General features: G+C 44.8%; 2 protein-coding genes across 3 annotated transcripts; both read right to left on the bottom strand.

Moving 5' to 3' along the window:
- Positions 1–2,725: 2,725 nt before the first annotated feature.
- Positions 2,726–6,383, bottom strand: INS (insulin). The gene is made up of 4 exons (XM_088458144.1): positions 6,360–6,383; positions 6,238–6,270; positions 5,219–5,417; positions 2,726–2,868 (listed from the first exon to the last, which is right to left on the bottom strand). The coding sequence occupies exons 1-4, from the start codon at positions 6,381–6,383 to the stop codon at positions 2,726–2,728; spliced, it is 399 nt and encodes a 132-aa protein (XP_088314270.1).
- A 35,780-nt stretch (positions 6,384–42,163) lies between these two features.
- Positions 42,164–127,474, bottom strand: TH (tyrosine hydroxylase). 2 transcript variants are annotated; one of them, XM_088458113.1, is made up of 13 exons: positions 127,379–127,474; positions 120,446–120,655; positions 91,218–91,392; positions 87,059–87,147; positions 86,487–86,554; positions 84,805–84,855; positions 79,467–79,612; positions 72,229–72,364; positions 63,890–63,959; positions 54,530–54,586; positions 51,671–51,766; positions 43,783–43,916; positions 42,164–42,323 (listed from the first exon to the last, which is right to left on the bottom strand). In XM_088458113.1, the coding sequence occupies exons 1-13, from the start codon at positions 127,472–127,474 to the stop codon at positions 42,164–42,166; spliced, it is 1,488 nt and encodes a 495-aa protein (XP_088314239.1). The 2 variants fall into 2 exon arrangements, with proteins under 2 accessions (XP_088314239.1, XP_088314240.1); XM_088458114.1 differs by having other exon boundaries at positions 120,446–120,649; positions 127,385–127,474.
- Between the last annotated feature and the right edge of the window lie 16,705 nt (positions 127,475–144,179).

Here is a 144,179-nt window from a genome sequence, read left to right as displayed (position 1 = left end):
AGATCATCTGTCATGCCATCCAACTAGTTGGCTGGTTGGAACGAAAACCTGGTAATGTATGGGAGCTAACATTTGCTCCCAAACGCTGGAAACCGTACAAAAACAGTCGTTCACACAAATTATTTGGGACTGGGAGCAAATTTTTTTTGTCATATGCTCCCATACCTTAGGCTGGGTACACATGTAAAGATTTTCTGTCCAACCATCCAACTCAGAGGTTCCCAAACGCAGTCCTCAAGGCTCCCCAACAGTTCAGGTTTTAGAGATATCCGTGGTTGAGCACAGGTGGTTATATCAAATTGACTTTGGTACTAATTAAATCACCTGTGCTCAACCATAGATATCTTTAAACCTTGAACTGTTGGGGAGCCTTGAGGACCATGATTGGGAACTAGTTGATTGGTTGGAATGAAAATCTGGTAACGTATGAAAGCAAATGACAATCAGCAATTTGCTCCCATCACCGGAAAATGGATAAAAACAGTTGTTTGAACAAATTGTTTAGATCAAACATTTAACAAACTTGTCTGACGACCATTTTCATCTGTTTTCTGGCATTTAGGAGCAAATTGCTGATCATCAGTTACTCCCATACGTTAAAAGATTTTCATTCCAACCAATCAACTAGTTGTATGGTTGGACAGATAATCTTTATGTGTGTATCCAGCCTTACCAGATTTTCATTCCAACCAGCCAACTAGTTTGGTGGATGGACAGATAAACATAAGGTGCATGGCCAGCTTTAGACATTTCCTAAATTGCGAGGATACTTGAATGATATGGAAACAGCCACTTCCACATGGTTTTAGATTTAAGAAATATACGTCTGTGAGACATATAGAGTATGTCTGCGCTGCATTTACTAGGTGCAGAACTTTATAAATTATAATCATTTTTCAAATATTGTACTGTTTGCTTAGTCTGAAACACAAGCCTGCACCTACAGCACATCACGCCAACACCCAATCATTTATAGATCTGCTGACTTTTCATCCACTACTTAGCCTACCACAGCTGCAGTATATAACTCATGTGTCCATACACTGCAGCAGAGCATCCACCCCATTAGCTGGCCTTTTCACTTGGAGTTACAAAATACTTCCCTATAAAACTATTCTTTCAACTTGCAGAGCATTACATTATTAATCAATTCCTTACATAGACTGGTAGAACATTGCTTCATTAATCAACTTCATATCAGGGAGTTACAGCACAGTGGACTTACTTGGCATTGGATCTGCAGAACACTGTACCCTTGGCTTATTCCCTATCACAGCCTTGCAGAGCATCACTACATTAACCCCTTTCCATCAATTGCAGAGTGTTGCACCCCTAACCTTTCAACCCCTCTCCCCCTCCTTCAGCACCAGAGACAAAGCACAGAGCTCCCAGCTGCCTCGGAGCAGGAAGCCCCCCGTCTCGCAGAGAGGGGGGCCGTCAGGCTGGGGCGTTCAATCTCAGGGCTTTCCGAGGGGCTCGAGGTTTGCTTTCTGGTAGCGAGCCAAACAGGGGGTCAGCTCAGGATAAAAACGCGGGGGGCGGAGAGGAATAGGGGGGCTTGGGGTAGGCAACAGCGAGTGGCTTTCAGCCAACAGTCAAGACGCCCCCTCCCCTTCTAGCCATAACTTCTTCTTTAATAGAAAGCAGCACTGCTTCTCTTACAATGGGATATAAGGTCTTTTGGCTCTGTCTACCCCCGTGTCCCCTTATACACCCCTTCGAAAATCCCAGAGATTGCATGCCCTGTTTCACTGCCAATTTAACCTCCCTAATGCCATTGCAGCCTGAATCTCAGTGCGAAGTGTTTGCATTCTTTACATAAGATACTTTAAGAATGGATTTATCCTACAAATGTGAAATGTCTGTGAGGTTGATATTCTTTGTTACTATTACACAATGTATTTTCCCTCTCTTATTTCCCGTTGGTTGGATGTAAAAACCACAAGCTAATCACAGCAGCTGCGAGCCTGATGACAGACCCACAGCATATAAATCTTGACTTAATGCATTTATAAATCAAACTTATTATACACACAGTAGCACAGTTAAATAATACCAGAAGAAATGCTTTATCTTTTACGTTTATTTGTATGCAGGCAGTGAAATAGGATGGATAGGTACAGGACACTTACATTATGAAAAGAGGCTTTGTATAACTTTATGGCCATTTTCACCCCATTCATTATCAGAAAAGCACTGGGTTAACTAAATTCTCCTCACAACTGTACCCTCTCCCTGCACTCACTGTCACCCTGTCCCCTGTCTGTTAGTCTCAGGAGACCTGATACCCTTGAATGAACCCATTCCTTTATGTAAGTCTTTCCCACCTGTCCTTCAATATTCTACTCATGCCTCCTTACAGTCATTACAAAGTAGCACTGTCTAGCTGTCACGTAATAAACTATCAATATACGATCTCATTCTATAGCATAATTATGTGAGTTGGATTTTTCTGCAAACAGAATTTAAAAAAAAAAAATTAAATATGGGCATATTCAGTGTGAAGATATATATTTAAAAATAACTATTAATAGTTATGCACAGTATATTTTCCGATGTTTTGCAGGCATACTTCTACATAGGTAGATACAATATATATGTTAATATGCATAGAGAAAGGGGGATTTTGTGGTTTCACAGGTAAGTTCTTCATCTTGATATAACGCACAAAATATTTGCATAGGAATCATTTATGTAAGTGCCCTGATGACTGTGCCCATGGCTCTTAGTTACAGTAGTTCTCCAGCTCATACAGAGAGCATGTACTGTGACAGCACTGCTCCACAATGCCTCTCTTCCGCATCTGATAGTCTTGCACCTGTGACTGAAGCTGCATTCCGTCCAGCTCGCTGTCCTGGGGCCCGCTTACTGCAGAGACCAAAAACAAAGGCATATTCATTGTACAGCGCCTTTACTTACACCTTGGTACACCTATTTATTCATTACAACACAAAGGGCATCCAAATAATAGCACTTTTTTTAAATACATAATACGGGGAGATTACTAAGCCTAGAAAAGTGAGAAAGTGGAGAGTGATAAAGTACCAACCAATTAGCTCCTAACTGTCACTTTCCAGGCTGTGTTTGAAAAAATGGCAGTGAGGAGCTGATTGGTTGGTACTTTATCGGCATCCACTTTATCTTTCCCCAAGGCTTAGTACATCACCCCTATTATGAAGCTCTGACCTCTACAACAGCAGGTTCTGAACTGTTCAGAGTCCTAGATGGGAGTTTTTGAACTTGCAAGTTTTCCTGAGTTCCTGGGTATGGCGTTCCTACTTTCCCTGACACACACACAACTGGTAAAAATGAAGCTGTAATAACAAATTAGAACATGAGCTACAGTATAATATAATGTACTATAGTATGGTCATTTAAAAACGCAAGAAACCAGGATGATACAGTTGAGTAATAACGGCTTCCACTGATTTGTTAACTCAAGGATTTATTCATTATCACCATCATCATCATCATCACCTGTTCTGTCCTGGCATCTTCTCAGTTGAGATCTCTGTCACTGCAGTGGAACACGACTGTCATATGCAGGACCACCGGCATGAATGCCATCACATGGGAGGTATGCAATCTTACTGTATCTATCACATACTTGCCAACTCTCTCTGGGGCCTATTCATCAAACGATAAATGGCCCAGTAACCATGCAGAAACGCAAATTTAAGTTACTAGGCTATTCATCATCAGGGGTCCAGCAGGACCCCCTGATATTCAGCAAACTTCGAAAACTGAAAGTGTCATCTTCAGACGGTGCTTGTTCTCGGATCACCGCTCCTTCCTATGAGAAGGTGTTCCAGGGATGCGAAGAGGGATCCCTCCACCACCTCCTCACTACCTCTCCTTCGGCTGTGCGCATGCGTGACCTCAGGTCACGCATGCCTAGACTGGCCGACGGGGAAGAGGTAAGTAGTGCAGCTACTTCTGTAGCTGCGATACTAACTGAGGGCACAGCTGCTTTATGGAGCAGCTGTCCCTGCACCGGAACAATGGTGAATTGCTCCTGTGTCAAGTTTGCACCGCTGCAAGTTGGATACTTAAGTATCCCTCTCAGCAAGACCATTACTTAATCATCGGGGGCCATACGGCCTCCGATGATGAATAGGCCCCTCTGATTGTCAAGGAGACTCCCTGAAATAGTAGCAATCTCCCTGACTCCCTGAAGAGTCTAGTAATCTCCCTGATTGCACTTTACCCCCATTATGAAGCTGTTATATATAAATATATATATATATATATATATATATATAAAAAAACATATATACATTCAAATGGGATCATTAGAATTATTTCTCTGTATTGGTTATAAGGCACAGTGATACTTATGACCACATGCATTTTCTGAAAGGTAGATCTTACTAACTGCTTTAGGGCTCATTTACAGTACATTTGGATTTTGGATGAAAGTCAGTATTATGACACGCCTCTCAGATGTAGAAGTACACGCCCACTTTACCGCACGCTCACAGGTGCTGCTTTCACAATCTCCCTGAAATGCTTTTTCAAAAGTAGGCAATAATGATGTATCATAGTATAGTACATTATAAGCAGCGCAGATAGCAGGCCAGCATGGGTACTCCATCAGACAGTAAGTATAACTGCTCTCCATTAGTAATGACCAGTGCCTGATAGCAGCTATCAGGCAAGTTTATCTTGTATCTCCTAACAGCGTAAACCAGGTAAAAAGGACACTAGAGAGGCAGAAAAACAAACATTATTTTAGAAGCATCCCGTGACTGGTCTGGCTGCTCAAACAAGGGTGTAAATTGTCACAGTCTCTAGTGTGCCATTTTCTTACATAACTTTATTGCATGTGGCTCTTTTTAGCATCTTTATCGTGTCACTAAAAAGGCCTCATATACTAGAAACATTACACCTCAATTATTTATCCCAGAGCCTGGCCTATAACTGGAAATGTTACCCCCTGGGGCCCTAAGGAAATTTGATGCAACCTCAGTTATAATAAAATGAAGATAAAAATTTTAATTTCCTGCAAACCTTTCCCCCCTCCCCATCAGATTTGTGCCTTGGATGGCTGCCCCTCTCGAGCCACCCTTGTTACGGCCCTGTGGTTATATCAGTGTATGACATGTTCCCTACCCAACAATACTAAACAAATATCAAGTGGTTTTATGAAAGGTGCACGTTTTATCGGGCTGAGTGTCTAAAAGTATAAAGACTTTCATAAAGTATGTTTATAGCTTACCAAGCGGCTGCTCAAGATCTCTTCTGACCTTAGGATAGTAGAAGAAGCCCCTTTCTCCACACACCAAGTACAAGGCTTCCACTAGGTGAGAGCCACACAGATGCTGGTTAGCTAAGCCTTGGCTGGTGGGTGTAAACAGACTGAGAAGGATCGCCAGAGGTATACACTGAATCCACAGGGCCATGGTGAGAAGGTCTAGCTGTGAGCACAGGAATAAAGGAGAGGTGAACATGAGAAAATATGTCAGGATGGTAAATTGGAGAGAAAATTATATACTGTAGGTATGGAAAGAAGAAATACAAAAAAAACATGGGTTAATGAAATGTCTAATAAATACAGACGATATAATAGAAAGATAGTACAGGAGGTTTTATGTTTTGTTTTTTAACCAACAGCAGTACAGTGTATATAATCAAAGTATGTTCTCACTTAGGGGTCTATGTACTAAGCAGGGTTAGGAGACAGAGTGAAAAGCAATAAGTCTGTGATAAGATACCAGCCAATCAGCTCCCAACTGTCATTTTTCAAACACAGCCTGTGAGATGGCAGTTGGGAGCTGATTGGCTGGCACCTTATCACAGACTTGTCACTTTTCACTCTGTCTCCTAACACTGCTTAGTAAATAGACCCCTCAGTTATGTTTTCCCATCTACACTTTCGTAGAGACCTAAATGGAAATGCTGGTGCTGACTATTATATCCTGTCTGTATAACGCTCCCTCATGGCAAAGTAACTGTTTCCCAGGATGTCACCATTACAGCTATACAGGTTACCTTACTACATAATAATGTGCTATATGATGTTCCACAATCCACTAATGGTAGAGTCAGTGGCTACAAATATATAAATAGCAGAGAAATCCATATTTAATTGGATTTCAGAAAATATGGGTCTCTTTCCTCTGTGTGTAAAGTAAATCTAAACATCTAGTCTAGGGTTACATACATTTAGTGCAATGCTCCTAAGGAGCTCCTTTGCCCTGATTGGAAATCATCTATACCCAGTGACATTTCACTCACCTGGACGGGTGCTGGAAAGGTAGAAAGTGGGGTCTGGTGCAGAGGAGAAACGACAGGTGTCAGTGATCGTTCTGTGTCTGCACGCCCATTTTATACACCTCAAAAGCACCTTAGCTAAGCACCTTGCCAAAATTCTGCTGCCTCATTAGCTGCTCCTCCCACAAGAGAGAATAGTTACCTATTAAAAGTGCAGGTCCCCCCTGAGCAATAGTACCACTGATTTGCCTGCTCAGCTCCATCCCTCGCTCATGGATGATCTGACCACCTGTGCACATTATTCCTGGAAAATTAATGTACAAGAAAACAAAAGTGTATTACTTAGTCAGCAGACACTAGCTTTGAATCACTGTTCAATTTACAATACGGCATTTATTACAGGGCCCAATGAATATCATGTATATACTGTATATAGTGTCAGGTGCCCGATTTTACCAGGAGAATCCACCTCCTCTTTCACAAATGATTTTATATTCTCTGTATATGCAGCCTACAGTACAAACTGTGCATACCACTTGAAAACATCAAAATGTAAATACATTTACAAATCACATTATACTGCACATAAGAGCCAGCAGAAGGACTTCTGTAGTGCTATAAATGGTATGCCAATAGGCCATGCTTGAATGGTAATGTCTTTTCCAGCTTGACTAGACAATCACAGATTACTGTAACATGCTGTTTGGACAGTGTGAACACTTCACCCTGCTGCTCTAGCCTCATAACTGAATGCTGTCCTGTGTAGGTGATGCTGGATATAGTGATGTTACAGCTGGACTGTATCCCACCCAGGGTCTTATCTGTGACAGCACAGCTCATTGTCACATCTGGACTCATTCCTTGTTGATAAACACCAGAGAACCATAAGTAACAGAGCATCCAGGAATCAAACAAGAATTATACAGTGTATGACTTAAAGGTCAGGTCACCCTAGGCAAAATATTATTGCCCCCACCTCCATTGCAACTGCCCTCGGCCTCTGCAGTCACGGCAATTAAGCATAGCCGCAGAGACGGCCAGATGCAGTGATGTAGCTGGTGCTACATAGCAAAAGGATCAGTGGCTCTGAAGCAGGGGCATACGGCCTACTGTGCTACCTACCCCCACCAGCAGGTGGCTACCCTAGGCATGTGCCTCAGATGCCTATTGGGAAATCTGTCACTGCATTACAACCTGATCACTCCAGCAATTGGCTGCGTTGGTGAACCAAGCAAGTGTTACATTCTCACAGTGGTTGCCCCATTTTAATTGAGGACTTTCACTGGACCAAATCATTAAATCCCATCCAGTGGACCAAAAATTGCAAGGAAACAACTAGGGCTTCACCAGTCTATTATCTTTGTATTTGGCGTAAAATATAAGAAGACAGCCACACTCATGACAGATCACAGGGACTCAGAGGAGGTCAGCATTAGTGATCGTTGATAATAACAGACCAGCTAGTGATTTTGACATTGAAACACGTTTATGGGGCTTGTGTGACTTTCACTCTTGTAGCTTGTCCAATGTTGTCTAAGTGGTTGTAATAGGTAAGAACTGTATCAGGAAGAGTAGCTCCCAGCAGTCAGTGCCTCTATTCCTTGCAATGTTATGACTAAGAGTTTTCTGGTTCCTATATCGTAATTGAATTTTGTGTCGGAGAGCTTTCAGGGAAACATAGGCATGGGGATGTATTTTACTTTAGGCAGAGTATCACTGTAATTGTAAAGCTCATAGCCATGTCTGAATCTGCCACCTATATAATGAGGGAGCGCTGGGGATCTGAATTAATTAGAACTGGACTGACCACAATTTCCTCTTGTTTCAATGAATGGAGGCCACCTGAGGATTTTCTCCCTTCATTTTAAGTGCTGTGATGGGAGCTATGCATATTATTTTTTTTCTTAATAAATAGACAATAGTGATTGAAGAAACCGAGGTTGTTTGCAAAGTTGAACATAAGTCATCTGTAATTGCACTCAGATTGTGTGCACAGAAGAAAGAACCAACTGTGGATATTTGCACATTTGCAAGAAGTTCTGTCTTTCTTTAAACTGTACACTTGGATTCATCATCATCATCAGTGGGCACTTGTGCGCAGCTTATTCACACTTGGGACAAGTTTAGTGAGGGAGTGTCAAGAGCGAGTTGATGGAATTGCAGACCATGCAGCGTTGTGCATATGAATAAATATGCCCTAGGCACCGTGCAGGCTGGTGGTGGTTTCATAATGGTGTGGGGTGCGTTCACGTGGATGGTTGGATCCACTGGTCCGTCTGAACACATGGTCTACCTGAGCACATCAATGACCGGTAAATGCTTTGTGGCATTGCATGATAACCATTTGCAGCCATTCATGGACTTCATGTACTCCCACAACGATGGAATATTCAAGCAGGATAATGCACTGTGTCATCGATCCCAAGTTGCCCACAATTGGTTCACTGAACATTCTGGAGAGTGCAGACGAATAATGCGGCCACCACATTTGCCCGACATGAACCGGATCGAGCATTTATGGGATGTGGTGGAGAAGTCCATTCACACCCAAGAAGATCCTGAACCTACAAATTTCAGGGAGCTGTGGTCAACATCTCTCCAGAAGTCTTCAATCCACTTGTGGAATCGATACCACATTGAGTTGCTGCACTTCATCAGGCTAGAGGCTGGTTCAGTAAGTAAGGTACTGTAACAAGACCTCTCACGTGTGTAATGTTCTCTAATTTATCACTGTTTACCCTCACGGCCATTAGACTGCTCCTCATATCAGTCATACTCTCCCAATACCAGTTGTAAGATGGCAGAGCTGCTGGAAACATGGTCAAACATTGAGGTGAGTAGTGTGATCAGTCTAAAGGGCACATCAGCAGCTGATATTCATTTTCGAGGTGTATGGTGATAAAGTCATGTCACAAAAACAGGCTTGAGTTTGGTGCACTGCCTTTGATAAGACAGGCTTTCAAGAAGAGCACCGATTCGGCCGGCCAAGCATGTCCACCACAAATGACAATTTGAACTGAATTGAAGATCTTATTCAGGAGAACAGACGCATTCGAGTTAGTGATATTGCTGATGAACTGAACATCTCAGTGGGTACTGTGCACAACACTGTTCATGAGCAACTGGGGTACAGTAAATAGTGTTCACGTTTGGTACCAAAGTAACTCACAGGAGCTTACAAAACCAATAGGATGGGATTGTTTCTCATGCACTTGACACAGTACTATTAGGAGGGAGTGCAGATCCTGTATTGTTGCAGGCAATGAAACGTGGGTGCATCATGTGACACCGGAGATGAGGCAAGCATCCTTGACATGGAAACACGCATTGTCTCCACCTACAAAGAAATTCAAAACAACTCCATCAGCAAACAAGGTCATGCTGACTGTGTTTTATTACCACAAGGGCGTGCTTCTTGTTGATATCCTCACCAAGGGAGATACTGTGAATGCTATTATCTATTGTGACAAATTGAGCCTGTTGCAGAAGGCAATTTGTCAAAAACTACTTGGGTTGCTACGAACAGGCGGCGTATTCCTGCACGATAATGTCAGGCCACAGTAAGCCAACCACACGCATGAGTTGTTTTGGCGCTACCTTTGGGAGGTACTGGACCATCCTCCCTCCTGTCCAATGCGCAGGTCTTCTAATCCTTTTTGTTGTTCATTATAGCTATTGTCTCCTTCTCCTTAGTGCCAGCCACCGGTTCATGAAACTCAATATTCACCACTATGTATCCTAAGTAAGGGTAGTTTTGTTCACTGTCCTCAGATAGTAAGTCTAGATAGTGGGTGAATAGGAAGATCCACTAGATGTTCTACCTCAGTACTAATGCTCATACACAAAAGACCCACTATAAAATAACACCTCAAAAATGGAATGGAATTGAAATACTCTTGAGCCGCCGGTTCAAATCCCCACAGTGATAGGCCGACAGGTGAAGATCCCGACACCTGATGGTAAGTATGCTAACCCTCCCCTCTCTCCCCCTAACCCTTCCTTAGGGGTGCCTAACCCTAACCTCCCCCCTAGTGCCTAACCCCAACTTCCCGCCATGAGTGCCTAAACCTAACCCCCCCCCCGCACCCTAAACCTCCTGGGGGGGGTGCTAGCCCTAACCTCCCCCCCTAGTGCCTAACCCCCCCTTTCCCTAGCCTATCCCTAACCTTCCCCGGGGAGGGTGCCTAACCCTAAGTCCCCCCGGGGGTCCCTAAACCTAACGCCCCATCCCCGGGCTAAGTGTATACTTACCCGGCAGAGAGGATGATCGGTCCGGCGTCCTCGGCGCTCCGGCACTGGGATTAACATAGGCGTCGATATTTTGATGCCTATGTTAATTCCCTTACCGGGATTACGCTGTCAGGATTGAAATGGCGCATAACTACATCCCCTCAAAAACATGTCCTGTCCATAAAGGACTGCAGTCATAAATTTAGCAGGCCCCATCAAGACTTTAGGTAGTGAACTGCTCTATCGAGCACTCCCCACAGTGTTTTATGGCTGGTGGCTTTGTGTGGAGTTCACTGGCTCGCTCCTTTTGTTTCCTGATGCAGCTAGACTCCTAGAAGCAGGTATGGTCCAATTCTGGGTACATTCTACAGCCCCAAATAACCTCTCAATGAGTCAACAACACATTGTCCCTTCTTCTGTTATGCCCACTGCCTAATGAAGATAGAAACGTCCCAGGGCTACCTTTATGCTCATCACAATATAATTTTGATTAGTTTGTCAATTTTTAAGTTTTAAACTTTCATTAATTTTATGAGGCTACTCTCCATTATGTTACTTTCAGGGGTAGGTAGAACCATTTTTACTTGAGTGTCTTTTCTCTGGTCTTGATAAGCACTTCCTCCTGTTTCACCTTTCTTATTAGTTCATTAAAAGTAGGATTACTATTCTGAAAGGGTGAGCATTGTAACTTCTGGGCCACTGGGTCAGTAGTTAATGCTTCCCTAATGATTTGTTTAATTTTATGGCTGTCAGCTTCCTATTGTTCTATTCCACCCTTTTCTATTACCTTATACAGCGTCCTATCTATCCTGTCAATCTAATGTGCCAATTCTCGCCTGGTTCCTTGTGAAATCGAGACATTCATTTGCTAATGTCTTCTATTGTCCCATAAGCATAATCAAATCCTTCTCTATAATCATATACGGTGGAATTTGGCGTGCTTTTCTTGGTAACCTGTATTATTCCCATGGTGGGACCCATGAAGCTCTCAACCACTCTCTGCCTTGTCACGTGATCTGGACATACACAATCTTCAATCTGCTGCACAGTCACTTCTTCCTAGTTTTTGTATGGCTCTTCACCCGCCGGAATAGGGACAATCCCAGAGAATATTCTCAGATGCCTGTAACTTCCTTCATAGTGCCGGCACTCCAGCTGTGTCACTACCTTCTCCCCTGCTGTCTCAAACTGGACCCCGAACTACTTGTCAATATTATTGGAATTACTTCTGGTTGTTATTGGGTGAGAACTAACAGAGGTTTGATCTGGCAATACTCAATCTGGTGTATCCCCACCATTAGGGCCCTTTTCAGGTTCTTCCGGCCATACTTGTTGTGATCATCTTCCCTGAATATTCTCTACAGCTATCATTAGCTGCATCCGGGTTGGTAGCGTCACACATGGTGGTGGGTTATGAGGGATATATAGAGGTAAGTTTTGACTTGAAGCTGCATAAGCTTTGAAAGGTTTACCTCTAGCAGCCTTTGAGTAAGTGATCATGCCGCCATCATATCATTCATCTACATTAATTTTATTTATCAACTGTGGAGGGCAACAGGGTGAAGTTTCATGCTTTCAACAGTGAGTACCAGTGCTCAAACTGTGAGTGTATGTAATAATACACTAACTTAGGCCCTGATGATCATTTATTGCAATTACAACCGCATACGCACATCAGGTCAGTGTTTGGGGTTGGTGATAGGGGTGTAGTCGGAGAAATGGAGGCGCGTCTGTCCGTTTGAACGCCATTACCGTGCATAAATTAGCCATTGCGATGACATACGCAGCTTGTGTACTCACTGCGTGTGATAAAGTTAGCAATTTCTGAGTAAGGTCAGAACTGCTGTAATTGTGTGTGGGGGGCCGATGTTACTCGATGTATACGCAGGATTGCAAGGTCTTACGGATGTACGAAAGCATTAGTGGGCATCTCCATGCTGGCTTTGTGCGTCTCTATACTAGCTTTGCGTTTGCAGACATTAGCATATTTTCGCAGCAGTCCTGCGTGCGTAATCGCAGCTGCGATCATAATAGTGATCCGTGGTGAATCAGGCCGTTACCAGGAATTTTGTGGTTGAGGTAGACCTTTGTGCAATAAAATTTATATCATGTCATGTGAACCGAGCATGGTTATTATAAAGTATTTTTTTGCATTTCTAAATACCCACTATCAATTATAATGCCACTGGAGTAAGAATGGACAGTGAGAATTGGAAACACTATGAAGGATGGGAGAGATTGTTCTGTGCCATTGATAGGTATTGCCGACTAGTAACATTTCTGTTCTTGTGAAATTATATTCCTTTTGCATTTTATTTGTCTATGGTTTATTGTTATTATTATATGTGGGCTCCAACTCTGGTCATATACTGGCCCAAAGGCTACTCGCTATGCCATTACGTGCACCCATCCCTTTAGTTCCAAATCCACTTGCTAATCCTCCAACATGGCCCAAAATAAAAAAGATAAAATACTGTATATTAGCAATTAGCGGTAAAGGGTTGGGTACGGGATCCCGTGTTAAAGGGTGTATTACTGAGGTATACTTTCTATGTGACACGGCACCTTTAAAAGGGAAAAACATACAACAAATTCATCTTGTTAAACTAACACTTTGGAAAGGATGAGACAGCTGATTCAGTAAATGTGTTAATGCAGGTGGAGATAACAGGGCTGTTAAACTGTTAATGAGCTTGTTTCCTACATGGTCAAAATTGTCTGGCAGCTGGAGACAGGTAAAGTAAATAAATCTGAGCTTGATGATTTGCCAGCTCTGGGCATTTTGATGAGTAGGTCAGTGACTTTGGGGGGCAAGTTCCATCTTTTAGGGTGTAATGTGGCAAAAAAAAATACTTTGGTCATCACGACACAGGAAAAGCAGGGGGAGGATGGGGATAAAGATAATCTTTACTAATGAAGTGCACCAGTCTGTTTGCAGCTCCACACAGTGTACAGTACAACTAAGCATATGTCATACTCATCTCACTTCCTTAGCACATAGATACAGCTCCGTGTCTGCCACTGCACTTGTGAACCTATTATAATCTCAGCATGGAGGCCTGTAAAAGTGTGCTTAGTGCTCACTGTATGTTGTGGCTGGTGTTAGTAACTGAAAGGATTTGACATCCTTCTCTTAACATTATTGAGGGGATGCACAGGACATCAGTTTGCATATGGGCAGGCTGGTGCTGCAGGTATGCAGTCGGGAAGCCGGCGGACCTAATCCCGACAGCCGGCTTTCCGACTGTCATATCCCGGCAAGGGTCTAATGTCAGGCGTCGATATGCCGACGCCTGTCATTAGACATACGTCGGGAGACCGACACCCAGCATCCTGATCGAAGGGACGCCGGGCGCCGAGCGCAGATGGCCGCGGGGGGGGAGGGGGAGTTAGGTTTAGGATTCCCGGGGGGGGACTTAGGGATAGGCCCCCCCCCGGGAGGTTAGGTTTAGGCTAGGTGGAAGGGGGTGGTTAGGGTTAGGCACCCTCCAGGGGGAGGTTAGGGTTAGGCACCCCCGGGGGGGACTTAGGCTTAGGCAGTGGGGAAGGGGGGTTAGGTTTAGGCACTTAGAGGGGGGATTAGGGTTAGGTACTGGGGGGGAGGTTAAGGTTTGGCACCCCTAAGGGAGGGTTAGGGTTAGGGGGTAGAATTAAGTTAGCTAATACTTACCTGAGGACAATCTGGATTTCCACTGCTGCCAGGATGTTGGTGTCAGGATTCCAACCGCCGGACATGCGTCCGGCAGTAAATCATAACGATTCTGTGCTGCACATGCCCCGAAATCAATGTTGGCGCAATTGCAAACAGATGCAGATCGGCACAGGCCCTTATTTGCCTGTAAAAGCCTGAGCGCAGGTACAAAGACATGCCACTGATTAAGGTCTCTAGCGCTAACTAACCGCTTCTGATTGTAGAGCCACTGCTGAAATTGCTTGTGCCGATACAGAGTTCAACGCAAGTCGGCTGCAATTGTATTCACCTTGCGTACACAACAGAAAATGTGGATCTTTTCTCACATGCAAAGTCTCACGCAGCTATGCAACTGCACCACCCTTATTCATCCACTTGTGGAAATAGCCATCATCGATATCAGCTTGTGCATACACCAGCCAGATACCTGGTGCAAGAGATCCATCTTGAATCAGACAGCTCTCTGGGTATGATCAGCTCAGCATTGCCTGTAGTTACACCTACATGTCCCCTCACTGAACTTAGCCTATTACACTATACCTCTCATGCGTTTCATACCACTGGCGGTACTTGATAACCCCTCTGCTCAGTGGCGTAACTAGGGCAGGGCGAGCAGGGTGCGTGCCCTGGGCGACGTGGGACCGGCGGCACGGGGGGGCGCCGGCCACGGTACCGGCCCGCCCGCCCTAGTTAGCCAGTGTAGCGCCGACCACAATGAGTGCGGTCAGAGCTACACATTTACACAGGACCGGCGCTAGGCTTCCAGCGCCAGTCCTGTGCTGCACAGCTGAGCCCGTTCCCTCCCCCTGAGCGCTTGCCCAATAGCGCTAGGAGGCGGGCTCAGGCTGTGCACAACACATGCATCACCACCAGCGCTGGCGGCGTTGCGTGTGTTAAACAGCAGCCAATGAGAGTCAGATAGACTCTTATTGACTGCTGCAGCACCCACTGCAAGAGCCGGGCTTCCGTCTGGCTCCTGCAGTGGGTAATGGGACAGACGTCATGACATCATGACGTCTGTCCCATAATGCTGAGCGCGCCAGCCTGGGAGGACCGGTGCAGCAGCAGCGTGGATTCAGGTAAGTATATATTTATATATATATATTTTTTAACCTATCTGCACTACTGGGGGCACAACGGGGGAGGGAGGTGGCTACTACTGGGGGTGGGGGCTCAACGGGGGAGGGGTGGCTACTACTGGGGGCACCTTTTTTGGGAGGACCTCTACTTGGGGGGCGCTACTACTGGGGGCACTTAATTGGGAGGGGGAACCTCTACTGGGGACAACTACTTGGGGGGGGAAACTACCACTGGGGGCATTATAAAAGGGGCCTACTACTAGAGGCACTGCACTCGGGGGACCACTACTGGGGGCAATAATAGGAAGGGCCACTACATAGGGGGGATCACTACTGGGTGCCTGCATAAGGGGACCACTACTGGGAAAACTGCATGGGGGGGACTACTGCTGGGGGCACTATATAAAGGGCACTGCATAGGGGGGGACTACTACTGGGGGCACCATATAAAGGGCACTGCATAAGGGGATACCGCTACTGGGCGCACTGCATTGTGGGGACTGCATAAGGGGGAACACTACATGGGGCACTGCATTTGGGGGGGCCACTACTGGGGGTACAGAGTAAGGGGAACTAATTGGGGGCTGTATAAGGGCGACCACTACTGGGGATACTGTATAAGGAGCACTACTATGGGCCTGCATAAGAGGGACCACAACTGCATACTGGGGGTACTGTATAAGGGGTACTACTGGGGTTAAGGTGCATATGGATAGGAATGTTCAGTGTGAAAATAAAGGGGTGTGTCATGTTGACACGCCCCATTTTTAAGTGACCACGGCCATTTTTTTGCACATCGGGGGGGGCTCCCTTTTCAAATTTGCCCTGGGCTCCAAATACCCTAGTTACGCCACTGCCTCTTCTCCATGGGTTTCTGTCCTCCCTGTTCTCACCTTAGGACTCCTGTATTACGGTTTGACAGGTGTACCAGCCTAGTCAAACTCCTGAGGGGGGCAATTGGTCTGGCATGCTTTATGGAGTTGTTAAGGTCCCAGTTGGACTCTTCCTCAGGGTGGTTACAAGATTACCAGATAACCACCCTGAGGAAGAGTTACTTAACTAGAAATGCGTTGTGATGGTGTATGGACTTATCTGCACTTACCTTTTTGGATAAGAGAACCTTCCGTGGACGATCTGGCAGATTCCGGATACCTCCCGTTACACTCACTTTGTGGCACCTTGCCAGGTGCCGAAAACAGTATGGTTCCAATCCATATAAAAGTCATTTGGATATCATGTTGTATCGATAATTTGCATAATTTATGGTGTGCACTTTGATATTTGGTTTATTTGTGAACCTAGAGTGACACTTTGGATAAAACTTTGCTTTTAATAAATGTTTATGTGTCTTTGATATACTTCACCATGGTATTTTTCTCCTTTGTATTCCCATAAGTACACTGGGATATTCCGTTTCAAAATATTCAACCTGTTTGATGACATCACATATTGTTTCTTTAGAACTTTGATATACCCAATGGGAACATATCTTATCATTGGATGAAAAAACCCTACAAGAACAATATATGTTCTAGCAATGCCCCAAGTGCCTTTCAACTTTTTATTTGTCTAAATCATTGTTATGTTTTGGTTTTGGTAAAACTACTCTCAAGTGTTTTGGTTTGGTTTCGGTTATTGTTTTGGATTTATTTAGAAAAACTGCTAAAATCATGTAATTTGGACCTGTTTTTGTTCTTATAATATTAATTACATCACTAATATTCATTTCCATTCAAATTTGACCAATTTTAGCACCTGAAATAATGAGGGAGGGACTTAGATGCAATCAAAAACACATAAGATCTGTTTTTTAGATCTGAGATCCGACTTGCGGTAAGACCTGAGCCGGGATTCGGTTCTACTCGAAATCCCCAAAGTTCAGGTGTGTTCGGTTTTCAGCAAAAGCGAACTGCTCATCTCTAATTCTGATGTTGAGATTGTGGTGTCGACATTATTAATGTCTATATGGTTACTGTCAACTTCCTGACCTGATACCCTTACTTGCACATCCCCTCCCAGCGTACCACCTTTGATTACGTAGCTAAGAATCTTTATCAACCAAGGTACTCAACTCCCAACTTTAAAAAACCCAAAATGACAATACAAAAAAGGAATGTTATATAGGCACCAAAGGGAGATGTTTTAAAAAGAATCTTGAGTGATAAAGAGTGGAACCGAAGTTTGGATTCTCTCTCAAGTCTATGTACCACTAGCTATTGCACCTGGTATTGCCTGGTTATATTTGTTTTTGTGTTTTGTTTATTTTTGGGGGGTTTGTATTTTTTCCATCTCTCTTTCATCAATGGTATCTCTGTTTGTTTGTTGCTGGCTCCAGTTTCTGCACCTTTCCCTTTCATATACCCCGGCCACACCTACTTTGTGGCTTCATACACATTGGGGGACATCCACTTCCGAATATCTTGTCCACAGCTTCCTGCCCGCAAACATTGAGTCATCTTCTTTTGTTGTACAATGGGGGATTGCTAGTCACTGGTGGCCTCCCACTCTGCATATTAGCACCACTTGCCGCCATTGTGCCATAAGTTTTATCATCGGTGATAAATATTATAGAGATTGGTACTTAATCCTATCTAAATGATCTAATATTTACCCTTTAGTCTCACTTCTATGCTCTAGGGAATTGTGAGGAAGAGATACTTTGATCAGATAATTTTGAACATCTGTCCTTTCCATAACCATGAGTATTATTGGCCCCACGAATACAGTTGAGATCCAAATGCATAACAGACACCTATCTAAATGTTCTGCCTGTCTCTCTGCTTACTGTTGACACATTGAGGCTTATTCAAACATTTATCAAAGAACCTCATTGATACACCATCAGGGAAATTAATTGCAGCCAGATTTCACTTAGGATCTGAACTCTACTGATCAATCAGAACAGCTTTCTCACATTCTGACTGCTCTGTATTGGTGGATCTGGATTTTTATTAATTATCTGGATTGCAGGTTTTATGCCTCTTTCCTGAAGACATTTTTTTCTTGAAATGTTTCATTTCTCATATAATAAAATAAATGATCCTAAACCAGCATGTTACATAAATGAAATTTTAATTTGAAATTTACTGTCTCCGTGTGTTTATTTCTTAGATAAGTTTAGTTATTTACTGTCTCCTTGTGTTTATTTCTTAGATAAGTTTGGTTATGTATGATGAACACTCACCTCAGTCGTTACTAGGTTTAGGACATTCAGCCCAACAGGGATTAAACTATGAGGCATTTAGGGTGGAGTACGAGTCAGAAGAATGGGCACTACTTGATTATAGTAGCAGGGAGAGGGAGTGGTTTTGAGTTAGGGATTCTATATAAACGATTTTTCCTATGAGCTCAGCCTCTTCTTCAAAACATCCTCTTTCAATGTTTTATTTTGTTGTGTTGTTGGTAGTTGGTTTGAGCATCAAATCAGAAATGATGCCCTGCAAACAGTGGTATACGCTCCTGCTCATAATGGCATTGGCTGACTAAGACCGTATATGTAGGTTAATGGGGATCTGGTCGAAATCCTGACAGTCGGGATGTAGGCAGATGGAATGCCAGCACCAAAATCCCGACCCGTCAGAAATTAAATCCTGGCTCCGGCATCCCGACACAAGCTCCTGGGGTTAAGGGGAGGGTTAGGCACTAGGGGGAGGGTTTGAGTCATGTACTGAGGGGGAAGGGGTAGGTTTAGGGTGTGGGGAGAGGGAGGTTAGGTTTAGGCACCAGGGAGGGAGGGGTAGGGACAGGGGGAGGGTTAGCATACTTCCCGACAAGTGCTGGTATCCTAACCCTGTCGGGATGCCAGAGTCGGGATTCTAACAGGTGTTGGGATTTTAATGATGCTGGGTGGGTCATCTGTAAAGCATGATAAGAGGAAGTAGGAGGAAACCGCTTGTTAGCATTATTTGAGGGTATGGGAGGATACTGCACGATTGAAAGGCCTCAGAGTGGTAGACTGACCTGCTCATTTTCTCCTTGCCTCCATACTAGCTATATTGTTTTCAATAAACCAATGTCCCAATTTAACACCAGCTCTTATTGTGCTTGTGATTATTTATTAGAGTTTAAATTTGAATTACACTGTCTAGTACATTGTAATACATTGATATATGCCATTAAGGGATTTATACCGTTTCAATCCATTAAGACCAATTCTTTTCCTTTTTAATTTTCAATAGTGTTGTCAAATCATGTGTCCTAGTGCATTAAAGCACCCCTAATCTCTCTCCCCTCCTCAACACGCTTCAATTGCTTTGTGCAGCGGAGGAAGGTGCGCACACAACCAACACCATCAATGGGCACATACCACCCAAATGCCAGGTGATGAGAGATAGATGACGGCTCAGTCCTCTCAAAATGGAATTGTTCTACCTAGATCAGAACAGTTGTTTGGTATGTTGCACTTACCTCAGTAGAACTCTTGGGTCAACCGCCCAGTTGTAGATCAGTCTCTCTCACCTGAGTGTCTTATAGGTGTACAGCAAAGAGGAGAGCCTGCACATAATAGTAACAATAGTACATGCAGGCACAGCAGGTGTTCAGTTACCAGTGTTGAAATTAAAGGGCACCAGGCCCACTTTTGATGAAAGTAAAGGAGGTAGATCCTTACTGTTCATTTTCCAACTTTACTCTCCAGCACAGATCATGGTTACCTTGGCAGAGGTTTCACTTGGTTTAATGGTTAATACTGTTGGACTACTATTATCTATTACTAGTCCTCTTTCCCTACAAAGTTGCTCGCTCATGGCTGCTCTCACACACCAACTGTTACTGGCTCACTTAGCTCATAGCAGTGAGTGGTAATGGCAAGTCTTACACCTTTTAGATGCTTCCGAGCAAGTACCTATACTCACACCACTTATATCACATACAGAACAAGCCAGCAGCATCTGGTCCTGACCATGCTTTCATTCTTAATGCTCTTTTCTTTCCGCAGAATCCCGGCCTCTCTTTGCATTCCTGCATCTTGGAATTCACACTGAACAGGTATAACTCAGAGAGGTCCAGCAAAAGCTCAGACTAGTGCGACCAGAAGCTTATTTCAGTATAAAGTTCTGAAGGCTGCTTTCCACAGAAAACAATGGGTTCCACACTTCTGATTTTTTTGTAAAACGTCATTTGGCGATGTTATCAGTTACACCATAAAACGAACGGTGCACATCAGCAACATGTGTTACACAGGGAAGACTACATAAGTATAGACTACGGTAACTTATGTCTTACTGTTATTTGTGTTCAGCTACACAGCAATATGCAACACAGATGACGATAAAGCATATGTTTTGTTTTTTACTCTATTTGTCAGATGCCATCTGTTTTCTTTTGTGGCAGAGCAAGTGATGAGCTTCCTCTTCTTTGTAAATATTTACCAGTAAGGATACTCGTGTGTAGAAGCTTAGGGATACACAAATGAGGGATGAAAACACAGATAAACAAGAAATAGGCCCTTAACCCTTCAGAAAAAGACAAAATCCACACAGATAAAATAGATGAATGAAGATGCCATAATGGCTGCTTAGCATGGTTATATTCTTTATGTAGTCCACGGGGTGTATGATCAGAAACCTCCGATGACAGTGTATATCTGTCACCTACACATAGCCAAAGTAGCTGTTTTGTGCGGCTGAACCATCATTCACAAGAATGCAGCCTTATCAGTTCGCTAGGAACCAGAGACATCACCATGGTATCCAATACACTTCAATAGGAAACAGTGACATCACTGACATCTGTCAGCGTCAGGCTCTAATCTGCCCTACAGGCTCTCGTTCCTATGGCCTAAATATATTTTCCATAGACCACACAAAGTCTTTTTCGGTCTTTGCGACTTCTATAATAATTTGTTTCCTCAATGTCTGAGTAGCTGCTGCCCTTAAACTGCCTGTTGTTCAAGTAGGTACTGAAACGTCTATAGAGAAATTATAATCAAAGGTGCATATCCACTACACGATAAAAATGAACGATTATGACATCGTTAACGTTCAATCGTTTATTAATCGTGCAGTGCATATGTCGGCAACGACCAGCGATGCGCTCTCCCGCTGGTCGTTATTGGCATCATGGCATCCCCCCCACCCCCTCTGCTCTCTTCTCTCTCTCTCTCTCTCTCTCTCTCTCTCTATATATATACAGGTTGAGTCTCCCATTTCCAAATACTCCGAAATATGGAATATTCCGAAATACGGAATATTTTTAGCATGACTGAGATAGTGAAATCTTTGCTTTATGATGGTACAGTATGTACACAAACTTCGTTTGAGCCACAAAATTATTGAGAATATTGTATAAAATGACCTGCAGGCTGTGTGTATAAGGTATATATAATACATAAATGCAATCTGTGATTAGATTTGGGGCCCATTCCCAAGATATTTCATTATTTTATGCAAATATTCCAAAATACGGAATATTCCGATATCCAAAATACCCCTGGCCCCAAGCATTTTGGATATTGGAGACTCAACCTGTATATATAAAAGCATGACTGAATTTGCTTTTTGTACGTATGAGTTAAATTTACCGTGAACCTTATGACACAAGAAGTATAGACTAGTAGGTCTAAGTGTTTCAGAGATAATATGTTATCCACCTATAAATTACATCTGTTTACCAGATGAACATTATAATAAGCAGCTGTAATTTTAAAATGTTAATGGGCACATTATAGTTCCATAGATCGTACAATGTTAGTAACCATTATCTGCTTTAACCTGGTGTATCTTGATCTCTAAGCATTTTAAATGGGCAGTCAGTGGGATTCTTTTACATACCTCTTAATTATTTATGGATTATTATAGAGTAGCATTAGCTTTTAAGTATAAATAGGGGATATTCTTTTAAAAGACCATGTACAAGCATCAGACGTCACCATAGTTGGTTTGTTATCGGGGACGGCATCAGAGAATTCTGGGGGCATGGCCACACCATGTTTTTGTTAGCAGATGCTATGACGGTAGGTGGCAGCGGTGTGCGATGGAAGTTATTCCATAGGGTAAATCAAATTGTCCAGGTGATAGTATATTAATCAAATAGAAGCAGGTATAAGTCAACACAGGGTTAACAGTAATGCAGCAGGTACAGGTTGCAGAGATATCACCATTGCAGTCTGAAGCATACACTGTAGTGTGCCTGTTAGAACAGCCTGGTGCCTAGATGCAGTGGTAGTAGTGGGCAGTGGCGGCCCCAGGGGTGAGGCTGCAGCACAGTCCAAACAGGGGAAACACACCAACTGCCAGTGCGTCCAACCTGGCAGTGTATGGGGTGGCAGTTGGTGTGGCTCTATTTGAATTTTTAACTGCGCTACAGCCCCACCTCAGGAGCCGCCACAGATAGTGGGATTTTTATAATATGCCCAGCGGTGATGGCACAGTGGATATTGGGGTCTGTATAGTGTAGTCAGTTTCCGTTATTTGGGGATACGCTCAGGGGCACTATGCCAGACACCGTAGGAGAAAGACGCGGTTGGGAGTCACTCATGCAGTAGTGCAGGTCGGAGGTCGCGCCTCTGGGAGTCTCCGGGTACTAATTTTAAATACTGGGATACCCTATACAATACATACAAATATACATGCTGTATATTTGTGTCATCAAAAGGGACGTGGCTACATCATCTAGTAGTGTGTCTACTCCTCCTTGGAAGAAAGACCGGGCCAGGGTACATTGTACAACCCCCCACCATCTCGTCATCCCTGTCAGTTACAAAGGGCATAATTCAGAGGTGGACTCGGTATTGCACAGATGACTGATCATTTACTATTGTGCATGTGCAAAAAGTCCTGGAACCCCCTATGGCGCATGTCCAAGGGAGGTGCAGAAGTGTGATGCACAAAACTCAGGTAACTAATTAATCAATGAGCTTCTGTATTAAAATTGCAGCTATGTTTCTGCACATACATACCACAATTACGGTAATGAAATAAATTGCAATAATATTAATATTGTCATTTTTTTCATACCGTAATTGCTGTATTTGCATGCAGAAACATAACTGCAGTTTTACTATCGAACCTCACAGCAAATTGATTAGACCCCTAAGTAAGATTACTGTATGATACCTAACACCGTGCCAGCTCTGTATAGATTAGTACATTCCGCTATGACCAATGATTTTACAGCAAGCAGAACAAACTATGCTTTGTTGTTTGATCTTTCAACATTTGTCTGTATGTTATTAGGAGCTATTTTATATAAGACCACTTGTGTTAAAGTTTATTAGATCGTAAATCAACTTTAGGCTGCTGAATGGCTTTTCAGTATCTTCATCTAACAGTAGAAGGCGAAGCCCAGCTTTTCTACAGCCAATAATCCAATTATTATACATATGTGACAATCCACAGCGTCCAAATATGAAAATATATTTCTAGCATTTCCGTGACAAATCCATCATAAAATTGGAAACATACAGCAGTTGGAAAACTCAGCAACTAATGTGATTTTAAGGTGGATTTATTTTGCTACAAAAATAAGGTGGTGATACTTCTAAACGTCTCATGCATGTATATTTATATTGTGAAATAGGTTCAAAACTGATTCCTTATAAATGTGCTTTGACACATGATGCATGATAATCTGAATTGTTATGACCTCTGGGGATCCAGAGAGGAGTTGTTCTGGATGGGAGGTCTGGGGGTTGTTGTGCAGTTGATTACATCATCATACCCCGGCCCACCTGCCCTGTGAATCATGTTATCATGGACCCACCCCACCCAGATTCCTCCCTTTGGAACTCTTTTGCATTGGCCTAATGCCTGCAGTGGGAAAGACCTGAATATACGACAAGCGACTTGCGGAACTGCGCATCGGATCATTATCGTTCCTGGAAGCTGCACGATTTGCACATTTCTAAACGATGGGCACCTTAACTCACAGGGGTGCAGTCTGGAGGCCTTTTTCTACAGACGGAGTGCCCTTTATGCCCAAACACTGGGGCCAGAAGCAAGGGATTTTTGGACTCCTGTCATTACTGCCACATTTACCCTTCAATTTGCTGCATGAACCTATTGACCATTGTAGGATTGGATACAAGGCTGCCAAAATATCCACAGAGAACATACATAAGAGTCACCAGGGAAGTGAGTTAGAAATTGCTAATTATATTAAATTCTGCAGAGCTACAAGGTCCCAGTCTCAGAATTCCATTTCCAAGCTGCACTAGCACCAACTACTGTATATACATTTTATTAAAGTGATTGCACTAGCAGGAGCACCGGTGCCTGCTCTGTGCAGCTGTTTTTTCCTGGGGCTCTATGGTTCTTCTCATAGCACCGACTGAAAGACCAACCAGGATCTGCAGTCATTTGATTCTGCCTTTCGATTGGTCCTCATGATTACACCTCTCTTTTGAATTGCAGAAATGGTAGAGTTCAAAGAAAAATGGCTGCGATACACAGCCCATGGGACTTCTGATAATGGAGTCACTGAGTTAGTCAAATGTACATACTGGGACTGATTCGGATGCAAAGTGACTGTAGTTGCGGGCAGATTGGCTACCTTATGCTAATGCAAGATTCAGTTGAGCTAATGCGAGGATCTGTGGGTCTGCAAGCAGAAAGCCACACCGCACATTGATTTTACGCCAACTGCCGCAACCATAATTATTATCGCCACTTGCACCTGAGATCGGTCAGAAACAGTCTTCCTTTGCCCTTACGCACGACACAGAATCACACAGAGCTTTAGATACAGCTCCCTTCCTGAAATGCCAAATTTCACAGAAACATAGATCTGGCCACAGAATAGGACAAAGAAAATCTGCTGCTGAGCATGCGTTATGCTAAAACTTGCCTTTGCGTCCGTGTATAGAGGTCAGTCTGACTCAGAATCAGCCGCGCTAACTTAGTGTAGCACTAACTAAGGGGTCTATTTACTAAGCCTTGAATCGAAATAAAGCGAATGGAGATAAGGGACCAACCATTCGTCTCCTGTCATTTTTCAAACAAAGCCTGTGACATGACAGTTAGGAGCAGATTGGCTGGTTCTTTATAACCATCGAAGGGTTAGTAAATAGACCCCTTAGTCACACTACAATGTTGTGCCACTTAGGGGTCTAAGTGGTAGTGCGACTGCTATTGCGAAGCCAAAATTTCCTCTTTGAGATGTCCCATCTCATTGTTGGCAGAAAATAAACAGGGATTTATAAAGTTATTTGCAAAAAGTATTTTATTTTATTTACCGTTATAGATGTATATAGTTATATTCACAAACTATGTATAGCACAATTACACAGATACAGACAAACATTTCAAGAACAATTGCAGACCATTAGAAGATAATACATTTATAGTACGTGAATAGATTACAGACTGTTACCCCTAGTTGGGTAACTCTCAATAAAGGGTTAAGGCATGGTCCTTGAAATTACACATTTCAGATCCCCTTTATACATGGAATTAATCTAAGTTTAGTGTGGTCTTATCCGAACAAGCGATAAATCTGTCATAATGTAAGAAGGGAGGTGGATTGTCATGTATTTGTGCTGTGCTGAGTAGGCGTGATTTACCACCCTGGGAAAGTACGAGTTTTCCATAGAATTTTAAACGACTTAAATATTTAGAAGATGACCGAGGGCATTATAACCTAACGCATAGTGAAAGATGACCTCCAGAATTGTTTCCCTTTATCTACAGAGGATTAGAACAATCTGTTTCAAAGGATAACAAAGCTGCAATAACTTCACCCAGAGGTGAAGTTAGAGTTTTTATATTAGTAAGAGAACCAACATCGGGGTTCTTCACCCTTCTTTCATAAAAGTCTTCTTCCTAATAAATAACCCTAGGCATAAAAATCTACACCAAATCATAACGCAACAATAGGAAGTTATTGACGTAGTAGAAGGCATAAAATTATTACTGTAAATCTGTACAGAAAAAAAAATAGAATTTATAATACTCATAAAAACGACAAACGTCATATGGCACACTAATGAGTTACTGTAATTATTTTTCCAGAACCATCGCTTTGCTTTGCTATTGGTGTACAGGGGCGCCGAGAGGAGGGTGGGGAGCATACTGATTACCCAGGCTACTCCTGGCCAATCATGGAGGAGGAATGACACTTCTCGCTGCTGCTATGTGGAGGCAAGCATAGGGCTCCATTTAACAACGATTTTAAATACTGGCAACATATTTTGCTTAGTATCACAGTGACTCTGAATATGTCCCCGGTGTTTAACATTACTTACCTGTCCAGCAGAGTCCTCATCCTCATATGTGCCCTCTGCCAGCAACGGGCTTGGCCACTGCTTCAACCGCGCGGAAACACAGCAAAGTCTTCCAGCTCTTGCTGGGTCCCCATTGCCGGAAATGGGGACCATACCACTTAAGATGACATAAGCGATACAGAGGTTTATGTACTAAGCCTTGGAGAGAGATAAAGTGGACGGTGATAAAGTACCAACCAATCAGATCCTAACTGTCATTTTGCAGGCTGTGTTTGAAAAGTGACAGGTAAGAACTGATTCTTTGGTACTTATTTCTGTCCACTTTATCTCTCTCCAAGGCTTAGTACATAGACCCAGCAGTCACAAACAGTGGTAGGCTAGGCTGTCTGCTAAATGCTCAATAGAGGACATGATCCCTTTAGTGAGTACAAAATGGGTTATGGCTCATTCTTAAATGGAGTTCTAAGTCTAAGTGGTCTATGGGGCCTATTCATGATGTTAATTATCGAATCCCGATAACTAAAATTCTAACTTGCAGCGAAATCCAGAGCAATTTATCATTGCTCCGACGCGGTGACTGCTGATACAAAATTTTTCAGAGCAGTAAATCTTTTCACTGCTCCTTTCGGAGCCCCCCCCCCTCTCGGTGCCCCTGGCAGTACGAATCTCAGGTGCAGCTCCACTTACAGGAAGTAACTAAGGGCTGTAATGGGGTGCTCTCAAGTAGTCAAATGTTGACGGAGAGCGATTCAATGCAATTGCGAGCTATACACAGTTGTACTGAATTGTAATTATGCCTTTTTTATATGGATCTTATGGACCAAGCATGAGGCTTGTGCAAGTGTGCACAGATACTGATGACAGCTATGAAGCCAGGCGTATGGGTAGGGTCAGTCCTGCTGCAGAGTTACGTATAATTCTGCACAGGGCCGGCGCTAGGCTTTGCTGCGCCCAGTGCTGTCCTGCGTTGCCGCTCCTTCCCTCTTCCGCTCCCTCCCCCTGAAGTTACATAGTCACTATAGCACCGGGAGAGAGGGTGGGCGTTTCTTGCGCCCGCCGGATACAATGGCGCTCCGGGCGATGGCACGGCTTGCCCGTGCCTAGAGCCGCTACTGATTCTGCATACTGGCAACTGCAGACGTATAGTACCGGCAATATAGTGCGCAATGCGGGAACAATCGCAAGTGACCTTAGTCTATATTGTCATTAACTACAGAAACAAATTATTTTCCCTCAATAACTCTCTGTGAAACTGACTAATTATGTTATTGCCAGGAGATATGTAATGTATTATTACTATATATAAGTTTACATTGGTTAAATTAGATAAAAAGTGATCACAAATGAATCCCTAAATATGACTCTGTGGTAATGGGGTTGGCAGTGAACAACGGCCAGAATGCAAACCCTATCGTCTTGTTTCTATGGGGTCTATTTATAAACATTATATTGGGCCAGTGAAACTTACCGTTCCATAAGAGATGGCTTTCTTCCCCTCACTAGCAGCGTGATGCTTCTGGCAAGGAGATCAGGTCACATGTACATGGGGCCATCCCCCATTAAAGGGTATATTGTAACTACGTCTCAAGATGGCTTTGCCTAGCGCATACTTGCCAACTTTCCCTGATTGTCAGGGAGACTCCCTGACATAGTCTCCCTGACTCCCTGAAGAGTCTCCCTAATTTAATTGCACCTTACCCCCATTATGAAGCTGTTATGTAAAAAAAAAAACCCAGAGATCTATAAATTCAAATGGGATCTTTAGTATAATTTGCCTGGATGGGTTATGATCCCTATGGCTACATGCAAGAAGTAGATCTTACTGACTACTTTGAGGCTCATTTACATTTGGATGAAAGTTAAGTTTATGACACGCCTCTCAGATGTAGCAGTACACGCCCACTTTACCGCCGCGCCCATAGGTGTTGCTTTCACAATCTCCCTGAAATGCTTTTTCATAAGTAGGCAAGTACAGCATGACCTAGCGGCAGAGAGCAAAACTTTCCAATGCTTAATAAAAAGTGTTGACACCAATTTCACCATATCAGGCTATGAGGATGCAGTAAGCCACAAACATAGGGGGACCACTGGCGTATCAAGTTTTGTTAAATAGTAGGAATCAATTATAAATGCTTTCTCCAGCAAAACAAATGCCACAGAAAGAGGTTATGCTTCATAAATAGACCCCTTAGTGTATAAACTGTTTGCCACTAAGAGTGATGTTGGGTTACCTGTGCTTATAGCCATTTCTAAGCAAGGATAGATGTACTGCTGAAGCACCTCTTGGAATAAAGGATGGGATGGGTGTGTAATAAGTGTGGCCTCATTTGTTCTTCAGAATGTGTTGTTAATTCAAAAACACAGATTTCACAGCTGTGAGTCTATGTAGCACTGAGGTAACCCTAAATGTTTGTGTAGTGTAACTCTTAGCCAAAGCAGCCGGCACTCAGACCCAACCTTAATATGCTGTAAGGAGCCCCATGTCATCTTCCTGCCAAATGGGAAATCCGTCCATGTTTACCAGGGGAAACTTATTTGGCAACTGTAACATGCCCCCACCCCTCACCCAAAAAGAAAGGCCATAAAACATCTGTCTCTGCAAAGCATCACATCCTGTATTTAACATAAGTGGGGAATCGTAAACTTGCAGAAATGCTCCCTCTTGTGGCCAGCTACTGTATGGAACTAGTCGTTTGCTTTAAACTGTAGGAAATTAAGAAGACAACAAATCTGTCTCTATGAATAGACGAGAAGCCCAGCTAAAGTTATTAGCATCCATTTTCTACCATAGTCTACAGTATTTGTAAACTGTTTTAATAGTGACTGAAATACAGTTCTTGAAAGTTCTCAGTCCAGCTCAGTGAGTATTAATGTGTACCGAGGGCCTGATTCAGAGCCGCTCGCTCTGACAGAGCCGCTCGCTCTGAATCAGGAACGGGCTTTTTTCTTTTTGGAGCGGCCTCTTGGCCGCTCGCATAGCTGTGGGTGACTACCCACAGCTATAGCGAGCGGTGATGATGATGGTGGCGATGGTCAAGACTGCTATAGGAACATATATCTGCTATAGGGACATATGTGCTCCTGCTATTCAGGGTATCACACAATTTACTCTATGCACTACTTGCATAGAACTCACTCTTCATTAGTCCCAGAGCTTCATGCATGAAATTTCACAAAGTGTTCAATAAACTATGGAACACCATTCTCAATAAGAGTTATCATTTTGTGCTTCTGTGTCCTATAATTAAGACAGCTGGCACTTATAAATGTAAAAAAGTTGACATGGAAAAAATGGGGGAGACCCAAATAAGCGAGAGGTTCCCCAGGCAGCGCACGTATTAGAACATTACAGGAGGAAAGACTTGCTTGTCCTTTGCTCAGACCTATAATATAAGGCATGTGAGAATAAACTAGCGAGGTTATCTTACCGGATAATACGCGTGGTACTAATGTTAGGGGTTCCGACATGGTAAATTGACCACAAATAAACTACCTTTTGCCAGTAACCCATATTCACTGAGTGTTCTGTATAAAAGAAATAGACACAACAAGTATAACCAGATTTATATAGGCTCTAGTTACCAAGAGATCTTTTATACATTTACCAGGCTAAGAAGCTATAAGTAGCTGTAAAGAAATATGTTCTTTTAACATGAAGCTCGTAGAAATATTAGGCTAATTTTGCCAGATCATAGTCCTAATTATATATATATGTATAAGTCGCTGTTAAAAGTTCAAACTAAACATTTAAATGATTCCTTTTGCTCTCAATACTTCTTTAGTAGTACATTTTTATTAAAGGGTTATTTGAAAAGGGTGCATACACTCAGGTGTTAACTGTAGTTTAAAGCACAGACAAACCTGGAGGTTTATTTATGAAGCAGGGGCTTTTGTAAGCTGTTGCTTCCCGGCGAGTTGCATGTGACTGCATCCGCAGTCAGTGTAAAGACGGAGCGCAATAAACTTACTACGGGTGCCGCTTTACATTTTCACCCAAACCCGCCACAGAGCAGCGGCTTATAAAGGAGAGAAAAAAGAACAGATTAGCTTTATTAGGGGTACTAGAACACCCCTATAGTGATCTCCTATGTTAGTGCAGCTTATCGGGGGGTACAGACTGCTTTCCCCATTTTTGACAGGACTTTTCACTGGTTCCGAATTTGCCAGGTGCCGTTTTCGCCACTTTCTAATTGAATTTGGGGATAAGCGGTGATGCGCGCGATACTTTTTCGCATGGAAAACCAGCGATGATAGCAAAAAGTCCGGCATGCGAAAAGTACGGGACTTTTCGCACCTAATTGAAGAATATGCCCCTTAGTCTGTCTGTCGACCTCGGTTTCCTTGTGCCAGGACCATTCTGCAGCATCACAACACTCACCACGCTAAGAAGAAACACTACATTACTCACCCCCAAAAACTAATTCCTATATGCGATCCCTGCGGCTCAGTAATACTCAACAGCTGTAATCAATCGTGCGTACGCTGCGTGTCTGCCAAACTGCTCTCCACATTGGCCACACTTCCGATAACTACCCAGCCATGCCCTATGGATTGTGCCTGACTGCTGCTATTGGCATACACATCTCTTAAGTAGTGTGTTCTGTTTTGGAACACACAATTGGAGCATAGGAATGCGTGTTATGTAATTGGAAGCCTGAGACATGCAGTCTACACAGAGCAGGAAGTGCATCAGTGCTGTGGAAGGCACAAGTGAAACGCATGGCTGGGCAGTTACTGGAAGTGATATCTACCTATCACAGAGCTCCACACTCCAGATCCTGCAATATACATATACATATATATATATATTCTGTATATATATATATATATATATATATATATATATATATACAGTATATATATATATATATATATGTATAACTCTCCAAGATCCGGCACTCACAGGTATATTGTATAACTGGACCGGGTGCCCTCCTCACTGTGACCTCCAAACGGGGATACACTGACACATACTCCAACCAATGGCGGCACTCCGGATAACAAACAATGCGGACACTTAGCTGGTTTCAGCAACGTTTCAGCGCCTTTAATCAGCGCTTTTATCAAGCATATACAGTAATACAAAAGTGAATAACAGACTTAAATAGCTCACCACCCAGCAGGCCAAACCTCCGATGTAGCACACGTGCGCTGCCAGACAGCAGTCGCACAGGACATGACGTCATGGTCAGCCGCTGGTGTAACCATAGTGATGTGAATGCACACTAATACTCACTGTGACTGCTCATCGAATGATCATTAGATAAAAGCAAACTCTGTGTCAGAACCGAAAAGCGGCCTGAAACAGAATATGCACCATTAAGTGAAAATAAATGAAAACACCAATACTCTAAAACTTACTCACGGCAAACTGCCGTAATTATGCTAAAAGCACCATGACCACTACCTACACCTATACATACATGACCGACAACATCAACACGACGTACCTTAACATATATGACATTGGACACATAAAACAATGTCTATTTACAATGTACAGCAAAATATTAATGCACACAATAAACAGACAAACAGCAACAGATATGTACCCACCTTGTATCAACCCACAAAAAACCTATTATGACTATAAGCAGGCCCAAAAATTAACAAAGACTACACTAAGATGTAAAATGGTGTCCGAACATGTCAAGCAGCCCCCTTGGAAGCAATAATCTATTAACCGGTGAATTTTTTAGATGTTACGGTTACCAAGTGTGGAGGTAGATTAGTTCCCTCTTTATTTACCAAGGCCACTGACAGGAACAACGTGTTACTGGCCAGTAGTGCACATCCAGCACCATTAAAAAATTCTTTACCATTCTCACAGTTTTTACGTGCTTTGCGTATAGCGAAAGATCGAGAGGAAGGGATCAAACAACTTGATAGGATGCTGACTAATTTTTTACAAAGAGGGTACAGTTTGGCAACTTTGAGCCAAGCCAAACTTAAAGCGTTGGCAATTCCAGCAGATAAACTGCTTGGTGTTCCTAGTACCGTTAAAAATGCTCAGTCTAACAGGCATATATGGGTTAACAACTTTAACCACATGAGTTCCTCCATCAATCGACAAGCTAAACGTCTGTGGCCAATCATCAGCACAGATAAGCACCTTCAACCCCTCATTAATTCATCTCTTATGTCTTGTTATCGCAGAGGTAGAAACCTCAAAGACCTTTTAGTGCGTAATGACATCACCCAATTGGGTAAATCCAAGAAAAGCAGCTTTTTGGGTAATCCTAAATTGGGTTGTTATAAATGTTCCAACTGCACCACTTGCAGCTATTTACAGACAGGGCCTTCGTTTTTCCATCCATTCACAGGTGTGAAATATAATATACGCTATCACCTTACATGCACTAGTTCATACATCGTTTATGCGATCATCTGCCCTTGTTCTAAAATGTACATAGGGAAGACAGAGTGTACACTCCGAGTCCGCATGGCGCAACACAGGTCAGCTATTAGGGCTGCTATTGTTAGCGGCACCAGTGAACAGCCTGTAGCCAGACATTTTTCTGAGGCCAAACATAGTATTGCGACGTTACGCTATCGCATTATTGACCATGTGCCTCCTCTACAGAGAGGTGGTGATCGTGGCAAGAAACTGTTACAGTGTGAAGCCAATTGGATCATGAGGTTAGAGACATTGGCTCCTCGTGGTTTGAATGAGACTTTAGGTCTTCAATGCTTTGTATAAACATCCATAGAGTCTATCATTTAACAGTTAGTGGTGCTTTCCGTAGCGGTTAATAGATTATTGCTTCCAAGGGGGCTGCTTGACATGTTCGGACACCATTTTACATCTTAGTGTAGTCTTTGTTAATTTTTGGGCCTGCTTATAGTCATAATAGGTTTTTTGTGGGTTGATACAAGGTGGGTACATATCTGTTGCTGTTTGTCTGTTTATTGTGTGCATTAATATTTTGCTGTACATTGTAAATAGACATTGTTTTATGTGTCCAATGTCATATATGTTAAGGTACGTCGTGTTGATGTTGTCGGTCATGTATGTATAGGTGTAGGTAGTGGTCATGGTGCTTTTAGCATAATTACGGCAGTTTGCCGTGAGTAAGTTTTAGAGTATTGGTGTTTTCATTTATTTTCACTTAATGGTGCATATTCTGTTTCAGGCCGCTTTTCGGTTCTGACACAGAGTTTGCTTTTATCTAATGATCATTCGATGAGCAGTCACAGTGAGTATTAGTGTGCATTCACATCACTATGGTTACACCAGCGGCTGACCATGACGTCATGTCCTGTGCGACTGCTGTCTGGCAGCGCACGTGTGCTACATCGGAGGTTTGGCCTGCTGGGTGGTGAGCTATTTAAGTCTGTTATTCACTTTTGTATTACTGTATATGCTTGATAAAAGCGCTGATTAAAGGCGCTGAAACGTCGCTGAAACCAGCTAAGTGTCCGCATTGTTTGTTATCCGGAGTGCCGCCATTGGTTGGAGTATATATATGTATATATATATATATGTATATATAATGTAGGGGATATAAAGGCGCACTGATTATAATGTGTCACTCCGATGTACATAAAATAAATATTTAAATAATTGAATTACCATATGTGACACACCTCAAAAAATCATTGAGTGGCTGCTCCAAAATAGTGATAGGGTATGGCACCCAGTAAATAATATATGATAAAGTGAATAAAGGAGCGCCTACTAGTGTCTAAAAAACTTTATGAAACAAACATGAAACGTGAAAAAACCTCGTGATAAATCCACTACTTATCTGGTGAGATGTTCTTCAGTCAAATGACCATGAATGTTCATTCAATAAAATAAGGGCACAGGCGTCTGCATGATCCTGATGAAAATTCTGTAAAGAATTGAAACGTTGATCGATATCATGCAGGCGTCCGTGCCCTTATTATATTGATTCAAAATTTTTCTAGTTGCCTCCGCGGTGTTTTAATACGCTCGCATGTAAAATTTCACGATCTTGGCTTGTAAACTGTGGATTTGTATAGAAAGACAGACGGACAAATTTTCGCTTATATTTATATATATATATGTGAAACTAGCAGAACTGGATCAGAGCGCCAGAAAGTGCCACAGAGTGTAAAAAACAGTATATAAATTTTAAAGTGCAAGTGCTATAGTGCAAAGAATGACCTAATTAAAAGAATAATATAGCACCAGTCGGAAGGTAAACATAAGAACAATGCAGTTTATTTATAAAAGTAATTATAAAAGACGGGAACATATACAATATACAGACTATGTAATAGCAAATAACGAAATCAGACAATAATATAATAAAAGAAGCATGGATAAGAGCATATAAATTATTATAAATTTTAAAACAAAGTGTCTTATCTTATTCCAAGGAGAAGTGTGGCTCCATTATAACATAGTAAGGATGATGTATAGTATAGTAACTAGTCATACGCATATATATACATATATATGAAATTACGAAGTGGTCAATGAATGAATGTATAGCTATAGTGCTATAAGTATTACAGTAAACACTGGACAGGAATATTCGTAGATGTGCTATAGCTATACATTCATTCATTGTCCACTCGTAATTTCATATATATGTATATATATGCGTATGACTAGTTACTATACATCATTCTTACTATGTTATAATGGAGCCGGTTTTTATTCTGGTCTCATAAGACACCATGCAAACAACAAAATAGACCATTGATGTCTCATAAAGTATCTCTGTTTATTAATGATATCTCTTCCACAGCTGGTGAAATTGCTGTAAAGATGCATCCCATAATGGCAATTGGGAAGTCCGCGATCCAGGAGCTATCCAGGACATAACCTTATGCATCTCATTGCTTAATTTCCAATTATCCACCAACAAAATGGCCGCCAAACACTACGCGTGCGCACTGGAGAAAACTGGGCTTGCCAGGAGTGAAACTATCGCTAGACTCACATTTAGCCACACGTCATTAGCCGGATCTGCAGTGACGCACAGACGGACACAGTGGTGCTGGCGCCTGGCGGAAATGAACGCCTGACGTCACCGGAAGCGAGGCACGCAGGACCCGTACATACCGGAAATGGGGCAGCGTGGCTGAACTCTCATACTGTGCTGCAATTACTAATAATGAATATATGAATTTTTGCTCTTAATTTACACCATCTTTAGACTCCAGTCTTTGAGACTTTCTTTTATTATTAATATATACTATTCCATTACCACTATCATTATTCCGGTTACACCGGAAGTAAGTCACAGGAAGTGACATCGTGCTTTGGAAAAGTGCGGGATATTCATCCCCCAGTAGGGTATAAATAGCTGACCAGATCCAAGGCACATTGGGGGTCATTCAGACCCGATCGCGAGCGGCATGCGCGAGACCCGGCGAGTGACGGGCTCACCATCGCTCCGGGTCTTGCACCAAAGGGGGCGTGCTGTCGATGTTGATTGACAGCACGCCCCCTTTGGTGGGCGTGCCTGCCAGACGGAGGCGTTCAAATGGGAACGCCTACCATCTCAAGCCGGCCCCACTGACATCACTAGTGATGTCAGTGGGAGTGATTTTGGCTCTGATAGAGCCAAAGTCACTCCAGGGCTTGCGGCAGCGAGACCCTACCGCAGGGTCTCCATCGCAAGCCCGGTGGTCAGAGCTCTGGTCAGAGTATTCAGCTCTGAATCAGGCCCATTATCCCCTTGAAGAAGTCTAATAGGAGACGAAACGCGTTGAGAGCCTTACAACATTGCCACACTTCTCCTTGGAATAAGATAAGACACTTTGTTTTAAAATTTATAATAATTTATATGCTCTTATCCATGCTTCTTTTATTATGTTACTGTCTGATTTCGTTATTTGTTATTACATAGTCTGTATATTGTATATGTTCCCGTCTTTTATAATTACTTTTATAAATAAACTGCATTGTTCTTATGTTTACCTTCCGACTGGTGCTATATTATTCTTTTAATTAGGTCATTCTTTGCACTATAGCACTTGCACTTTAAAATTTATATACTGTTTTTTACACTCTGTGGCACTTTCTGGCGCTCTGATCCAGTTCTGCTAGTTTCACAATTTTCTAAAGGGTTTACCACCCCTCATTTCTATTGGATTGAGCTGACACCCCATATATTTTCAAGGGTGCCCCCCATTGTTTTATGTCATATTTTTGATATTTATATACTATTATTACTCTTAGAACACATATATATATGTTTTTATGGTAAAGCACAGATTTCTGGCGCTCTAAAGAATCTACTAGTCGTATATATATATATATATATATCTATATAGATATATATATACAGTCAGGTGCATAAATATTGGGCATTGACAGAATTTTCATATTTTGGCCTCTATTCACCACCACAATGGCTTTGAAATGAAACAAACAAGATGTGCTTTAACTGCAGACTTTCAGATTTAATTTTAGGGTAATTACATCCAAATCAGGTGAACGGTATAGGAATTACAACGGTTTCTATATGTGCCTCCCACTTTTTAAGGGGCCAAAAGTAATGGGACAACCTAAACAATCCTAAATCTAACTTTCACTTTTTAATACTTTGTTGCAAATCCTTTGCAGGCACTTACAGCCTGAAGTCTGGAACGCATAGACATCACCAGATGCTGGGTTTCATCCCTGGTGATGCTCTGCCAGGCCTCTACTGCAAATGTCTTCAGTTCCTGCTTGTTCTTCCCTTCAGTTTTGTCTTCATCAAGTGAAATGCATGCTCAATCGCATTCAGGTCAGGGGATTGACTTGGCCATTGCATAACATTCCACTTTTTAGCCTTAAAAAACTCTTTGGTTGCTTTTTCAGTATGCTTCGGGTCATTGTCCATCTGTACTGTGATGCGCTGTCCAATGAGTTCTGAAGCATTTGACTGAATATGAGCATATAATATTGCCCAAAACACTTCAGAATTCATTCTGCTGCTTTTGTCAGCAGTCACATCATCAATAAATACAAGGGAACCAGTTCCATTGGCAGCCATACATGCCCACGCCATGGCACTACCACCACCATGCTTCACTGATGAGGTGGTATGTTTTGGATCATGAGCAGTTCCTTTCCTTCTCCATACTCATCTCTTCCCATCACTCTGGTACAAGTTGATCTTTGTCTCATCTGTCCATAGGATGTTGTTCCAGAACTGTAATGGCTTTTTTAGATGTTGTTTGGCAAACTCTAATCTGGTCTTCCTGTTTTTGTGGCTCACCAATGGTTTACATCTTGTGGTGAACCCTCTATATTCACTCTTGTGAAGTCTTCTCTTGATTGTTGACTTTAACACATATACACTTACCTCCTGGAGAGTGTTCTTGATTTGGCCAACTGTTGTGAAGGGGTTTTTCTTCACTAGGGAAATAATTCTTCTGTCATCCACCACAGTTGTTTTCCATGGTCTTCTGGGTCTTTTGGTGTTGCTGAGCTCTCCGGTGCGTTCTTTCTTTTTACGGATGTTCCAAACAGTTGATTTGGCCACACCTAATGTTTTTGCTATCTCTCTGATGGGTTTGTTTTGATTTTTCAGCCTAGTGATGGCTTGCTTCACTGATAGTGACAGCTCTTTGGATCTCATATTGAGAGTCGACAGCAACTGATTCCAAATGCAAATGTCACACCTAGAATCAACTCCAGACCTTTTACCTGCTTAATTGATAATGAAATAATGAGGGAATAGCCCACACCTGTCCATGAAATAGCTTTTGAGTTAATAGTCCCATTACTTTTGGCCCCTTAAAAAGAGGGAGGCACATGTAGAAACTGTTGTAATTCCTACACCGTTCACCTGATTTAGATGTAATTACCCTCAAATTAAATCTGAAAGTCTGCAGTTAAATCACATCTTGTTTGTTTCATTTCAAAGCCATTGTGGTGGTGAATAGAGGCCAAAATATGAAAATTCTGTCAATGTCCCAATATTTATGCACCTGACTGTATGTATATATATATATATATATATATATATATATGTACACACACAGACACATTATATATATATATATATATATATATATACACACATAAACATATACAAGACCAATTCCTTGGCACTCCCAGATGCTGCTGCAGAAGTGTAATTGCTGAGTGCCTTCCAATTCCACCAGGAAAATATATACAGCAATAACGGCGGCACTCTCAGACTGATAAATCACGGTCACAACGACCTTGAAGTAGCTTTCATCAGTTTTGGTTTATTAAAACCTTTGTCAGGAACATGACGAAGGTTTTAATAAACCAAAACCGTTGAACGCTACTTCAAAGCCGTTGCGACCGTGATTTATCAGTCTGAGAGTGCCGCCGTTATTGCTGTATATATATATATATATATATATATCCAGATACGAACACACATTATATATACATATATACACACGGTGGTATAATATCTAAATATACACACAGCACATTATATATACATATATATATATATATATATATATTACACACACACATATATATATATATATACATATATTAGTCCTAGAGAACACACACACACATATATATATATATTTATTAGTCCTAGAGAACACACATATATATATATATATATTATTTTTTTTTTATTAGTCTTAGAGCACACACACTAACCCCCTAGGGTACAAATACAAGATAGGGTGAGGACGGGGGTATACAAACACATACCTACCTATTTACTGATAGCAGCATGGGGAGGAGGTGGAACAGGAAGTGCACTGACTGCAGCAGCAGTGCAACACAAGGCAGCTGCCAGCCTGCCACGATCCTCACAGGAATCCCAGGGGGAGTGGCCAGCAGACTGTCTGATGGAATGAGATAGATCCCCTTCCCTTTGTGTTGGCTGTATGTCCCCTTCGCGCTAGGGACCTGGAAGTGACGTGAGTGAGGGCGGAAGTGCAGTTCCTGCCCATGACAGCCAGCTACAGAAGTACATTGTCCCACTTAAACAAGTTTGTTGTCCTCTCGCGGGCTCGCTGCGCTCACCACGCTTCGGGCACGGTGGCTCGCTACACTCACCACAAGGTTATATTCCCCCTCTATGCCCACTTGGATGGCAGGGAATGACGCTGGACACTGGCTGATGACGTCAGGGTCCTCTCCGTGAAGGGGATTTAGACATTACCCTTCCCTTTGTGTACGATGACTGCTGATGCCAGCCTGAGGAAAGTGAGCATCCGGCCAGCAAAAGAGAGGTCAGGGGGCACGGCATGCGCACCTTACATCCACAAGAAGAGCTGTTCCTCTTCCCCTGGAATATGAAGTGTGGTGGCCGCATAGTGCCTTCCCCACCCCGCCTGCTTAGTGCAGAGGCCGGTGAAAATTAGAACAGGATTTTTTTTTTTAATCTGAACTTGCCAGCGGAGTTTGACAGGCGGGGCCCCTGGGACCACCGGGCCCTAGGCGGCCGCCTATATTGCCTTGTGGTAAATCCGCCCCTGCCCATGTGTACATGGCCTTAAGTTTCTGGAGTACTATAAAATCCTAGCATCTAATCAGACATTGACTTTTACTTGCTAGCTTGCAATAAGTTGGCTACACACCTGAACGATCCAGCGATCTTGCAATGACCCGATATGATGTGATGATATACAGTATATCGTCCCTGCTTACACACTGCACGATCTGCAGTACGACGGCACAATATATTGTTATAGTATTAATGTTAGAGGACCGTATCATACCTGGGATTGTCCAAGCTGGAAAGATGCGACCACACAATTCATCAAAAGATACACACTGTACCACAGGTTCTCAAACTCGGTCAACAGGACCTCACACAGTGCATGTTTTCCAGGTCTCCTCACAGAATCACAGGTGAAATTATCTCCACCTGTGGATCTTTTAAAATGTGTCAGTGAGTAAATACTACACCTGTGCACCTGCTGGGTGACCTGCAAAACTTGACCTGTGTGGGGTCCTGAGGACCGAGTTTGAGATCCACTGTACTATACGAAGGTCCATGCAATCTGTCACGGATCGCAGGATTTGCCAATATATTGTATAGTGTGTACCCAGCTATAGACAGATAAAAGCCAGTTCCTAATCAATAACTCTAGTTTTGTATTACCCTCATTGTGTATTACGATCCTGCCAATTATCATAAAATGTCATAATTATGTTTGCCTTAATGCCCTCTACTTGATTGAAAAATTGGTCATCTTTCAATCCATAGCACGAGCGGGTCACATGAAAGCGCCCGCAATGTATGTGATGGATAATACATGTTGCAATTCACAAAGGAATTTGTTGTCGTCCATTTCTGGGAAGCCGCTAGGAATTCAATTACCTTTCCTAACCTCCAATTTCCCATTAAGACACTCAACTTGGTCACAGGATGCTACTATATTAGCCGACATTTCTGTGGCTAGCCAGCAATATGTTGTGCACCGAAGAAAAAGAAAAGGTGGCATGTAGAGGCCCTCTAGTATATGTACTTGGCGAATAAATGGGCACATAGCTAAAGATAGCTAAAGATTTCAGCTGCAACTCTATGGCCCTCACTCAGAGCCACTCGCTAGCGGCAGTACGCTCGTTCCGAGCGATGTTCGCACATCTGCGCATGCGCACGGTTTTTAGTACGCATGCGCGAACCAGTCAGTGCGGCTGAAAATCGTTGGTACGCAATATAGCGAATGCCTGCTATTTTGAGTGACAGAATGAGGCGTATGTGGGTGGTAACAGGGGAAGGTGCTTGAAAACGGGGAGTGGAGATCCGAACGCAGGCGTGCTTAAAGGTCAAAACGGGCGTTTTAAGGGAGTGCATAATTAATACAGCAGCGTCATTGACCACGTCACTTGGTTTTTTTTAACTCAGAACTGCTCGCAAAATAGCGGTTGAAAACACCAACCACAAGAATAGCGAGCAGTTCATACGCTGTACGATGTACTCGATTAATCTAATAAATAGCGGACATGACGTATGGTGCGTGCGGCCAGGGGGCGTTTTTATCAAAAAACGAGCGTATGTTTTGCTCGCTCGTTCAGACTTAGAGGTGGGAACAGACTGCAATTTGCGAACGGATCATTTGAATAGCCACCCCTTGTTTTTGAACGAACGACCACAAATAGCGAACGGCTCTGAATCAGACCCTATATTTTTTCTATTTCGTACATACTCCCCAAGTCATGGCCCGGTCCTATGCATATATATGTATTGTAAGAATCCTTTTGTTTTGTTTGTTTTTAAATAAAGCTATCTGCATTTTCAATGTCATTGTCCTAGAGCAAGATTTAATTCTCCAATCCCAAGTATCTTCTTCTCCCTAGGTGTTTGGTTAGCTCTGTACGCTTTGTTGCAATTTTCAAAAATGTTGAAGAAAGAACAATAACTACATAATAATGCAGATGGGAAATGGAAGGGTAACATGCTAACATGACACAATGGGCAGATGTATGAAGCTCTGGGAAGTGATAAAGTGGAGAGTGATAAATGACCAACCAATCAGCTTCCAACTGTCATTTTTCAAACACAGCTTGTAACATGACAGTTTGTAGCTGATTGGATGGTCATTTATCACTCTGCACTTTATCACTTTCCAGAGCTTCATACATCTGCCCCAATGGCTAGCAGAGACCCCTTTCCCCATCATCTCTACCGTGTACAGTAAGTGTCTGAACCGTCATTACGTCACTATAATAATAGTTACAATTTGCAGTGATGTGTATCAGAGTATAAGAAAATTAGAATGTAATTTAGGATTAGTCTAGAAGAGATACTGAATGCTAGGGAGGGGGTTTGTATTCTAGGAGACAGAGATTGGTGAATAGGCATCAGGGAAAATGATACTGAGCATGTGGTACGTTACTCAGGAGGTGATGTCCGCTGCATTGTGAGCTGAGTGTTAGGAAAGTATGCTAAGAGCATTGGTGAGTATCTGCAATTCATCTCTAAGTTCTTCCAGGGAACTTTGAATCCGTCCAGGGGAGTCCAGAACCTCAATGCTCACAGTATATGGGTTGTATTTCACGGCAAAAGGTCGTTTTATGCGGGATGCATAATTCCTGTCAGAAAGAATATTGAATGTGTGATATTACAACAGAATATAAATCTGAAATACAGACACACACCCATTAGGCAAACCCAACCCCTATCTAAAACGTCTCCTACATCTCAGTGAGCATTCGGATCCCCCCGTAATACTTCACTCGGGCCCACTACCGTTGGTCGCTATATAGCACCGCAGCAGAGCGCCGGTGTGGTACAGAGGGCCTGATTCAGAGCCGCCCGTTCGCTCTGAGCGATGTTCGCGCAACTGCGCATGCATTTGGGTCGTAATGCGCATGCGCAAACCAGTCATTGCGGTCGGAAATCGTGCGCTCGCAAAACAGCGAGGGGCTGCTAATTTGATTGACAGAATGTACCGTTTGTGGGTGGTAACAGGGTAAGGTGCTTGAAAATGGGGGAGTGGAGATCCGAACGCAGGCGTGCCAAACGGTCAAAAGGGCGTTTAATGGGTGTGCATAATTAGTAAAGGAGCGTCATCGACCACGTCACTTGGTTGTCTTTTAGCCTGAACTGCTCACAGTATTAGGGGAAAGAAAAACCTACCACAAGCACTGCGAGCAGTTCAGATGCCTTTCGATGTACCCGATTAATCTAATAAATACCGGAGTTGACGTGTGACGCGAACTGCAAAGGGGCGTCTTTACAAAATAGCGAGCGCATTTTTCGTTCGCTCGCTCAGACATAGAGCAAATAGCATCCGGCTCTGAATCAGGCCCAGAAAGCAGAGTCTTCTGCGGATCAGTGGCCGCAGCCTCTGCAGACTCTCCCTAGCACAGCACACAGCAGCCAGTGAGCAAAGTGTTGCTGTGATGGAGGGGGGAGGTGATAGTCCTGACTCCAAACCATGCTGTTGGCCAGCTTGGATTTGGAACAAGGATTCCCTGGGAGCCGCCTGAGATGCGGCGGGAAGACAACAGCATTGACTGCCCCCAGTTAAGAAGTCTATGTCCCAGGGGGTGGATAGGGAGAATAGTCTATGTCCTGGGCGTTGGCTAGGGCTAGTAGACTATGTCCTGGTCGGTGGGTGGGTGGGTAGGGCAGGTAGCCTATGTTCCAGGAGGGGTAGGGTGAGTTGGCCTATGTCCCAAGAAGAGAGGGTTAGGGTGGGCAGCAAAGGTCCAGGGCAGGGGTGGGGGGTGGGGAAGGGGGCGGTTGTCCCTTGCCTTGTGCACGACTATGAACACATAACTATAGCAATACATATATAAAGGCTTGACCTTGTGGTCTTATCCTATTTTTATCATCCAAAATCTGCTGCAGGTGTCTGTCAGATATGTTAATGTGTACATAAAGCTGTCCAAGTAAAGGGTTACCTCAGAAAAATTGATCAAGTCCTGGGAATACAGGAATATATGAGAGCCCTAAGCAGTCACGTCATGTGCAGTCATAAAGCAGGGTGTCCTCATTCTCGGTTTACCTGCATCAGCAATGTCCCCATTCTTATGTTCTTCATACCTTAGTTTCTCCTTGGCATCAGCGAAGCTTTCTGATACAAAATAGACTGATTGGAAATTCTGGTCCTGATACGGCTGCATGGCTGCTTCATCTGGATCAAAGAGTCGAACCTCTGGCTCAGATGACAACGAGTGCTGGGGACACAAATGGGTGGGATACTGTATGTCCAATATGCTACATTCATTATATTTAGAAGTCTCAGTGTAAACATGTACTAAATACACTATATCACAACTGTATAACTCTATTTACAAGGCAATAAGGTAAAGCAAAGTGGAAGATTATAGGGCTTTTGGGAAAATAACACATTTCCACTTCTTATAAGAGACTATAAGGCCTATTTATCAATAAATATTTGCAGGATATTACTCGAAAACTGACAACAACAATTGGGGCTGCTGTGCTGCTGGATTTACAAAGTTCCGCTTGGCCTTGATAGGTAACACCATCTCCAGATGGCGTTATCCTATAGTAGCTTAGTGGCTGCTATTTTGCTAATTTTTACAGTGAAGGATCCAGAGGATCCATCTCCATCAGCCCCTGGTGACACATATGACGGCCAACCGCTGTGCAAGCCCAGTGTGCGCCGAGGACCTGAACCAGGTATCAGCTTTACACTATCACACTGCTTCCAGCTCTTCGCCAGGACGGGCTCTAACGGAACCCAGTTCTTAGTATGAGCAGAATAGTAAATGTGTGTGAAAATATAAATTTTATGTTGCGAAATTACACAAAAAATATTTATCACATCTGCATTAAAAAACGGATTGTGAGAAATAGATTAGAGTCGCAGCAGGTGGGCGTCATGGTAGGAAGCCCATCAGCTGTGGCAATAGCATAAATTCACAGCAGTGGCTGTGACTTTTGTCGCAAGACTTGAGGAAGCAGACAGAGGATCTCATTCAGACCTGCTCGCAAGCGCTTGAGCGCTCGCAAGCGGGTCGATGTTGGGCTCTGCGCACGTGCAGCAGCCGCACTGCGCGTGCGCAAGCCCCGGAGTGAGAGACAAATTCTCTCGCTCCGGGACTCACTACAAAAGGGGCGGATGTCGATGGTAATCGACAGCTCGCACCGTTTTGTAGGTGGGGTGGGGGGTGGCTACACAAACGGAGGCGTTCCCGATGGAACGCCTGCCATTTGGGGGCGGCCCCACTGACATCACTCGTGATGTCAGTGGTGAGCTGCTGGCTCTAATAGAGCCAAAAGCTCACTGGGGCTTGAGGAACGAGACCTTACCACAAGGGTCTCGTCGCAAGCCCCTATGGTCGCGATGGTCTTGACCATCGTGACCATCAACCTGGCCGCTCACTAAAGCTGTGGGTGGTCACCCACAGCCTAGCGAGCGGCCAGGAGGCCGGCTCAGAAAATAGATGCGGCCGCCCTCATTCAGTGCGAGTGCTCGCATTTTGCGAGCGCCTCTGACTGAGGTCCAGAGATCTGTGCTACACGTTGCAGTTTTTCTGAGATTACTTAAATCCTTATACCTCTCTGTAATTATATAAGAGGACTTTATTCCACTATCATTAAACCACAGACATCGGAATTTTAAATGAGTGCCCAAGGCGAATTAAACATTTATAAAAGGTGAGTAGTATCCTGAAGAATTTATTTTGTCCGATTCACTATACGCGACAATATGCACTATGTTGTTTTTTCTGTAGCCCTTTCTGAGTATCCTGATGAACACCTACCAGAATGCTTAAAAGCCACCAGTACAATCTGCAATCACTGACAGATAAGTGTGCAATATTACCCAAGGCTCAATTACATTCAGGAATTGGTGATCATATATCATGATGAGAGTATGTTTTTGGACTCATACAGGGTACACTATATTTGTTTTCCTCTGTTTTTGATTAAATAACACACAATCTGAGACAAAGGTTGGATCACGCTTTTGGCAATGATGACCAATCTCTGGATCCAAGGCCGGCCCTAGCCAAATTAGTGCCCTAGGCAAGATTTTGGGAGGTGCCCCCCATAGGATCCTGAAAAAGTGTGTGGCCTCGCAGAAGGGGTGTGGTCTAGCTATTCTGTGGAATATTCCCTATTGTGTTGCTCTCCCAGCACCCCTCACCCAGCACAGATCACAGCATAGCACAGCACACATCACCCCGCACAGATCACAGCATAGCACAGCACCCCTCACCCAGCACAGATCACAGCATAGCACAGCACACATCACCCAGCACAGATCACAGCATAGCACAGCACCCCTCACCCAGCACAGATCACAGCATAGCACAGCACCCCTCACCCAGCACAGATCACAGCATAGCACAGCACACATCACCCAGCACAGATCACAGCATAGCACAGCACCCCTCACCCAGCACAGATCACAGCATAGCACAGCACACATCACCCAGCACAGATCACAGCATAGCACAGCACCCCTCACCCAGCACAGATCACAGCATAGCACAGCACACATCACCCAGCACAGATCACAGCATAGCACAGCACACATCACCCCGCACAGATCACAGCATAGCACAGCACACATCACCCCGCACAGATCACAGCATAGCACAGCACACATCACCCAGCACAGCACCCTTCTACCAGCACAGTATGCCTCACATAGCACCCCTGTTCCAGCACAGCACCCCTCACCCCGCACAGCACCCAGTATCCCTCTCCCAGCACAGCACCCGCGCTAACCACTAGCCGTTGCCCAGGTGCCCCTATCTGCAAACTGCAGCTGCCCGCTCACTGTTTGCTGCTGACAGACCCGATCGGAGCTGTCAGCTGAACTCCGATCATGGACGCTGCACAGTGACAGTAGCAGATGCCATATCTGCCAGCCAGCAGCAGGTGCTCCGGCCATGCCTGCCCCAAACCGGCTTTGCCGGCCCTAGGCAGACTTGGGTGCCCCTAGGCATTTGCTTAGTTTGTCTATGCCTAGGGCTGGCTCCGCCTGGATCTCATGATTCTGTGGGTATCAGTTATTTAGTATCTCACCTTTGTATTTTTAAGTTCCAAAATGTGCATGACATCTCCAAGTATTGCTTATCCCACCTTCATAGCCTATATAATGCCAAATAGCTGCCTCGCCAGGTGCTTTCATTGGTAGGATGAATGGTCCATGGAACTGATAATTCTGTGGGTATTGTGTTATTAGTGCATTTAGGGGCGTTACTAGGTATTTGAAGGCCCCATAGCAACAGTGTGTAAGGGCCCCTATGTACCACCCAATGATGAAAACATTTATATAACACATGTAACTATGACAGGGAAGATGGGTCCCCTCAGCTCTGGGCCCCATAGCAGCTGCACCCTTACACCTATGGTAGTTACACCCATGAGTGCATTGTATTTCACACTTTGTGTCTCCTCTGGGTTAGGTCATATCTCCTCGTATTGCTTACCTCACACATTGTAACCTTTGTATTGCACCCAAGTTGTCTTCCCCGTCTGGTACTTATCTCAGGGATGAATGATGACTCTAGGCGACCCGGGGAGAAATCCAATAGGGGAAGTTTCCTGATAAGAAACCCAGAGGTTTCTGTTAGGCAACAACATCTATGGCGTTTCCTATTGGGTCCAAGCTCTGGAAAGCTTTGCTTGGTGTGTATGGAAAATTTGGTAAAACCCCAGAAAACTGCATTTTCAGGGGTTTGACCACATTTTTAGCTTTGATGTATCCCGCTCTCTGTGTTTAACCACTATAACTATTGTAGTGCTGCCGCCTTTGGAATATGCTTCTTTTACTGCATACAGTGGACCCGATTCAGAGTTGCATGCTATGCCGATGTTTTCGCAAATGAGCGATTACTGGTAAACTGCGCATGTGCTAATACCTATCTGTGGTCTAGCACGCATCGCTTACCTCCACGCAGGGTGATTGACAGGAAAGTACCATTTAAGGGAGGCAACAGGGGGAGTGGTGGTAAAAATGCAGACATGTAGCGGACGGTTTATGGGCGTGTCGATGGCTGCGTCTGCTATCCTCTAAACTAGTAGCATGGCTCCAGCATCTCAGTTCTATCCTGTACTCTGATAGCATGGCTCCATCATCTAAGTTCTATCCTGTACTCTGATAACATGGCTCCAGCATCTCAGTTCTATCCTGTACTCTGATAGCATGGCTCCAGCATCTCAGTTCTATCCTGTACTCTGATAGCATGGCTCCAGCATCTCAGTTCTATCCTGTACTCTGATAGCATGGCTCCAGCATCTCAGTTCTATCCTGTACACTAATAGCATGGCTCCAGCATCTTAGTTCTATCCTGTACTCTGATAGCATGGCTCCAGCATCTCAGTTCTATCCCATACACTAATAGCATGGCTCTGGCTTCTCAGTTCTATCCCATACACTAATAGCATGGCTCCGGCATCTCAGTTCTATCCTGTACACTAATAGCATGGCTCCAGCATCTTAGTTCTATCCCGTACACTAATAGCATGGCTCCAGCATCTCGGTTCCATCCCATACACTAATAGCATGGCTCCTGCATCTCAGTTCTATCCTGTATAATAATAGCATAGCTCCATCATATCAGTTCTATCCCGTACACTAATAGCATGGCTCCAGCATCTTAGTTCTATCCTGTACTCTGATAGCATGGCTCCAGCATCTCAGTTCTATCCTGTACTCTGATAGCATGGCTCCAGCATCTCAGTTCTATCCCGTACACTAATAGCATGGCTCCGGCTTCTCAGTTCTATACCGTACACTAATAGCATGGCTCCGGCATCTCAGTTCTATCCTGTACTCTAATAGCATGGCTCCAGCGTCTCAGTTCTATCCCATACACTAATAGCATGGCTCCAGCATCTCAGTTCAGGTAGACATGCTGCATGTCCGTAGAGTCACTAGAGCCTTCAATTATCGGAGGATCTGCGCATGCACTGCGAATGTGTATGCAGTTGCTGTGTCTTTTGCGATGGCTCCAGTGGGCATCTCTATTCACTTCTGGGTGGCTGCGACACTTGCACACTTTCTCACATCCACAGCCTGCAAAATTGCAGCTGCGACCAGCATAGCTACAACTCTGAATCAGGCCCAGTATGTAAATCGCTTTAAGTCCTCTTGGTGCAAAGCCCTTATCAATACACTTTATTTGTGCAATGTTCAAGAGGACATACCTGCAATTATTATTATGGGGGTTACCCAACACCCTGTTTTCACAGCTTTGTACTACAACAGCTATATTGGTTGTGAGGCCCTTCTCATTGGACTACAGGAGCTATGAGGAGGGTGACCAGGAAATGAGGAGCACAGAAAACATATCAAGGAGACAGAACAATGACTAGCAATGAAAAAGTAAAAATAAAAATGAAGTGGATGTAAAGAAAAGACAGAGGGAAGAGAGGATTGGGTACGTTCCAAGTAGGAATAGAGAGAAGTTGGCATGAGAGAGAACAGCACTAACAAAAGCAAGATCAAAGTAGATATGAGCCCGAAAAAAGTAATCAGTAAGAGGTCCAATCAATCCAGTCACTGATGCAGGGTATGCAATGAATTTCATTATGAGGAAACTGAAATATATAAAGTCCACCCAAGAGGGAGATTTATACAGATGGATAATTTGCAAAAACATGGTCCCCTCTGTTACCCCCTTCCATGCCCTCTTTACCCCACCAATGCGCAGCCCGGTTCACTTTCCTCCACTATGTAGTCCAGACACTTCCTAGGTGCACCATTTTCCTCTACTGTACACATCCAATACCACTTTGTTCCCTATGCATTCCATTGCTCATACTATGTGCTCATAGGCAGACATACAGCCAATTAGACATGGAGCTTTCAATAGAATGTTGTCACCAATGGCAGTAAATGATCACCTGCAATTGAAAAACATGTCCTCTCCTCTATTGGTTGCTGTCCCCCTTTGAAAACCACAGATTTATACTCAACAGATTGGGTAAAGGCACTAAAGCTGTTGTTCTGTTCTATAAAAATGTACCTTATGGTTATGCTCATGCTGAAGTTGTTCAGACAAGATTGTGTTATTGAAGTGGTGAGTACAACTTTGAATTTTGCAGTGTTCTCTTTGCTACAAGCTCACATACGCCCTCTTGTGGGCATTTTGTATAGCTTGGACATACAGTACTGCAGCAATACAGTATAAAGCTTATGTAGCCTGGCCCTGTTCTCGCCTTGCACTTGGCATCAGTCAGATTTTTATGTTGTCAGGAAAACCACGAGGATCCTCTAGAGGTCTACATGGCCACCCCTGGTGTTTATCATTGTGATCTTGCTTACAGAGAAGGTTTTCTGAAGGCTCACAAGTTCTGCTTCAGTTACTTATATTAGATGTCAATAAAGCAGAAGTTACATTAGAATCCTGCAATAGTTATGTAAAACATGTTGTTTATCTTACAATTAAATGATTGCAGCTGTGTATTTAAATATTTTATGTGTATGACGTAAAGATAGCGAGGGTTGGCTTGGACCCTTGTGTACTTGGTTTATATTATCCTGAATTTTGCGAGCACCTTCTGTGCTAGCTTTGTGTACAGTGTATAGAAGTACACATTGCTCTTCCAGTTGTTTGCAGTATAACTTGTTTTTTTAATTGGATATTTTGAAGTCACTTGTATGATTTTTGAGCTAGATTGTGATCTTAATAGTTATTAGTTACAGAACATGTTCTAGACTCTTTTGAGTGAAATTGTGCACAGTATGGAATAGGTCTCCAAACAGGCAAGCTGATATGTGGCATATAAAAGTATAGGAGGGGCAGGGGGCTAGTGACCCCAAAAAGATATTAGAGGGCCGATGCAGATGGGAGGAGCGGGGCATGGGGGGTGGGGTAAATGTAGCATAATTTTTTTATATATATATATATTGGCCAAACACGTGGGCTGACCATAGTCATCTGTCAACAGAACTGTCAGACAAACCAAGGTATGATCCAATACATATTTTACTTACTTCTAAGCAATGTAGATTGCACACCGATTTGCTGATATCTACAGTACACCAATGCATACATGCCTACCCTCTCGGGACAGCCGGGAGATTCCTGAAAATCAGGTGGCGCTCCCAGGTGTCCGGAAAAGTAGGCAAATCTGGCTGGCTGCCACCCCCTTGCAACCCCATACACACCCCTTGTGTCACCGTGGCCCCGCCCCCGGGGAAGGGGGTGATTAGGGTTAGGCACTTAGAGGGGGGATTAGGGTTAGGCACTTGGTGGGGAAGTTAGGGTTAGGCACCCCTAAGGAGGGTTAGGGGGGTTAGGTTAGTAGATACTTACCTATCCACGATCAGGATTTCCAGCACTGTCGGGCTTCCGCTGCTTCTAACTCTGCTCTTTTCGGGCTGCCGCTGACGGCAATCGTCAGCAGCAGCTGCCTAAACCTAAGTCCCCTGGGGGGGTGCTTAACTCTAACCACCCCCCGGGGGTGCCTAACCCTAAACCTCCCTCCCCCTAGCCTAACCCTAACCTCCCGGGGGGGGTGCCTAACCCTAAGTCCCCCCCGGGAGCCCTAAACCTAACCCTCCCCCCCCCCGCCAGCTGTCCGCTGCGGTGCCCGGCATCCGCTCGATCGGGATGCCGGGTGTCGGTCTCCTGACGTCGGGCAAATGACAGGCGGCTAGATTTAGATGCCTCTCATTCGTCCCTAGTCGGGATAAAGCAGTCTGGAAGCCGGCGGTCAGGATTTAGACCATCGGCTTCCAGACTACATCCCCTGCGGACCACTTGTAGCGCCCTATAAATAAAGTTTAATAATAATACTATCAAATGTTTTTCCCCACTTCTTAGAGTGTAAGCTTCTGTTCAAGTTGTTGTATATTATATGTTTCTATCATTATATTCTTGTACAAGGCTTTATAAATTAAGGAGAATAATAACTATAATCCCCAATTGAGCAGGTTTTCTTAAGACTTCACATACATTTACTGATCTTCTCTAAGCCTGTACAGAGCTTTACATACCAACAATTCACCATAGGATGATAGTAGACCAGCACCATATGCCTTCATTTCCCCATCTTGCTTACATAGACCGAACTCCACAGTAAACCAGTAAAGCTGCAGGAACACAACATAATGTGTCAGCGCAATATAATCAGTACAATATAATACATCAGTACAGTATAACAGTTCAGTACAATATAATACATCAGGACAGTATACTACATCAGTATAATATAAAATTCAGTACAATATAATAGATTATAAAACTGTCAAAGCGTCTTTATATCTCAGGGATTATTGTAGTGCAGGAAATGTGACAGAGGTTTGTATAGGAACATGACCCAATGTTTATTTATTTACAAAGTGATGATGTATTACAGTCAGAGGTATTATGCAGGTCATTGCCATTATGGCTGTATGGTCCCAGATGACCGTGCTTTACTTTTATTCCACTCTAGGAAAAAATTGGATCACTTGGATGCTCGGATTACTTATCCATTTTATTAAATCAGTCAAAGCATTAACATTGATTGTTTGGCAATCCCCTAACTCTAACTTTAATGGTGTTTGTGACTGAGGTTAATGATATAATGCACATGTAGGGATTCATTCACACTATCCTCCTTGAGAACATCTCTTGTCATTGGCACTTGAGTGCCTATTTATCATTATTTATACATGTAAATTCTATATTGCAGCTTATCGCACCAAAAAATTGGACTTTTTGTCACTGTTAACTAAGGCCCTCATTCAGAGCCGTTCGCTATTTGCGGTCGTTCGTTTAAAAACAAGGGGTGGCTATTCAAATGATCCGTACGCACATTGCAGTCTGTTCACACCTCTAAGTCTGAACGAACGAGCAAAACATACGCTCGTTTATTTGTTAAAAACGCCCCCTGGCCGCTCGCACCATACGTCATGTCCGCTATTTATTAGATTAATCGAGTACATCGACCAGCGTATGAACTGCTCGCTATTCTTGTGGTTGGTGTTTGCTACCACAAATTTGCGAGCAGTTCTGGCTCTAAAATAACCCAGTGACGTGGTCATTGACGCTGCTGTTTTAAATATACACACCCATAAAACGCCCGTTTTGACCTTTAAGCACGCCTGCGATCGGATCTCCACTCCCCATTTTCAAGCACCTTCCCCTGTTACCACCCACATACGCCTCATTCTGTCACTCAAAATAGCAGGCACTCGCTATATAGCGTACAAACGATTTTCGGCCGCACTGACTGGTTCGCGCATGCGTACTAAAAAGCGTACGCATGCGCAGATGTGCAAACATCGCTCGGAACGAGCGTACTGCCGCTAACGAGCGGCTCTGAATGAGGGCCTAAATACTGTGATATCCCAATGTCAGCTGAGCAAAACGCAGCTACCACCAAAACAATGAGAGAGAAATACAGTATTGTTCTGAAGTCCTACATTGTGCTCTTGTGGGGGCCCGATGCATGCAAGTCATCGAGAGCCCGGATTTTATATTTTAGCACAACTACTACAGAAGAAAGAAAAGCTAAATAATATCTACAAATAAACTCCCCAAAAATCAAACAACTTTCATGCATATAATTATAGTGGTGAGGGGAAGGAAATGGCTTGGTAAGGTGGCATGAAATGACTAGGTAAGCAGTATGAAATGGATGGGTGAGTGGTATGATATGACTGGTGGGGGAATGAAATGCCTGGAGGGCATTAAATGTGTGGTGAAGGGAGCATAAAATGGCTGGGCTAGGGATATTGGACCTCATTCAGAGGCGGTCGTTAGTTGCAAGCGGTCACACTGAATCAGGGTGGACGCTTGCATCCTGAACGACCGCCTCCTTGTCAATCGCTAAGCTGTGGGTTAACACCCACAGCTCTAGCGACTGACATGGGTGATGGTCGCGATGGTCTTGGGGCTTACGACCAGACCCTAAGGTTGGGTCTGGGCACTCGTAAGCCCAGGGAGCTTCCTGTTCTGATCGAGCAGGAAGCTGCCCCACTAACATCAGCAATGATGTCAGTGGGGCCGCCCCCAAAAGGCAAGCGTTCCGGCGGAAACGCCACCGTTTGGGCAGACATGCCACCTGCCCGCCTCCCAAACGGGGCGAGATGTCACTCACCATCGACAGCTCGTCCTGTCTGCTGCGAGACCACTAGCGACGGAGCGTCCATTGCTAGCCGGGTCTCGCACATGCGCACGACGGAGCCGGCTCTGTCGTGCGCATGCTCAGTGGGTCAACATCGAGTCGGTTGCGAGCGCTCAGTACTTGCAACTGACTCTGAATGACCCCCATTATGTGGACGGGTAAAGTGAATGAAATGGCTCGGTAAGGTGGCATGAAATGGATGGGTGAGGGTATGATATAGCTGGTGGGGGCATGAAATATCTGGTGAGGAGACATGTAATGGCTGAGTGAGGTTCATGAAATGGCAGGGTGAGGGGCATGAATTGGTTTGGTAAGGGGTATGAAATGGCAGGGTGATGGGCATGAAATGGCTTGGTAGGGGGGCATGAAATGGCAGGGTGAAGGGCATGAAATGGCAGGGTGGGTGGCATGAAACAGCTTGGTAAGGGGGCATGAAATGGTAGGGTGAGGGGCATGAAATGGCAGGGTGAGGGGCGTGAAATGACGGATGAGGTTCATGAACTGGCTTAGTTAGGGGACATGAAATGACTTGGTTAGGGGGCATGAAATAGCTGAGTAAGGGGCAACATGTCTCCATGCTACACTTCTGTTATCAAGTGAAGTTAGGTCAACCCAGATCCTACTTGGTGCACAGCGTAAAATCTTTTTATTTAGTTACATACATTTGGCTTCATACTTGTCATACAATATACAGAGCTCTCCGCGCTCATCTGCATTAACAGAAGCGCCTCACAGTTCTTACCGTCGCCAGCTTCTCTATCTCTTCATCTGTCACTCCAAGCGATGCCAAACCAATGTCCTGAATGAGAAATACTTTATGAACCGGAGGGTAAATGGTAATGATTTTATGAATATATTTTCCTTTTATACCTGGAGTGTGATATACATCATATCATGATGTATGAAAGGAGATGCAAGTGATCACACTTCTTATACTTGTGACAGCATTATAAGATTATTATTGGGTTGGGTATGGGATGCGGCAGTTGGGATATCAGCTGTCAAAAGACCAACAGGTATATAAACTACATCCCATTATTACTATATGGGATAACGTGCCCCTAGTTTGAATTATAATGAGTTACTCAGGCCTTTAGAATAAGGAAGTAACAGGCCGCATGCTACAGTCATGTGCTTTGAAATGCTTAATTGGGATATCACGGAGTGGCATTAAATCGTCATTGCTGCATTAAGAGCCACCTCCTAAATGCCTAGATTTATTGCTTGGTATATTTCTATCATGTTTGGCTGACTTGTTACTATAGTGGCCCGCAAGTTATTATGAACTGAAGCAAAAATGACTCAAGTGTCTATTAGAGGACTTGCTATAGATAATGCATGCTACAATATAATACATCATTCCATCAGCAAGCGCTCCAAAGCATATCCTTAAAATATGGTCTAACTGTCCGTAATTTAAATTCTCGCCTTCCCACAAAAGAGAGAACAAAAACAAAGAGGTCTAAAGTTATTTTTAGTACTTACTCTAAATTTGCCCATTTAGTAGGTGATTTCTCAAATCTTCTAAAGAGGACCAGTGGAGGTGTGTTGCTGCCCCATAGCAAGCGAGTAGATTTTAGTTACCATCTAGTACAGTCTATAAAATGATATCTGAAATCTGTCCTCTATAAGGTTTAGTATATCTCCCCGATAAATAGATCTATCTCTTCTGATAGTGACCATACAGATACTTGGCTCAGGAATATCCCTAAACACCAATGTAACCCTGAGGATTGTGATAAACAAGCTTGTGTTGTTGATTTGCATATACAGGGCCTAATTCAGAGATGGTTTACATTAGGGGTGAGCGGGTTCGGATTTCTGAAATCCGAACCCCCCCGAGCCCCCCCGATCCGAGGCCGATCCGAGTCAGGCTCGACTTTTCCCGCCTGACTCAGATCGGAAATCGAGGCAAAACGTCATCATCCCGCCTTCCGGGTCTCGCGGGTTTTGGATTCAAAGTAGTGCCAAGCGTGCGCCTGTGTCCCATAAGTAAAAGGCCGGCTGGCTTGTCTGTTAAAGGGTGCTGTGACCCCCAAAGGGCACTCAAAACAAAATAAAAAATATTTTCTGTATTTGTGAATTGTGTGCACTGTGGCTGCACGTGCATCAACAAAGGAGCAGCGCCAAGCGTGCGCCTGTGTCCCATAAGTAAAGGGCCGGCTGTCTTGTCCGTTAAAGGGTGCTGTAACCAGTGGCATAACTAGGGTATTTGGAGCCCAGGGCAAATTTCAAAAGGGAGCCCCACCACCACCACCACCCCGATATGTGCATGCGCCTTTGGCGCGCGGGGGGAAAAAGGGCGTGGTCACTTAAAAATGGGGCGTGTCAACATGACACACCCCTTTATTTTCACGCTGTACATTCCTATCCATATGCACCTTAACCCCAGTAGTACCCTTTATACAGTAGCCCCAGTATGCAGTTGTGGTCCCTCTTATGCAGGCCCATAGTAGTGCCCCTTATACAGTATCCCCAGTAGTGGTCCCCCCTTATACAGCCCCCAATTAGTTCCCCTTACTCAGTGCCCCCAGTAGTGGTCCCCCCAAATGCAGTGCCCTATGTAGTGTTCCCCCTTATGCAGTGCCCCCAGTAGCAGTCCCCACAATGCAGTGCACCCAGTAGTGGTATCCCCTTATGCAGTGCCCTTTATATAGTGCCCCCAGTAGTAGTCCCCCCCTATGCAGTGCCCTTTATATAGTGCCCCCAGCAGTAGTCTCCCTCATGCAAGTTTCCCAGTAGTGGTCCCCCTTATGCAGGCACCCAGTAGTGATCCCCCCTATCTAGTGCCCCCTGTAGTGGTCCCCGCAGTACCCCTAGCAGTAAGCCCTTTATATAGTGCCCCCAGCAGTAGTCCCCCCCTCCCATGCAGTGCCCCCAGTAGTGGTCCCCCTGATGCAGGCTCCCAGTAGTGAGCCCCCTATCCAGTGGACCCTGTAGTGGTCCTTCCTGTTATTGCCCCCAGTTGTGGTCCCCCCAGTGCAGTGCCCCTAGTAGTAGGCCCCTTTTATAATGCCCCCAGTAGTAGTTCCCCCCCCCAAGTAGTGGTCCCCAGTAGAGGTTCCCCCTCCCGATTAAGTGCCCCCTGTAATAGCCCCCCCCAGTAGAGGTCCTCCCAATAATGGTGCCCCCAGTAATAGCCCCCCCAAGTAGAGGTCCTCCTAATAGTGGTGCCCCCAGTAATAGCCCCCCCCAGTAGAGGTCCTCCCAATAATGGTGCCCCCAGTAATAGCCCCCCCCAGTAGAGGTCCTCCTAATAATGGTGCCCCCAGTAATAGCCCCCCCCAGTAGAGTTCCTCCCAATAATGGTGCCCCCAGTAATAGCACCCCCCAGTAGAGGTCCTCCTAATAATGGTGCCCCCAGTAGTAGCCCCCCCATTGTACCCCCACCCCAGTAGAGGTCCCCCCAGTGGTAGCCACCCCCGTTGTGCCCCCAGTAGTGCTGACAGGTTTTTAAAAATATATATATAAAAACATACTTACCTGAATCCACGCTGCTGCTGCTCCTCCAGTCTGCGACGCCGCTGCCGCTGCCCGCCAGTCCTCCCGGGCTGGCGCGCTCAGCATAATGGGACAGACGTCACGATGTCTGTCCCATTACCGACTGCAGGAGCCAGACGGAAGTCCGGCTCTTGCAGTGGGTGCTGCAGCAGTCAATGAGAGTCTATCTGACTCTCATTGGCTGCTGTTTAACACACACATCGCTGCCAGCGCTGGCGGCGATGCGTGTGTTGTGCACAGCCTGAGCCCGCCACCTGTCGCTATTGGGCAAGCGCTCAGGGGGAGGGAACGGGCTCAGGTGTGCAGCACAGGACCGGTGCTGGAAGCCTAGCACCGGTCCTGTATAAATATGTAGCGCTGAACGCACTCATTGCGGTCGGCGCTACACTAGTGGCTAACTAGGGTGGGCCGGACCATGGCCGGTGGCGCCCCCCCACGCCACCGGTCCCACGGCGCCCAGGGCACGCACCCTGCCTGTCCCCCCCTAGTTACGCCACTGGCTGTAACCCCCAAAGGGCACTCCAAGCAAAATAAAAATATATATATTTTGTGTTTGTGTATTGTGTGCGCAGTAGCCGCACGTGCATCAACAAAGTAGTGCCAAGCGTGCGCCTGTGTCATAGGTAAAGGGCCGGCTGGCTTGACCATTAACGGGTGCTGTAACCCCCAAAGTGCACTCCAAAAAAAATATATTTTTTTGTGTTTGTGAATTGTGTGCACTGTGGCTGCACGTGCATCAACAAAGGAGCAGCGCCAAGCGTGCGCCTGTGTCCCATAAGTAAAAGGCCGGCTGTCTTGTCCGTTAAAGTGTGCTGTAACCAGTGGCATAACTAGGGTATTTGGAGCCCCGGGCAAATTTCAAAAGGGAGCCCCACCACCACCACCCCGATATGTGCATGCGCCTTTGGCGCGCGGGGGAAAAAAAGGGCGTGGTCACTTAAAAATGGGGCGTGTCAACATGACACACCCCTTTATTTTCACGCTGTACATTCCTATCCATATGCACCTTACCCCAGTAGTACCCTTTATACAGTACCCCCAGTATGCAGTTGTGGTCCCTCTTATGCAGGCCCATAGTAGTGCCCCTTATACAGTATCCCCAGTAGTGGTCCCCCCTTATACAGCCCCCAATTAGTTCCCCTTACTCAGTGCCCCCAGTAGTGGTCCCCCCAAATGCAGTGCCCTATGTAGTGTTCCCCCTTATGCAGTGCCCCCAGTAGCAGTCCCCACAATGCAGTGCACCCAGTAGTGGTATCCCCTTATGCAGTGCCCTTTATATAGTGCCCCCAGTAGTAGTCCCCCCCTATGCAGTGCCCTTTATATAGTGCCCCCAGCAGTAGTCTCCCTCATGCAAGTTTCCCAGTAGTGGTCCCCCTTATGCAGGCACCCAGTAGTGATCCCCCCTATCTAGTGCCCCCTGTAGTGGTCCCCGCAGTACCCCTAGCAGTAAGCCCTTTATATAGTGCCCCCAGCAGTAGTCCCCCCCTCCCATGCAGTGCCCCCAGTAGTGGTCCCCCTGATGCAGGCTCCCAGTAGTGACCCCCCTATCCAGTGGACCCTGTAGTGGTCCTTCCTGTTATTGCCCCCAGTTGTGGTCCCCCCAGTGCAGTGCCCCTAGTAGTAGGCCCCTTTTATAATGCCCCCAGTAGTAGTCCCCCCCCCAAGTAGTGGTCCCCAGTAGAGGTTCCCCCTCCCGATTAAGTGCCCCCTGTAATAGCCCCCCCCAATAGAGGTCCTCCCAATAATGGTGCCCCCAGTAATAGCCCCCCCAAGTAGAGGTCCTCCTAATAGTGGTGCCCCCAGTAATAGCCCCCCCCAGTAGAGGTCCTCCCAATAATGGTGCCCCCAGTAATAGCCCCCCCCAGTAGAGGTCCTCCTAATAATGGTGCCCCCAGTAATAGCCCCCCCCAGTAGAGTTCCTCCCAATAATGGTGCCCCCAGTAATAGCACCCCCCAGTAGAGGTCCTCCTAATAATGGTGCCCCCAGTAGTAGCCCCCCCGTTGTACCCCCACCCCAGTAGAGGTCCCCCCAGTGGTAGCCACCCCCGTTGTGCCCCCAGTAGTGCTGACAGGTTTTTAAAAATATATATATAAAAACATACTTACCTGAATCCACGCTGCTGCTGCTCCTCCAGTCTGCGACGCCGCTGCCGCTGCCCGCCAGTCCTCCCGGGCTGGCGCGCTCAGCATAATGGGACAGACGTCACGATGTCTGTCCCATTACCGACTGCAGGAGCCGGACGGAAGTCCGGCTCTTGCAGTGGGTGCTGCAGCAGTCAATGAGAGTCTATCTGACTCTCATTGGCTGCTGTTTAACACACACATCGCTGCCAGCGCTGGCGGCGATGCGTGTGTTGTGCACAGCCTGAGCCCGCCACCTGTTGCTATTGGGCAAGCGCTCAGGGGGAGGGAACGGGCTCAGGTGTGCAGCACAGGACCGGTGCTGGAAGCCTAGCACCGGTCCTGTATAAATATGTAGCGCTGAACGCACTCATTGCGGTCGGCGCTACACTAGTGGCTAACTAGGGTGGGCCGGACCATGGCCGGTGGCGCCCCCCCACGCCACCGGTCCCACGGCGCCCAGGGCACGCACCCTGCCTGTCCCCCCCTAGTTACGCCACTGGCTGTAACCCCCAAAGGGCACTCCAAGCAAAATAAAAATATATATATTTTGTGTTTGTGTATTGTGTGCGCAGTAGCCGCACGTGCATCAACAAAGTAGTGCCAAGCGTGCGCCTGTGTCATAGGTAAAGGGCCGGCTGGCTTGACCGTTAACGGGTGCTGTAACCCCCAAAGTGCACTCCAAAAAAAATAAAAAAATATATTTTTTTGTGTTTGTGAATTGTGTGCACTGTGGCTGCACGTGCATCAACAAAGGAGCAGCGCCAAGCGTGCGCCTGTGTCCCATAAGTAAAGGGCCAGCTGGCTTGTCCATTAAAGGGTGCTGTAACCCCCAAATTGCACTCCAAAAAAAATATATATTTTTGTGTTAGTGAATTGTGTGCACTGTGGCTGCACGTGCATCAACAAAGGAGCAGCGCCAAGCGTGCGCCTGTGTCCCATAAGTAAAGGGCCGGCTGGCTTGTCCGTTAAAGGGTGCTGTAACCCCCAAAGGGCACTCCAAACAAAATAAAAACATATTTTCTGTGTTTGTGAATTGTGTGCACTGTGGCTGCATGTGCATCAACAAAGGAGCAGCGCCAAGTGTGCGCCTGTGTCCCATAAGTAAAGGGCCGGCTGGCTCATTTCTTAAAGGGTGGTGTAACCCACAAAGTGCACTAGTCTCCAACAAAAATAAAAATTATTTTCTGTGTTTGTGTGCACCTTAGCTGCACGTATATATCAATATAACATAAATGGAGGACCAAACTTTCTCCGATAAAAATAAAATAGGGAAAGATCAAGAACCACTTCCTCCTAGTGCTGTTGCTGCTGCTGGGAGTTGTTCATCATCCCAGAGAGGAAGTAGGAACACCACTACTTTTACTAAACAATTGATCCTCCAACAGTCCTTAGCGAGGAGGATGAAGTACGACAGCAGTCATCCTGAAGCAAAATGTATAATTGAGGCCTTAACTGCTATGTTGGTGTTAGACGTGCATCCGGTATCCGCCATTAGTGCAGTGGGATTTAGACAATTGATGGAGGTAGTGTATCCCCGGTTCCAAATCCCGTCTAGATTCCACCTGCATCCTCAAAGCAGCAGCGACAAGTGTGCGTCTGTCTGTTAAAGGGTGGTGTAACCCTCAAAGTGCGCTCCACAAACAATAAAAAAATTCTTCTTTTTTTTCTGTCTTTGTGAAATGTGTGGGCTGTAGCCGCACCTGCATCCTCAAAGCAGCAGCAACAAGCGTGTGTCTGTCTGTTAAAGGGTGGTGTAACCCTCAAAATGCACTCCACAAACAATAAAAAAATTCTTTTTTTTCTGTCTTTGTGAAATGTGTGGGCTGTAGCCGCACCTGCATCCTCAAAGCAGCAGCAACAAGCATGCGTCTGTCTGTTAAAGGGTGGTGTAACCCTCAAAGTGCGCTCCACAAACAATAAAAAAATTCTTCTTTTTTTTCTGTCTTTGTGAAATGTGTGGGCTGTAGCCGCACCTGCATCCTCAAAGTAGCAGCAACAAGCGTGCCTCTGTCTGTTAAAGGGTGGTGTAACCCTCAAAGTGCGCTCCACAAACAATAAAAAAATTCTTCTTTTTTTTCTGTCTTTGTGAAATGTGTGGGCTGTAGCCGCACCTGCATCCTCAAAGTAGCAGCGACAAGCGTGCGTCTGTCTGTTAAAGGGTGGTGTAACCCTCAAAGTGCGCTCCACAAACAATTAAAAAAAATCTTCTTTTTTTTCTGTCTTTGTGAAATGTGTGGGCTGTAGCCGCACCTGCATCCTCAAAGTAGCAGCGACAAGCGTGCCTCTGTCTGTTAAAGGGTGGTGTAACCCTCAAAGTGCGCTCCACAAACAATAAAAAAATTCTTCTTTTCTTTTCTGTCTTTGTGAAATGTGTGGGCTGTAGCCGCACCTGCATCCTCAAAGCAGCAGCGACAAGCGTGCGTCTGTCTGTTAAAGGGTGGTGTAACCCTCAAAGTGCGCTCCACAAACAATAAAAAAATTCTTCTTTTTTTTTCTGTCTTTGTGAAATGTGTGGGCTGTAGCCGCACCTGCATCCTCAAAGCAGCAGCGACAAGCGTGCGTCTGTCTGTTAAAGGGTGGTGTAACCGTCAAAGTGCGCTCCACAAACAATAAAAAAATTCTTCTTTTTTTTCTGTCTTCGTGAAATGTGTGGGCTGTACCCACACCTGCATCCTCAAAGCAGCAGCGACAAGCATGCGTCTGTCTGTTAAAGGGTGGTGTAACCCTCAAAGTGCGCTCCACAAACAATAAAAAAATTCTTCTTTTTTTTCTGTCTTTGTGAATTGTGTGGGCTGTAGCCGCACCTGCATCCTCAAAGCAGCAGCGACAAGCGTGCGTCTGTCTGTTAAAGGATTACATCGGTGACAGCATCCAAGTAGGCATGTCAGACAGTCCGTACATGTACTGGCAGGAAAAAGAGGCAATTTGGAGGCCCCTGTACAAACTGGCTCTATTTTACCTGAGTTGCCCCCCCTCCAGTGTGTACTCCGAAAGAGTGTTTAGTGCAGCCGGGAACTTTGTCAGCGAAAGGCGTAGGAGGTTGCTTCCACAAAATGTGGAGAAGATGATGTTCATAAAAATGAATTATCAACTCTTCCAGGGAGACCAGCCTCCATAACGTACAGAGGGACCTGTGGTGGTGGATTCCAGCGGGGACGAATTAATACTCTGTGAGGATGAGGATGTACACAACACTGAAGAGGGTGAGGAATCGGTGAATGAGGAGGATGAGGACGACATCTTGCCTCCGTAGAGCCAGTTTGTGCAGGGACAGATTAATGCCAGCTTGTTTTGTGGGGGCCCAAACGAACCAATCATTTCAGCCACAGTCGTGTGGCAGACCCTGGCGCTGAAATGATTGGTTTGTTAAAGTGTGCATGTCCCGTTTATACAACATAAGGGTGGGTGGGAAGGCCCAAGGACAATTCCATCTTGCACCTCTTTTTTTTCTTTGCATTATGTACTGTTTGCGGCCTAGTTTTTCAAACTGCCATCCTGTCTGCCACTGCAGTGTCACTCCTAGATGGGCCACGTGTTTGTGCCGCCCACTCGTGTCGCTTAGCATAGTCATCCAGCTACCTCGGTGCAACCTTTTGGACATAAAAACAGTATTGTGAGGTGTGAGGTGTTCAGAATAGTCTGGAAATGAGTGGAAATTAAGGTTATTGAGGTTAATAATAGCACAGGAGCATAAAAACCCACAAATTCTGTGATTTTAGCTGTTTTTATGCTTTTTTTAAAAAAAAATACAGATACAAAACCCAGAACCCAAAACCTGGAAGGGTGGTTTTGGCAAAACCAATCTAGATCCAAAACACGAAGGAAGATCCAAAACCAAAACACAAAATACGAAAAGTGGCCGGTGTACACCCCTAGTTTACATACATCTCCAATGATTGACATGCTGCCACTGTTTGGAGGCAGGGAAGGGGCATAGATGGCCGGCGTTACAGAAAATGGGGGCATGTCGGCCCAGTTATCTGGGCACGCTGAGGCCAGTGGCTGCATCCACTGGCCCCAGCAGTGTGAAAACACTCAGGGTTACTCAGGCAACTGATGGTCACACAGATGATCCAATGCTGTGTCTTCGAATGCAGGAGAGGATCAGAAAAGCCGACAGTGGGCGGCTTTCTACTACATACTGCTTTTACATATTTTCGCACAGCGTCTGCGTAACGGAGGCAGCTACTGTGCATTTAGCGTCCATCTCTGAAGCAGGCCCACATTCCCATGTCCACAATGTCTGGTTCACAATAGTCACACCAGAATTACAGATTATGCATTCTGAAATAAAACTAGCTACATATATGTCAATTTAGTGGACATAAAGTACTTCAAAGTTGACATGTATGTATATAACTGGCAAAATGGTCTTTCAGCCATGTCTAATGCAAAATTGGCCCCAGACATAGTCATTCAGACTCAAGTAGTTGATCTTGGTGAATCTAGCGTTAGGCATACACACATCTGCACATACCTGAGAAAACTGAGCAAATGTTTTATCTGCCAACATAGGTACATGTCCCAGCAGCTCGTGGCAGCAGTCTCTGCAGAGTGACACAAGGTAAGTAGTGATTACAATAAGTGAACAAAGTCGCTAAACACCATATTCTTATCACCATATTGATGTATGTTCTCTATCTACCATTATTCAGCTTCTTTTCTGTATGTTCGCTCTCTGTGACCTCCTGGGGACCAGTCAGGCTCAAAGACTAGCCAGGATATTGTCACACTGTTTTACTTTGCTCTGTCCCATGGACTATCTATATAACTATCTATCTATCTTTCTATCTAGATAGAACCTACTTTCCCTTTCATCTGCCTGTAGCTTCTCTCGCCAACTTATATATCTAGAACTTTCTTCAACTGTCATCTGCACTACCTCATTGACATATATATTTTTATTACAACTGACACTACAGTATTTGCCTAGATCTATCTACTGTATCTATCTATCTATCTACAGTCAGGTGCATAAATATTGGGACATTGACAGAATTTTCAGATTTTGGCCTCTATTCACCACCACAATGGCTTTGAAATGAAACAAACAATATGTGCTTTAACTGCAGACTTTCAGATTTAATTTGAGGGTAATTACATCCAAATCAGGGGAACGGTGTAGGAATTACAACGGTTTCTATATGTGCCTCCCACTTTTTAAGGGGCCAAAAGTAATGGGACAAACTCAACAATCCTAAATCTAACTTTCACTTTTTAATACTTTGTTGCATATCCTTTGCAGGCAATTACAACCTGAAGTCTGGAACGCATACACATCACCAGACGCTGGGTTTCATCCCTGGTGATGCTCTGCCAGGCCTTTACTGCAAATGTCTTCAGTTCCTGCTTGTTCTTGGGGCATTTTCCCTTCAGTTTTGTCTTCACCAAGTGAAATGCATGCTCAATCGGATTCAGGTCAGGGGATTGACTTGGCCATAGCATAACATTCCACTTTTTAGCCTTAAAAACTCTTTGGTTGCTTTTGCAGTATGCTTCGGGTGGTGAATAGCATTTTTATTTTATTATATGTGTCTTTTCACTTTATGATTGTATGTATTCACTTGTATATTTCGCCACTCCCCCCTTTTTTTTTGTTATTTACAGTATTTTCACAGCATGTTTACTGTTATTTGTTTGTGTGTTACCATTCTCCTATTTTGATACACCTACCTGCGTTATTTATCAAATGGTCTATATACATTGACATAGTTTTATAATAGATGTATACCAGTATCTATTGTATTATTCCTTTTGTTATTTGCAGTAGCCAAGCACATTGTAGCATTATTGCAGATTTTCTGCCAACTGAGCACTACTACTGCGGTTTATTTTGATAACTTCTGCAGTATTATGATAGATGTGATACTATAGGCTGCATTGTATCTCCTTGAATAAATATTGTATCACAGACCTATAAGTGTTATAATCTCAAATATATACGGAGGATCCCTATTTACGGAGTTACATTTTATTATTAGATTCTTCAGTATCAAACTGATAGGTGTGTACTATGCTATATTTTAATGCATACATTTTTAATATCTATCTTTATATGCAGAAGTGTGCCCCATTCCTGGAGTTACTTTGCCTGACAACCTATATGTCACAGTCTATTGAAACACATTGCCGGGAACACAATTGTGCTTGCCTCCTGGGAGTCATTTCTTTATGTTGGAGGAACAGCTTTTTAATTGTTTCAATGCAATATATACTATAGCTACATACATTATCAATTCACCTCTGTGGTGGTGTCTGTCAGGGTGCCCATCTTTCTGTACGGTGATGCAGGAGATTCACTTTATTAGTGATTATTGAAAGAACCATTGACTCCAATGCCCTTGTCAGTCAGAAACCGTCCTAATGTATTAGTAGTAGCATGTAGCCAACAGAATTGCTCAATCAATTGAGGAACAGAAATAAGAAATATCAACTAAATATCCACAGCGGGGATCAACAGAACTTACTGTGTCGAGCTGCAGGAGTAGCTGCATGTCTCCTAAGGAGTGGAGGCTGTTTGGAGAGCACATTATGCTAGCAGAAGAGACACAGGTGTTGTCTGTGTTAGCTCCTCATTGATCATTACCCCTTAAGCTGGCCATACACTAGACCAACTTTCATCCAACCATCTAACTAGTTGGCTGGTTGGAATGAAAATCTGGTATAAGGTACTGACTGACAGGGCATTGGTTAATTTGTCAATGGTGAAAATACATATAGATAATACATATACAGGAAATAAAAAGTATATAGTAAATTAATTAAAGTAAAATAACACACAAGTGAATACAATAGTGGATGTCAGGAACAATGTATTCAATGTCAATAATTAAGCATTAAACAAGAAGAGTATCAGCTTTTGATGCAATAAAGTCTAGGTAGCTATTCGGATAGTTGTTCATTGAGCCCATGCAGATTAGTGGTCCCCAGTTTATGGATCCAGCGTGCCTCTAAACCAGTGGTGTCAAACTCAGGCCCTCCAGCTACAGTGAAACTACACATCCCAGCATGCAGTGCCACAGTTTTGCTATTAGGGAATGCTAAAACTGTGGCAGGGCATGCTGGGATATGTAGTTCCACAAAAGCTGAAGGGCCCGAGTTTGACACCATTGCTCTATACGAAGCAGTGAGCTGTATCTGTCACCACCACGAATGGGGACAGGGACATGATCGATAACCATGTATTTGAGGGAGTTGAATGGATGTTTCAAATGTGCATAATGGTTTGCATCTGGTTGGTCACTCATGACGATGTTGAGGGGTTCTTTGATGGCTGAACGATGGAACGCCATTCTCGTCCTGAATGTCCATTTGTTTTTCCCACATTAAATAAGTTACAGAGATAGACAAGAATGTAGATAACAAAACTACTGAGATAGGATAAAAGGTGTTTGATGGTTTTGGGTGTTTTGGATGGGTGAAGATGTTACTGGTCATCAGAGAATTACAGGTCACATATTTGATGCATTTAATGCAGTTTTGGTATTGTACAGTATTTTGTAACCATAGGGAATATCTATGTCATGTTCATGTGTTTAACATTCGGTCTTTAGAGGGATTCCCTTGAAGTTGACATAACTTCCTGGATTTGGCAGTTGATCAGTGTTCTGCTGTAGGCACAGTGGATGAAGTTGATGACCACCTTGGTGATCTCTTCTTTGGCCTTGGTGTCATCTGTGTTGATCCTCCTGACCTGTAAAAATTGGGATCTGGGGAGGCCTTGTTTGAGCTTGTGAGGATGGAAGCTTGAGGCCAATAAAGTGCTATTTACATCAGTTAGTTTGGTATAAAGAGTTCTGCAGATCTTCTGGTTGGTGTTGCTAATTTTAACATCCAAGAAGTTAATATTAGTGCTACTGTGTGCCATATTTAACTTGATGGGACCAGGTGAAGAATGAATTCCTTCCAGTGGTTGATAAATTAAGTCCATTGGTCCATCCCAGATTTATAAAATATCTTCGATATAGCGATGGAAGAGATTAATGTGAGGACCACAGATGGGGTTGAAGAAATGTTCAATGACAAAGAAATGCATAAAAGTATTTGCATAAGCTGGGGCCATGGCCAACCCCATTGCTGTGCCACTGAGTTGAAGGTAAAAATTCCCTTCAAAAGTTAAGGAGTTTTTTGTGAGGACTATTCATAGTAAATCTAATAAAAAGTAAACTAGAGGTCCCTGGTATGTTGGATTATCTACGATGAGCTTCTTAACGAATAGAATGCCATCTTTGTGGGGGATGCATGTATAGAGACTGGTGACATCCATTATCACCAAAATTGGTAGGTAAAGTAAGTAGATATCAAGTGCTGTCAGAAAGTGTGTAGTGTCATGTAGATAGCTGGGGATACCTTTTAATGCAGTTTTGTAAGTATTGGTCAATGAACTGTGCTATGGACTGATTCAGTGATTCTATGGAGGAGATTATAGGTCATCCTGGTGGTTTGTCCAGGCATTTTTGAATGTTGAGGAGTGCATAGATGTATGCACATTTGGAAAAAGGAACACTCAGAAAAGTTGCTTGTTTCTTGGAAATAAACTTGTGATCCTCTCCATAATGGATCTGGTGTCTAAATGAAGAGCTGGGATCCTGATCTAGAAGTTTGTAAGTATGGATTTCTTCCAGCTGTGATAGAATGTATTTTTGGAAGACTTTATAGTTCAATATCACAATTGTTCCACCTTTATCGGCTTCATGTATAACAATATCCTTATGTTCTGCCATGGATTTGATGGCATTCCATTCATCCTTAGGCATATTGTGCAATTTGGCATTTAGTGTATCCACTACTTCTTCATTCAAACATCGAAGGAGAGTCTTGATAGAAGCATTCTGTGAGTGTGGAGGTAGATATTTTCTTGAATAGGTTGATGTTAGTATTAATAGGTGTTTCATTAGTGTCTGCAGTTTTCCCAAAGAAGTCTTAGGCATAAATGATGGTCCATTCTGTACAGTTCTATTTCCCATGTGATGGGAGAGAAGTTACTTGTAGGAACAAAAGAAAATCCTCTTTGTAGAGCCCTAGTTTCAAAGTCAGTAAGTGTATTGTTAGAGGGGTTGGGTACACGATCCCGGCGGTCAGAATCGGTGACAATGCCAGCTGCGGAATACTGGCGGTCCACATCCCGATGTATGTTGGTGAGTATTCTAACCCTTACCCTAACCCACAGCCCATCCCACCCTTCCCATAGCCCAACTCTAACCATCTCTTCCTGCAGCCTAACCCTCCCCCTAGTGCCTAACCCTATCCATGAACCTAATGCCTAACTCTAATACTTACCATCGGGATTCTGGAGTCGGTATTCTAATGACTGTCTGGATTCCGGAGCCGGTATTCAAATCATGTGAATGCTGACTACATCCGGATTAGAAAGATTATAGACTTCTTGTCTTTGCTTGTTTTTTGGGCGTATTTCCACTATTGTTTCTTCTGGTAGGTCTTTATTTGCCCTGGCTGTTTTGACTTGGTTGTAGTCCCTAAAAATCGAGTGGAAATTTCAGGGTGAATACCAGTATTTGTTCAGTCTCGCTGTACAGCGATAGGCTGTTTAATTGGTCCTGTGTAGGATGTGTCGACTTTCCTGGAAGCCTCTGCCAGGAGGGCGCCTGTTAAATCTGGGCTTATTTTCAGCAGTGCCAGCTATCTGTACACCCTGTGATCTGTGTAGTCTTGGCGTACCTTATATAATTTCTTATTTTTAAATGCCACTAATTCCGATCTATGTTTCTCAATCTTGTTAGAGATCTTGGTCTGCTAGTCGGTGAACTGTTCAGATGTCCCAGTGTTAGCAATTTGTGATTCCATAGAGGTCATTTCTGTCTTGACCTCTTTGTTGGATTCATCAATGATGAGCAGCATCAGGTCCATGGAGCATGTATTTAATATGTAGGTCAATATCTTGCAGAATTCTGCATTTAGTCTCCTTTTGGTAGTAACGTTATGGATCCGTAGACGCCTTGAAATTACTCCTGCTTTGTAATGATCACACAGAGACAAATAAGGTCCAGATAAAGACTCTTAAGTGTCAATCACCCAAAATAATTCAGAAAACATGAATTCTGGTGCCAAAAAAAGGTCCTGGTGCCAAGTCCAATGTAATGTACAGCGGCACTCGGGTAGACGACACTCTGGAACAGTTGCACTATACACGGTGTTTTTATTGTGCAAGTCAGCAACATTTCATGCACAAATGTGCCTTTCTCAAGCTATTACAAGAACAATTGCTAACAGACACGTGTATTTAAAAAGTAAAATTTCACCAAAAAACTGTTAATTGATTACATCATAGCTCTGTCAATCTTAATTAGCACATATAGAAAAACACCACCAAGGAGGGATTCCAATTAGGTGTGGGGTCTGCTAATTGAATGTGCTGCTTGATTCCATTGGCTGTGGAAACCCCGCAGGCTGAGCCCCAGAGGGAGGATTTGTCCTTGCAGCATCAGGAGCTGCGAGTCTACATTCTAACATGCGGGGAAACTGATACATTCCAGCACTTTGTGCAGAATCTATGGGTTACCAAAAGTTTATCCATGGTTTATCGTGCAGGGAAAATGCTGATAGATTGAGTTGCTCCAGGCGTGGAACTCAGAGCTTTTCACCTCATGGTAAAGCCGACACCTCAATGAATTACCCCATAGGAGTGGGAAGTGTAGTGACCATTGAAACCAATGTCCTTTTCATTCAGAAACCATCCTAATGTATTAGTAGTAACATAGCAAACAAAATTGCTTAATCAATTGGTCGCACCAGTGAAACTTGCATCAGCCCTTTGCTAGGTGCAAATTTTACATCTAAGTATGGCCTCCAGTGTAAGCGCATGTGTGCACAACCACATCACTTCACTTCACGGTGCCTGTTTGGAGCGTCTAAAGGACGCTCCAGCAGTGCTGCAGCAGTAATCCTGGCTTCAAGGTATCGTTCCAGACACTGTGCTAGCCAGAAGCAAGGGCCACGGGGCGCTGTGCTTGGTGTCACTGGTCATACACCCCTAATTACTGCCCTGAGTGTAGCTGATGTACAAGTGACTTAGGGCCTGATTCAGAGTTGGGAATAGAGTAGGATATAGCAAATAACTGAGCATCTAGATAAAACCATGCTGTACTGCAGGTGGGGCATATTTAAAATGTGCTGACAGAATTAGATTTGGAAAGAGGGGTGTATCCAAAGTCATATCTAAATTGCAGTGTAAAAATAAAGCTGCCCAGCATTTGTGGGCTACATGCCAAAGTAGCCAGTATTTACCCATCATGAGAAGAAAAATGTATTTGCACCCTTTGCTACATGGTTTGTCCAGGTGCACAGTTACTTGCTAATTTTTGCTTAATTCCCAACTCAGAATAAGGCCCATAAACCTGGTGCATGCTGAACAGATTAGCACCTTCCTAACCTATGAGTACATCATACATTGCGGGAGGCCCCTGTTTTTTCGGGTAACCCCCCGGTAGAGTAGGCACTTCTCCCGCATTCCTGCCCACTTCATAGTGAAGTGGGCAAAATAGAGAGAGTTTTCACGGAGATCGGGGGTCCCCGAGTAGTGGGTGGGACTTAATGACGCGATTCCACAAGAATATGCGCTATTTGTGGCAATTTACAGTGAGGGGGTATGGTTTAATGATGCAAAAGTCATGACTGTCCCCCATCGCCGCCCACCTGCTTCTCGGAAAAGTTAAATGTAGGCAAGTATGGTGTACACGTAACCTTTTCTTTAAGTGCTGCTTTTTTGTGTGTAATGACACAGGCTCTGATTTAGAGGTGAACCTAACCCATGCACGGCTGTAAGCTATTCCTGGTTCGCAGCTGCGATAATATGCAAATACATCAGCCTTCCTCTTCTGTAATTGCGATCTCTGAGATGCCCACTTTCAGTGTCCGTGGACAATGGAAATCCACTAGTTTACTCAAACACTCCACCATCAGTGCACCGTCGAGATGACCATCAATACTTATGACGGCCTATGGTTGGTGCAGTATCTCCTTGTGAACTTTCTCTAAACATGGCCTCTGTTGCTGCAGCTCTGCGTTTGAGAATGCAGCAGCGATCACTGACATGGCCATGATGCTCCTATAACACGCCTCTGAGACAGTTTTTTTGCGGTCACTTTAGGCCGTCTCCCTACCACCTCCCAGGAGCCCTCATGCCTTTACGCTGTCATCTCAAATGAGTTTGATTGCGTACGCAACAGGGATCACTGCATCCAGTGGAATCACTGGGGGAGGGGGTGCGAGCCGTAGCAGGTGACACCATCCAAGGGGATGACACCAAAATAGCAGAGCTGCTTTGCTATTTTGGTGTCACCCCCTCAGATGGCGTCATCAAACAGCAATGATGGTGTGCTCCCAGACCCTTATTCTGACAGAGACAGCCTGGGTGCTTTTTTCCCCACAGATTAATTACATTTGTCACTGGCCTGAGCATTCAGCAACCTGGTAACAGAAACGTGGCACTCTGACCAATTGGCCAGCTCACTTCCTCGCCACATCTTTGCCTGTTAGTGTTTGCTGGAAGATGGCTACAGACAAGGGAGGAGTTGTATCAAGCCTGAGAGAGAGATAAAGTGGAGAGAGATAAAGTACCAACCAATCAGCACCAAGCTGATTGTTACTATCTCTCTCACTTAATCTCTCTCCAAGACTTGATACATCTCCCCTAAAGTCAATTTGGTAACTGCATTTATATGCCAAGCGCCTGATAATGATGCCATTGATTTTCATTTGGAGTTACACAAAATTTGCACTATAACTGCATGTGAATGAGCAACATAAGTGACAATAAAGGTACTGTAGACATGATACATATTTTGCTTTGTTACTTACGGCTCTGGTGAGTGCATTGGTGAAGATGCATGTCGGATATACTGGGTGCACTGGAAAACACGAAAAGCCAAACTGGAGAGGAAATCGCGAGCAGATAAGAGCCCAGCCACAGGGCGTAGCTGAAATCCAGTCCTCTCTATATAAACACAAAGATAGTTTATTTCATGGACAGCTAGTTTAACAAACAGTTCTAAAGGATTACAGCCCCCATATAAATGTTCTCTAAGGGACGTAGTCAAAATGCAGACATTCACAATAATTTAGTCAGGATGTCAACAGTTATGATGTTGACATTGTTATAATGTCAAAATTGAACATGTCAGCATGTGCAGAATGTCAACATGTGAAATATCGACATTCTGCACAGACTGTATAATACCGTAAAAAAAAAACAGAGCAGGACCACGGTGAAAATTGTGTCCAACGTCTATCACACACCGGTAAATGGTGAGTGCGTTTATATTTCTAAAAAGAGAAACCTTTTTTTGACGGTATTATACGATATTGCCTTTCTGTTTTTTACATATCTCTGAAAACATTGAGAACACTATCAAACAAATTCATAGGATAGATCATAGAAAGCGCAGGAACCATCCTGTATTTCCATAACTGTCTTTTGTAGGGCTGGGTTCATTGTGCTAACGCAGGGGAAAGGAAATGATGATCCCATTTGAATGTATATATCTCTAATTTCTTATTTTCCAAGTATATAACAGCTGCATAATGGGGGTAAGGTGCAATCAGGGAGATAGCAGGGGGTACATTTACTAAGAATCGAGATAGGTCGAGATGACCATCTCGGGTGATTTATTGATTTTTTCTCTGCTTGCAAATTTACTAAAGGCAAAGTCGGGTGAGTTAGAGAGAGATTTCTCTCATCTCCCTCGTAAAACTCAGGTGAGATAGCAATCTCGAATCAAATCACCATCAGGCCAAATCGGAAGTACTTTTCACCTAAAACATACATCTCTCAAATTTACCAAGAATCGGGTTGACAAGCTCGGGTGAGATAGGAGCAAACTCTCTTGCAAAATCACTTTTCAAACTCTCAACCCCCTGAGCTGCGAGATGGTTAGAAACATACACAAATCATTGTGATTTGTGTATGTTTCTTTCTGTAACTGTAAAAAATAGGGATAATTTGTGAAAAAAAATGACGTGAGGTCCCCCCAAAAACACTAACCAGCCTCGGGCTTGCCAGTCTATCCAGGTTCTTAACATTACAAGGAAAAAAATGTGTAGGGATCCCCTGTAATGTAAGAACCAGCACAAGGCTGCAGGGACAGAGCTGGTTTTAAATATACGGTAATAAAAAATGACGTGGGTTCCACCATATATTTAAAACCAGTACTGGACCCTTTCTAACAGGGGACTGATGCCACAGCCAGGGGTGCCCTTTCACCGGGCCCCCCAGCAGCAGCATCAGCCCTGACCGTTAGTCAGCCCAGGCCAGGGATCCCTGGGGAGTTGGTGACCCCCCCAATTAAGGCGGACACCCTCTCCAGGGCACTCCTGGCCTAGGCTGATAGCCCGGGACTATCCCCGCCACCCCTTGGTGGTGGGTGGCGGGTTGATTGTGTTAGGTGAAGTGTTAAAAATAGATCTATCATCATTGTCTTTACAGTGGAACTACAGGTCCCAGCAAGCCTCTCCCGCATGCTGGTACTTGGAGAACCACAAGTACCAGCATGCGGGGCATTAAGGGTCCACTGGAACCTGTACTTCACCTGTAAAGAAATGGTTAAAAAAACACACAACACACCTGTAAAATAAAGCTTTATTACATACATACATACATACATACATACATACACATACATACTCACCTGTTTCCAGATGTTCACGTCCACTTGTCAACGTAAAGTATCCTTTGGAATTACCTGTAAAAAAAGATCCAATACTCACTTTTCTGTCCCACGATGTTCTCCGCTGAAATCCAAGACGGGCCCCGGATACAATGTAACAGCATATTACTGCATGCTGTTACACTGCGCTACTGAGCAGACTTCAGTTGCGTGCCACCGGCCAATCAGTGTTTGCTAACATTAGCGGCCGCTCATTGGCTGGGACCCACGTGGAGGAGCCGCTCATTGGCTAAGCCCACGTGGGTCCCTGCCAATGAGCGGCCACTAATGTTAGCCGCCGCTGATTAGCCGGCGGCACGCAACTGAAGTCTTCTCGTTCCCACGAGCAGACTGTAGCGCAGTGTAACAGCATGCAATAACATGCTGTTACATTGTATCAGGGGCCCATCTTGGATTTCTGCGGAGAACATCATGGGACAGAAAGGTGAGTACTGGATCTTTTTTTACAGGTAATTCCAAAGGATACTTTGCATTGACAAGTGGACAGGTGAGTATGTATGTGTATGTATTTATGTAATAAAACTTTATTTTACAGGTGTTTTGTGTGTTTTTTTAACCATTTCTTCACAGGTGAAGTACAGGTACCAGTGGGCCCTTAATGCCCCGCATGCTGGTACTGGGGTTCTCCAAGTACCAGCATGCGGGGGAGGCTTGCTGGGATCTGTAGTTCCACTGTAAAGACAATGATGATACATCTATTTTTTACACTTCACCTAACACAATCAACCCGCCACCCACCACCAAGGGGTGGCGGGGATAGTCCCGGGCTATCAGCCTAGGCCAGGAGTGCCCTGGAGAGGGTGTCCGCCTTAATTGGGGGGGGTCACCAACTCCCCAGGGATCCCTGGCCTGGGCTGACTAACGGTCAGGGCTGATGCTGCGGCTGGGGGGCCCAGTGAAAGGGCACCCCTGGCTGTGGCATCAGTCCCCCGTTAGAAAGGGTCCAGGGCTGGTTTTAAATATATGGTGGAACCCACGTCATTTTTTTTCGCCGTATATTTAAAACCAGCTCCGTCCCTGCAGCCTTCTGCTGGTTCTTACATTACAGGGGATCCCTACACATTTTTTCCCCTGTAATGTTAAGAACCTGGACAGGCTGGCAAGCCCGAAGCTGGTTAGTGTTTTTGGGGGGGGACCTCACGTCATTTTTTTTTTAAACATTTTTCTAATTTATACAAGGGTTAAAACACTAGCAGCAAGCACATATCTCACTGATATGTGCTGGCTGCTAGCTCAGGAGAGATTTGCAGAGAGAAAACACTGCAATCTCGGGTGACTAATCTCCTGCAAAACGAGTTACTCGGGAGAGATATCTCGTTCTGCTTCACCATCGACAAACTCGTTTAGCCTCAAATCGCCTGTTGGTAAATTTTGTGAAAGAAAAGGGATTAAATCACCTGAATTTGGGCTAATTCCAGCAAGATAAATCACTTTGAAAATCGGGACCATCTCGAATCTTAGTAAATTTACCCCCTAGACTCTTCAGGGAGTCAGAGAGAGTGCTCTTATTTTAGGGAGTCTTCTGTGACAATCAGGGACAGTTGGAAAGTATGGTGTAAAGCCAGGTGTGAATTATACTTACTACGGGTGCCGTTTTACATTTTCATTTGCAACCCTCTAAGAAGCAACTGCACTTCGTAAATAAAGACCAGAAGGTCATATTCATGCGTCTAAGTAGCCAACCAACAGTGTAGTAAGAAGATATGTGAAAAATAACTATTCTCCTAGTCAGTTGAGGAATGTAATTTTCATGCAGGTAAAAACTAATTGTCACACAGATGAATTTTAGGAACCACACTTTCAAATTAATTTGTGATCTAGAGTAAATAAATGTCTGAATATCAAATTTAATAGACTCACAATATACACTGTTATCAGTAGGTGGCAGTAGTGTACAACGCACAGCACTGAGATTTTAAAATTTAGGAACAGTGGACCTGATTCAGACCCGGTCGCGAGCGCTATATGCTCGCAAGCGGGTCGATGGTGGCCCAGTGTGCATGCGCACGACGGAGCCGGCTCCGTCGTGCGCATGCACGAGATCCGGATAGCAACGGGCAAACCGTCGCTCTGGGGCTCGTACCAAACGGGGCGTGCTGTCGATGTTGAGTGACAGCACGCCCCCTTTGGTGGGCGGGCCGGGAGCGTGGCTGCCCAGAAGGAGGTGTTCCCATGGGAACGCCTACCATCTGGGGCCGGCCCCACTGACATCACAAGTGATGTCAGTGGGAGTGCTTTCAACTCTGTTAGAGCCAAAAGCACTCTTGGGCTTGCGGCAACAAGACCCTACCACAAGGGTCTCGTTGCAAGCACAATGGTCGCGATGGTCTTGACCATCGCGACCATCATCATGGCCGCTCGCTATAGCTGTGGGTGGTTACCCACAGCTATGCGAGCGGCCATGAGGCCGCTCAAAAAAACCAGAGGGCCGGCCCTGATTCAGAGCGAGCGCTCTGTCAGAGTGTCCAGCTCTGAATCAGGCCCAGTGGTCCTGATTCAGACCCGGTCGCTCTGAGAGAGCGCTCGCTCTGAATCAGGGCCGGGCTTTCTTTTTTCTAGAACGGCCTCCTGGCCGCTTGCATAGCTGTGGGTAGCTACCCACAGCTACAGCGAGCGGCCATGATGATGGTCGCGATGGTCAAGACCATTGCGACCATCGGGCTTGCGACGAGACCCTTGTGGTAGGGTCTCGTGGCCGCAAGCCCCAGAGAGTTTTCAGCTCTAACAGAGCCGGAAGCTCTCCACTGACCTCACTTGTGACGTCAGTGGGGCCGCCCCCAAACGACAGGTGTTCTCATGGGAACGCCTCCATTTGGGCAGCAACCCCCCGGCCCGCCCACCAAAGGGGGCGAGCTGTCACTCAACATCGACAGCTCGCCCCCTTTGTTGAGAGACCCGGAGCGACGGAGTGCCCATCGCTAGCCGGGTCTCACGCATGCGCACGACGGAGCCGGCTCCGTCGTGCACATGCACTCTGGGCCACCATCGACCTGGTTGCGAGCGCTCAGCGCTCGCGACCGGGTCTGAATCAGGCCCACAGTGTTAGAGCAGCAGCCAGAGACTGAGGAGGGACCAGGGAGTGACGGAGCGAGCTGGAGGACCTGCCCAGCTGACAGCAGGTAAGTGTAACACGCTGTACGCCACCTCAGAGTGGCGGATAGTAACACCATCAAATTCCGAAAATACATAATTTTCAGAATTTGATGAATAGCCTAATTTCTACATCCCCATACTAATGTACTAATGTATGGGGAGTGTGGAAAATAATGCGGGCGTACTTAACCAGGAGATATCAGTGACATCTCCTGTGTTAAGTCATACTTGCCTACTCTCCCAGGAATCGCGGGAGGCTCCCGATATTTCGGGTAACCCCCCCGCCCCCCCGGAAGAGTAGGCATATCTCCTGCATCCCGCCCACTTCCTAGTGAAGTGGGCAGGATGGGGAGATTTTACCTGAAATTTTCAGGTCCGTAGGGAGGGGGCGGGCTAAATGCTGTATATCGTCTGGCCCCTCCCCCCAAGGAGGAGAGTAGCAGGTCCCCTCCTGCTGCTCCTGGAAAGCTGTCCAGGAATGTCGTGTTAATGAATACTAGAAAAATGGTAATTAAGGAAAATGTCCTTAGAACCGTTATTTTAGTGTTGGATGGATAGGCCCCATAGTCGGTGCATTTTTGTAAAAAATTAAAAAGTCTGTTTAATAATTGCGGAACATAAGCCCCATAATATTAAGAGTAAATTCAGCAATTTATTGTCTTATAAAACCATGTTGAAATTCTAGTAGGCAAGTATAACATTTGTAGACATACTTGGAGCTGTAGAAATAATGCTGCCCAGTGTTTGTGTACTACATACAGTACATGAGCAGGCAGAATGTTCCTTGCAATCAGAAACGATCTATATTTCCATCATGTGCTCTACAGCGATGGTTTGCACTTTGCACACAGTTGCAACTGCGAATACAATAGCGGTTACGCACGCAGTTCAACTGCGATAGTATGCTAATCCATTGCAGCAGCACTGCACAAGGACGCCCACTTTACTTAGCACACATCAGGACTGTGAAACCATCGGTACAATAGAGTACCAATGCAGCCTCACACACACTTGCACAAGCCCTGACCTTACTCAGAAATTGCTAACTTCCACGCACGCTATCAGGCCTCAGGCTGTGTAGGTCATCGCAGTGGATAATTTATGCACGCCCCTGCAATGGCATTGAAAGGCACTGGCACGCCTGCATTCGCCCGACTCCCCCCCCCCATTACAACCCACAAACGGCACTTACTGTCAATCACTCTGCGATGGATCTGCGTAGTCACTGCATCGTGATGGCTGGTTCACGCACTGCGATGAAAAGGCATGCGCAGTACGCAACAATCGGCTGATTGTGTGCGTATTCGCAACTGCGTTCCTTGCTAAATCAGGCCCTTTGTACGCAGCAGTACTGAGAAGGTATGCAAATGACGCAGTCACTGTAATGTGTACAGAGACGCTCACCAGATGCGCCTCCAATCCGTCGTTTGCGTACAAAGACGCAACATCGGTCACACGCCGAACTTCTGAGTTCCTTAGAATGTTCATCAGAAGTCAGCTGCCGGAGCCATTGTAACTACGTACTGTGCAGGCTGCAACACGCCTACGGTCACGACAAGCATGCGCTTTACTAGCCAACCCCTGGTTATCGCACCAAACTGCATTGACTGTCAATCACCTGCATCCAACTACTCATTACGGCCACCACCAGTAAACCATCACGACACATGTGCAGAGCGAATCATACCCATTCGCAGTACAAAAAACATTGGTGCAGACATCGGCAATGGGCCACCTCTGAAGCAGGCCCTGAGACTAATGCAGTGCAGTGCTTTTTAAATTGAAAACATAATAAATCTCTGTGAATTTGTTGTATATAAATAAACATGTTTATTTTTAACTCTAATTTCTAATGTGAGAAACAGTTTTAAATATGAATTTTAAATAAAACTCCTAATCATTACGGGAAACATTGAGCACTAAGAGGACTGAAATCAGTGATTTCTCTACTGTTTTCAAACGGTAAATGTGGAGAAACTAAGGGGTATATTTACTGAAGTGCGGGTTTTTAGAAGTGGAGATGTTGCCCATAGCAACCAATCAGATTCTAGCTATTATCTTCTAGAAGGTGCTAAACGATATATAGAATCTGATTGGTTGCTGTGGGCAACATCTACACTTCTAAAAACCTGCACTATAGTAAATATACCCCTAAAAATCTTGACTTTGCCAGGTAAAACATTGTAGAAAAGTCTTTTGGTGTTTTCATAAATAGACCCCAAAATCTTTTATTAAAACCATTCTCAGCCATTTCCTTTGCCTCTATCACCGTAGTGTCACCTTTTAGAAAGCAGGACACATCCTGAAGTTGTGGGATGTTGTTCTCACTATACCCACAATGGGTCTCCAGCAGATGGAAGGCATCAAGGTGCTCCTTACACGCATGGGTTGGGTACAGACTCTTCAGGGTGGAGTATACTTCCTTCCTGTAAAAAGCAGTAATCTGTATTTTTATGCCATCAGATAATCTACCCGATTAGAGATTTGTACATGTAATGTCACTGAGGTTCTTGGTGTGGAGTATATTTATGAATGATGCAGTATTGTATGTTCCCAAGCAGAAATCCAAGGTGATCAAATTGATGTGTATCAATGTGAATCACAGTAGTGTATGGCATGAAGTTGAGTAGCAATTTTACTTAGACAAAGGTTGTGACATGGGGGTTAGATTACCAACTGCAGACAGTATCAATAATTAGGGTTACCACCATATCAATTTTCAGATTTACATCAGGGGACATGGCAAGGGGCATGACCAAAACCGGTGTAGGGTCACAACTATTTTATTCCTCTGATTTCAGGCCCCCACGTGTCTCTATATGCTATCTGCTACACATGCACCTTATATGTCTCAGCCCCCCCTCCAACTCCAAGCATTGACAGTTAGATTCTGGACACCACCAGTCCAAGATTAAAAGCCCTCCAGACTCCATCCAGAATCTTCTGAGTTCCGGATTCCCAGACAGGTGGAAACCCTACCAATAATAGGATAGACTAGAGCAGTGGTTCTCAAACTCGGTCCTCAGGACCCCACACAGTTCAGTTTTTCCAGGTCACCCAGCAGGTGCACAGGTGTATTCATTACTCACTGACACGTTTTAAAAGATCCACAGGTGCAGCTAACTGTTTCACTAGTAATTATGTGAGGAGACCTGTAAAACATGCACTGTTTGGGGTCCTGAGGACTGAGGCCCTGATTCAGAGCCGGACGCTCTGACCAGAGCGCTCGCTCTGAATCAGGGCCCACCTCCATAAATATGGAGCGTCCTCCTGGACGCTCGTATAGCTGTGGGTCACCCCCCACAGCATATACGAGCATGCAGGATGATGGTCGCGATGGTCTTGACCATCGCGACCATCGCCACTGCGAGCAGAAGCCTGCGGTTGAGTTTCTCAACCGCAAGGCCAGGAGTGATTTTGGCTCTATCAGAGCCAAAATCACTCCCACTGACATCACTAGTGATGTCAGTGGGGCCGGCTTCTGACGGTAGGCGTTCCCTTGGGAACGCCTCCGTCTGGGAGGCACGCCCCCGGCACGCCCACCAAAGGGGGCGTGCTGTCAATCAACATCGACAGCACGCCCCCTTTGATCAGACACTACGAGCGAAGGAAAGTCCTTCGCTCGTCGCGTCTCGCGCATGCGCACGATAGAGCTCCCTCCGTCGTGCGCATGCGCAGTGCAGACCATCGACCCACTTGCGAGCGGACAGCCGCTCGCGAGTGGGTCTGAATCAGGCCCTGAGTTTGAGAACATGTGGACTAGAGTGATTGATGACCCTATTGTATATATTTTCTAGCTTTCATAAGTAATCTCCAGTCCAGTAAGTATTTAGTGCAAATGCTTTTCCCACCTAGCTATTTGGTGTGCTGATTTTAGTTCTTACTATTGCCACACTGTAAAGTAGATTCTCCAGAGGTCGGATTAATTTTAATATCTAAGGCTAGGAGGAGGAGCAGGGTTAACTCCAGGGTATGTTAACTGATTAAAACATGGCCACACAAAGGCCATTCCTGCCGCTCACTGCAAGTCTTGGATTACAGGCTCATTGTCTAATTTGGCCACACATATAGGGCCTGATTCAGGCAAGGGCGCAAACTGAACGCATTGCCGATGTTGGTGATTTGAGTGACTTTGTTACTGCGCATGCGCAAAATATTCTGAAAACCCCTACTGCACATGTGAACAGTTAGGGAAAACCATGGGCGTTACTGGGTGGTGACTGGGAGGTGGCCTGAAGTGTCTGCAAAAAGTCTGTCTCAGGGTGTGTCCTTCACCATCAGGAAGCGATGGTGCTTCGATGGTGGAGTGTTTGGAACCACTGGCGATGTTGCACCATCCATGGGCATTTCAAGTGAATGTCTCAGGGCTTGCACTCTCCGGTGCTCACTAGTGCACAAGGAAAGGCAGCAATTAGCACTTACATATTACTGCCGCTGTGACTTCGCAATAAATAGCTGTGGCTGCAATAACGTTCTATTCTGAATCAGGCCTGTAGTATCTATTTTGACTGTTTAGCTCCTTATGTCAAGTGACCAGATTGCTTCTGGCATTACAGAGGCATGTTAGAGTGGTAGGACCTCTTACACAGACCGATAGAAGTTCTGACCACATTAGCGTGAATCGCTTTATTATTATGAAGTGTCAATATTATTTTTGATGGCTACACACTGTGGTATCAGGCCAATTGCCTGGTACTGACTACAATATTGTAGCATGATTCCAGATTTATGGCCCAAGCTGTTAAAAGGACCAAATTAATTAGCATATCAATTGCTTAAAGCAGATGTTCCCAAACGCGGCCCTCAAGGCTCCCCAACAGTACAGGGTTTAGAGATATCCATGGTTGAGCACAGGTGGTTAAATCAAATTGACTGAGGTACTAATTAAGTCACCTGTGCTCAACCATGGATATCTCTAAAGCCTGAACTGTTGGAGAGCCTTAAGGACCGTGATTGGGAACCTCTGGCTTCACAGCTATTTGTAATCTGTGTAATTTGCAGTCATCTCTCATCCACCATATTAGCAGGAAATGGCAGACAATGCAAAAAGCCGACCTGATTATCTCTGCACATTGAATTAAAATAAATAACTTTTTTAAAGTGTATTTTTGGTGACATTTACAAGGGACGGAGAAGAGGTTATTCCGTATTATCCTGTATTATTTTTTCTTTGGCTCAGTCTTAAGCCAGGTACACACTAGAGTGATGTCGTTAAATTTGGGTAAATCAGAACGACAAATCATGCATATAGTGCAGTGTTTATGCAGGATACACGCGCTCCTGCGGTCACATGCAATGTGCTGCACATCAGACCTGACCATAGTGCATGCGGCTCTATGCATGGAAATGAAGGACGGAACCAGTGAACCCGTCTGCCGCCATATCAGCACACATCGTCCCAGTGTGTACCCAGCTTTATAGCCATTTAAATTCAATTACTGATACCTTTACTTATATGTTTCTTGTATATATGTTTCTTTGTATCTTGTTATGCTGCTACTTGTCTTTAGATGCTGCAATTGCGCTTGGTGCATCTTTAGAGACCACCGTCGGTCTCACCGATGCTATTTGCAGATTCTACATCTCCCATACATTGTGCATATTAGTTAAGAGCACCATAGGGGTGTATATTACATGCACAAATTGGGTATACCATGTGTACGGGATTTGTGTGCACTGCATCTCACCAGAGCGGAGCGGTTTTCCATCCCTACTAACTGAATTCACCCCAAAGGGTCTTCATAACATATATGGAAAGAGGTCCTATATAATCTGTGTCAAACCTGTTTGTCTTCCCCTCCCTTTTAGAATGTAAGCTCTTATGAGCAGGGCCCTCTACCCTCTTGTGCTTCTCCCTACTTTAGTTTCATCTACTTCTTACCTACCACTAGGGCACCTAACTCTTGGTTGCTTATGCTCTTTTGCTTATCTGGTTGTTATGGTCGCTAATGTAGCAATATATATTATCCATGCCCTGGTCCTGTATTTTATTGTTCTGTAAGTCGCTTGTCTACAATTTGTTTATGTACTTTGTAAGGCGCTGCGGAACACTTGTGGCGCCATATAAATAAATTATAATAATAATAATAATATAATAGATCTTTTTATACTACTACGTGAATACAAATGGTTATTGAGACTTTTTTTTTCTTGATACAGGACTTTCATATGTTATCTTTCTCAAATAAATAGGGCCTCATTTACTAACGAGCTTCATCACCAAAACGAGTGATAAATGTCACTGTGTATGATAATGGTGCTCCAGCCAATCACCTCCCAACTGTCAACTGTTAGAAAAATGACAGTTGGGAGGTGATTGGCTGGATCACTATTTATCATACACAGTGACATTTATCACTCGTTTTGGTGATGAAACTCGTTAGTAAATGGGGGCCACAGTTTGTAGCGATGGAGTGAGAGAATTTATTGAAGGGGCTCAGGGCATAAATTTTATTGTGTCATCCAATAGAAGTTGTGTATTTCAAGCTGCTCTTACTTACTGTGTTATTATAGTATGTCTTACTCTAATGCCTGGAGATTCTCTGCTCAGCCAGACCCTTAATAATTGCATCTGTAGAGTTAAGGGGGAGGTTACCAGCAACTAATCCTATGGCCCAAATGTAATAGGGTGAGAGTTTAGGAAATGTGAGAATTTTCTCACACTTTTTAAACTTGGCCAATGTACTAGAGTCCGAGAACATGTAAACTCTCATGTTTATAGACACAAAAACTCTCACAATTTAAACTCTCATTCTGATGTTTTCCCATTTTGAAGATAAAACTCATCTAATGTGAGAGTTTACTGCTAAATGCTCAAACAATTTCTAAACTCTCACCCCATTACATTTGACCCCATGCATCTGAAGAATAAAAATAGGGGTTATATTTACTAAAGTCAGAGTTTTTAGAAGTGGAGATGTTGCCCACAGCAACCAATCAGATTCTAGCTATTATATTCTAGAAGCTACTAGTTAAATGTTAAGTAGAATCTGATTGGTTGCTATGGTCAACATCTTCATTTCTAAAACCTCTCACTTTAGTAAATTTACCCCTAGTTGTCTAAACTCTAGTGCTGGGAACTGTTAAGGAGTCACATGGCATATTTACCTACCTTTAGTGAATGTCCCAGATAATCACAGATTTCAGGATGCTCTCCTGGACTGCAGGGAAAGTAGACTAGCCTCCTGAATCATACTCATTTTCCCAGGGAAGTGGGCAGTCCAGTAGAATAATGGTATAATCTGCACCGTGCCCCCTGGACCTCCCATCGCAACCTACCCCCAGAAGGCTAGATGAAGAAATACAGCAAGTATGACATACACCCTCCAAAGTATGTCATTTTGGACAAAAGCAAACTTTCTTGAGCTGCCGTTGAAACAATGCACAGTGCCAGGAAACAGCGCCACACTCTGCAAAGGGGTCCCCCTAAGCAGCTGAGTTCCCCACCAGGCCCCTCCAAGAGGCATGGATATTTAGTGTCTCCCCATCTAGCGAGGATGGATTAAGGAGGTCGCCCCGGGGCCCCACACACAGGGTCGGTATCACCCTGCCGAGAACAGGTGTCCAGCAGCAACTGTTCCCGGGTGAGTATATTGTATATAAACATTCTTTTGCTTACCAGGTTGCAATCTCCTCTGGCATGTAATCCACCCGGGGTATTGGATCACCACTGTAATAAAAAAATAATAATATAGTAGATAAATTGAGGAACAAACGTTTCCATGAAAAGTTGCTTTTACTCTACAACCGAGTCCATTCTTTTATTTATTTTCAAACAAATATGTGATATTTCTGTTTTGCCTTGTTTTCTCCTACAGGAAATATTTTGTATTTAAAACTCTTTGCGTCACATATTATTATTTATATTTGAAACCAATTTAGAAATGGTTTAATTCACATACATTAGATCATTTCTTTATAGTTGATACTTAAAACAATTTTAACAATTGCAATTACAAACTTAATTTAAGTATTTGCAACGTAAGCATGAAAAGAAAAGCAGTCTGCTAGTTCTGTTGGATCCCACGCATTTTACTCCTGGAAAGTTGCCTTATTAAGCAGGGTTTCTTATCATGTGTGTTCCACATATTCCTTTGCAAGATGTTCACGAAGGCTGACTTGTCAACTAGATCTAAGTGAGATGTTGGTAATGTATGAAATAAACAATGGACAGACATACAGTAGTAGAGAACTCTTGAGCAGTTTGCACTGTATACTGAACATGCTGCACGAATGCTCAGCATAAACGTAAGGAAGTGTAGACCCAGGGGCAGCTGAGTTTGGGGCTTCTTTCTATCTGACACTGATAGATATTGCACAATTATGTAACACCAATACAGGTTCCTCAGTGTCACTCAGGATGCAGGAGGGACCTGCTTCCAATATCAAAGGATCATTTGTAACCATGACCTATTTCTACCTACATGTCAGTTACCATTAATGTATACCACGGGTCTAGCCCCACATACTCATCAGATGCCCAGGCGTCTAAAGTAATAGTTCCTACGGGCAGCTCTGGTACTGGAGGCCGTCACCAGCTGCCCCTTTCCAAAGCGGAATGGGAGAAGGGGAGAACTGACAGAACTGCATGGAGCTTAGTTACTGTATAAATACCATTTAATAAAGAAATAACCATAGCCCTTACTATCCTTATTTTTTTAATGTGCATTAAATGAAGAATGGGTATGCCTCCTGTCAAAGTACCGACCACGGCATCCCGATGGTCGGTATCACGACAGGGGTCAGGTAACTATACTAACCCTCCCCACTTCTCCCCCTAACACTAATCCTCCCTTCTTGTAGCCTAAACCTCTCCACCCCGCACCCTAACCCACCCCGTTAGTGTCTAAACCTAAGTCTTACCCCTTCTTGCCTAAACCTAACCCTTCCCCCCTTAGTGCCCAAACCCCCCAGTGATGCCTAAACCTAAACCCCCCCCAACAAAATCTAACGCTAACCCCACTATGCTTCCTAAAGCTAACACTCCCCCCCACGGCTAACAGCTAAGACGCCCCAGGCTTTCCTCGTTCGGGCTGGCGTCTTATCTATATTCGACGCCTATCTTAAGTCCCATGTCGGACTTTAGCCATCGGATTTAGACCAGTGGGATTAAGATAGTCGTCGGTATTTCGATGCCTATCTTAAGTCCCGTGTTGGTCTTCCACCATCGGGATTTAGACTGCCGGCATACTGGCCGCCGGACTGCTAACTACATCCCCTAAAGGCTTCCTTAGAGGAACACATCTATTTCACAGTAGTCATGTTACATCATATCAATCCACTTTACTCTGATCTTCTTACTGCCTGTAGATGAAGGCTATGTCAGCAATCATCTTCCGCCTTTTGCGATATTCCTGGTCAGAAAAACCCTGCAGAGATAAGGAGATTGATAAGCAGTAACAACACAAGGGAGAAAAAACACACTGTATGCAAAACACCATAATATGCACAACACCATAATCCCAGTGGCGCTCACACCAAGCTTCCATTTCCAGACAGGGGGCTCCATAGCAATAAGTAGCCATTATCACTCTGGATCATTTTAGACAATCATAGGAAATGTCTTATAGCATTAGGTTTCTATGCAATAGCATGTTTACACCATATTAGTACATAATTATGGTGACAAAGACAAAAGCAGAGTACCAGATAGTCCAACATGCTAACAATCAGCTATAGAAACATTGTACAGCAATTGATTTGGTAACTATTTGATTCTTAGGATACAAAGAGGATTTAAATGGTGAAATATATCAAGTGTTTGGGATAACTATGCATTTTGTAGATCGTCTTGTGCATTGACAATCCTTGTGCCATATAAACATGAATTTTCTGAAAGCTGCTGGTGAAATAGAACAAGATTTATTTCTTACCGGGTGATCCAAATCCAGGTCCGGATCAAACTTTGTAACCAAGTGGTGACACTTGTCCAGTTCAGTAATTTTAGTAGGAAACCAGTGAACTGCAAAGGCCAAGAGAGAGACCTATTGTCATAGTGTAGTAATAGGATCCATAGTTGAGATTTGTATATGAGGGAGATAGCCTATATGACTGGTATTGGGGTTCACTTTAAACCACATAAGAAAAAATCTTATTAGAAATACTGCAAATTGCAAGTTCCTTTCACACCTTTTTAAATTGAATAATTATGCATGTAAATTAATGAAATGGTGTAATGGTTAGCATTTCTGCCTCACAGCACTGAGGTCTTGGGTTTGATTCCCACCATGGCCATAACTGTGTGAAGTTTGTATGTTCTCCCTATGCTTGCGTGGGTTTCTTCCGGGTACTCCGGTTTCCTCCCACACTCCATAAATACACTGGTAGGTTAATTGGCTCCTGATACAAATTCACCCTAGTGTGTATGTGTGTGTACATGTGATAGCGAATATAGGGCCTGATTCAGAGCCGGACGCAATTAGCGCTCGCTCATCCAGAAAATAGGGGTGGCTATTCAAATGAACCGTTCGCTGTTTGCGGTCTGTTCACGCCTCTAGGTCTGAATGAGCGAACAAAACTTGCGGTCGTTTTTTGGGAAACTACGCCCCCTGGCCACTCGCATCCTACGTCATGTCCGCTATTTATTAGATTAATCGAGTACATCGACCAGGGTATGAACTGCTCGCTATTCTTGTGGTTGGTTTTTGCTACCACAATTTTGCAAGCAGTTCTGGCTATAAAATAACCCAGTGACGTGGTCAATGACGCTGCTGTTTTAATTATGCACACCCATAAAACGCCCGTTTTCACCTTTAAGCACGCCTGCGATCGGATCTCCACTCCCCGTTTTCAAGCACCTTCCCCTGTTACCACCCACATACGCCTCTTTCTGTCACTGAAATTATCAGGCATTCGCTATTTTGCGAGCACATGAATTTTCGACCGCACTGACTGGTTCGCGCATGCGTATAATGATCCGTACGCATGCGCAGTTGGGCAAACATCGCTCGGAGCGAACTAGCAGCCGCTTACGAGCGGCTCTGAATCAGGCCCATAGATTGTAAGCTCCAAAGGGGCAGGGACTGATGTAAGCGCTATGTACAGTAAGTAACTGGTAATAAATAAATAAATAAATATTTCCAAAATCAATAAAAATTATAGACAATAAAAATTCAGAGTATAAACGTGCATTTCTATTATAATTATATACTGTATATTGCACCTGAGAAATGTCATGAAAGGTTGGTCAGCACTCAGCACAATAATTTAATCAACTTTCCCAAATTCTGACTAGGGTGTTCATGTATCAAACAGTGAAAAGAGTGGACAAATGGACCAGTGGAGAAGTTGCTCATAGCAACCAATCAACATCAAGGTAACAGTCTATAAAATGATAGGCAGAAGCTGATTGGTTGCTATGGGCAACTTCTCTTTTCACTGCTTGATATATTAACCCCAAAATTCTTTAGCTAACCTGATCTTTTAAAGACTCCTTAACACAGTGGTTTCCATGTAGGATGCAGTAGCACCTTGGGATGCAGTAGCACAGTGTGATAGGCAAAACCAGTGCTGGTGGCTGGCAATCATTAAATAAGTGGGTAAACAGAACACTGGTGTCACTAGGGGGGTGTGGGCCGCACTGGGTGACACCATCCGAGGGGGTGACACCAAAATAGCAGAGCTGCTTTGATATTTTGGTGCCACCCCGTTGGATGGCATCACCGTGAAGCCAGGACATGGAGAAAGGCAGGGGAAAGACTGTGGGCTACCCCAGCAGCTGCAGGAGCGCTGCAGGAGCATTGTGTGCCGAGAACGGGAGGCGGTAACGTCCCTAAGATAGGCACACACAAGGGGGCGTGGCTTCGTGGGTCACAGTTACGCTCCCTTCCGTGAAGCCACACCACCTATGGTACACAAAAGAACTCAGTGCAGCCGCACCAGCTGTCCCCCAGGTAAGTGACGCCTCTGACACAGAAGCACAACCCTGTCTAACACCATACCTCCCAACTGTCCCGCATTCAGCGGAACAGTCTAATTTTTCTGGGACTGTCCCGCTGTCCCCCCGCGGGCCGCAGTGTCCCGCGGTGGGGGGGAAGTTGGGGGAGGCATACACCGCTTCTCTGCATAGTAGAGCAGCGGGTATGCAGAGCGAGAATAGATCCTCTGCGCATGCACACAGCATCTATTCACAGCACAGGGGGGGAAGCCTGAGGGCATCCCAGCATCTCGGAGTTGCTGGGCACGCCCCTTAGTGATGCAAACGGGGGCGTGCCGTGAGGCCCTGCCCCTTTACTGTCAGGCCACGCCCCCTTTTGGGCACGTGCGCCGTCCTACTCGCGGACACGCTGGTTCGCAAGAAAATTGTCCTTATTCTGCCCACTTTACTAGGAAGTGGGCAGAATGCGGGAGAAGTGCTTACCCTTCCAGGGGTGCAGGGGGTTACCCTAAAAAATCGGGAGCCTCACGCGACTTCCGAGAGAGTAGTCATGTATGCATAGAGGTCTCATTCTGCTTAAGCAATCGCAATGGCTAATGCACGCCCATGGAACAGCGTTTACACGGTCAGACATGCCTTCATCCACCTAACCACCCCCGTTACATGACATTCACTTTGCAAATGTTCCCGATGTGCGTACGTAATCACAAAGCGATCGCAGCGCCTGCGCAGTGCGACTTACATGCATGCGCAATGGCAAATAATCACCCCATCTGCGTAAATAGCAAAGCTGCGTCCGCTGCTGAATGAGGTTCTCTGACTGATTTCCATGCTGTATTCACACATTTTTGATGCACTGAACAGGACTTTATTCATTGAACGTTGACCTCTCTTCTGTTGAGATTCATTGCATTGGGGTCTATTTACTAATCTTTGGATGGAGATAAAGTGAACAGAGATCAGGTACCAGCCAGTTAGCTCCTAACTGCCATGTCACAGGCTGTGTTTGAAAAATGACAGTTAGGAGCTTGCTGGTTGGTACTTTATCTCCGTCCACATTAGCTCTCTCCAAGGCTTTGTGAATAGGGTATACAATCGGGAAGCCGGCTGCCTTAATACCTGCAGCCGGCTTCCCAACTGTCATATCCCGGCGAGGGTGAAATGCCGGGCGTCTAGATGTAGACGCCTGACATTTCCCCGATGCCGGGAGACCGGCGCCCGGCATCCCGATCGAAGGTTTAGGCAGCAGGGAACAGGGGGTTAGGCACTTAGAGGGGGGATTAGGGTTAGGCACTTGGGGGGGAGGTTAGGGTTAGGCACCCCTAAGGAGGGTTAGGGTTAGGGGGTCAGGTTAGGTTAGTCAGTACCTACCTATCCACGATCGGGATTTCCAGCGCTGTCGGGCTTCAGCTGCTGGGAACTCTGCTTTGGTCGGCCAGGCGCTGCCGGGAATCATACCGATTCCGTGAATAGACCACGTTTTTTGTCTCTTATTGCACAGCCTCAAATTATTACTGTCTTGTTCTCAATTGCAAAGTTCAACTAAAATGTAATCTGTATTAAACAAAGTTCATCCATCTAACTTGTTTTAAATACATTGGCAGCATAGACATCCTTATGAAAGTAAAATAGGATTTAGTGGAGTTTACATATTTTTCTTCTTTTCCAAATACCACAAATTATTAATATGTCAGGACCCATAACAAAGGCCAGCCATACTATATAAGCCATACTACAGTATATATGTAGGATAGGATTACCACGTATTACCACATTTTTCACAACGTCACATGACCATGGCCACATTAAGCATTTGAGGGGCCCGGAGTACCTAAGACCCATTCAACTCCCCTTCCTGTCAACACCCCCTCCCCATGTCATCCGACTCATCTCCACTTGTCGTCTGGTCCACCCCTACTATTCGTTCAGCCTGCCCCACTCAAGACTCTACAGTGTAGCAATGTGCTCTGGCTGCCCGAGAGAAGGGGGCCCGGGGCATCGTGATCCCTCTCCCCCCCCCCTTTATCCGGCTTTGTACATGACAGAGCACAGCAGAGCAACCATACATAAATTATACCCTGTAAGGACCTGCTGTACATGGGCACGGTCCATGTCTATTGTCCCTTACAATATATCCAGCTTTGATTAGTGCATACCTTTCACCTCTTTTGTGGTCCTTACATCTTCTGACATTCTTCGAATGGAGCTCATTAATGTGCTGAGGTCTGAGCGATGAACCTCACAGCGTACAAAGTATTCCAAATCTGAGTTTGCTCCTATTCCCTTCTTCCCGAGTCGTGTCTCCAGGTGCTGGATTTTGGCTTCAAACGTCTGAGAGGTAATGATAATTACAATAAGTGTACAATATTATAGACCAACCTGAGTTGTATAAAATTTGCCTTTACAGGTAACAGCATTGCAATAGCGAAGGTATCAGAGAAACGGCTCTAATCCATCTACATTATAGACCAGAATGGAACGATTTATGGGGTTGTGGAATTCTACAGTTTGTGTTCTGTACGATTCATATTATAAATGTTAGTAATGGGGGGCATCCACTACACGATTTTAGCAGGCGATTGAACGATAACGACGTCATTATCGTTCAATCGTTTAAAAATCGTTTAAAAATCGTTTATAAATCGTGCAGTGTTTGGTCGTTTACGATCAACGATGCGCGCTCCGCTGGTCGTTTGATCGTCTCATCAGTCGACTGAACATGCAGGTCAATTTCACTTGATCTATTAAAGATAGTTTGCAAATCGTTCAGACTGAAAGATAAAATTTCAATGGAAAAATCAAGGGAAAATTGTTTAGAGATTGGACAGGGAGTAGATCGTCTAGTGGATGTGCCCCTTTACTCGCTATACTCATCATCATTTTATCATCATATCTGACTTGTGTTTATACTGGACACAGTAATGGTGGTTTATTCATTGGTTCCATGTCAGGTGCATCAGCTGGTGGGTTTTTTCATGGTGTGGGACCAATCTGTGAGTACAAATCACAGTGCTGTTTATGCAATGTACTAAGGTGCATCTTTAACACATAGGGGAAGATATATTAATCCTACTAAAGAGGACAAATGCAACCAGTGAGAATGTAGCTATCATTTTGTAGAATATACTTGATGAATGATAGCTATAATCTGATTGGTTGTTATGGATAATTTTTCCACTTGTTCCCTTTAGAAGTTTTGATACATCTCCCCATAATCATGAATAAAGAAAATAGAGGATGAGAGCACAAATGGGAAATTATGGAAACAAACAAACAACAAATAGGACTTCCCATTACAACCAATCACATTTTATTTGTCCTCTATTGTTGTTTTAAAAATTAAAGTTAATATCTGATTGGTTGCTAAGGGTAACACCACCTGTTATCCGCTGAACAAATTTGTATATACTTATGCCCTCTGCTATATATCGGTAACGTAAAAGAACAGATGTACATTAAAAGCAAAGCTGCTGTAAATGAAAGGCTGTTGTGCTACAGAACATCTGTCCTGATCAGGGTGCACTATTTTTTCTAATCATTTGTGAACATATTTTGACAACACATAAGTTCACATTCACACGTTCATCATTGCTCAATCTTATTTCCATTCCAATTTCTATTGCCTGCCTTAGGCTAGGTACAGACTACACGATGAGTGTACCTAGCGAAGGGATGACACAATGGAACGATATATCACGCTGAACGTAGGTTATGTTTATTCTAGGGGTGTGCACCGGCCACTTTTCGTGTTTTGTGTTTTGGTTTTGGATCTGGATCTTTCTTCGTGTTTTGGATCTGGATTGGTTTTGCCAAAACCACCCTTCCGTGTTTTGGGTTCTGGGTTTTGTGTTTTGGATCTGTATTTTTTTTTTAAAAAGCATAAAAACAGCTAAAATCACAGAATTTGTTGGTTTCTCTGCTCCTATGCTATTATTAACCTCAATAACCTTAATTTCCACTCATTTCCAGTCTATTCTGAACACCTCACACCTCACAATAGTGTTTTCATGTCCAAAAGGTTGCACCGAGGTAGCTGGATGACTATGCTAAGCGACACGAGTGGGCGGCACAAACACGTGACCCATCTAGGAGTGACACTGCAGTGGCAGACAGGATGGCAGTTAGAAAAACTAGGCCCCAAACTGTACATAATGCAAAGAAAAAAAAGAAGTGCAAGATGGAATTGTCCTTGGGCCCTCCCACCCACCCTTATGTTGTATAAACAGGACATGCACACTTTAACAAATCAATCATTTCAGCGCCAGGGTCTGCCACACAACTGTGGCTGAAATGATTGGTTCGTTTGGGCCCCCACAAAACAAGCTGGAAATTAATGTGTCCCTGCACAAACTGGCTCTACGGAGGCAAGATGTCATCCTCATCCTCCTCATCCACCGATTCCTCACCCTCTTCAGTGTGTACATCCTCATCCTCACAAAGTATTAACTCGTCCCCACTTGAATCCACCACCACAGGTCCCTCTGTACCTTCTGGAGGCTGGTCTCCCTGGAAGAGCTGATAATTCATTTTGATGAACATCATCTTCTCCACATTCTGTGGAAGCAACCTCCTACGCCTTTCGCTGACAAGGTTCCCGGCTGCACTAAACACTCTTTCGGAGTACACACTGGAGGGGGGGCAACTCAGGTAAAATAGAGCCAGCTTGTACAGGGGCCTCCAAATTGCCTCTTTTTCCTGCCAGTACAGGTATGGACTGTCTGACATGCCTACTTGGATGCTGTCACCGATGTAATCCTCCACCATTCTGTCAATGGTGACAGTATCATATGCAGTGACAGTAGACATGTCAGAAATTGTTGCCAGGTCCTTCAGTCCAGACCAGATGTCCAAACTTGGTCCTGCCTGCCCTGCATCACCGCCCGCGGGTTGCTTAGGATACCTAAGTTTTTTCCTGGCAGCCCCAGTTGCGGGAGAAAATGAAGAAGGAGCCGTTGACGTGTCACGTTCCGCTTCAGCTGACAGTGTGTTCACCAGCAGGTCTTTGCACCTCTGCAGGCTTGTGTCGGCCGGAAAGAGAGACACCACATAGGCTTTAAACCTAGGATCAAGCACGGTGGCCAAAATGTAGTGGTCTGATTTCAACAGATTGACCACCCTGGAATCCTGGCAAAGCGAATGAAGGGCTTCATCCACAAGTCCCACATGCCGAGCGGAATCGCTCCGTCTTAGCTCCTCCTTCACTTTCTCCAGCTGCTTCTGCAAAAGCCTGATGAGGGGAATGACCTGACTCAAGCTGGCTGTGTCTGAACTGACTTCACGTGTGGCAAGTTCGAAGGGCTGGAGAACCTTGCACAACACGGAAATCATTCTCCACTGCGCTTGAGTCAGGTGCATACCCCCTCCTTTGCCTATGTCATAGGTGGATGTATAGGCTTGTATGGCCTTTTGCTGCTCCTCCATCCTCTGAAGCATATAGAGGGTTGAGTTCCACCGCGTCACAACCTCTTGCTTCAGGTGATGGCGGGGCAGGTTCAAGAGTGTTTGCTGGCGCTCCAGTCTTCGGCACGCAGTCGCTGAATGGCGAAAGTGGCCAGAAATTTTTCGGGCCACCCAAAGCGTCTCCTGCACGCCCCTGTCGCTTTTCAGAAAATTCTGCACCACCAAGTTTATTGTGTGAGCAAAACATGGGACGTGCTGGAATTTGCCCAGATGTAATGCCCGCACAATATTGGTGGCGTTGTCAGATATCACAAATCCCCAGGAGAGTCTAAGTGGGGTAAGCCACTGGGCGATGATTTCCCTCAGTTTCTCTAAGAGGTTGTCGGCGGTGTGCCTCTTACTGAAACCGGTGATACACAGCGTAGCCTGCCTTGTAACGAGCTGGCGTTTCTGAGATGCTGCTACTGGTGACGCTGCTGCTGTTGCTGCGTAAGGTGATACATCTACCCAGTGGGCTGTCACAGTCATATAGTCCTTAGTCTGCCCTGTTCCACTTGTCCACATGTCCGTGGTTAAGTGGACATTGTGTACAACGGCATTTTTCAGGACACTGAGGACACTTTTTCTGACGTTTCTGTACAGTCGCGGTATCGCCTGCCTAGTGAAGTGGAATCTAGACGGGATTTGGAACCGGGGACACACTACCTCCATCAATTGTCTAAATCCCACTGCACTAATGGCGGATACCGGACGCACGTCTAACACCAACATAGCAGTCAAGGCCTCAGTTATACGTTTTGCTTCAGGATGACTGCTGTCGTACTTCATCCTCCTCGCTAAGGACTGTTGGAGGGTCAATTGTTTAGTAAAAGTAGTGGTGTTCCTACTTCCTCTCTGGGATGATGAACGACTCCCAGCAGCAGCAACAGCAGCAGCGGCAGCAGTAGGCGTAGCAATGCAGGATCCTCCAGAGGAATCCCGGATAGGAGAGTCAGTCATGCCAGTGACATGGCCTGCAGGACTACTTCCGATCCTGACTAAGGAGGAAATTGACGAGGAGGGAGTTGATGGTGTGGTTTGCAGGCGCTTGGATACAACAGGACAACGGGATTTAGGTGTCCCTGGACTGCTTACGGTCTTAGCCAAAGTTTCTGAACTTGACAGTAACTTTTTATGAACGCGCTGCAGGTGCCGTATAAGGGAGGATGTTCCTAGGTGGTTGACGTCCCTACCCCTACTTATTTCACCTTTACATATGGTACATATGGCAAGACAGTTGTTGTCCGGATTTGGATAGAAATATTGCCAGACCAAAGAGGTGGAATGTTTGGTCTTCTGCCCAGGCATGACCGTGATGGGCTTTTTCATCCCACGGACAACAACTGTCTCCCCCGGAGCCTGATTTAAACAAACCACATCACCATCAGAATCCTCCTCGCCAACTTCCTCCTCAGCGCCAGCTACACCAGTATCCTCATCCTGTTGTACTTCAACAGTGACATCTTCAATTTGCATATCAGCAAGTGGACTGTGGGTGCTCCTTTCAGCACTTGCAGGGGGCGTGCAAATGGTGGAAAGAGCCACCTCTTCCCGTCCAGTGCTGGGAAGGTCAGGCATCGCAACCACCACCACACTTGGACTCTCCTTGGGGATTTGTGATATCTTCTTAGAAAGCACAGTTCTTCGCTGTGCTTTTGCCAGCTTAACTCTTTTGATTTTTTTAGTGGGAGGAGGGCTTCCATCGTCATGTGAAGCTGAACCACTAGTCATGAACATACTAGGGATCGACCTTAGCCGTTCCTTGCCACTCCGTGTCGTAAATGGCATATTGGCAAGTTTACGTTTCTCTTCAGCTGATTTAAATGTCTTTTTCAAGGTCATTTTCCTGAACTTTGCCATTTGGGATTGTATGTGCCCTCTACTATGACATTGGGCATCGGCCTTGGCAGACGACGTTGATGGCATGTTATCGTCTATGTCATGACTAGTGGCAGCAGCTTCAGCACTAGGAGGAAGTGGTTCTTGATCTTTCTCTATTTTATTTTTATCGGAGAAAGTTTGGTCCTCCATTTATGTTATATCGATTTGATATATACGTGCGGCTAAACACAGAAAATAATTTTTTTTTTGGTTTGGACTGGAGTGTACTTTGTGGGTTACAGCACCCTTTAACGGTCAAGCCAGCCGGCCCTTTACTTATGACACAGGCGCACTCTTGGCACTACTTTGTTGATGCACGTGCGGCTACTGCGCACACAATTCACAAACACAGAAAATAATTTTTTTTTGGTTTGGACTGGAGTGTACTTTCGGGGGTTACAGCACCCTTAACGGTCAAGCCAGCCGGCCCTTTACTTATGACACAGGCGCACGCTTGGCACTACTTTGTTGATGCACGTGCGGCTACTGCGCACACAATTCACAAACACAGAAAATAATTTTTTTTTGGTTTGGACTGGAGTGTACTTTCGGGGGTTACAGCACCCTTAACGGTCAAGCCAGCCGGCCCTTTACTTATGACACAGGCGCACGCTTGGCACTACTTTGTTGATGCACGTGCGGCTACTGCGCACACAATTCACAAACACAGAAAATAATTTTTTTTTGGTTTGGACTGGAGTGTACTTTCGGGGGTTACAGCACCCTTTAACGGTCAAGCCAGCCGGCCCTTTACTTATGACACAGGCGCACGCTTGGCACTACTTTGTTGATGCACGTGCGGCTACTGCGCACACAATTCACAAACACAGAAAATAATTTTTTTTTGGTTTGGACTGGAGTGTACTTTCGGGGGTTACAGCACCCTTTAACGGTCAAGCCAGCCGGCCCTTTACTTATGACACGGGCGCACGCTTGGCACTACTTTGTTGATGCACGTGCGGCTACTGCGCACACAATTCACAAACACAGAAAATAATTTTTTTTTGGTTTGGACTGGAGTGTACTTTCGGGGGTTACAGCACCCTTTAACGGTCAAGCCAGCCGGCCCTTTACTTATGACACAGGCGCACGCTTGGCACTACTTTGTTGATGCACGTGCGGCTACTGCGCACACAATTCACAAACACAGAAAATAATTTTTTTTGGGTTTGGACTGGAGTGTACTTTCGGGGGTTACAGCACCCTTTAACGGTCAAGCCAGCCGGCCCTTTACTTATGACACAGGCGCACGCTTGGCACTACTTTGTTGATGCACGTGCGGCTACTGCGCACACAATTCACAAACACAGAAAATAATTTTTTTTTGGTTTGGACTGGAGTGTACTTTCGGGGGTTACAGCACCCTTTAACGGTCAAGCCAGCCGGCCCTTTACTTATGACACAGGCGCACGCTTGGCACTACTTTGTTGATGCACGTGCGGCTACTGCGCACACAATTCACAAACACAGAAAATATATTATTTTTTTAGCACTTGGGGGGAGCACCCCTGATGGACAGAGCACCCCCTGGACAACACTACAGCACTCCTTTAGGACTGGGACACTGCACAGGACTTTGGAGTGGACACAGCCCCTATGGAGAACTGACTGCACAACACAGTCCAGCCAGCCCCTATGGACTTTGAAGTAGTGGACACAGCCCCTATTAACAACAGCAGCACAACACAGCCAGCCCCTATGGACTTTGAAGTAGTGGACAACAGCAGCACTACACTACACTACACTACACAGCCCTAACTCCCACCCTCCCTCTTCACTGTCCACAGCCGAGTGAGAAAATGGCGCCGACGCGGGTACCTTATATAGGATCCAAAACCCGCGAGACTCGGAAGGCGGGATGATGACGTTTTGCCTCGATTTCAGATCCGAGTCAGGCGGGAAAAGTCGAGCCTGACTCGGATCGGACTCGGATCGGGGGGGCTCGGGGGGGTTCGGATTTCAGAAATCCGAACCCGCTCACCCCTAGTTTATTCTAGCATAAACTATACATTATTAATATTTATCAACATTTATTGCATATATTACAACATTACCAGGTAAAAAATGGACAGATTAAAGATGACACACATAGGTCAAATGGGGTAGTGAGAGGTAGTAATGTTCTGTGACAGAAGAGATATTTTTCTACCTCTACAAAGTTTCTGCCTAAGGCGAGATACTCATCTACCTCCATAGCAAGAATAGGCCACTTCAAATCCCGACCCTGGAAGCTCAACTCTTCAGAATCCCGACTCCGGCTGGTAAGTAGACTAACCCTCCCCTCTCCCCCTCTAACCCTCCCTTGATGGTGCCTAACTCTAAAACTCCCCGCGTGGTGTCTAACCCTAAGTGCCAAAACCTAACCCCCTCTTCCCGCACCCTAAACTTCACCCTCCCGTGGGGATGCCTAACCCTAACCCCCGCCCCCCGGTGGTGCCTAACCCTAGCCCCCACTCTCCCCCTCCTAACCCTAACCCTCCCTAGTGGGTGGCTAAACCTAGCCCCCCCGCCCCTCCCCTGGGTCTAACACTTACCTGGCTCCGGTGTCTTATGATCGGGATGCTGGCTGTAGGGATTCCGACGTCGGTATCCTGATTATAAGGGGGTTGGCGGCATCTGCATTTTGCCCGGCAGTCGGTATATTGACGGCCATCTCGTCCGCCGGAATGCACACTACATCCCCTAGTATAACCTATTTCTGTCTGTATATACCCCCTTCCTACACACACACACTTATATACACATTGGCAAACGCACCTCATGGACACCACAAAATGCGTCTGAACACTTAAAAATAAATTCTAGTCTCTGATCATGGGAGTTGCCTCCACAAAATTAAAAGTGCACCTAGGTGGGGCAGAAAAATGTAAAGCTGCACACTGTTCATAAAATTTTTGAACCCTCTACCACTTTAGCATTACTGTTTTCAACAAATTACTGTATTGGGAGGTCCCAGCTCCCCAGGGATCCCTGGCCTGGGCTGACTAGCGGTCAGGGGTGATGCTGCGGCTTGGGGGCCCGGTGAGAAGGCTTCCCTGGCTGTGGTATCACCCCCCCTCCCCGCTAGAAAGAGTCCGATGCTAGATCTGGTAAATACAAAGGGACACTATGCATTTTTTCCCCCTGTATTTCCAGAACCAGGGCCGGCTCAGTGCCCAGTGCTGGTTGCGCTGCATACGGGGGACCCCTACGTCATTTGCCCCCCATATTTTTGCAACCAGGATTGGTTCTGAAAAGCCTGGTGCTGGTTGTGCTTCATACGGGGGACCCCTACTTTGTTTGTCCCCTGTATTTAGCACAACCAGTACTGGGTCTCCAAAGCCCGGTGCTGGTTGTTTTTTGGGGGTCGGGCCACGCCATTTTTTTTTTTAAACACAGAAGCAGGTATCACGGATCTTACAGATCCGAGCCTGCATTCTGTATGCTGCTACCTTCCCCAGGTCCTAACGCCTGCCCCACCACCAACCGCACTGCCGCCCGCACCACCACCGCTAAGGCCCGCTACCATCCCGGGGTCTTGGCCGCAGCTAACGCCCGCTACCCCCCTGCGCCTTTCACCCGGGCCTACTGCAGCTAATGCCAGCTTCCTTTCGCCGAGCCCACCACCGCTAAAACCCGCAAACGACGGCCATCTTGGTGCACTCAAGTGAAGCCACAGTGAATACACCTGCTAGAGGTTTCTACTGCGGCTCCGCAACAAGTTGAAAAGTCCTATCTATTCAATGGCGCATTCTTGAGGTAATAGTTTAAAAACTGTAACTTTCTAGTTTACCTGAACCCCAAAAGCACGTACCCTGGCACAATAGCTACCTAATAAAACAAACCCAAAGTATAAATTCGCCCCCTACGCTGAGTTATGCCTTCCCAAAAAAAACCATAGACTACAGCAGAAAAGTGGTCCTAATTGAGAATGTCAGAAAAATATGACAGTTGGAACTTTAGATTACTCCCAAGTCCTAATTTTTTAGGTGTATGCCCTGAAATTTGGCAACACCGAGCGACAATTCTACCCTCCCGTACCAAATTTCAGCTTGGTACCTCCAATAGCTTTTGAGGTGTAGTCCCTTAAACACCATGCCCCCCCCCCCCCCCCCCCTCTGGAATTCTCTATGGGAGAATTGCAGTTCTTTACACACAGTCTTAATATAAGGGCACGACTGTGCCGTTATAATATATATATATAAACAAGGATTTATATACACACACACCCCCAGTATATACACCAGGCTCTTCTGGGAGGAGGCAGCCAGCTCGGCACAGCAGCGGGGGCGTGACACGATTTTGAGGGTGGGGGACATGACTGCGTCATCGCAGCCCTGCCCCCACTACACAATGCCGAGATTACTGGCATTGTGTAGCCGGGGGCGGAGCCACAATGACACGACTCTTGTCATCAGCTACCCCCGCATCTGCCACTTATGCAAGGTGAATCAGACGCCGGCAGGGGTGCAGAGAAGTGCGGACGAGTGGCGCCAGCCGGGAGACTTGTCCACTCTTCCAGGGGCCAAGAGTGACACATGATTTTTGTAAGGTTCCCGCCCATTTCGGGATAATAGACAAGTATGATATACACAGAATCATACACATTTGCAGCAGACTCAGGAGTCATTTTATTATAAGCAAAGCACTACATGAGGAAAGAGTTAACCTGGCTGGTTAAATTGTGTGGTGCTTGAGGCTGTGCTATCCTGCTCCTATTGCCCTATTTGTGTGGCAGGTATCTGCACATCAATGCATTACCACTAATGTGACAGCACTGATCACATTACCAGAGCAGGGACAGCAGCAGATAGCTGGCACATATGCAGGGAAATTACATTACTGCTGTCTGCTTCCCAGGCCCAGCTAGAGGGCACATCACAGAGCATCTCACAGGCAGCACAGAACATCGCTCACTGCAAGTATCACATCTCATACTCAGTGCAAAGTACTTCCCACACCAGCATGTGTCATAGCCAGTAAATAGTAAACTGGGCCGCAGAGAGGACAATTTATTACATTCAGGTGGAAAATGAAGTGTATCGCACCTACAGAGGAATCTACAGTATATATTATTGCCCATTGCTTATATATCGCCTAAAAGCAATCTGCATGTATTCTAACACTTTGCAGTAACATTTTACTCTAATACACAACAATATTTACTATTTAGTAATGAGATTTTAAAACCTCAAGAACTTCCTTATTTAAAAAATGAATATGTTTTCTCCAGTCATGAAAAATGCTGTTTACATTATGGTTACATTTAAAGGAGGTCTTTTTTTTATTAAAGCTATAACTATGGTAAAACGGCTGTTTCCATATAGTTTAAGTGTCACTGCAACTTAAGAAATGCCTAATGAAGGGGATATCATAAATATCTCCTGCATTAGGCAATGTAATTCTGCAGGCTGCAGTCCCCATTATCCCATACTTGCCAACTCTCCCTGATTGTCAGGGAGACTCCCTGAAATAGTAGCAATCTCCCTAGGGCAGTGATGGCGAATCTTTTAGAGACCGAGTACCCAAACTGCAACCTAAAACCCACTTATTTATAGCATAGTTGCCGACATTCAGCTCCCTCCTTCCGGGAGGGAGCTGAATGCCTGCATTGTGTGGGGGGCGTGGCCGGGCTATGATGCCGTTTTGGGGGCGGGGCTGGGGGCGTGACCGCATGATCGCGTCATCGTGGCCCCGCCCCCTCTTCACCACGCCGGAAAAAAGACATTGTGAAGCAGGGGGCGGAGCCACGATTTCGCGATTCAGCGCGAATCGCGTCATCGGGCCCCCCGCCACCGGGGGTTTTTACTATTAGTCTGGGGGGGTAGGCGGCAGCCGGGAGGCTTGCCTGCCTTTCCGGGGGGTCGGGAGCGGCACCCGATATTCGGGAGGCTCCCGACCAAATCGGGAGGGTAGGCAAGCCTGATTTATAGTAAAGTGCCAAAACGGCCAGTCCTCGTTCCAAAAATGACGGCGAACAAAATGAGTAGGGTTCCCTTGAAATTTAGGAACCAGCACCTGGCTGCAGGGCAAGTGCTGGTTTTAAATATAGGGGGGGGATACGTGGGGGTCCCCCTATATTTAAAACCAGCACCGGACCCAAACCGACCGGGATGTAATGCCACAGCCAGGAGACCCTATTACCGGGTCTCCATGGCCAAAGCATTCGCACCCCAAGCCGGTCAGGCTAAGCCGGGGATCTCAGGGGAGGTGGGTACCCCCCATAAAAGGGGTCCCCCCTCTCCCGAAACTCCAGGCTTGGTCTGAAGCCTTGGGCTCTTCCCCGCACACCTGTGCTGCGGGTAATAAAGTGTAAAATAGTAGAAAACTATTGTATTTTACAGTGGAACTACGGGTGCCAGCATGCCTGCCCTTTGGCACTTGTGGAACTAGTGACACGCCTCTCACATGTCCAATTTACCGACGCACTTATAGGTGTTGCTTTCACAATTACTATGAAATACTTATTCAAAAAGTAGGGAAGTATGTATTATACTCAATGGGGATTGTAGTCGGCGAAATTTGCTCAGCTTCAAAAAGGTTAGACTTTTGGGGCTTTGCCTCAATAGCTAACATCATCTTCAGATGCATTAGCGCACATGGGCCCTGAGTGTGGGGGAGGGGGGCACAGCAGACTCTGCATCCATTGAGTATATCTTGTGGACACTGCGGAGCAAATCACCAGGAAAATGGCACCAGTATAGTGCTAGAGTATTCATTGCGCACATCAGTGCAAGAGGGTGGTGCACTGAAATTGCACAGGGCCTCCTCAAATAAAATGTTCCTAACAAAGCACAAAGCACATGGGTTTGCACTGGCAGAAATCTAGGTAGCATGTGCAGAGAAAAATAGTTTACAGAGGCAAGTACAGGCGCTGGGTGGAGTGAGGCTGTTTCTTGCAAATTATGAAGTAGGTGAACTGATTTGCATAGATTTACAGAAACAAGATTTCCTTTTGCAGAGATTATTATTACTATGGGATAGAGGAATGGAAAGGGGCTCACTGTAGTGGTGATTCTTACTATGTAGAGGGGCTACACTCTGCAAATTACTTGAATTTTGTTCTCAGAATTGTCCGTCTTTGATCTATGTCATAAAAATCTTCACACACGAAATTGTTACATGTAATAAAGACATTCCAGATGTCCCCTTACTCTACACAGGTATAAGCAAAGCAAAGACTTGTGTGTGCTGTGGTTTGTGGGTCTGCAAAGATGTAGCACAGATGGTGGGCAGCACAGATGGTGTAATGGTTAGCATTACTGCCTCACAGCACCGAGGTTGTGAGTTCAATTCCAACTACGGGCCTAACTGTTGGAGTTTGTATATTCTCTCTAACTGTTGGAGTTTGTATATTCTCTCTGTGCTTGCAAGGGTTTACTCCTTGTAATTTTTTTTTTTCCCCACCCTAGAGTGTATGTGTGTTAGCATGTGGTAGGGAACATAGATTTCTTCTCTAACTTAGGGATGGGAAAAAGGGGGAGTCATTAACATTGGTACCAATGTGTTGAAATGAAGGTATAAATATTCCACATTAGCAAGGTATATATATATATATATATATATATATATATATATACAGATACCGATATCAAAAATATGTAATGCTTGTGAAGGTGCACCCATGAGAGTAAAGACAAATGTAGAAAAAGAAAGAAAGTACTCTCTTTTTTGGGGGCACAAGATTCTACCTATAATAATAAAACTTAACTTTTACTAATTTTCCATAAAACAATCACAGGAAGCGAAATACTTGAAGTTATGCATACAATCAGGGCCCCAATCAGGGTGGGATTGGCGGGCCTCCTGTCCCAGGCTCGGAAGGAGAGGGGGCCTGGGTGGCAGTGGCGAGGAAGAGCATCGGCGTTGCGGCATTTGATCTATGGAGCCGGCCACGGGCCAATCACAGCTCACGGAACAGTAGCCAATCAGAAGCGACTGCTCCTGATTGGCTGCCGTTCCGCGAGCTGTGATTATTATTAGTCACGACCTATATAAATAAATAATATAATCGGAGGTACCAATACCTAAATTCAAGATAGACCACCCCTAATTTGTACTGATGTAACTAAAGCTAAGGTGATGATTTTGTCAGTATAATATGTATAATATGTGTAATATGCTTCATAAAAGCGAAAATATCCCTGCATGTATTAAACAAACACAATCCAACCACAAATAAATAGCAACTCATTAAATTATACAATCCATCAAACTGTATGCATTCCACCACTCAAAGACGTATTGACATAGACATGTAACAGGTGATATGCTAAAGGCTGCAGTGCATTCAGAGGAAGGAAAACAAAGAAATAATTAGATCATAAATCCGGACAGTATTAAGCTGGGTACACACTGACAGACAAATTAGCCGATCAATTGATTGGCCAATATATCTGGCGCCCAACAGTCAGTGTGTACCAGTGATATGTCTGTGAATGACGTCGTTCACAGACCTATCACGTCGGTTGTGCAGCACAGCCGATGGCAGATATATCGGCCAGCGGGATCCACGGCTGCCTGAAAGATGATGGTCGTTCAGTGTATATGAACGACCATCATCTACAGATACAGTCAGGTGCATAAATATTGGGACATTGACAGAATTTTAATATATTGGCCTCTATTCACCACCACAATGGCTTTGAAATGAAACAAACAAGATGTGCTTTAACTGCAGACTTTCAGATTTAATTTGAGGGTAATTACATCCAAATCAGGGGAACGGTGTAGGAATTACAACGGTTTCTATATGTGCCTCCCACTTTTTAAGGGGCCAAAAGTAATGGGACAAACTAAACAATCCTAAATCTAACTTTCACATTTTAATACTTTGTTGCAAATCCTTTGCAGGCAATTAAAGCCTGAAGTCTGGAATGCATAGACATCACCAGACGCTGGGTTTCATCCCTGGTGATGCTTTGCCAGGCCTCTACTGCAAATGTCTTCAGTTCCTGCTTGTTCTTGGGGCATTTTCCCTTCAGTTTTGTCTTCATCAAGTGAAATACATGCTCAATCGGATTCAGGTCAGGGGATTGACTTGGCCATTGCATAACATTCCACTTTTTAGCCTTAAAAACTCTTTGGTTGCTTTTGCAGTATGCTTCGGGTCATTGTCCATCTGCACTGTGAAGCACCGTCCAATGAGTTCTGAAGCATTTGACTGAATATGAGCATATAATATTGCCCGAAACACTTCAGAATTCATTCTGCTGCTTTTGTCTGCAGTCACATTATCAATAAATACAAGGGAACCAGTTCCATTGGCAGCCATACATGCCCACGCCATGACACTACCACCACCATGCTTCACTGATGAGGTGGTATGTTTTGGATCATGAGCAGTTCCTTTCTTTCGCCATACTCTTCTCTTCCCATCACTCTGGTACAAGTTGATCTTTGTCTCATCTGTCCATAGGATGTTGTTCCAAAACTGTAATGGCTTTTTTAGATGTTGTTTGGCAAACTCTAATCTGGTCTTCCTGTCTTTGTGGCTCACCAATGGGTTACATCTTGTGGTGAACCCTCTATATTCACTCTTGTGAAGTCTTCTCTTGATTGTTGACTTTGACACATATACACCTACCTCCTGGAGAGTGTTCTTGATTTGGCCAACTGTTGTGAAGGGGTTTTTCTTCACCAGGGAAATAATTCTTCTGTCATCCACCACAGTTGTTTTCCGTGGTCTTCCGGGTCTTTTGGTGTTGCTGAGCTCTCCGGTGCGTTCTTTCTTTTTATGAAAGTTCCAAGCAGTTGATTTGGCCACACCTAATGTTTTTGCTATCTCTCTGATGGGTTTTTTTGATTTTTCAGCCTAATGATGGCTTGCTTCACTGATAGTGACAGCTCTTTGGATCTCATATTGAGAGTCGACAGCAACTGATTCCAAACGCAAATGTCACACCTAGAATCAACTCCAGACCTTTTACCTGCTTAATTGATAATGAAATAACGAGGGAATAGCCCACACCTGTCCATGAAATAGCTTTTGAGTTGATAGTCCCATTACTTTTGGCCCCTTAAAAAGTGGGAGGCACATATAGAAACCGTTGTAATTCCTACACCGTTCACCTGATTTGGATGTAATTACCCTCAAATTAAATCTGAAAGTCTGCAGTTAAAGCTGTTTGTTTCATTTCAAAGCCATTGTGGTGGTGAATAGAGGCCAAAATATGAAAATTCTGTCAATGTCCCAATATTTATGCACCTGACTGTATATCTGCTAGGTAAGCACCCACCTTTAGTCCACTGATAGTTATATATCAGTCATCTCAAATTGGTTTATCTTCCTGCACCTATAAAGTGAAATATATCCAGACTCCAGAAGCACGTCTTGATCACAGAGCCTCCGCTGTGCACGTGGGGACTCCTCTGACAACATATCACCGCTATAGCAGTCTCGGAATCAGGTACCTTTTTCCATTTCACGGATTTGCTGGGTGTATCACCTCACTTACATTGGGCCACCCACTGCGCTGTCTCCGCCAACAGTGGGGTGAGAGTGGATATATACATACCAGCCCTCTCCGCTTCCTTCCTTTGGGACTGGAGTTTCCTGAACCACTCACCATATATTCACTAAGATATAACCTCATATATAGGGCAGCTGCGTTCAGGATTTTTTCATCTCACTATCTTTCTATTATTTTCTGTATATATCTGGTACTCTCATTTTCTTGACACCACACCAGGGAGCCTGCATTGATTTTGTCAGACTCTAAGGGCTCTATTTACTACAATCCGCATATTGCATGCAGATTTTAGTGTGATATTATCGACTGAGTTTGCATTGCATTTTCAGGCAATATCACTGGGATATACTACAAATCCCTTGCAGGGACAGAGCTTGCGAGAAAGCTCTGTTCCTGCGAATTCCCTCCGCACACTAGTCACGGTATTTTCGCAAAAAATACCGTGACAAAGTGCCCGCGCATGCGCCGACCGGCCGCCGCTGCTACCCCCCCAGCGCTAAGCCCCGTCCCCTGGTGCTAGGCCTCACCCCCCTTGATCGCTGACCCCCCGCAACCACCCCCCCCCTCGACCCCCCCCCTCTCCTTTAATAGCACTTACCTGCATTATCTGGACCTCCAGTGATGTCCTCCATGCATATAGTTGTTGATACCGCGCTCTAAGCCAGTGGAAAGCTACTCTATTTAAAATAATATAAACAGTTCAAGTATTAATAGAGCGCTACTAGTATCAGTTGTGTCTGACACAGTGTTGCAGTAATCTTATGTGACAAGTTAAAAATTGTATAGCGCAATATCTGTAATAAAAAATTGTTAAAAGGATGTTTGTAGCTCTTTTGACGATTTGGGCAATTGCAAGAGGTCACTTGTGAGGGTTCCAATATAGCGCCAGTGGTGTGCCTCTCCGGTAAGGCAGGGGCTCTGATCTAGCTCACCCTATTGCTGCCTAGCTTGCAGTGGTTCAGCGCACCTCTCCAGCTGGTTCCCTTCCGTGCAGGTCTTCCTTCTCCTTAGCGGGGATGGCGATCACTGCTGTGGTGATTATGCTGCGGTGACCGTATGCCTGATGTGTGTGTTTAGACCAACGCGTTTCAGGCTGTATGCCATTTTTCAAGGATAGTGATACTCAGTCTCTGTTTCCTTATATAGGTTTAAATCTTTATTTAATTGTCATTTAAAACTGGAAGTGATATAACTTACTCTTTAAAAAATGGTGGCAACCACATGTCAGTGTGTTAATGCCATTTTCATATGCACATAGAGAAAAAAATAAAACGTATTAAATACTATGTTAAAAGTTTTTTTAGGTATTGCGCTATTGAGTTAAAAAATATTTTTGAATAATGGACTGTAGTTTGATATTATTAAAATTCATTTAATGTGTTTTCATTTATAGGAATGCATTAATTTCTATGTCTATATTTAACCCTTTTGGGTGTAGAGTTTGCATGTTGAAAATCCATTCAGTCTCCTTTCTTTTCAGATTTTCCACTATGTCTCCACCCCTCCAGTTGTTTGTTATTTTTTGTATTCCTACAAAGTTAATTTATTTAGGATTTTTATCCTGACATTCTAAAAAGTGTTTTAATACACTGTGTGTCTGTAAACCTCTTCTTATGTTATATATGTGCTCTGTAATTCTTGTTTTGTATTCTTTTAGTTTGTCCAATATATTGGTATCCACATGTGCATTCTATCAGGTATATCATTCCTTCCATTTCACACGTGATTCTGTTGTTAATTTGGTATTCTTTTTTTGTTACATTTGATACAAGTTTGGTAGTTGGTTTTGTTGTTTTCTTGTTTGTGGTCTTACATGCTTTGCATTCCAGGCAATAGAAACATCCTTTATTTTCTTTCTCTTTATTTAGTTGTTCAGGTTTGATGAAGCTTTTTACCAGTTCTTGTTTCAGATTTCTCGCCTTCTTATATATGATTGGTTTTTCTTGTATGGCAGGTTTTAATTCATTTTCCAGCTTCAGTATGTGCCAATGTTTTCGCAGTATGTTTTCGAGTCTTCATCACTCAGTACAACAGCCAACACTATCTGCTCGAAAACATACTGAGAAAACACTGGCACATACTGAAGCTGGACAATGAATTAAAACCTGCCATACAAGGAAAACCAGTCATCATATATAAGAAGGCGAGAAATCTGAAACAAGAACTGGTAAAAAGCTTCATCAAACCTGAACAACTAAATAAAGAGAAAGAAAATAAAGGATGTTTCTATTGCCTGGAATGCAAAGCATGTAAGACCACAAACAAGAAAACAAGAAAACCAACTACCAAATTTGTATCAAATGTAACAAAAAAAGAATACCAAATTAACAACAGAATCACGTGTGAAATGGAAGGAATGATATACCTGATAGAATGCACATGTGGATACCAATATATTGGACAAACTAAAAGAAAACAAAACAAGAATTACAGAGCACATATATAACATAAGAAGAGGTTTTCAGACACACGGTGTAGCAAAACACTTTTTAGAATGTCATGATAAAAATCCGAAAGAAATTAACTTTGTAGGAATACAAAAAATAACAAACAACTGGAGGGGTGGAGACATAGTGGAAAATCTAAAAAGAAAGGAGACTGAGGGGCCTATTCATCATCACTTATTTTTTACAAAAGCATGTGAAAAGTGTCAGGACCAATCATTAAGTTCCGCAAAAGCATTTTTTTCGGAATTTGATGGCGTTACTGAACACTACCCTAAGATGGTGTTCAGCCTCCGATAACCTTCACAGGCTGCTGTTTACATGAAACAGCAGTTTTTCAGAGGTGATAGTTTATAACAGGAGGCATGATGAATGCCTCCTAAATCATGCTTACTGACTTTTAAGTTGTAATTTCCGGAGGAAGAGGGAGAGGACCAGGTGCTCTCAGCGTAGTGTGGCGGGGCCAAACTACAGCGCCATTAGGCCCCGCCCCTTTATCCCTGTTATTTGCGGGTCCGTGAGGAGGGGCTGGGGCTAAATTACGCAATTTCCATAATTAAACCCTGCCCCCTCTCTACGGACCAGCAAATTTCTTGGAAAATCTCACCATCCTGCCCACTTCACTAGGAAGTGGGCGGGATGTGGGAGATCTGCCTACTCTTCCAGGGGGGGGGGGGTTACCCGAAAAATCGGGAGCCTCCCGGGACTCAAGGCAGAGTAGGCAAGTATGTTCTAAACTGTGTTTGAATAGCGAGTTCAAACCATAATTATCACATGTGATAATTATGTTTTGATGAATAGGCCACTGAATGGATTTTCAACATGCAAACTCTACACCCAAAAGGGTTAAATATAGACATAGAAATTAATGCATTGCTATAAATGAAAACACATTAAATGAATTTTAATAATATCAAACTACAGTCCATTATTCAAAAATAATTCTTAATTCAATAGCGCAATACCTAAAAAAACTTTTAACACAGTATTTAATCATTTTTATTTTTTTCTCTATGTGCATATGAAAATGGCATTAACACACTGACATGTGGTTACCACCATTTTTTAAAGAGGAAGTTTCATCACTTCCAGTTTAAATATCAATTAAATAAAGATTTAAACCTATATAAGGAAACAGAGACTGAGTATCACTATCCTTGAAAAAGGGCATACAGCCTGAAACGCGTTGGTCTAAACACACACATCAGGCACACGGTCACCGCAGCATAATCACCACAGCAGTGATCGCCATCCCCGCTAAGGAGAAGGAAGACCTGCACGGAAGGGAACCAGCTGGAGAGGTGCGCTGAACCACTGCAAGGTAGGCAGCAATAGGGAGAGTTAGATCAGAGCCCCTGCCTTACCGGAGAGGCACACCACTGGCGCTGTATTGGAACCCTCACAAGTGACCTCTTGCAATTGCCCAAATCGGCAAAAGAGCTACAAACATCCTATTAATAATTTTTTATTACAGGTATTGCACTATACAATTTTTAACTTATCACATAAGATTACTGCAACACTGTATCATACACAACTGATACTAGTAGCGCTCTATTAATCCTTGAGATGTCCTCCATGCGTCCGGTCAGGTGATAACCCATACTGCATCGGGACCCGATCACCTGATGACCAGGGCCGCAGTGCAGTATGGGAGACCAGCTGACCGGAGGGGAGACATCACCGGAGGCCCGATCACCGGTCCCTGGAGTCAGGTAAGTGAAAAAAAAATTTTACAATTTTTTTTTCTTTTTTTTTGCAGTGATCAACTTGCAGTCTGTTTAGACCACACAGCTGATTACTGGGACCGACTCCCAGCTCTGCTCACCCCGTTAGAGTGGAGCAGGAGTCCGGTAACCGGGGGAGAACCTGGATAACGCCACCTCCAGGTGGCGTTATTATCACAGGGCTTCCCTAGGTATTTTTTTCACATTTTATTTTTAGTAACTCACTCTGGTCGGATCACATTTCCCATTACAATTATGGGAAATGCGATCTGATTACTAATAATAAGTGATACTTAGGGGTTGGAGTAGAATTTTACGAATTCTACTCCAATTGCCCTGTAATAACTACAGGTGATGCTAAAATAATGTGAAAAGGTGTGAAAACACTCTTTTTCACTTTATTTTAGTCAAAATAATGTTAATAGAGCCCTCAGTGAGGAAGGCTGGACAAACAGCAGTTGCCAATATCTTTCTTCATACTGTCAGGGTATAGCAGGCAGGTCCGCTCATCCCCCATTAACTACAATGGTATATGGGGTACAGCAGCCACTTGCACCATACTATACTGAACAGTAACTGTTAATATTCCTTTAAATACTTACCTGATACACTAAAGGTGTGTACACACTAGACGATGTGCTCACGATGCAATATCGTGAGCAATTTCCCTTCATCTCTCTCCGACAGCTCCCCAGCACTCCAGGACACGATGTGCACGATGTGTCACAAGATCTATCGTGCACGATCTAAAGATTTGCTGATCATTAGATAATGCAGGATAGCAGACAGATGCTTACATGGATCAGGGATATCCATGATGCATGCATCTGTCTATAAAAAAATAAACACAGATGCATGGACGGATCAGTCAATGAGCGGTTCCCACCATTGAAGTCGAAAGTAACCTTAAGTTACCTTTGCGGTGGGAACCGCTCATTGACTGAGAGGCGGAAAGCTCGCCTTTTTCAACCAATCAGCACTCAGCGGCAGGGTTTCCATAGTGAAATCTCGCCGCTGAGCTCTCATTCGGGAAGTACCGTGTTTTTAAAATATTTATTTTGCTGTGGAACTACAGGTACCCACGTGCCCGTAATGCTCCGCATGCTGGTACTTGTGGTTCTCCAAGTACCAGCATGTGGAGAAGGCTTGCTGGGACCTCTAGTTCCACAGCAAAAGACAATATTATTGAAGCTATTTTTTTACTCCACACTCCACTATCAACCCAGCACCCATTGCTCCAGGGGTGCCGGGGATAGCCCCAGGTTATCAGCCTAGGCCTGGGGTGCCTGGAGAGGGGTACCTCTTTATTGGGGGGTCCTCAGGGATACCCGGCCTGGGCTGACTAGCGGTCAGGGTTGATGCTTCGGCTGAGGGACCCGGTGAAGGGGCTCCCCTGGCTGTGGCATTAGCCCCCCCGCTTGAAAAAGTCTGGTGCTGGTTCTGCATAATACAGAGAAACCCTACACATTTTTTTCCACTATTTCCAAAACCAGGACCGGATCAGAGCCCAGTGCTGGTTGTGCTTAAATCAAGGGGGACCCTGTATTTTGCACAACCAGCACTGGATCACTAAGCCCGGGGCTAGTTGTTCTTTTGGGGGGCCACGCAGTTTTTTTTTTTTTCAGAGGATATTAATTTTTAAGACACAGATGCACGGATGGAGATCTGTCCATGCATCTCTGTCTTCATGCTTGCAGCACGGATGTCCCTGATCCATGCCTGCAAACATCGTATGCGGATCCAAACGACATATCATACAGGCATAGACACGGGACCTCATTCAGGCCCACACGCAAGCGCTATGCGCTCACAAGCGGCTGTCAATGTTGATCGACAGCTCTCCCCGTTTTGTAGGCGGGGAGGGGGGGTGGCTGGACAAACGGAGGCGTTCCTGAAGGAACGCCTGCCATTTGTGGGCGACCCTACTGACATCACTCGTGTACGACCAGCGGGTACGCGTATTGACATCGTGAGTGGACACTCACGATTTGGACATATTTTACACGATTTGTCATTCCGATGCATTGAAATCAGGTGAATCGTTTAAAATATCGTCTAGTGTGTATGTACCTTAACTGTGATATTTAAATAATTGCCCTCACCACGCAATGAATAATGCAGAGATTATAAGTAATCCAGACCAGTGATTCATATTTATTTGCAATTGACTGCTGAAAAGAGTTTTCATTATTTATGTACAAGGTCTGGATATATATTTCACTTTATAGGTGCAGGAAAAAAAAACAATTTGAGACGACTGATATATAACTATCTGTGGACTAATACTGTCCGGATTTATGATCTGATTATCTGTTTGTTTTCTTTCCTCTGAATACACTGCAGCCTTTAGCATATCACCTGTTACATGTCTATGTCAATACGTCTTTGAGTGGTGGAATGCAGATTTTCTAACTTTCACAGTTAAGCTGGGCATATAATATACGTCTATAATATATATATGGGCATATATATATATCTGACATCTGTCAGATATCTGTCCAATGACAATCGACCATTTGCTCATAAACACTGGAAAATAGCCCAAAATGGCCGTTCAGACAACACAAATTTAACCAATTTGAACAATTGTTTTTTGTCCGTTTTCCAGTGTTTAAAACCATATGATCGACTGTCACTTGCTCCCATACATTACCAGGTTTTCATTCCAACCAGCCAGATTGGACAGATATCTGACAGATAATTGTATAGTTTTTGCCCAGCATTAGATGGATGTATAATTTAATGAGCTGCTATTTGTTTGTGGTTGGATTGTGTTTGTTTAATACATGCAGGGATATTTTCCCTTTTATGCAGCATATTATACATACTGACAAAATCATCACCTTGGCTTTAGTTACATCAGCATAAATTAGGGTTGGTCTATCTTGAATTTAGGTATTGGTACCTCCGATTATATTATTTATTTATATAGGTTGTGTCCACTCTCTGGTGTATATTTTGTTGTGATATAAGTGCCTGTTTTTAATTGTTTTTGAAAGACTGGTACACTGAGGAATCACACTCTCACACAGAGAAGGAAACAAGTCACCAAAAGAAGAAACCCATAGAAGCCAAGTGCGTCAGAGCGGGTGCCCTATGGACCCTATGGACTTCGAAGAAAGAGAGTTAACAAAGGTAAGATTTACCATAACTCTCCTTTTCTTCTTCAGGGTCCATAGGGCTCCACAGGGAGACAATGGGATGTCCCAAAGCAGTTGTTTAAGGGCGGGGATGCTCCTGAGCTGAGAGGAGAACCCGGCGTCCAAAAGAAGCATCCTGAGAGGCAAATGTATTAAAGGCATAGAACCTAAGAAAGGTGTGGACAGAAGACCACATGGCTGCCTTGCACAGTTATTCAGCAGATGCGCCACGGTGGACTGCCCACGAGGGAACCACAGAGCGAGTAGAATGAGCAGATGCTGTAGCCTGCACAGGAAGGCCAGCCTGCGTATAAGCCTGTGAGATAGTCATGCGAAGCCATCCAGCCAGAGTCTTTTTATTAGCTAGCCATCCCTTCTTGTGGAATCCATATAGGATATGGAGGGAATCAGTTTTCCTGATGGAAAAAGTATGATCCACATAGATCCTCAGAGCACCTACCACATCCAAGGAGGCCTCACCTGCTGAAAGGTCTGGTGATTGGAAAGCCGGAACTACAATTTCCTCATTAAGGTGAAAATGAGAGACCACCTTGGGAAGAAAGCCAGGGCACGTTCAAAGAAAAGCCCTGTCCTGATGAAAGATCAGAAATGGGGAGCATCAGGAGAGCGCCCCTAAATTCGATACCCTATGGGTAGACGCAATAGCCAGAAGAAAAAGAGTCTTTGAAGTGAGCCATTTAACATCTACTGAGTCCAGAAGTTCAAATGGAGGTTCCTGAAGTGCGTGGAGAATCACTGACAAATCCCATGGAGCCACAGGAGGGACAAAAGGAGGTTGTATATGGAGAATACCCTGCAGGAAGGTGTGAACATCCGGCAGTGGAACAATTCTGCACTGGAACCAGATGGACAGAGAAGAGATGTGCTCTTGCAGAGAGGCCCGATGGAGTCCGAGATCCAATCCAGCTTGAAGAAAGGTAAGGATTCTAGAAACCCTAAAAACCTGAGTGTCATAGTTTCTGGTAGCACACCACTGGAAATATGTATGCCAGGCCAGGTGATAAATTCGGGCAGAGGCTGGCTTACGTGCTCTGAGCATGATCTGGATCACAGAGCTAGAAAACCCTTTAGACCTTAGGAGGGATGTATCAAGAGCCATGCCATCAAGAACAGACACGGCCAGGTCCAGATGTAGACAGGGACCCTGATTGGTGAAGTTGGAGAGGAGCGTCTATGGAGAGACTCTGAAGATCAGAATACCAATGCCGTCTGGGCCAATCCAAATCTACCAACAGGACTGTGACCCCAACTTCCAAAGAACCCAAGGAAGAAGGGAGCCTGGAGAGAAGAGGTATGCCAAATGGAATGTCCACTTCACAGACAATGCGTCCATGAAGGCTGTTTCAGGGACCCTTGTCCTGGACCCGTACACTAGAAGCTTGTGGTTTTGTCGTGAGGCCATGAGGTCCATATCTGGTAGACCCCATTTGTCCACCAGGAGATGAAAGACTTCTAGGTGTACAGACAACTCCCCTGCATGCACGTCGCTGAGGAAATACACTTCCCAATTGAGAATCCCTGGGATGAACACTGCGGAGATGGCTGGGAGATGGCGTTCAGCCCATGTGGGAATGTGTGACACTTCTGCCATTGCTGTCCAACTTCGAGTGCCTCCCTGGTGATTGATGTAGGCCACTGCCTTAGCGTTGTTGGACTGTACAGTTCTTCTACTGGCCAGCCCTAAGGAATATCCTGAGCCAGAGTGTGGGCTCTGTAGATGGCTCCAAGTTCTAGGATGTTGATTACTAAGATCGTCTCAGTTGGCGTCCAGCATCCTTGGAAGGAGTGCTGGCTGGTCACGCCCCACCCCTGTGGTGAGGAGTACCTATTCCAGGATCCAAAAGGGGCAACACTTGTTTAAGTGGGACATCTGTAGCCACCAGGAGAGGGACAGGCGAACCTCTGGAAAGAGGCCCATCATCTGGGATCTGATCAGATGGGGCAGCCCATTCCACCTGGAGAGGATCTGGTGTTGTAGGGGCCTGGAGTGGAAGTGAGCATACTCCACCATGTCGAAGGTGGACACCATGAGTCCCAAGGTCTGCATTGCAGAGTGAATTGACACTCGGTGCTGTAGCGCGGAGGTTATGTCTGCTGTCAGGAAGATTCTCTGAGTCTGAGAATCCAGGAAGGCTCCCAGATGCACCATTCCTTGAGAAGGGGTTAGGGAAGACTTCTTCCAGTTGATCAGCCAGCTGTGCATTTGTAAAAAGGCAATGGTTACCTGTAGATGGTGGTGGAGGTGGACCTCTGGACACCTTGCTAAGAGCACGAGATGGTCCAAGTATGGGAGCAATCTTATCCCCTGACGATGAGGATGGGCCGCCATAACTGCCATGAACTTGGTAAAGACCCAAGGAGCTGTAGAAAGCCCAAAAGGCAGTGCTTGAAATTGGTAATGTTGCTGTAGGACAAAAAAACAGAGATATCGCTGATGAGAGGGCTTTATAGGGACATGTAGGTAAGCATCCTGAATGTCCAGAGACACCATAAAGTCTCCATAGCCAGGACAATAGAGTGTAGGGTTACCATACAAAACCTGGGCACCCTGATAAATTTCTTCAGAGAGCTGAGGTTGAGGATAGGCCGATGAGACCCGTTGGGCTTATGAACCAAGAAAAGAGTAGAGTAGTAACCCACCCCTTGCTGTGATGACGGGACCAGAATTATTACCCCCGAGTGCAGCGAGGACTGAATGGCCTTCTGGAGGAGCAGGGCTTTGCTTGGGTCTGATGGAGGGCCTATGCAAAAGAACTGCTGGGGGGCTGCCTCAGGAATGAGAGAGCGTACCCGTGAGAGACCACTTCTTGTACCCAGGCATCTGAGGTGGTCTGACACCAGAACTGGGCGAACTGAAGAAGTTGGCCTCCCACCCTGGGAGCCCCCAGGGTGATGCCCACCCCATCAGGCTGAAGGCTTGTCCTCAGATTTGGTAGCTGGATATCTAGTAACCCAAGCCTGTTTGGTCTTAGGATTGGAGGCCTTTGTGGATGCCAACTGCCGTGGAAAGGACTGACCTTTAGCCTTTCCCTGGGTACGAAAGGATGACATCCAAGGCTTCATAGTAGATGCAGAGGGCAAGAACACCATCTTAGAAGCTGCCAAGGTAGTCACAATCTTGTCCAATTCTGGGCCAAACAAAATCTTCCCAGAATAAGGCAGAGATTCCAAAGCCTTTTTAGAGTTTGAATCTGCCTTCCATGACCAAAGCCAAGTTATACAGCGGGCTACCATGGAAGTAGCAGATGATTTGGAAGCTAGGAGACCAGTATCCAAAGCTGCCTCTCCTAAATAGGAGGCTGCATCACTAATGTGAGAGATGTAGGACAGCTGTTCCCGAGAAGCATCAGAGGGAAATGTGTCTTCTAGGGCCTCTGCCCAACTCTAAATGGCTTTTGCCACCCAGGCCATAGCCATAGCACGACGAATAATAGCTTCAATCCTTCTATCCGTAGTCTCCTTTAAGAAGGTTGCTGTATGGATAGATAAAGTAGAGTTCTTAACCAGGCGTGTCACATGGGAGTCTCCGGTAGGGAGAACTTCCCATTTAGTGCAATCTGTAGCTGGAATAGGGTAAAAAGAAATCAAGCATTTAGGCAGCTGAAACTTTTCATTCGGCATATTCAATGCTTCACTCATTAGATCAGATAGCTGTTCAGAGTGAGGAAACTCCGGCAAAACTACCTTCTGTCGTTTAAAGAGGCTCTTTTGCCTTAGGAATGAGTTCTGTATCTTCAATTTGAATAATTGATTTTACAGCTCTCACTAGTGCAAGAATATTCAATTTAGACGGGGCTCCTCCTCCCCCAAGAGGGAGTTAGAGTCAGAGTGAGAGAGGTCTGCATCTTCTGCCTCCCCAGACGATAACTCAGAATCTGATAGCTGGGTGGACTGGGAAGATAACACAGCACGCTTAGTAGTTTTACTAGGTAAGGGTTTCTCCTTTGGGAACATTTGTTGAAAGGCTGTAGAGGTGGGAAGGCCGCCAGACTCTGTACTGTGGTAGAAAGTACATCTACCCATGGAGGAGGCAAAGGAGGCACTGGATTTTCAGGGAGAACCTGTTGTAGCCATCCCATAGGGGGAACTACCACAGGGACTGCTAGGTGGTCTGCAATTTTTGCCAACACCTGTGAAAAAGTAACCATGGGGGGTTCCTGAGGAGAGGCTCAATGGCCAATGGGCCGGTTGCAGTATAACAAGATGCACATAGACCATCTTGAATGAGATCTCCTGAAGCTAAACCTGCTAAGCAGAACTTACAAGAATAGGAGCAGTAGCCTGCAGGTTACTCTTGCCTTTGCCAGACATAGCGGCAAGGATAGTATAGCACACAATCTGGCACAATGTAGTGAGCAACACAGATATATGTACAATATGGCACAGTGCAGAGCACAACACAGATATACAGTATGTGACAGCCCTCACAAATGTAAGTAGATGTGAGGTACAGTGAACCTCCTATACCTCAGTATTCCAGGGTTATAGTGAAAGAAAGGGAAAAGTATAAGCTGACAGTTGAGAAATATAAAAAGACAGCAGCGCTAGCACAAGTCACATACAAAGCTGAATATACAATATACCTGCAGTGGGCACTAAATTCAACTACACGGACTGCAGTGGCTGGTATTAAATAGCGCTGTATAACCTGGCTCCAAGGAGAGGTATACAGACTGGACCCAACGTTCCCGGAGACCTGTGGCTGTTGCAGAAAATGGCCACTGTGAGTCTCTGAGGGGGCGGAGGGTGAGGGAGGAGCAGCTCAGGGGCAGCAAGACTGCAGCGGAATGGCGCCGTGAACTGGGGGGAGGGGCCGCAGGGAGAGGACTGTCTCCCCTGTGCTGATATCAACCACCGGGTCCCTGGCCTCAGCTATCCCCTGTGCCAGTAAAAGTTGTGCCCTGGAGGCCCGGACGAACCTGTATCTACATGAGCACCTCCAGTCTGTATCCTAAGACTGCACATAGATGTGGGTTCCCACCTTACCTGTCCCCTTGAGACCCGGCTGCAGTCTGGGGTCCGAGGAGCCCTGCTAGTTAAGTCCCCCCTGGAGCCCCGCCGAGAGTACCTAGCCTATACCTGGAGTTGAGGCCCCTCGGAGGGGTGATGGAGCAGCAGTGCAGGCGTCCAGAGGACTGTTACAGTAAATAAAAAAAAATAAATAAATCATAAAATAAAGCTTGGGCTGCTTAAAAGCAGCCCCACTGTATAACTGCAATCCAGCTCCTGCCGGACACCAACGACACTGAGTTGCCTTCAGGCCTTGGGCGGGGTATAGGGGAAAGGACCAGAGCATCCTGGGACAGAGAAAGCTTTGCTGCTGGTGTCTGGTCCTCCAAGTACCACCTACACCCCATTGTCTCCCTGTGGAGCCCTATGGACCCTGAAGAAGAAAAAGAGAGTACTTTCTTTCCTTTTCTACAGGGAATATTGGCCCTCATTCAGAGCCGTTCGCTATTTGCGGTCGTTCGTTTAAAAACAAGGGGTGGCTATTCAAATGATCCGTACGCACATTGCAGTCTGTTCACACCTCTAAGTCTGAACGAGCGAGCAAAACATACGCTCGTTTATTTCTTAAAAACGCCCCCTGGCCGCTCGCATCCTACGTCATGTCCGCTATTTATTAGATTAATCGAGTACATCGACCAGCGTATGAACTGCTCGCTATTCTTGTGGTTGGTGTTTGCTACCACAAATTTGCGAGCAGTTCTGGCTATAAAATAACCCAGTGACGTGAACAATGACGCTGCTGTTTTAAATATCCACACCCATAAAACGCCCGTTTTGACCTTTAAGCACGCCTGCGTTCGGATCTCCACTCCCCATTTTCAAGCACCTTCCCCTGTTACCACCCACATACGCCTCATTCTGTCAATCAAAATAGCAGGCACTCGCTATATTGCGTACCAATGAATTTCGGCCGCACTGACTGGTTCGCGCATGCGTACTAAAAACCGTACGCATGCGCAGATGTGCAAACATCGCTCGGAACGAGCGTACGGCCGCTAACGAGCGGCTCTGAATGAGGGCCATAGATTGTAAGCTCCACTGGGGCAGGGACTAATGTGAATGGCCAAATATTCTCTGTAAAGCGCTGCAGAATATTTGTGCGCTATATATATCACTGGTAATAATAATAATGATAACAACTATGAGTAGGTCGTTTTCATCAAATGCAGCACATACAACCCACATGTTGTTCAATACTTTGTGTTTGCACCGTTTTATTTCCACCACAGGCTGGTGATTCTGCGTATTGTCTGTTACTTTTGGCTTCTTACCTCAAACACTTTCAGAGTGCGGGATAAGGAGGAAGGTTTGTTTCCCTTGAGGGAGAAGAGCAGGTTGACAATGGCCTTCCCATCCTTCTCCTCAAATACCAGGGATTCTGTGCACTCTGCCGCCTCTGCAGCCGCCGCCGCTGCTTCCCGTTCCTTCCGGGCATCTTCTATTAAACTTTGCCTTCTGCCCAAGAAGCGAGGAGACTGTGAAGGTAAAAATGACAGTCAGTGAGACAAGGTGAGAGAGTTCACTAAACTTGTGTAGTGCCTTGCATGTTAGGGCCATTTATAAACTATATGCCATTTTTCTGGCAGTTTGCTCTAAACTGCCTACATCGTGGAACTTCGCAAATACATCACTTGTGGTTTCAGTTTTCAGCCTCCAAACTATTGAAATGTAAATCTAGTGGTTGGCTCTAAAATACAGTTGTGATGTCCTGCCACTGAGTGGTGCTGTAGAGCAGAGTTATTGTTTCTATCATACAGCTAAAGAATACAGATAAAGGGCACAATTTACTAAGCGGTGGTTTGACAGCGGGTTCTATTCTGTTCTAAACCCCGTGGGTTTGGTGGCGGTTTTGCAGCGGTTTCTAAATGACAGCCCTGTTCTATTCTATTCTAAAATGTGTTTTGATGGCAGTTTTGCAGCGGTTTTGGACTTAGTAAATATGCAGATAGCAAAACCGCCGCCAAACCACAGTCAAAACACATTTTAGAATAGAATAGAACATGGCTGTCATTTAGAAACCGCTTTAAAACCGCCACCAAACCCCCGGGGTTTAGAATAGAAGAGAACCCACCACCAAACCGCTGGGGTTTAGAACAGAGTAGAACCCGACACCAAACCTCCGGGGTTTAGAATAGAATAGAACCCGCCGTCAGACCGCCGCTTAGTAAATTTTGCCCTTGGAAAGGGTCTGGTTCTGGTTCTGAATCACATGCAGAACCGGGGGGGGAGGCTGTACGTCTACAAGCGGGACAGGTCAGACTAGCCGCAATTGGTCGACGGTGGCCGATGTTCCCTATGTGTACGCTGGTCAAGGTGTGCGCATACAGAGGAGAGGGCAGCAGGGGGCGTCTCTGTGCCCGGATAAGGTTGTGGCTGCATCTGCATATATTAGCTGCTGCGTTCCACCAGGATTCACAGATGCAGTTGCGATCCAAGCTGAATCTGGTCCTGAGTTCCGTACAACTCAGCATAGGACAGAAATATGCGCAAACTCTGGTCTGCCCATGCACTGTAAACAAAAGCTTTGGAGGCAAACAGAGTGAGGCCTGCTGGTGCTGGGAAATGTGTGCTGTCACTTAGCCAGTGGACTTTAGGCCCTCATTCAGAGCCGTACGCTATTTGCGTTCGTTCGTTCAAAAACAAGGGGTGGCTATTCAAATGATCCGTACGCACATTGCAGTCTGTTCACACCTCTAAGTCTGAACGAGCGTGCAAAACATACGCTCGTTTATTTGTTAAAAACGCCCCCTGGCCGCTCGCACCATACGTCATGTCCGCTATTTATTAGATTAATCGAGTACATCGACCAGCGTATGAACTGCTCGCTATTCTTGTGGTTGGTTTTTGCTACCACAAATTTGCGAGCAGTTCTGGCTATAAAATAACCCAGTGACGTGGTCAATGACGCTGCTGAATTAATTATGCACTCCCTTAAAACGCCCGTTTTGACCTTTAAGCACGCCTGCGATCGGATCTCCACTCCCCGTTTTCAAGCACCTTCCCCTGTTACCACCCACATACGCCTCATTCTGTCACTCAAAATAGCAGGCCCTCGCTATATTGCGTACCAACGATTTTCGGCCGCACTGACTGGTTCGCGCATGCGTACTAAAATCCGTACGCATGCGCAGATGTGCAAACATCGCTCGGAACGAGCGTACTGCCGCTAACGAGCGGCTCTGAATGAGGGCCTTAGTTTGAGTAGATCATGAGTTTATTTGTGCCGATTAGTCACAAAGTTCTAATAGGAAATGTTGTATGCTTTACTGATGTTTGTGTGACTTCATCTCAGAAGACTGCATCACAGGTAAAGAACATTGTATGTATGGGTGATTTAAGTGTGGCAGCAAATTGATCATACAAACAAAGATGTTCTATTTTTTTACAGTGCTATAATACAGTGGTTCTCAAACTCGGCCCTCAGGAGACAGGACCTCAAATAGTTCATGTTTTCTGGGTCACCTGGGGATCCTTAAAATGTGACAATTGACAGTACCCAGTTGTATTAAGTGGCCTGGAAAATATGAATCATTAGGGGTCCTAATGACTGGATTAGAGAAACTCTAATATATTAAGTGCACACATGAAGTATTAAGGGGCACATCCACTAGCAGACTGTGAAACGGCTGTTTGATTACGACATTGTAATAATGCAGTCTTTTCACAGTCTGTGCTGTGCCTGCACTGAACGATCAGTCATTCAGTGCAGGCACCCTCCCTCATCCCCGAACATGACCAATCTGTCGTTATCGGCAGATTGACCAGCATGTTCGGGCGATGATAGATGTCAAAAACGACCAGCGGGATCACGCATTCCTGGTCGTTTGCATGCCCGATTTATGTCCGATTAAGGAGCGATTGAACGATAACGATGTCATTATCGTTCAATCGCTGTGTTTAATCGGGTAGTGGATGTGCGCCTTAAGACTGAAGGAATGAAAGTCTACACTAAGAAGTATATTAAAGCACAGCTGAGACCTCCATACGAGATGCAGTCAGGAAGCCGTCGGTCCCGACGCCTATCATTACCCCTACGCAGGGAGCCCGACGCCCGGCATACCGAACAAAGGCATGCCGGGCGGCGGGCGTGGACAACCGCGGGGGGGAGGGTTAGGTTTCAGGGCTCCCGGGGGGACTTAGGGTAAGGCACCCCCCCGGGAGGGTTAGGCTAGGGAAAGGAGGGGTTAGGGTTAGGCACCCCCAGGGGGAGGTTAGGGTTAGGCACCCCCCGGTGGACTTAGGTTTAGGCTGCGGGGAAAGGGGGGGGTTAAATTTAGGCACTTACAGGGGTGGTTAGGTTTAGGCACTTGGGGGGAGGTTAGGGTTAGGCACCCCTAAGGGAGGGTTAGGGTTAGTGGGGGGAAAGGGTTAGGTTCAGTTCGAATACTTACCGATCGGGATTTTCACTCCTGTCGGTGTTGCAGCGTCAGGATTTGAACCGCCGACCATAGGTCCGCCGGTCATTCATACCGATCCCCACCATACACCCCTTTTCAGTGTGCTTAATAGCTGCAGCCCCATTCTCCCTAGGTTACCCACTGGTATTATTGTACAGTATTGAATTATATGCAGAGCAAATTCTTTTTGTTTTCTTTAAGCATTGTGGATATGATTTAATGATGGAGTAACTCTATTTTAAAGAGGGCAATAAGAACAGGGTGGGGAAGATGGAGGAAGATAGTACCTACTGTGTTTGAGCTGTCTGAAGGGGGGGTGATTTGTGAGGAGGATAATATTAAGAGGGACAGGATAGGGATAATTATGAAGGGAACATATTGATATGGAAATTATGAGAATACTGAGAAGGAGATTTAATGGGCAATGATAATGAGAATGAGGGTGGTGAATGCATACTCTCCCCCCTGTCCCATTTAGACACAACCATAACTAGGGGTGACACGTGCATACAGCTTGTGGGGTGCATGGACTAACACCCTGGAGCCTAGAGAGTCTCGGTGAAACACATATAGAGAAGGGGCTTAACATTACACAAATTACTTATGCAGCTAATAACGTCCTTTTCTTTAGAACCGTAACTTGGGCTATAGCTTTTAAAAATGTCCTCCGTTATATTGGACTTCTAGTCCGCTGACATATCAATAAATGTTGAATTCTATAAAAGTTTATAATAAATCATAGTTGCCTATTTATCATGCCTGCTTTTCTCATACTGTAGCTCTTCTGGGAGGTGTAGAAGCGAGTTATTAGCCGAAGGGGTGCATGTCATTTGATGCCTCTTTCACCATCATACAGATGGAGCAAAACACATGATAATGATAATTACCCCATCACGCCCTAGACCACTCAGTGATCACATCACCTACCATCTTTCAGGCATGTAAGCTCCCTTGCAGGATCATTACCTGTTGTCTTAGGGGGGTGGCACTCTAATCTGGGAGTCTATCGGACAGACCAGGAGAGGGGGCAACTATGAGATAAATCTGTGGGCTATGCAGACCAGACTTGAAGAATCTAGCTGGCTGCCGTCTGTAGTCTGCAATGGTTGATATTGATAATAAAGTGCCTTAGCTCTGTTAGTTTAAATAGTAAAAAGAAGAAAAACATACAGTATGTTTGAGACTGTCTGGGGTGCTAAACGTTACTAGTTTGTTCAGCCGAAACTAATATGCATGAAAGCAAAAATTGTTTAAAGGTCGTTTTTTTTACCCTAGGGAGAACTTTTAATAAAATATAATTTTGTGTAAATGCACAAATATTAGAACTTAAAGTTGTACAAAAAAGTTGATCATTTAATTTGGAAAATACCTTAATATGACTCCTACACAGGTAGTGATGAAGAGACATAAGATATAAGAACTATAAAGATGTGTTTGCCAGAACATTTAGGGCATTGGTATAAAATGTCAGTGGGTTTTGCCTAAACTTGTAGAGGGTATTAGAAGTAGGCATCACAGGAAGCCCTTTGTATCTCATAGCAGTATATTGTAATATATTGGTGGATTCCTACCACTCCAAGGGGTAAATTTACTAAGATGGGAGTTCTATTAAGAAGTATTGTTGCCCATAGCAACCAATTAGATTCCAGGTATTATCTTCTAGAAGGTGCTATATAAATGAGAAGTAGAATCTGATTGATTGCTATGGGCAACATCAGTTCTTAAATAGAACTCCCATCTTAGTAAATTTACCCCCTAGTATTATTGCATAAAATAAGACAGAGGTATCCATCTCAGGCAGCAGGTTTTGGGAGCACCAATCTACAGTACAGGTGCACGTCAAAATATGTCATTGCTATCTTGACGTTAGACCTATTAATAAAATAGTGACATCATGTGTGTCCAGTAATGTATATTGCAATTATACAAATACTTATTTTATTTTCTCAAAAGGCCATTTCAGTTTTTGCCTCAGGCATCAGAATGGTTCAAGGCTCCCCTGAATGCCATGATGCTCAGCAGGAAACGTTCATTTACATTTATTAATAATATGTATCAGATCAGACATTTGTAATTTTAGACTGCTCTTGTGTTAGCCAGTAGGACAGATGGAAGATTAATTTACACATTGGAAAAAAATAAAAAGTTACATATAGATGGTTCATTATTGGCTAACCAGTTCACACATGGCATGTGTGTATCATCTAAATATAACTGCTTTTCCGTGGAACATTTAATTCTTATTGAAGACAATTCATTCTATTTTTCTATATGTTAGTGTACTGTATATAAAATGTGAATTCCCATCGCTGAATTGGATGACCTTTCTGTAAAGCATCAAACATTTTTTGGATGCTATATATGAGGACAGTGGACCTACCCAATTTCAGTCTTACAAGTACTGCTAGATTAAAATAAATTAATAGATGCTTAATTTATTATAAGCAGTGTAACTGTGTTATGAGATAGATGTCCCGCATTGTATACCTATTTGTCTCTTTATAAAGATCGGTTCCATTTGGCTCACTGTGTTATTTATCCAAAAAGTCTTGTTATACATTTAAAGCAAATTCATACTATAAATGAAACCTTGACACTGCTAAAAATAAGAGGTCTGTGTTCTCTATATAGAAATATGCAATGACAAGAAATTAGAATGTATTATGTTGTTAATAAAATAATCTTAAACATATGTATCTCCTTACAGTAATTCTGCTAATCTAGACACTGAGTGCCGCGTTGTAATAAACCCCCATGTACCATTTTATTACAGTAGAGTCTTAATATTTCTGACTATATTAGTATTGTATTACAATACGAATCGATAGAATACAAACTAAATTTGTTATATAAAAGTGCTATTAGTAACGTTCTGAAATATATGTATAAGAATTTCAGGTGCTTATCAGATAGAATATTTCCTGTCTGTAACCATACTGAGTGTCATTACAGGTAGTCTCCTTACCGTGCACATGGCTAATAAAAGAAAAATAACTTGTATTTGTCTACAAATGTGTATGTCTAAATTATATTGTAAGAATAACATGAGAACTATTTTCCCCTGTATATTATTGGTATAAGGCAATTTGTATTCCAGTATTATTGCTTTTCTAATTCTGTTCCTAAATTCATTGTTATTCTATGCCTAATAACAATTCATAAGTGGCATATTGGTTTGTTAGTGACTAGTGTATATTGTTAAAAAGCAATAACACTGTGAACTTCTTTTATTCCCAAAATGTCACTAAAGCTGTAAATTTACCTAGGATGACAACACATAACTGAAGCTGTATAAACCAAGATGTGAAAATAGACTCAACAGGTATAAAGACACACCACAACAAGTTTAAAGACTAAACACACCACAAAATGTTTAAAGACTAAACAAATCACATTATGAATAAAGTTAAATACACCACAAAAAGGTATAAATACACTACAACAGTCATAAAGACTAAACACATCACAATGGGGATAAAGACTAAACACATCACAATATTAATGATTAAACACACCACAACAGATAGAGTCTAAACACACCACACACATCACAAGAACAATTAAGACAAAAAAACACATCACAAGAGGTGGAAAGACTAAACACTCAGCAACAGGTATTAAGATTAAACACACAACAGGTAGAAAGTCTAAACACACCACAACAAGTATAACAACCAAGGACACTTCAAAAAGTATAATGACTAAGCACATCAAACAGGTATATATACTAAAATGCAACAGGTATAAAGACTTTTACAGATAGCTTTAAAGACAGCTATTCAGCACAAGAACCTAAGATAATATGTCCCTTACCAGGATAGCCTCAGCTTGCTTGGGATCAAGCTCAGAAACAGCCCTTCTGAAGCTTTTCCCAGCAGATCCGGAGATGTTCGGTGTTGGCATCACTACTCTTTTAGAAGTATGTTCTGTGCACCTGCTACCAGCTCAGGCTTTAATAGGGCAAGTCTGACGTCACTTCTCCCCCCACCACCACTACAGCCTCTCAGCCTGAGGGAGGAGGCTGGACAATTGTCCTCTAGTACATCTCCCTCAGATTCAGTAAAACCTGCAGAGCATCACTCTCTTCTCAATGGTTAAACATCTGCAGACCATCTGAATCAATGTGACATTACTGCTATGTAGATAATCTCCCTCAGCAAGTTCCAAATGAGTTAACTAGTGGAGTAAACTAACTCTCCTTACATAACAGATCATGCACCAATAAAGTATTGTTCTGGGATGATAATGTGATAAGTCTTGGACAACAATCACTGAAGACCCAGGTTTATATGAAGTTTGTGTGTCCAGAATCTGACTATCTTTCTTATACAGCAAGCCAGGTGACAAATGTAAGCGCTGCTTGTCTGTTTATTATACTTGTCATTATCAAATAACACATCCGCACTTCTCCCTGGCTACATTGAATTTGTTTTATGTTGCCGTTATTTAGCCCCTCTGCATTGTATTCTTTTTTTTTATTTTATTATCTTATTTCCCTAGCAAATATTGTCTTTTATTCATTCTTCTTATTACAGCCTCATCTCTTTGCCTAATCTCTGCTCCCCATCCGTGCCTCCTCTCTCCCTCCTCTTCTGTCTCTTTCAGTAATTAGAGTTTGTCAAACACAGTAATTAGCACCGCTTTGCCTTGCTGGCCTTTTTGCCGTCATGACTCTCTTCATTCACAGAAAGACTTTTAATAACCCGTAATGATAGGGCACAACTGCTGCAGAACATAGCTTCTTTGCACTGCAGAGGGTTAGCTCTGCAGTCAAGGGACAATATAGGGACACGCTTAATGATCGCTTTAACAATAGCTAGATGTAAATGATGCTGTACAAAATGTGCCAATAGTTCTGCTATGTGAAATTGCTTGTGGAGGATTTAGGTGAAGAAGTAGTATTCTATGATGGTATCACTTTGCACTTACCACTTGGTAGGCAAAGGTTAATGCATTTGACGCGGATTACACAGGTGAAGTAATAGAAGGAAACAGAGGTGGCAATCATTGTCACAGGTGCCACTCAGAAACAAAAGCTCAGGCCATACTTTCTGTTGTTTTTCTGGGGCTTGTACTGTAATTGCTATAATGTCTTGTTATCAATGCTGTACGCAGGGCTGCAACTAGGAGGGGGCTAGAGGGGCACGTGCCCGAGGCACCCAGCTGGTCAGACAAGTATCAGGAGTGGCATGGGGTTTGTAGTTTGACTTTTACTACTGAGACTATGGGCTTGCTGCTGTGTCCGGAAAACAGACGCCGGGCCCCCAATAACTTGCTCTGCAGCAGCTGGCTGGTAACAACAGCCACCCTTCGCCACTGGCCGGTAATAGCTAGGGGTGGTGCTACACCACAGGGAGTAAGCTGCACAGAAAGAGAGCTAATAGAGGCATGCCTTTGAGTATGGGGGTGTGCCTTGAGCACTGATGGACACCTTGGATATGTCATGTGACCAGGAAGTGCACTGCGGCCAGCCACACTGGCTGACAAGTAGGGAAGCAGCTAGATCCCCTTCCGTAGATTGACCCTGACGTCATCAGCGAGTGCCCAACGTCATTCCCTACCATCCAAGTGGGCATAGAGGGGGAATATAACCATGTGGCGAGCATAGGGAGCCACTGAGCCCGCAAGGGGCCAATTTTCTCTTTTTGCTGGACTGTGTGGGCAGGAAACTGCACTTCTGCCCTCAGTTCACGTCACTTCCAGGTACAGTATCTGAAGGGGAACTGTACCTTTCCCTGGCAGCAGTGAGAAGATTATTACCACTTCTCTAGCCAGTGTTTGCAGCCTTCTGCGCAAGCACAAACCGGAAATATGCTGCTACATAGATGGAGACCAGTACTGCCAAGCTGGCCATATATCAACCCAAAGCATTCAATAGGATTCTGTCCCAGCATGCCCCTGCCATACCTCCCAACATTCATCCATCCTGGGGAGGGACAGTGGCTTTGGAAAGGAGGTGGAGCCCATGGAAACCAGGGTGGAGCCTCGTGGCTTCCCCCATTTTCATCACTATGGGTGCATGCCCAGCACTCTCTGAGATGCTGGGCAGGCCCCAGGCTTTCCCTACACGAGTGAACAGATGCCGTGCGCATGCACACTAGGGATGTGCAGGCTCGGTTCTACTCGGTTCTGTTCGGTTCTTTTTACCGAATCTTATTGGCTATCCAAAACTCGTGACAGCTGAAACCCAATAAGATCCGGTAAAAAGAACCGAACGGAACCGAGTAGAACCGAGCCTGCACATCCCTAATGCACACGGCATCTGTTCTCCCCCTGCACACCTGCTGCTCTGCTATGCAGAGCAGTGGTTTGTGCTTCCCCCAACTCCCCGCCCCCCCCCCCCACTGCGGGACACTGTGGCCCGCGGGTGGGACAGCTGAACAGTCCCAGAAAAACGGGACTGTCCCGCTGGATGTGGGACAGTTGGGAGGTATGCCCTGCTAATAAGTGTTTAATGGAAACTGATTGAGACTGTGGAAGAAATGAGGGCTCGATTCAGACCCACTCGCTTGGTGCATACGCTCGCACCCAGCGTATGCAAATTTGGGAAGGCAGGCGATTGCAGCACGCCCACTTTGTCTTGGCATGTGATCACTTTGTGTATGCAGACGCCCACCAGCCAGTCTTATTACGCACACTTGCGCACGTCATCTCCAGGAAGTGTATGCAACCGTCGGGGATACCATCGGATGCGATCGCAGCACTTGTGGTTGACCATACCCTGCCGCAAACACTGCGATCACTTAAGTGTAAAAATCCAAGTGACGTGTACAATGATGCTGCCTCTTAATTATGCACGGCTCTCAAAAACGGCGTTGAGACGCTCAGGCACGCCTGGGTTCGCAACTCAACTCCCCTGTTTTTAATGGCCAGCCCCTGTCACCACCCATAGCCTCCTGTCACTCACTCTGCTAAGCAGTCTATGCGCAGCAAGCGAACGCTTCCCGATCTCTCGCACTGGTATGCGCACTGCGATGCGTACGCATGTGCACAGTGCGAAATTGGCCAGCTGCGAGCGAACGCATCCTAGTGAGCGGATCTGAATCAGGTCCTGAATACCAAGGGGCTGATTCTGAGTTGGGAGCATAGCAAAAAAAAAAAAAACTTTGCACCTGGGCACACCATATTGCAAGTACATTTATTTATTTTTTATTTTTTTGCATGCAGGGTATATACTGCTTGCATACGCATGTAGCCCATGAATGCTGGACAGCTTTATTTGGGAAATAGCTCGTTTGTCAACTTGCATGCTGTGAACAGTCAATAGCACGGTATCGACAGAACCATGGCAACACTGCGGTAATGTTATTTAAAGCACTGTAATGGTGTTGGCATGATAACATTAAACATGCACGTAAAGCATCATGTTTTAAGTGCCGACACCATTTAAATGCTTTACATAGCATCACAAGAGGGTTAGGAATCTCCCGTCGATATCATGCTGACGACACAATGACTGTTGACAGCATGTCAATGACAAAACTCGTGTCCCCTTTATTTTATACTGTAATGAAGATTTGAGCTAGGGCACTCCCCTCCCAAATCTAACCAGGGTACTGTTGACATTTAGATATTTAGGTAATTATTCATAATTTTGGAATATTATGATTAAAAGGAAATTGTTTAAATCAAAATGTCATGAATGGTTATTGTAGATATATATTTTAAAGTGAGAAAAAGATTAAATAGGTTTGAAAATACTGTATAAGTTAAATGTTTAGTAACATGTATTTAGATATTCCCATGACATGCACCTGCAAGCCCGCAAAAAACAACGGTGACATCGAGTAACATCGGAACCATTCGCACAGTTGTGGTTGACCTGACCCTACCTGACATACTGCTAAACTTCCTGTCGTCATCTAGACCTATGTCAGCGTATACAATCGCAGGGGCTTAATTATGCACGCCCCCTCTCCACCCCTAAACGGTCACTTCATGTCAATTGCTATGTGATTGGACTGCGTGTTCACTGCGATCACTTGTCGATCGCAGCGGCTGAGTCGCGCATGCGCACAGCGATCCATACACATGCGCAGAACACAAACATCGACCGGCTGCGTGCGAACGCAGCTGTGCGATCCAAACTGAATAAGGCCCGGCATTGTGAAGAAGTGGCGGGGCCATGATGACGCGATCAGGCGGTCACGCCCCGGCCCCGCCCCCAAAACGGCATCATAGCCCGGCCACACCCCCCACAGTATGCAGGCATTCAGCTCCCTCCCGGAAGGAGGGAGCTGAATGTCGGCAAGTATGCCCAAAGTACCAACAAATCAGCTTCTAACTGTCATTTTTCAAGTACAGTCCCTAAAATGACAGTTAGGAGCTGATTGGCTGGTGCTTTATCTCTCCCCACTTTCTCTCTCTCCGTGGCTTGACACATCTCCCCCTGAAACTCATACTTCCTGTAAATAAAATGCAAGCAAGCAGTTTGATCATATTTGTCTATTGTTTTATGCCCTTGGTGACTACGATACCAAGCTAAACAAGAAAAGCATGGTTTTAGAAACCTTGTATCAGCAGTATATAAATGTTACCACCCTATACAATATAATAGCAATGACAGGAATAAAAATATATAAAACATAAAAAAATTAATACATAGGGCGGTATTCAATTAGTTTCGCACCCGGACTTTTCGCCTACACCGCGTGTTTTGGCCACAGAATTTTATCATGCGCGTCCCCGCTAATCGCCATATTAAATTCCAAAAGACACGAAAACAGCGACACGTGAAGTCAGTACATGCGGAAAGTGGTGTTAGAATCGGGGAAATCAGCCTGAACCCCTCAAAAAGATGCAGAAACATTTGGATCAATGTAGTAGTGCCCGATTAGTCCTCATTATTCTGTTTGGGGTACTTAAGTTGGTACAAAAGCTTCTAATTAGCGTCCTTGCACAAGTGGTGAAGAATGGCATAAAGCAGTATTTTTTGGAGAAAATAAGGAGTCCTGACAAATTTGGGGTACCTGAAAATGGGTGCAAGCATCTTTTAATGTCTCTAAAGTGAAGTTTTAATAAAAGTGAATTTCCTCCCTAATAAAAGTACCTGCAATCCCCAAAAACACTTGGCCCTTCTTAGAGCGCTCCCAGAACCTTATTTCGTTACTTTTTGAAGTTGTCCCCCCCACTTTGTCCTTTTTTCGCCCCCCAAATGAATGTACTTTTTTGGGGTGTTCTTAATTTTTTTCGGGAATTTTTTGATGCAGTTGTCCCTTGGGGGGCTGTCTCAAGGGTTCCCCACCTTTGCACCCCAAATTAAAAATTGGCACGTCTTTTCTCCTGCTATTCAGAGGTGATTCTTTTTCACCTATTACATTGCATTGACTTTCCACATACGCGAAAAGTGGGTGGGTTGAAAACGGAGATAAGTTTCCGACAGGCCAAAAGATGCAATCGGCGATACTTTTTCGCGGATCTTGGCTTTTCGCGTCTAATATAATACGGCCCTGTGTCTGTACCAGGATTCCCATTTTACAACTGCAAGGGTCATAATCCAGGATCTGTATAATGTATCGGGGGCGCTGTGGAAGAGGGCTAGGGGGGGACAATCATTAACTTACAGTGGCCCAGATTTATCAATGAGTGATATGCTTAAATGGTGCTCTGACCAATCAGCTCCGTCCTAACTGTAATTTTTCAAACACAGCCTGTCAAATGACAGTTAGCGGCTGATTGGTTGGAGCACCATTTAAGAATAGTACTGAGTGATAACTAGCATATCACTCGTTGATAAATCTGGACCTGTGTTTTGAATGTTGCATGAGCTGCCTGCATTACACAAGGATGCAATTTTGCACACTGGTGTGAAAGTCACAGCACATTAGGGCATACCTGGCAAGCCAGGGGTTAATTGTAAAACTGAATGTACTCTGGATTCCAAAAGGTGTCCAGACTGTGAGTGTAGCCCTTTGGCTATCTCAGACAAACAGAATTGATGGCAGTATAGATCCAACTGATCCACTTACATGGCTTACCGTGATGCTTATTTATTTGTTACTCTTTTAACAGTTGTACATTGATCCCATGTAAGTGTGAATCACTTGTCTGAATTATTCCATATCACATAGGCTAAAAACTGGAGAATACTAGATCTGCAATCCTTTCTAACAAAAAAGTCTTCCTTATGTTTGTTTTTGATTTTATAAAGTAAATATATTATTGAATATCTCACCACAGGTCTGAAACCAGAGTATATGTATTAGCCTGCGGACTGCAGGCATCGGCGAGTCCTGTGCGAGACTGCCCAATGTTTTAAAATAGCAGTGATTTAAAAGGCAAAATCAACCTGCTTCCGCCTTTTAAATAACTGCTACTTTAAAACATCAGGCAGTCTCGCACCGGACTCGCTGAGTCTTTTTGTTATTTAAAAACACAGAGGTGTAGCACATTTTATTTTGCTTAAATTTTGTCTAAGACTCCATGAACTATATGTGTAAATTAATTATTCCTTAAAAATGGTTTCATATGGAGATTGCTGTGAAGCACTTTATATACAGGTGAAGTGTATGTACCAGTAAGAGTGACTTTGTTAAAGTTTGAAAGGCTGAGAAACCCACTTGAAAAAGATAATTATTATGTAATGTCCTGATCTCTCCATCATATGCATGTTTGTTCTAATCTAAACCTACTGTATTTGCAAACTAAACTGGTATCTGGGTGTTGGCTTCTATTTTTATATATGCACCTTCTGATCCTGATGTCCTCAGTGTGTGCTTTGCTTTTGGGATGGAAATTCCACTTCAGTTAATGACAAGTGAGATCCACATTTCTTAAAACACATGGGCATGGCTCAACTGTTCAGTCTCTTTGTGATGCCATAATTAACCAGTCCTGGCGAGTCTTCATTCAGTGTGCATTATCATCAGAATGCTGAGTCTTTGACCTCCCCTGTCAAGTCTTGATTCTGTGCGGCTCGTTGGGCACTGCTACATTCATCCTTCATGCCCACTTTAAGAGCTACCATAACTGGAGAGCACCCAACTGACTGTCAGCACTCCCAAAAAATTGTGCTAGCCCTGTTGAAAGAGTTAGTCAGATCATATAGCATTCTCCCTGGGAAATTCTGCTAAAGGTTAACTTTAGGCAGGGTCCCTGATGTCCAGCTTCTAATGCAATTATTCCCTTTTGTTGTATAATGTGTGAATCCCTTTAATCGACCGTGAGCTATCTCAGACTGCCTGAAGCCTATCACCACATGATATAGGGAATTACGGTCGTCACACAATATTATAAGATTACTCAAATACTGATGTGGATCCAGTTTGTAGAGAAATGCAATACACAGTTTCAGTGAGCAATTAATTACTCACCCTTTTGCAGGGTTTTTTTTATTATAAGGAGCAGATGCAAGAGCAGGAATCAGGCTAAGTTCTGTACAGTAACCTTGCCAGAAAGTCTTAAGCAGGTGCAGGTCCAGGTAAAAGGCAAAGGTTCGTACACAGGTGTCTGTCAAGAAGGGGCTAAGGAATTGCAGGTCCAGGTACTGTAGCATGCAAAGTTTGGTACATGGGTGTCTGTCCACAGATTGGTGATCCAAGCAAGACTGCCTTCGGGACCAGCTAACACTGATTTGTGGTGATAGCAGTGGGAGATGGAGCAGCAGTACAACTGTATATAAGTTAAGCTGCCACATACAGCTGCCACTCAGGAAACCAGGTATGTACTTAGCCGTACAACTTCCAGGAACACCAAGAAGTGATATAGTTGTAATATTTGCAGGAAGAAAAAGTCATCCCAACACTTGCTTGTATTGCGCTAATTGCCTGATTGATGGAATGGGAATGGGATCAGCGATATGGACAATGGTGGATTTGACAATGGAGAGTGAACACATGAGAGAGCTACTGAGTTTCAATCAAAAGCTGCAGACAGTAAATGTGCGATGGAGTTGGTACTGAAAGCAACAGTCCAGCTGCCCCCCATTGTATACTGTTGCAAGCAAATGTTATTCTAGGAACAGAACAGGGCATTGTCTGGGAAGCCAAGAGGCATCCACATATAACAGATACTGATTCACATTTCACATTTACTGGCGCTCAATGCAATGATGACTGTACATTGAATTGAGGAGTCAGATTGATTCTGATACCTATATCCATGTCTAAAAGGATGGGCTTTGGAAGAACATCATGCCTTGAGCAATACATCTGGAGTGTAGCAGGAGATATAGGTGTGCCCATCTGGCTCATTTAATTATTAGCATTGAGACCTATTGGACCAATTTCCACACTCTGGCAAAGAGCATAAGCATCTCCCATGCAGAGTATTTCAGCAAAACAGCTTGTTCTCAGTGACTGGAAGACAAAGAAGCAACTGCTCTAGAAGGGTACCAAACCTGATGGTTTTGGTGCAACTGTTGCTAAAGCTGGTTCCTGAGATTCAACAGTAGGTAGCTCCAGAGCAAGCAATAAGTTTGGTGGATGAATAATTGGCCAACATTTTAGGCAATTTCCATCCACTGGGCACAGCACCCGGTGCTTCATCTAAGGTCCCAAGAAGCTAACTTTGGCACATTTCTCCAGTGCTTTCAGACACTGCAGACCAACAGCACTCAGCAGACAGCCAAAGAGTTGATCTACAGAGCTTCCAGATCCACATCAATGCAACCAGCCTGGGCTCCAGCAAGTGCATATGTAATGCAACCGTCCTAGGAGCAGAACACCAGTTCCAATGCCCTCTGCTATATCATATTACTAAGAGGCTCTTCACATGTTCCAGGAAAACATCTGGGGATGATGTAGAGCTGACCACATTTTATGTAAAAATAAAACAGTATAAAATGCGCCAAAATAAATTATTACACTTAGATACTTTTTTAAGATGCATTCATACTTTTTCGCAGGGTCTGATGCATTGACTTTTCGCAAAGGCGAAAAGTCGGACAAATTGAATATGGGGATAACTGAAATAGGCGAAAATGATGTCATCGGCAAAACAGTTTAGTCGACAATGGCTTTTCGCTGCCTAATTAAATACGGCCCTTAGTAGTAAATGCTAAAGGTACAGAGCTCAATGTGTACTCATATAATACTTTAATGACCTATCACATTCATAAGACATACAGCGGGTAAAATAAGTATTGAACGCATCAACATTTTTCTCAGTAAATATATTTGTAATGGGGCTATTGTAATGAAATTTTCACCAAATGTCAGCAACAACCCATGCAATCCACACATGCAAAGAAACCATAGATGTCCATAAATTAAGTTATGTGTAATAAATTGAAATGACACAGGGAAAAAGTATTGCACACATGAAGAAAGAGAGGTGCAAAAAAGGCATGGAAAGCCAAGACACCAGCTGAAATCTATCAGTTATTAGAAAGCAATCCTGCTCCTTGTCAGTGCAAATTAATATAATGTGGTGCAGGCCCAACTGATGGCCTATAAAAAGGTGTCTCATTAACAAGGTGTCACACAAGAAACATCTCATGATGGGTAAAAGCAAAGAGCTCTCTCAAGACCTTTGCCACCTTATTGTTGCAAAACATACTGATGAGATTGGTTACAGAAAGACTTCTAAACTTCTGAATGTTCTAGTGAGCACTGTTAGGGCCATAATCCAGAAGTGGAAAGAACATAATTTCACCATAAACCGACCACGACCAGGTGCTACTCACAAGATTTGTGACAGAGAAGTGAAAAGAATTATCAGAAGAGTTGTCCAAGAGCCAAGGACCTCTTGTGGAGAGCTTCAGAAAGACCTGGAATTAGCAGGTACAATTGTTTCAGAGAAAACAATAAGTAATGCACTCAACTGCCATGGCCTGTATGCATGCTCACCACGCAAGACTCCATTGCTGAAGAAAAAGCATGTTGAAGCTCATTTAAAGTTTGCTGCACAACATTTGGATAAGCCTGTGAAATACTTGGAGAATATAGGGCCTGATTCAGAGCCGCTCGTAAGCGGCCGCTCGTTCATTCCGAGCGATGTTTGCCCAACTGCGCATGCGTACGGATCGTAATACGCATGCGCGAACCAGTCAGTGCAGCCGAAAGTCGTTTGTTCGCTAAATAGTGAATGCCTGCTAATATGAGTGACAGGAGGAAGCGTATGTGGGTGGTAACAGGGGAAGGTGCTTGAAAACGGGGAGTGGAGATCAGAACGCAGGCGTGCTTAAAGGTCAAAACGGGCATTTTATGGGTGTGCATAATTAATACAGCAGCATCACTGACCACGTCACTGGGTTATTTTATAGTCAGAACTGCTCGCAAATTTGTGGTAGCAAAAACCAACCACAAGAATAGCGAGCAGTTCATACGCTGGTCGATGTACTCGATTAATCTAATAAATAGCGGACATGACGTAGGATGCGAGCGGCCAGGGGGCGTAGTTATCCAAAAAACGACCCCAAGTTTTGTTCGCTCGTTCAGACCTAGAGGCGTGAACAGACCGCAAAGAGCGAATGGTTCATTTGAATAGCCACCCCTTTTTTTGGAACGAACGACCGCAAATAGCGAACGGCTCTGAATCAGGCCCATAGTCTGGTCAGATGAGACCAAAATTGAACTCTTTGTATACCATAATACAAACCATGTTTGGAGGAGAAATGGCACTGCCCATCACCCCAAAACACCATACCAACAGTGAAGTTTGGAGGTGGGAACATCATGGTGTGGGGCTGTTTTTCAGCATACGGTACTGGCATACTTCATATCATTGAAGGAAGGATGAATGGAAAAATGTACCGAGACATTCGTGGTAAAAAATTGCTGCCATCTACCAGGATGCTGAACATGAAATAAGGGTGGACATTTTAGCAAGACAATGATCCCAAACACAGGGCCAAGGACACCCTCAATTGGTTTCAGAGAAAGAAAATACAGCTGCTAGAAGGGCCCAGCCAATCACCTGACTTAAATCCAATTGAAAATCTTTGGAAAGAACTAAAGTCATAGAAGAGGCCCACGGAACCTTTAAGATTTGAAGACTGTTTGTGTGGAAGAATGGGCAAAAATCACACCAGAGCAATGCATGTGAGTAGTTTCTCCATACAGGAGGCATCTTGAAGCTGTCATACCAACAAAGGCTTTTGTACGAAGTATTAAATAAATTTCAGTAACCGTGTTCAATACTTTTTCCCTGTGTCATTTCACATTATTACACAACTTAATTTATGGACATTAATGGTTTGATTTCTTTTCATGTGTGGATTGCATGGGTTGTTGTTGATATTTGGTGAAAATGTAATTACAATAGCCCCATTACAAATATATTTACTGAGAAAAATATTGATGTGTTCAAAACTTATTTTACCCGCTGTACAGAAGACAGTCGGTTTGTGTGTCTAAGAAATACTAAAGTTGCATTTACCATGTGAAATACCATAAAACACAGATTCAAGCACAAAATCAAAAACAACTCATTAGGTTCACATAAATATAAACATAGAAAACTATAAATAAAATATTGGGCATGACATTTTTCCACATTAAAAATGTTATTAGGTATGTAGCCCTAAAATAATATGTATTCCCAAGAATGATCTGATCAGAAAACCCAACGTATGAAAAAAACTGTTGGCACTTCACTACAGTCTGCCGTTTTCATAAGTGCGAGGTATCATTTGCATAAAGCATTAGCCAGCTTAACAGTCCTTGATGTAGTGTATTTCTAGCAGAGGGCCCCACAGGGTACTTACCTCTGCCTTCAGCTACCTCCAGAGTCCTGCAATGATCCTCCTCTTTGATGCAGGACCAGTGTAACTGAAAGGAGAAAGAACACAAATCAGTGGTTGCCCTTCCATCGCTGGTTAGGTAGAAACTTCAGGGGTGATGGCACCCTTCACTGCATAGCTTGCAGACATTTAATATTCTACTGTACTTCCAGTAGGCTTTCCAGAGACAAACAAAGTGGGCTATTTGGCTCTGTCCTGCCCACACAATGCTGTTAATCTTTGATGATGCAATTTCACTAGGAAGTAGGTGGGATTTAGGGGGGGGCTTGCCCAATTTTCTGGGAGTCCGCGAGTCTCCAGAACCTTCTGGGAGGGTGGACAAGTATGCTTCACTGGCAAAGGGGAATGGTCATCACATGTGCAAGTGCCTCAGCCACCCTTAGTTCACCTATCGATCGCTCACACATTAAGGTGAAAATTTGTCCTTACACCGGTGTGCAAGGGTTGTCTAAGACCCAGTAGGCGTTAAGTGAGAGTGAGTGATAAGACAAACACAGAGTGAATACTGAGCAGATGGACACTTGACACCTTACTGGTAATTCACCATGTACAGTGGCCTGGACGGAGACACAATATGCCATGATACCTCCTGGTTAAGTCCGTCTGCGTTAATTTCCACAGAAATTAAGCTATTCATCAAATTCCGAAAATTATGTATTTTCGGAATTTGATGGTGTTACTGTAAGCCAAAATCAGACAACGTACAGCCCCCGATAGTGTACACAAGCTGCCGTCTACACAGCAGCTTGTGTAGGAAAGTGAGAATACTTACCTGCTTTTAGCATGAGCAGGTCTCCCCTCCGGCTCCGTCCTCCAATCTCCCCTCTGGCTGCGTCCTCCGGGTCTCCTCTCCGGCTCAATCCTCCAGCTGCGTCCTCCTGGTCCCCCCCCCCGGCCCCGTCCTTCGGGCAGCGTCCTCCAGGTCTCCCCTCCGGCTCCATCCTCAAGCTCCAGCTTGTGTGTTTTGCCCGCCGCTGCATGCTGTTGCTCATGGAAATCGTCTCCCCTCTCTTCCCTGGTGGAACATAAGCAGTGGCGTAACTAGGGCAGGGCAAGCGGGGTACGTGCCCTGGGCGCCGTGGGACCGGTGGCACGGGGGGGGGGCGCCGCAAGCCACGGTACCAGCCCGCCCTAGTTAGCCAGTGTAGCGCCGACCGCAGTGAGGACCTCATTCAGAGGCAGTCGTTAGATGCAAGCGGTCGCTCTGAATGAGTGCCGCCTCTTGGTCGATCGCTAAGCTGTGGGTTACCACCCACAGCTCTAGCGACCGACCAGGGTGATGGTCGCGATGGTCTTGACCTAACGTTGGGTCTCGGCACTCGCAAGCCCCAGGGAGCTTCCTGCTCTGATCGAGCAGGAAGCTCCCCACTGACATCACTGCTGATGTCAGTGGGGCTGCCCCCAAACGGCAAGTGTTCCTTTGGGAACGCCTCCGTTTGGCTGGCCACGCCCCCTGCCTGCCTCCCAAATGGGGCAAGCTGTCACTCTCCATCGACAGCTTGCCCCCTTTGGTGTGAGACCCCTAGCGATGGAGCGCCCTAGCGTCGGAGCGTAGATTCAGGTAAGTGTATTTTTTCCATTTATTTTTTGTAACTTTTGTGCCTGCACTCCGGGGGGGGGCTACTACTATGGGGACACTATCACTTGGGGGGCTGCTACTACTGGGGACACTATTATTGGGGGGGCTCTTACTACTGGGGACACTATCACTTGGGGGGGCTGCTACTACTGGGGACACCATTACTGGGGGGGGGCTACTACTACTGGGGACACTATCACTTGGGAGGGCTGCTACTATTGGGGACACTATTATTGGGGGGGCTGCTACTACTGGGGACACTATTACTATGTGGGTGGCTGCTACTACTGGGGACACTATTAGTGGGGGGGCTGCTACTACTGGGGACACTATTACTGGGGGGGACTACTACTACTGGGGACACCATTACTGGGGGGGGAGCTACTACTGGGGACACTATTACTGGGGGGGACTACTACTACTGGGGACACCATTACTGGGGGGGGAGCTACTACTGGGGACACTATTACTGGGGGGAGCTACTACTACTGGGGACACTATTACTGGGGGGGAGCTACTACGCACTGGGTGCCAGGAGCGCTAGCGACGGCACTGCCTATTTATCATTCTCTCAGGAGAATCTACTTGAGATAGGGATGTTTGAGAAATCCAGGATATCATTATTAGTTTTATGTTTCCTTTTGATAACTGTAACTTGGTTTGAAGAAGGCAGAGGTCCTCACTTCTCTGTTATCAGATGAGTATAGTTTTCACATTATTTTGGTTCTCATCCTGAGACCTGATTATATTTGTGATGATTGCATATACATATCACACTGTGCTTTATTTCATTCCTTAGAGCTATATATCCTTGAAATAAAAATTACCAAAAGCTATATGGCCCTATTTATCAAAGTTCAAAACAACAGTTTCCACATAATTAGAGCGATTAAAAATGATATTCCTATTTATTAAGGTCCTAACGCAGATGATATTGTAGACAAGATATTTAAATTTGCTGAGAAAGGTGCTTATCGGAGCAACTGTCCCGACCCTGGAGCAATCATAAATTGCGCTGTTGGGCAGATAGCGTAGACCATGTGCTATATCTCTGTTTCATGAAGTGTAGAAGAAAGCTGGACAGATGCTGTCATTTTTGTTAGGAGTACGGTGTCAAAACTGTTTTTGCATTTCATGAAATTACCAAAAAAACAGTACCCCTGATGGAACAGGTATTTATTGCACTATGTGTTAGTCTTTCATGAAATAGCAAATTTCAGCATGGGGCTACCACATAAACACTTTTTGTATATACTTATGTATTGGTATATCACTATGTTACGCTAAGCGTTAAGCCTAATTTGCATACAACCTTAAATAAATCAATTTATTTTTATTTATCATGTTCATGGTGTTAATGTGTTTGGTAAGATAAGTGTTGTAGAACAAGCAGAGAGGGCACAAGGGCATAAAGAAGTTTAGAAATGAGGGTCCTAATTCAGATGTGGCTTCTTTGTGACTGTGCAATAACGTCCAACTAATATGCAAATGCAGCAGGAGGTGTCTGTAGGTAATAGACACCTCTCACCTGGCCACATCTGTGAATCGAGTACATAGACGCAGGGCCGGCTCTAGCCCAATCTGTTATTTATATATTATTTAGCGCCCCTGGGTGTATTTTTGGCACGCACCTGAAAAAATGAAGGGGGCGTGGCTTCATGGGAAAAGCCGTACCCACGAACCACGCCCCATTTTTGTCGTGCTGGATATATGCTGCCCACAGTCCCCCTCTCTAGTGAATAGATGCGGCACACATGCGCATAGTATTTTTTCACAGCCTGCTCTAAGCAGCCACCTGCTTTTTTTTTACATTTTACTGAGGAATTAATCACACTGAGCAGGAATATGGCCGCTGCTGCGGCTCCCTTCCTCCCCCACCGCGGCATCAATCCTGCCCGCACTACAATATGACATTGTGTTGTCACGTTTCCTTCCAACCTCAAGGGCCGCCCCTTGCAAGCCAGGGAAGGACGTAGTGCTGCCAGAGGTGTAGGATGGAGCTGTGCTGCCTGGAGCAAATGCATGCTACTGCCCCACCCCACTTCTACTAAAGTGCGGACGGGGAGGGGACATGGCCAGCAATTGGGAGTAAGTTCAGGTGATAAAAAGCCAGACTGATACAGTGCAACAAATGTCAGCATGCCGCTCCCTTACTGATACCAGGCTGTGATCTGAGCAATGAAAACAATTAATCTGCATCCAATGTAAATGAAAAATTGTATAGATATGGCTACTGGCATGTAGTTATGTGACCGGTGGCCGCAAGGCCGCTGGTCACAATCCCGACGGCAGAATGCCAGCTAGGGATTCATGATAGGCGTAGAGATACTGACGCCTATCACAAACCCGACGCCGGAATCCAGGATGACGCGGGCCCGCAAGAGGTAAGTCTGGGCCCTCCGTCCTCTTAGCCTGGGGGGGGGGTTAGGTTTAGGGCACGCGGGGGGGGGGGGCCTTAGGGTTAGGCACCCCCCGGGGAGGGTTAGGCTAGGGGAAGGGGAGGTTAGGTTTAGGTACCCCTAGGGGGAGGTTAGGGTTAGGCACTAGGGGGGATGGTTAGGGTTAGGCACCCCTAAGGGAGGGTTAGGGTTAGAGGGGGAGAGGGGAGGGTTAGGGTACTTATGTGCCGTCAGCATTTCAATCCCATTCCATGGCTACTATGCATGTGTATAGCATAGTGTATCAGACTGGTCACACACACAGCAGTCACCAACTGTCACACAAATCAGCCATTATCTCACACACACCAGTCACCCGTTGTCACACACACACACACGCACACACACACACACACACACACACACACACTGCACCCACCTCAGTGCTCTTACCTAGTACCACCGCAGGCTTTGTGCAGCTGGCCCGTTCACTTCCTCCTCTCCTCCCTCTGGGCCGACCTGGCAGTCACTTCTTCACACGGCAGCTAACTTTCTTTCCACCCCTGATACCGTTGGCCTTGGAGCTCTAGCTCCGCTCACACACCTACTGTCTATCCAGAGCACTGTCATGTGCACAAGCTGACAACAGCACATCCCATCGCATCCCTAGGCGCCGGGCCATCACTGTTACTGTCGGGCTATGGCTGCCTGCGCCCTCCACAGTGTGGCGCTCTACTCGGCCACGTACCTGGCAGAATGGTCGGGTCGGCCCTGCGTAGACGCTGCCTCATTTCACCATCATGGCCATTGGTCGCAATGGTTGCTGCTTTGGCCAGGCTGCGTAAACTGAAGCTTACGCAGCCTGGTTGGTTCCTGGTTGCTTGCGAGGCCAGGAAATCTGCATCCTCTGACGCAGACCTTGGCCTCAATACTCACAGGAACTGGGGACAACACCCCCCCATTTCCAGG

This window comes from Taudactylus pleione, unplaced genomic scaffold (genome assembly GCF_031769625.1).
Source record: "Taudactylus pleione unplaced genomic scaffold, aTauple2 ptg000810l, whole genome shotgun sequence".
Taxonomy (NCBI): domain Eukaryota; kingdom Metazoa; phylum Chordata; class Amphibia; order Anura; family Myobatrachidae; genus Taudactylus; species Taudactylus pleione.
Note: the sequence above shows the minus strand (reverse complement) of the source record. Positions and strands in the feature narration are given on the sequence as shown.

Bases quoted from the DNA above. Each gene is read 5' to 3' on its own strand.
- TH (XM_088458113.1), bottom strand. From the start codon at position 127,474: ATGCCAACACCGAACATCTCCGGATCTGCTGGGAAAAGCTTCAGAAGG. The intron at 120,656-127,378 runs GACATATTATCT...TCATTTTTACCT, and splicing joins CTGAGGCTATCCTGGTAAGG to TCACAGTCTCCTCGCTTCTT. The intron at 63,960-72,228 runs GTAAGTAACAAA...GTCACTCTGCAG, and splicing joins CCAATGCACTCACCAGAGCC to AGACTGCTGCCACGAGCTGC.
- INS (XM_088458144.1), bottom strand. From the start codon at position 6,383: ATGAGGCAGCAGAATTTTGGCAAG. The intron at 6,271-6,359 runs GTGCTTAGCTAA...CCTCTGCACCAG, and splicing joins GGCAGCAGAATTTTGGCAAG to ACCCCACTTTCTACCTTTCC. The intron at 2,869-5,218 runs GTAAGCTATAAA...TGGTCTCTGCAG, and splicing joins AGATCTTGAGCAGCCGCTTG to TAAGCGGGCCCCAGGACAGC.